The 144,179-nt window shown below is 39.0% G+C and overlaps 5 protein-coding genes across 16 annotated transcripts in view; 4 read left to right on the forward strand and 1 right to left on the reverse strand.

Annotated features, from left to right (window-relative positions):
• Positions 1-14,465: 14,465 nt before the first annotated feature.
• On the reverse strand, positions 14,466-28,421 carry CPSF2 (cleavage and polyadenylation specific factor 2). The gene is made up of 15 exons (XM_080344678.1): positions 28,326-28,421; positions 27,514-27,700; positions 25,953-26,112; positions 25,755-25,860; positions 23,833-23,962; positions 22,609-22,724; positions 21,880-22,067; positions 21,173-21,463; positions 19,968-20,068; positions 19,460-19,660; positions 18,644-18,796; positions 17,827-18,052; positions 16,260-16,559; positions 15,192-15,326; positions 14,466-15,090 (listed from the first exon to the last, which is right to left on the reverse strand). The coding sequence occupies exons 2-15, from the start codon at positions 27,660-27,662 to the stop codon at positions 14,998-15,000; spliced, it is 2,349 nt and encodes a 782-aa protein (XP_080200804.1). The 5' UTR covers positions 27,663-27,700; positions 28,326-28,421; the 3' UTR covers positions 14,466-14,997.
• On the forward strand, positions 28,061-32,114 carry NDUFB1 (NADH:ubiquinone oxidoreductase subunit B1). Of its 8 annotated transcripts, none has more exons than XM_080344691.1 (3): positions 28,061-28,321; positions 29,567-29,711; positions 31,773-32,114. In XM_080344691.1, exons 2-3 carry the CDS (start codon positions 29,572-29,574, stop codon positions 31,807-31,809), a joined length of 177 nt encoding a protein of 58 aa, XP_080200817.1. In that variant the 5' UTR covers positions 28,061-28,321; positions 29,567-29,571; the 3' UTR covers positions 31,810-32,114. The 8 variants fall into 8 exon arrangements, with proteins under 8 accessions (XP_080200817.1, XP_080200813.1, XP_080200812.1 ...); XM_080344687.1 differs by lacking the exon at positions 28,061-28,321 and adding an exon at positions 28,408-28,522 and having other exon boundaries at positions 29,570-29,711; XM_080344686.1 differs by lacking the exon at positions 28,061-28,321 and adding an exon at positions 28,410-28,522.
• Positions 32,115-32,577: 463 nt separating this feature from the next.
• Positions 32,578-50,977, forward strand: ATXN3 (ataxin 3). Of its 4 annotated transcripts, XR_013922144.1 has the most exons (12): positions 32,578-32,644; positions 36,171-36,335; positions 36,870-36,914; positions 38,309-38,394; positions 38,813-38,879; positions 41,183-41,270; positions 41,523-41,655; positions 42,751-42,926; positions 43,345-43,468; positions 44,210-44,298; positions 45,911-46,109; positions 46,685-50,977. XR_013922144.1 is itself a non-coding variant. In XM_080344681.1 (11 exons), exons 1-11 carry the CDS (start codon positions 32,621-32,623, stop codon positions 46,003-46,005), a joined length of 1,092 nt encoding a protein of 363 aa, XP_080200807.1. In that variant the 5' UTR covers positions 32,578-32,620; the 3' UTR covers positions 46,006-50,977. The 4 variants fall into 4 exon arrangements, 3 of the variants coding, with proteins under 3 accessions (XP_080200807.1, XP_080200808.1, XP_080200809.1); XM_080344681.1 differs by having other exon boundaries at positions 45,911-50,977; XM_080344682.1 differs by lacking the exon at positions 32,578-32,644 and adding an exon at positions 33,230-33,320 and having other exon boundaries at positions 45,911-50,977.
• Positions 50,978-53,143: 2,166 nt separating this feature from the next.
• On the forward strand, positions 53,144-86,755 carry TRIP11 (thyroid hormone receptor interactor 11). 2 transcript variants are annotated; one of them, XM_080345059.1, is made up of 20 exons: positions 53,144-53,512; positions 56,010-56,086; positions 57,198-57,308; positions 58,438-58,713; positions 59,554-59,622; positions 60,336-60,501; positions 62,161-62,526; positions 63,202-63,242; positions 64,187-64,393; positions 65,485-68,514; positions 71,297-71,437; positions 71,629-71,822; positions 72,934-73,097; positions 73,429-73,532; positions 73,858-73,957; positions 79,755-79,836; positions 80,609-80,723; positions 81,278-81,400; positions 82,675-82,822; positions 84,915-86,755. In XM_080345059.1, exons 1-20 carry the CDS (start codon positions 53,374-53,376, stop codon positions 85,121-85,123), a joined length of 5,862 nt encoding a protein of 1,953 aa, XP_080201185.1. In that variant the 5' UTR covers positions 53,144-53,373; the 3' UTR covers positions 85,124-86,755. The 2 variants fall into 2 exon arrangements, 1 of the variants encoding a protein (XP_080201185.1); XR_013922171.1 differs by lacking the exons at positions 73,858-73,957; positions 81,278-81,400; positions 82,675-82,822; positions 84,915-86,755.
• A 13,877-nt stretch (positions 86,756-100,632) lies between these two features.
• FBLN5 (fibulin 5) overlaps positions 100,633-144,179 on the forward strand; it is a gene marked incomplete at both ends in the record, with an annotated part of 46,186 nt that continues 2,639 nt past the window's right edge. Inside the window, 9 exons of the mRNA XM_080345722.1 lie at positions 100,633-100,649; positions 102,798-102,852; positions 105,230-105,281; positions 106,427-106,669; positions 133,658-133,780; positions 137,025-137,141; positions 138,078-138,197; positions 140,988-141,110; positions 141,660-141,786. Coding sequence (XP_080201848.1) covers positions 100,633-100,649; positions 102,798-102,852; positions 105,230-105,281; positions 106,427-106,669; positions 133,658-133,780; positions 137,025-137,141; positions 138,078-138,197; positions 140,988-141,110; positions 141,660-141,786 — 977 coding nt within the window. The remainder of the gene's footprint in view (positions 100,650-102,797; positions 102,853-105,229; positions 105,282-106,426; positions 106,670-133,657; positions 133,781-137,024; positions 137,142-138,077; positions 138,198-140,987; positions 141,111-141,659; positions 141,787-144,179) is intronic.

Genomic DNA, 144,179 nt, shown 5'->3' on the forward strand with positions numbered 1-144,179 from the left:
CTTGAAGGAAAAGGGGCCCAAGAGAGCTGGATTGCATTCAGAGATTGCTTCTTCCGCGCTCAGGATCAGAGCATCCCCACACGTAGGAAGTCAAGGAAGGGAGCCAGGAGGCCTGCGTGGTTGAATAGGAATCTATTGGGTATGTTCAAGCAGAAGAGGAGAGTTTACAGGTCATGGAAGCAGGGGCTGGCCACTTGGGAGGAATATAAGGCTGCTGTTAGAGGATGTAGGAAGGCAGCTAGGATAGCCAAGGCCTCCTTAGAATTACAGCTGGCGAGAGGGGTCAAGGACAGCAAAAAGAACTTTTTCAAATACATAGCGGATAAAACTAATACCAGAGGCAATGTAGGCCCACTGAGGAATGGGGTGGGTGCCCTGGTGGCGGAAGATACAGAGAAGGCAGAATTACTGAATGCCTTCTTTGTCTCTGTCTACTCTGCCGGAGGCTGTCCTGGGGAGCCCTGTACCCCTGAGACCCCAGATGAAGCGAGGTCAATGGAGGAGCTTGCTTTAGTTGATGAGGACTGGGTTAAGGAGCAATTAAATAGACTGGACATCCATAAATCCATGGGTCCAGATGGGATGCATCCGCGGGTGCTGAGGGAGCTGGCTGAGGTCATTGCTGGACCGCTCTCCATCATCTTTGCCAAGTCTTGGGAAACGGGAGAGGTGCCCGAGGATTGGAGGAAAGCAAATGTCACTCCAATCTTCAAAAAGGGCAAGAAGGAGGACCCGGGTAACTATAGACCGGTCAGCCTCACCTCTGTCCCTGGGAAAGTAATGGAACAACTTATCCTTGGTGCTATCTCAAGGCATATCAAGGATAAGAAGGTTATTAGGGGCAGTCAGCATGGCTTTACCAAGGGTAAGTCATGCTTGACCAACCTCATAGCCTTTTATGAGAATGTTACAAGGTGGATGGATGATGGCAGAGCCGTGGATGTGGTCTACCTTGACTTCAGTAAAGCCTTTGACACAGTCTCCCACAGCATCCTAGTTGCTAAGTTGCAGAGGTGTGGTCTAGACAATAGAGTAGTGAGGTGGGTTACAAACTGGCTTAAGGAGAGAAGCCAGAGAGTGGTAGTCAATGGTGCGAAGTCTAGTTGGAGACCAGTATCTAGTGGAGTACCTCAGGGGTCAGTACTGGGGCCAGTATTATTCAATATATTCATTAACGACTTAGACGAGGGAATAGAGTGTACTATCAGCAAGTTTGCTGATGACACTAAGCTGGGAGGAGTGGCTGACACGCCAGAAGGCTGTGCTGCCATCCAGCGAGACCTAGACAGGCTGGAGAGTTGGGCGGGGAATAACCTAATGAAATTTAACAAGGAAAAGTGTAGAGTCCTGCATCTGGGCAGGAACAACCCCAGGTTCCAGTATCGGTTGGGAAATTACATATTAGAGAGCAGTGTAGGGGAAAGGGACCTGGGGATCCTGGTGGACAACAGGATGACCATGAGCCAGCACTGTGCCCTTGTGGCCAGGAAGGCCAATGGCATCCTGGGATGTATTAGAAGGGGGGTGGTTAGTAGATCAAGAGAGGTCCTCCTTCCCCTCTACTCTGCCCTGGTGAGACCCCATCTGGAATATTGTGTCCAGTTCTGGGCCCCTCAGTTCAAGAAGGACAAGGAACTGCTGGAGAGGGTCCAGCGTAGGGCAACCAAGATGATTAAGGGAGTGGAGCACCTCCCTTATGAGGAAAGGCTGAGGGAGCTGGGTCTCTTTAGTTTGGAGAAGAGGAGACTTAGGGGTGACCTTATTAATGTTTATAAATATATAAAAGATGAGTGCCATGAGGATGGAGCCAGGCTCTTCTCGTTGGCAAACAATGATAGGACAAGGGGCAATGGGATCAAGCTGGAACACAAGAGGTTCCACTTAAATTTGAGAAGAAACTTCTTCTCAGTGATGGTGACAGAGCACTGGAACAGGCTGCCCAGGGGGGTTGTGGAGTCTCCTTCTCTGGAGACATTCAAGACCCACCTGGACATGTTCCTGTGCAACCTCACTTAGGCGTTCCTGCTCCAGCAGGGGGATTGGACTAGATGATCTTTTGAGGTCCCTTCCAATCCAGAACATACTGTGATACTGTGATACTGTGATACTGTGATACTGTGATACTGGTATGACAAATGCCTTTTTTTTTAAAAAAAAAAATCAAAATAACTTGCAGTCATTTATATTGGGATTCCTTTTCAAACACAGGAAAGCACAGACAAGGTGTTTGCACTGAAATTCTTTGGTTACTTTCACCTGACTGTAGCAGGAGAACGTACTTTTAATCTCTATACTACAATGCCTTCTACCATATTCTTTAAGGATGTGGCTAGTAGTAATGAGCAAAGAGGATTCTGAAATGAATTATTTCTACAGCTAGTGGATATGAAGAGCATTCAAAAAGTCTAGAACCTCCTTGATAGTTTATCATTCAAGATGACAAAAGAAGATTCCACATTATCATTAGGAATGCATCATTCTGAAAAGCCAGTGTTGGTTTTAACAGTTCTTCACATCAAATTTCACCAGAAGTCATGGAAAACAATACGTTTTTTCCTCAGTTGTGTTTTTCTAGGAGTAAAAGATTTCACAGTTCAAACACTGCATGACAGACTCTCTAAAACTTCTACATATTTTGTGACTAGATTGTTGAGATGTTTACTCCATGAATTGCACTATTTAATCAGACAGCAAGGTTCAAGAAGGAGCAGCAATGCAGAGGCACACAACTTCCATTAGCCTACTATCCCATTTCTTGACTGAAGAATTCAAATTGAAAACAGACTTGCCCTATACAGGTATCCATATACCCCTGAAGAGCACCAACTCTTCTCTGAATAAACAGTAAATATGCCACAGGTGTTAAAGGAAAAACCCCGAGCTTTCTGAGCTACTGAGACTCTACGTCCTAATTTAGACTTGTTTTCACAACTGGCCTTTCCACAAGCTAAAAAGCCTAGAAAAGTGGAAACAACAAAACGTTGGTTGAGTAAAAGACTTCACAGAAAAGACAAAAAGCAGAGCTGCTGAGCACCCCAAAGGAACCAATGAGGTGTCTGGAAAAGCCAGAAGGTATGGAACTGTATACTGGAGTAAGAAATTCAAGTATGCTGCTTTAATGTACTCTTCTCTTGAGCTTAGTCCACCTACTAAAAATTAAAAATAAAAGCATTTAAGACAACCATCCATCCACAAATGAACAGAGGCTCCTAAGGGAAGAAATGCACAAAGAACTCAGCAGACCTGATGCAGAAACTCAGTTGGTACCAAGGGAAGAACTCAGGTCCTCATGTTCTGAATCACATCCTCCCGTCCCCTTTTCATAGGCTCCTATTGACCTAAATGGCATACCTGTTGTTACTAAAAGAGTAACTGCTCCCCTCTCACACACGGTTGTGAGAGACTGAAAGGGTAATGTCTCAAACACTGTGTCAAAACTGGTTCTGCAACATCCAGCCACAGGAGAAGGGACATCCCTAGTAGTAGTAGATGGGAAAATTTGTGATAAGGTGAATTGTGATTTACATATCAGGGACAAGCTAACGAGCCACAAACAAAGGCTGGCTGGCTGATAAAGGAGGTGGGGGGATGTGCTGAAGGGCCCAGCATGGCACTGAGGGAAAAGACCCCAGACTGCCAGGACCCTTTGGGACCTCTCTGTCTTTTGCAAACACCCCCCAGTGATGCCTGCACAGAAGACCAAAGATTATGCCAGCAGGTAATCCAGAGGACTATAAGAAGCCCACCTGTGCAAGCACTAGTGGCACCCACCATCCTGAGGACCACTCCACCCACCAGTCTCACCACAGAAACTGACACCGAAGGATGCTGCACATTGTAGGATCTGAGACTACAAACTCCATCATACACAAAGCAAAGCCATAAAGATGGTGAAATCTCTTCCTTCCTTATACATCTATTCTTATGCTTTCTTTCTTATAAGTAATACAGTAACATAAGATTTACAGCCCCACATGTGCCACAAACCTTTTATGTTTACCAACTGAACTTAAATCATGTAAATCCTTCTGCCACCAAATCATTTGCCAATTGGGCCAAGCTGCAAAATAAAAGCCTTTGATTTATTGACCTTAAGTATTGTGTATACTCTTTTCCAATCAAGAGGACCAACAAATCTAAGTAATCTCTCCCCCCACCCATACCTCTGTGTGGGACATGACAACCATGGCAAATCACAGGGTGGAAGACTTGTACAGATCCAATGTAGAAAACATAAAAAGGTCCTGTGTTTGAGGAGATAGTTATGCTAAAGCAGAGTATTATAAATATAAATCACAAATAGGGTGAAGCTGATGATCCACAAAGTTGTTCCTAGCCACATTCCACTGAATTCTAATTAGACAACCAAGCAGGAATATGCCTGTCTTCACCACTTCCATCTTTTCTTTTCCTCCTTGCCTTCCCTGAAGCATACCGTTTTGTTAGATAGATGTTCAATCAAACTAGACATCAAAGACGACTTGCTAGCTAAATTTCAGCTGCTTGCATAGAGTCAAAGGTTACTTAACAACTCCAGGGATACAAATTTTCTAGACAACGAAAAAAGAGGCCTTGGAGTCAAAGCCCAGCAGTTGACTTGACAGTTTTCAAAATAACGTAAATAATGCTGTACTTCAGCAGTTGTCATCAGTCACAAAAAGGAAATCAAAGCTCTGTGCAAGAAGAAGTGTGCTGCAACGCTTATAGCAGAGATTTTACACCTGTACACTCATCAGTAAGCAGCAGACTTTCAATGCATCTGCCCTTACAGAGCCACAATGCACAGAAGATGTGGCAGAGCACTTGCAATAAGAAATCAAGGCTTACAGAAGTATACATTTAGGAAATCAGTATTGTTTTAAACACAATTTGAGAAAGCTCAAGGAATTTTTAAAATGTCGATATCATACTGAAAAGTCATTGAGTATTAGGAAGATTTTTCAATATTTAGGAGCCCAACTATAAAAACTCCTTTTAATTACAGATTTTATGGAATTACATTGTGTATGATTGAATTATCTAATGAATTATTAAGCATCAGAATAGTATGATGGATACAATGAAACAAAAAGGAGAAGTAAATAATATTTAGTCCAACAAATTATGTAAAGCTGTGTATTCAACATCTTACAGACCAATGCTTCAACCAGTGACAATGAATGGACCGCTGCATATATTAAAAGTTTATGAACAGACAAGGAATAAGAGTCTTGTAACTCTCTGTTCTTGGTGTCAACCCAGTATCAATCAATAAGGCGTAAGTTGCCAAGAATACCCACAATTTGCCTCCAGCGCTCTACTCCATTAGTATGTTCAATACTAAGTCTCGTTCTAGCTTCTCTCACTATGAGATTCTGTAAAAAGTTTAGATGTGTAACCCCGGTGCCCCAGATCTTGTCCTCAGCCATAACCTAAACTATGAATCAAATAAGCCAAACCATCCAGCACATAAACCACTCGCAGCCATCAAATCTAGACCTGCAGAACCTGCTATGTGATCCATGAATAAGTCTAACTCTTTCTGATGCTGTTCATAATCTTAACCTAATTTTATCCAGGAAAAAAAAATATACCAGTCTTTTCTTCTGAGACAATAGATTTGCAGACACCGGAAGATCTGCCAGTAACCAGTTCCCCTCTCAAATCTTAAACTCATGGCTAATTCTACTGGGGACAGTTGACAAGACATGCATAACTGTCTCAAGAAAAGCACATCTTCCTAGAGAAGTCATCACAGTTTTGGTTGTTTCTCCTTACCCTTCACGTTGTCTAAAGCTCTTTCTTCGCTCCACCTGTACCTTATTTCCAAACCAAGAATACCAAGGCAGATATCCTTTCCCAGGCTCAAGGGGATGATAAGTTTCTTCAGACAGGTCAACTTTCAAGAAAAAGTATTCCTCCCTGTAGCTAGAAGGGTTATTTTAGAACAATTTTAAAATTGTTACAGCACATGTTCTGACAAGCAAAGGATAATTCCATTCACAGATTAAAGAAATAACTGTATAATTTGGAAGCAATTTCTTTCTTACAAAACTATCGATTGAATAGTCCTGCAAATGTAGGAGTAAAATCACCAGAAGTGTGAAGCACTCAAGTTCTGTACTCTTAGGTAAATAACTATTGACTTTTGTATATACAGCTCACATGATGCAGTCTCCAGCTGGTTTTGCAATCGTGCATACTTGCAATAAAAAAATAAGCTTCAATTTTATGTCAATTATCCATTTCCATATATCAGCTTAAAGGCACTGGTTTTTACATACAAATAGCAGCAAGGCTACTAGTCAAATGTTCAAGTCTTTCCAATGGGTTCCTTGAACACAAAGGTGATGAATTCCTTCAGTGTATATTCTAATACCTCAGTTACCAATACCTCAGGTTTTTTTTACAGCAAGCTGTCAGCTATGACATAAAGCTTGTGCATATGGGAAATTAAGACCACACAACCCGACTGACCAAAGGCAATGCACAATATTGCAGGAAATAAAGTCATTAATATACTATGGCATGGCTTTATGACTTTTTCATAACAATTCAGTTGCTAAAACAGTAAGAACAAGCTACATTGAATGAACAAAAAGGTGTAGCTCTGGAGGATGACGCTGTCATGCAGGTATTTTACAGCTATGTGGTTTGGACGTATGGACTACATACGTGATTTCTGCATTTTCCAGTTTAATATTTCTTTTTTCCTCCTCCATACAAGAACCAGAAGGATTTAACCTAAGTGAAAATATCAACAGTCCCCTCCTTCCAGCCAATGGAACAATAGTCTATGGGCTACTTAAATCACATTTTAAAAGGTTAAGAATTAATGAAAATCATGCCTAAAAGTAATCAAAATCTTATTTCACGCAAGAACAAAAGTAGTAGTTTGTCACATCCGGAAGAGAAATGAGAACTATGAGAAGTTGCTCCTGAATTTCTAGATAAACATGATGTTGACTATTCAAGTCATCAATACACAGAAACACAAAAGCTGCACTGAAGAACTGTTGCCATCAACTCCAATGAGAAGCAGATTAAGACCGTGGTTTGCAATACTACAGTGTTTTTTGACTGCAACAGAAACTAAATTTAGACCCAGTTACATAAAAAATACTAATAGCCTTAACACTTTTAATCAGCATAAGAGGTTTAGAGATACACAAATGATTTAAAGTCTGTTGACTAGTTTTATACTGCATTTGCAATATTGTGCATTAGTAAAATCAGGGAGATTATGAAAGAAATACTGGAGCATAATAAAATTACAGAAAACATGAAAAGCAGGCTACAGTGACGGCTCACTTTGATACTAATAGAAAATTTACCAGAATATATCAAGAACATAATTTCTCTAGAGATTCCTGCTGCAAAGTAGATTCAAAAAACAGGCTGGACTCTTCCTAAATGCAGTATTAACTCATATGATCCTACAAAGTGCAAAAAGTAAAATGCTTGCTATCCTCAGAGGTTTGCATACTGCTGATCCATGGCTGGCGCAACAGCATGAAGCCATCTGGCTGGCTTCCAAATGCCAAGTCTGGCACGGTACGGGCAATATGCTCTGCCAGCTGTGCAGCTCCTTCGGGAGCTGCAGAATGGCCAAAAATAAATAAATATATCTATATCTATATCTATAATCTATATCATCTATATCATCCCTGGTAATTTTTAAGGATAGCTCATTATTATGGCTTGCAGAGCACCTGCCAATGATTTATGAACTATTGATCACATTGTGCTCAGGGTTTTTTCTCCATAGCAGCTGAACAAGTTCCCTGAAAACAAAGGACACAGCAATATTGTCCTCATACAAATAATGACTTGGATAAGCTATAACCATTGCTCCAGGAATGTGGTAAAATTGCAAGACAGGTGGCAATGTCCCACCTCCCACTTTATGATATGTAAGCTACACCATGAAAACGTTGTCATGTTCACGTCTTGAATCATCTGCGACAGACCAGTCGGCTAAATGTAGGTAATCCTCTTTTTTTTTTTTAATTGAATAGTTCATTGCACAATGTCACATGTTCCTTAAAAGCCTGTTGCTGTCACTGTGTACTAGGAGATACAGAAATTAAACAGCTCACAGCTAGTCCTGCTGAGTTTTAGTGATGACTAAGTTCTATCTACATTCAATTTTTTTCTTTCAAGAATCTTTCAAAATCATCTTGTACAATTTTTCTATACGAGTGTTGCTACTGAAAAAGACATATTACTACCCCCCTTCAGAATTATTTCTGAGAAACGCTGGAAGTAATAGATGAGATGAGCATGCTATAAGACTTATCCAGATGGATTAAAAAAAAAAAAAGACTGACTTTGAAGCAATTACTGTAAAATATACCTTAAGGTAAGAATTATCATTGACATCTGGTCGGTCATTCTGAAACAAATCATTCTTTCTACAAAACGATACAGATCTGGAGAGGAACTTTCTCCAAATTAGATTAACTGCCATGGTTTTACATAAAACTGCAACTTTAAACAAAGCCCAATAAATGGATACTTTCAGCTTCTAAGCTATTAATAATTTTTTCTTCACAAGAACTCATTCTCAGTGATCTAAGCTGGCTCAGTCTAGATTAGAGCTCTTGTTCCAATTTACATGGCTGTAAAGCAGCCTGGGAAATGACTGTGCTCTGTGGCACAACGTTGTGGTTCAGACTTGGCGAGAGACCTAAACCAGACCCCTTGTGGACACAGCAACTGAGTTAAGTGACAACTCTAAGAAGGTGTCAACGAAACCACCAGCATGAGAAACAGATCACTCCAAGTGTTGTTGCTTAATAATTGTATTGCTAGGAGTTCCTTCTTTGTAACTGATACCTAATATTCCTATAAACTTGCTACTCACAAACAAAGGAAAAAAGTATTTGTTTTATCTAAAAAAATCCTTTAACACATTGGAGATGGAATAGTTACTTAGCTGCAGAAGTTCTGACATTGTTACTTGACATTAAATATTATGCTTCATTTTCTACACCTTAAATATCAGGAAGGGCACGATAGCCACCACCATATGATGATCTCTTTCCACTGATCTCCCTGTGTAACTTTCCAAAGTCAAATTTATGAAAACTGGTATCAGTGTTGGGCTGAGTTGGTCAGAAAGTTTGTGGGGTTTTTTGTTTAGTTGGCTGGTTGTTTTGTGGGGTTTTTTTTAGTTGAAATTACCATCATTGCAAATTTCTTTAGAACCGTTTGTCAAAAATACCTTTTAGAGATGTTCTTCAGAAAAATGCACTTCAGAAAAACAACTGCACTGAAAATGACGAATGTTTAAGAAAAGCCTACACAACTGAAGTAATGTATTTGCTCATTATCAAAATTAATGAATAGTAAATTGAAGCTACAAAATACACTTTCTGGCAGATGCTTGGCTCGTTATCATCCAGCTGTTGAAGCCCAGATCCAGCTTGAATCACCTAAGAGGATTATGCAACAATAGGCAGGTTATTACTGCTTAAAGCTCATATACCAAACATGCTTCTTCATAATGTTTTGAGCTTGTATGGAACCTTCTGCTCCAGGAAAACAGCTATATTGCTTATTGGAAGTTCTACTCGAAAACACAGTCATTTTTTGTTACTTCCTATTGCTGTGGTGATATATAACCCGACAAGGAGAATAAAATTTAAAGTGCCATTGCATGAAGAAATCTAGTTCTCCCTTATCTTCATATCTCCCATATTTATCAAACTTCAACTCTCTTGCTATGCATAGGAAAACTTATTTGTCAATTCATAGGTATTTTAAATGCTACTTCTGTATTGCTCTTCTGTTGCTGTGAGCTGGTGTTACTGAGCTGAAGGGAGCTATCAGTTCACTAACCGCTGAACTGCAACCGCTCTTCAGAATTTCTCTGCCAGAAACATTAAGACACCTTTTAGTACAAGGAATTCAGAATTTTACTAATGTAATTAAAGTAATTCAGATTGTTCCAAAACAACACACTCTTTCATCCTTTGGTTAATACTGCTCAAGCAGGGGGATACACACTAACCATTCACAATATATATTGCTTACCATGCAGGGAGGGTGCAATTTTAGACCATCCAAAACATTCAATGAAAAATCTGCCCTGCTGGAAACTTCATGGAAGATGAGTTTCTACAAAAGCTTGTGCTATTATAATGGAAGCTTTCAACTTCACTGAAAGGAATAAAAGTACTCTTTTTAAAGATGAATACTGTTCACACCAATTTTGGCTAACTATCCTGTTCTGTACGTGTGGGAAACAAGCCACACAATGGACTCCCCTTTACAAAATAAATCCCAGTGATGCAAATTTTGATCTTCGTGTTGTCTCTCTTTACCAATCAGAAAGAGTCTCAGAAGACTTAAGACTCTCTAAAGTATTTTTAAAAATAAATTTCAACAGGCAACTTTAAAGATTCTTCTGATCTAGTTTCATTATCCCATTTTAAACTACCATCAGTTCCTGATACAGTTTTCAGATCAAGACTTAAAATTCTGTTTACTGGATAAATTTCTTCATCAGATTCAACTGTGAGATCATCTTCCATAGCACAACCTTTTTAAAAGTACAAAAACATCTGTAAAAGCCATGAACCAGGATATTATGCAATGTTCAGATCCTTACAGAAAGATTTATTTTGCCAAAGTCTCCAAAACTTTTAGTGCTTTAAATGTTCTTCCCAGGCACTACACTCCCCTCTCCTAACTGAAACATTAATACACATCATGCCTCACCAAAGAAATCTTGGTTCTGCACAATGGGTTTTATGGTACAACCATCTATAAAAATTATTTCGATTGAGGGGATAGGGAGTAAGGTCACTCTTTGTTTGTTTACTCCACATGTATAGTGTTTGACCACAATAAAAGACACAAGAGAATTCCTACCTATCCAAGCAAGTTTTACCAGCAAATAGATCTCAAATGCTCTCATCAGGCTCTGACTGAATGCAGGGCAGACTACCTTTCCATTAGCAACATATTTTGAGAAGTGGATCTGGTTAAATCTAAATATTGTGCAGGTAAGAAAGATTTTCAGCTTCACCTCACCTCCAGTACATACTGCCGAAGTAAAATGATTAAAAATGAGACTGTGACCCACATAAAGCTATTTAACTTCTTTGTAAAGCTATGGTTAGACAATGGCAACAGCTTAGCAATTATAGAATCATTTTCTTATTAAGCAGTTCTGTTTCTACACTGTCTTAATCTTTTCAATGATGTCTTCATACCTGTGGTGGGTTGACTCTGGCTGGACACCAGGTGGCCACCAAAGCTGCTCTATCAGTCCCCTCCTCAGCAGGACAGGTGACACAAAACACAGTGAAAAGGCTCACAGGTCAAGATAAGAACAGGGAGAAATCACTCATCAGTTACCATCACAGGCAAAACAGACTCGATTTGGGGAAAATTATTTTAATTTATTGCAAATCAAATAAGAGTAGGGTAATGAGAAAATAAAAACAAATCTTAAAACACCTTCCCCCCCTCCACTCCTCCCTTCTTCTCGCGCTCAACTTTACTCACCATTTCTCTACCTCCTCCCCCAAGCAATGGAGGGGAATGGGGAATGGGGGCTGTGGTCAGGTCACCTGTCTCTGCCACTCCTTCCTCCTCATGGGGAGGACACCTCACACTCTCCCCCTGCTCCAGCATGGGTCCCTCCCACAGGGAACAGTCCTCCATGAACTTCTCCAACGTGGGTCCTTCCCATGGGCTGCAGTTCTCTATTAACTGCTCCAGTATGGCGTCCCTTCCATGGGGTGCAGGAACAGACTGCTCCAACCTGGGTCCCTATGGGGACACAGGTCCTGCCAGGAGCCTGCTCCAGTGTGGGCTTCCCACAGGGTTACAGATCCCTTTGGGCATCCACCTGCTCTGGCACAAGGTCCTCCCTGGGCTGCAGGTGGATCTGTGCTCCACCATGGACCTCCCTGGGCTGCAGGGTCACAGCTGGCCTCACCATGGGCTGCACCACAGGCTGCAGGGGAATCTGCTCCAGCACCTGGAACACCTCATGCTCCTCTTTCTTCACTGACCTTGGTGTCTGCAGAGTTGTTTCTCTCACATATTTTCACTCTCTCTCCAGCTGCAACTGCCCAGGTTTTTTTCCCCTTAAATATGTTATCCCAGAGGCACTACCACTGTTGCTGGTTGGCTCAGCCTTGGCCAGCAGTGGGTCCATCTTGGAGCCAGCTGGCACTGGCTCTATTGGACATGGGGGAAGCTTCTAGCAGCTGCTCAGAGAAGCCACCCCTGTAGCCTTCCTGCTACCAAAACCTTGCCATGCAAACCCAATGCAATATTCAAGGACACAGGCTCAGGAAGAAGAGAATACAAAAGCCAGTATTTACCCACAAATGCTACAGACTTCAGGGATGGGAAAAGGCAAGTTTCTGCCTTTCCTGTGCCTCCACACTCCCTTGGCTCTTCTTAACTTAGGCACTGAATTACCCAAGGCTCTTGGAAGGAAGTAGTTTTACATGGTCAGTAAGTACCAAAACTAGGTTTGTCTTGATGTGAATATTCTTGCCCTCAAAGCCAATAGAGCAAAGAGTAAGAAAAGTAAGAAATGCTACTCCTTGTCAAATTTTTACTGCTAATGAAGAAAATGCAGGAGTCAAAAAATACAGCAGCACTGACATTTTGTGGACCTAAGGGGAAATGAATCTTTCATTCCAGATACAAACAAGAACCAGATTAGCAACTCCGAAAATTACAGAGCAGTTCAATTATTATTTTAAGTGAACCACAGTTAAGAACGACGACAACAAAACAGAAAAGAACAATAATAATCTATTGGAGAACTGATAGGAGACCAGGCAAAGTTAATGGGCATTTGCTTCAGCTCCACGCTGCTTACAAGGAACGAATGCAGAGCTGAGGCACACGCCTGCCCTGCAGCGCAGCTGCAGCTCATGCTGTGGTCGCTAAAAGTGCCCCACGCTCTCCTTCATCCCTCTCACCACCAGAATTGTCCACAAACCCAGCTTGCCCCAGGCCCAGCACTCAGATGACTATCACCTTGTATGTCAGCTTTCCAGGTCTGATTTCAAGCCACGCTCACACTGAACAGACTGAAAAAAGAACAGTTTGCTGTTTTGCTCATACCTGAGCCTCTTCCTTAGCGATTCTCCTCTTTACCAGCAGATGTAGGAATTTAGTAACTGACAACACTGTACTTTTGTTAACTGAATTTGAATCAACAGATTAAAAAAGCAAACCAAACTAATAGATCTATGATCCCACTGACTTCTCTTTATCCCTTTCCTAAAAATAGCACTACTTTTAGTTTGATTTCCTAAGGGTTTTTTTCTTTATTAGTATACTCCATGTAGGCATGTGTGATCTCTGCCTGCCGAATGTCCTCAACAAAGTAACTCACTTTATAAAAGTTCATTAGTATCTGCAACAATAGTAATACAATAGTATTCACCAACAAGCATCCAGTATCATACAGATTTACACTGCTTTGCTACAAAACAGCTACAAAACCAGAGCATTTCTAAGAAGTTCTGTCTGTCAATATAATGGAAAATAAACATTTTTCTACCATTTCTACATTTTCTACCATTGTTGGGGAGAAAAAAAAAAAAAAAAAAAGGCATCAAGTCATGCAGTCATTCCCAGCCAAGATTTTCTTTGTATAACAAAATACATTTTCACTCAGCATTAAAGTTTCAAGATTTTTTACATTTGCAGTATATAGTTCTAGCAGGTTGTTTTTGACACGAACTTCAGTTTTAAGTTACTATTTTAAACAGAATAAATAGTCTCTGTATCAGATGGAAAACTCTTTGACAAGAATGAATTGCAAAGTAAATTATCCTTCCACTGATAGCCCACAGGGTTACTTTTTGCCGCTTTTTCAAAATGTTTTATTTAAACATACACAGAGAGCACATTACCTTGCTGTTGTACATAAAAACAAGCAAGCAACCTTCCACTGCCAAAGCTGGTGAGATCATTTGTTTGCATAAATTAATTTCTGTGAAAATAAGGTGCCCAAACTGTGTTCCTCTTCACCTAAGGCGAGCTCTTAGTATCAGCAGCAACAATAAGTGCCACTGCCAACTAGAATGAAAAATGGCACAAGGGCATTAAATAAATCACATGAACTCAGAATTCAAGATAAAGGATCTTCCTGAACGTGGTTCATGGCACTCTGAACAAACAGCGGTGCACAGATAAAGGCTTAGACTTTGAAATTATTAAAATCAGAACTCAAAAGATTTCAGACTTGGTGTACTTTTGCAAAAGCTCAAAGTTACAAATGCTGTGAGTTTGTACACAAGTTACTCTGAAGCACAGTTACTGGATTTTAAGTGGCTTGACAATACTATCTAGTCTTCTTAGAGTACCTTCCCAAAGTAATTTTTTGATCCTGCAGATTAATACTTTAGAGTATGAAATTCTGTCCTGGATCAAATCAGTAATGTTAGGATACAGACAGATTAACACTAGGGGAAAATTTAGATAGTCTGGCTTTAAGTGGGTTGTTAAAAATGTACATTGACCTAGCTCCATTAGAAAAGAAAAAAAAAAAAAGACTGTCTCCTAAACCAAAGTTATTAAAAAACCCCAAAACCAAACCAAACAGAAAAACCAAACCCCACACAAAACAAAACAAACAAAGAAACCCACATTTGCCTATCTTGGAAGAATGACTTTTCAATATTTTATACTCTTTGGCAGGGAATCTATGAAACCAAAACATCTCCTGACAAATTGAACCATTACTGAGAAGGGTTCATAGTCATAAACTCATTTGTAATGAGTTTATGTAACTCATTTGTTATGAGTTATGTGGGAGACAGCAAGTTGTAATGGTTTGAAAATCAACAACATGGAATGTACCAAGGTCTATGAAGAACAACAGGAGCAGTTCATTACATGTTCAGGGTAGTTAATTGTTCTTTATGAATTAGGTTTCCCCTGTATAAATTAGAAAACTACAAAAAGTCGAAATTGGGAGAAATCTCCATTGCCTTTAAAAGTTCAAGTAAAAACATCTTTGCAGCACTTTCTTTAGACAATAGCGTATTGCTTGTATAAAAGGTCTCTTATCCTATAGAAGTCCTGACAGAGACAGCCTTCCAATCCAATGCGCCCTGTTTCAGTCTGAAACAAAAGACATTTCAATTTATTAGCTTCACACTAATGAGAAACTTGATTTTCATTTAGAATATTATTTACCAAGGTTTAAGACACAGAACACCTACCCTGCGAACAGCCACCAGATTGTTGCACACAAGCACTCCTCCTACAAATTCAGCTTGTATACCTTCTCGCAAGAGAACTTGCTTGAAGTCAGACAGTCTTGGCTCATTCATAAACACAGACTGATGTCCAATAACCTGTAAACAACACACACAATGTTAATACTTCTGCTACTTAATACCTTCCATTTTTCCAAAGATGATCTCATCCTTGTATTGGCAAGAGTGTGGCCTAGACTACAGGACTATAAATTAGAAGACTGGTTCTATTTCTGTTCACCTGAAGCAAGACATTTCCAGGTTAGGAATGCCTTAGAAGTTACCAGTCAAGTAAAGGAAAAGTTTCCTTCTTTGCTCACATATTAAAGACAAATGCAAAGCTGTCATTAAAGATTCCTCTTCCAAGCCATGCTATGCCAGGGCCAGAGCTGCAGGAACTGGCACTGCTGATCAGTACGTACTTCCATGACAGCTGCCATGAATCTGAACAGACTTCAGAGTTGTCTCCACATTCATCTAGCTCCTAGAATAGACTACATTTAGGACTGTGTAACAGTACCTTAAAAAGCAATTCTAGGATTAGAAGGCATTGTAATAATTCACTGACAAGATTAAATAATATCTACTCACATGCAGTACTTCAATGAACTCTCAAATCACTACTATAGTAGTAGAGGCATGAATTTCAAAGATCTGTACCTCAAGTATATGAAGTACTTTCTATAGCATCATATAATAAAATCCAAGGGTGACTAAACACCAACTAATTTCTAAATCTGCAAGTACTAACTACAAATACGAAACCTGCTAATTAAAAATCTTATCTTCTCAAATAGATGGTAACTGTATGTTAGGTAGTGTTAGTGGATGCAAGAGATCACCCTTGCTGAAAGTATAAAATCTGAACAAAGAACAGCACCAGGTTTAACAAAGCCAAAAAAACCCATGAAAATCCAGTTTCAGGTAGGCTTTCATTTTAATAAGATCACAATATCAATCTCTATGCACTAGGAAAAAAAACAAATACAGAGCTCTTCAAAAAATAATCCCAGATCAGCATAATCTCTGTACCTCATGAGGTGGCAGAGGTTCCAAAGTAGGAATGATCTCGCTCTCCTCACACATCTCCTTGTCATCATCACCGAAGAGGCTTTTCATGGCCTTCTGCTGTGCAATGACACTGGAGTCTGAAGAAGGCATATCCACTTGCATCTCTGTGTCCTCATCTTCCCTCAACTCTCCCTCTTCCAAAATAACTCCAGTATCCACTTTTGAAACCCGCATGTCCAGAACACCATCTATCCAAGCCAACTCAGCATCCTTGGCTTTACAGAACTGAAGAGAGCTGACAAGAGAATCTTTCAACCTGACCTGGGTTGCACAAAAAAAAAAGTACCATTAGTTTGATGGAAAATGCAGAGTTCTCACTTCAACCTTTAAAAACTAGAAGTCTTCCTTTCACTATCTCTCTAAATCTGTTTGATTCATACTCTTTTGGGGAGGGAAAAGAGGGAATTGGTATCACTAAGGCAAGATGTACTATACTTTCAAAATGTAACTTGTATAACCCTCATGTCACTACTCAAAAGACAGCAGAGATCAACACCTTTTTTGTCTTGGTTAAAATAAAAAAAGAACCTATATGACTGAAAACTTCAGTTAAACTCACAGCAAGAGCAATTGTATTTTATTGTAAGAAGGGATGTTTTAGATACCAGATTTTAAAAGGACCAAAACATTACCTTATCCTAATTCCTCTGATGCATTCGAGGACTTTAATCCATTAAATAAAGCCCTCATCTGAAGACTGTTATTCACATGATATTGTGCATGATACTTATAGTGGAATAGAGGCTGCAACCATATGAAGGTTACTGCAATTAACTACCCATTCTATGAACTTTAAAAGGACAGAAGAAATAAAGGAGTAATGCCTAAACTGCATGTAAGAGACCCTCCTCTAAACAACTTTCAAAAGTTGAATCAGGACCACATATGATTTTCACATGCTTCACACAAATTATCCAAGTTTTCTTCTTCAGAGCTTAACCATGAAAATTAAATGCAATATACTAACACAGTGCAACACACCATCATAACCTCGCTTTCCAAGAACCATCAAATTGACTCTTTTTGAGGGCAGGGGTGTCTCGTTTATGTATTTATTTTCAACATTAATTTGTTCCTAACTTTATCTGTTCATTCTTGAGTACTATTTAGGTACAAAGGATTTTTTTCCTCTTCCCTCTCTAAGGCTCCCCTTCAGATTCCAAAAAGAATCCTGAATTGCAAGTAGTGTACAGTAGTGCTCTAATTATAGGTATCGGAAATCTGTTAAGACTTGAGTAAAGCAAACTGATGTCTCCATGGACACAAACCTTGCCTTCTGCAATACAGGTAAAAATGCACGGATCTTATGTTTAAACTTTTACACTCTTCTTATGAATGATAAGCATAAGGAGAATGCTTACCCAGAAGACAGAAAAAAAGCGAGTAATGTCTAGGTCACACAAAACCAAGTATGCACATAGGGGCTATTGTCTCTCCCAAAGAACAGAGGGCCAAGTCACAATATATGCCAATACAGCTCTCCTACAGTTCACAGCACTTACACAACTAACACGTTCCAGTACCTTACCTGGTAAATGTGAGTTTCACTGGTTGCATCTACAGTTTCATGCAGTTTTGGCACGTAAACTTTAATATCTTTTCCACCAAAAGCTCTGCAACACTCTGCAAGGTCCTGACTGGCCTCAGGTGGTCCGTGGACAATGACCAGTTGTCTTGGTTTCATTTGGTTAATAATTTTTTTAATTGAGTCCCCATCTGAGCGTCCTTCATAATCAATGTATGTAACTCTGGCTCTAGTTTGAATTAAAAAGCCAAGAAGAAAATGTTATAGTTCAAAAGATTAAGCCCTCGAAGATTAAGTTCGAAGATTAAGCCCTCCATTTTATTTTAAAATGGAAAATATTTTGAAATTATTCTGCATTAGCAAAAGCTGTCAGCACAAGGTATATTACGGATCAGTAAAATACAGAACTGTTAAATATCAGCATGAATGTGTATTTAGCACTATAAATTCCCCAAATTCACGTACATAGTTATTCAAATATGCTTCTGTTTTGGTAAGTTGTTATTGTAACAAAATATATACACATTTGAGTATCTCTGCCAACATACTACTGTATCGTTTGTTCTTCCTCTTTCACTGTCCTTATCAGACAGAGAACAAACCGTGAGTTTCTTAAGAGTCGGAACCATAGGACTCTGCACTCTGCTCCCAGAAAGACAAGTGAAAAAATAACTTTGACAGGCTGGGAGAGAGGGAAAAAAATAAAGGAGGCAAGCAAGCTCTTTCCCACTTTATTAATTCCAAGCTAGCCTTTTATCTAATTTGCACAGTACTCATGCCATCATTCTAGAGAACTGACAAGAACAACAAAGCCACTCACTTAATTTCCATGGATTCTGTTGCAGAAATGCATTTGGTAGGAACATCTGATAAATCCTGGTCCATAGGCTCTTCTCCATTTGTCAAACCAGATTCTAATTTGCTTTTTTCTTCTTCTGTTGCTTGAAGTTCTGGAACTAGAAAATCCTCAGGTCTAAAGAATGAAAGGCATTTTGCTTTTAATAGTCTTACAGTAAAACCAAAGCACTATATAACATAAAACCAAACTACGCTGACCGCTACTGTGGAGATGTTTTGCAATTGTTATTGCCAAAAGTTTCATTATACTTGCCTTCAATAGTTCCACATCTGAACAAAGCTCATTTGGAAAATGTCACCTTCCTATCTTAAAAAGATTCTGGGATCTTGGGAAACACCACCAACCTGAGGCTTTCTAGTAAGCATCCCTTATGCAAATAGCACAAGTATTGATAGATTTTTCTAGGATTACAAAGATCTTTCTTCTCACTATAAATTTATCAGAACTATGTATAATCTAAAGCAGATGAAAAAAGTCAGGTTAAAAAAAAATACCTTATATCTGACAAAATAAAAGCAAAGAAAAAATAAAAGCCTGGAGTGCAAATACATCCTAAGAGGTGCAACCACAGGCCAAGTATCAGCACTCGACAGCTTCAATCCACTCATAAGCTTCCCGTGAGACTTAGTGCTAACTGTCCTAACTGTTCAGAAGTTACTGCAATTTGAAGAGCGTGAAACAGTGCTACAAAAGACATGAAACAATTATTTTTATTACTTCTCTTTTTGAATTATTTCATAGCTATGCTATATGTTAGCATGCATTACCAATACATACTTGATAATTTCACCATATTCATCCCATTTAATTCTTTCTTCAGGGGCTGGAAACATTGGATAAGACTTTTTTGCCTGTTTGAAGAAACTTCCTTTGCGGCTACCTTCACCTTTCATCATCAAATCATGTTTCGTCTTATGTACAGTTGGCTGATCAATATCCTCTTCAGCATCACTCTCATCACTGGAATCGATATCTGCCCTGAAATGACATTCCAAAAAAAACTAGTACTTTTTTTCTTCAGGTCTAATATTACATAAACACACTGACTGCAAAATAACAGTTGACATAACACTGACCAACGACAAGGGGAGTTTGTGGATCTGAGAAAGAGCTCACAGCCAAACAGCAGATGAAACACGTCTACTGTAACAACTGTTCCTGACTCCTCAGTGCTCTCAGATAAGTCCATTAGAACTATGATTGAAGCAGCAGAACAACAACACAGAAATCTCAACTCTGACCACAAAATCAGAATGTGAGAATTGCCAATATACTTAATACTTACTCTTTAGATTGTTCTAACTTTTTAGCTGCTTCTTTCTTAAGCTTCTCCTTTTCTAGGTATTCTTCAAGTTCTTTTCCTTCCAACTTGACACGTTTTCTCAACTGCAGATAGAAAATGAGTATTATTGTGAGTAGCTGACATAATTTTAATACTTTTCCTACACATTGCTGACAAGAATGTTTGTGCTTAAGTACCACGGGCAAGTACAACTTCTATGTCACATACAAAACAAGATTATGCAAACACGTGGTACCTTGCTGTGGCAACTTCATGACAACGTTATTAATTAGTAGAGACTAACAGAAAAACATTTCTAAAATATTGAAATAAATTAGCATTAAAAAGATTTATTAAAACAGCTTCAGGAAACATCCCTTCAATAAGTGAACACAAATACTCTGAGATGAGCAGTGTTTTTTTAATTTTTGTATCACTAACATCAAACCAGAAGAATCCAGCAAAGACATGCTAGCAATCAAAACAATGTTAAGTTCTGATTCTTGTTTTCTGAAAATCAATTTAGAGCATAGGTCACTTTGGATAACAGTGAATTCTCATAATATTCTAACACTGTAATTCAATGTTCTAAAGCAAATCTAAAACTAAAATAAAGCTACATCATTAGGATTGAAATTATCACTGCGATCACAGGGGATTGCCATAAATTAACGTTTACCAAAGAGAAGTAGACACAGTAATATAAATTATTGAAATAATTTGAAAGCACGACTAACAATTAATTGTGTTCTTCTAATTCCTAGCTTTCGCTCATCTTTCTATTCTGATGGGATATATTATACTGATTCGACTTGATTCTCCCCTCATTCAAACCCAGAGTATTTTCCAGCAAGAATAATCCATCATATATTGCGACCTGTACATAAATGGCAAGCAGAAGTTTTTCTATTATAACAAAAACACAAAGGAAAAATGTTATATAAAGATAAATATTTAAAAGCAACTTCATGCTCATCTCTATGGAGTACTAATTTTTCCACACCACCAAAAGGCATTTTGCAGTTCCTAATATAAGACTTATTTTTAAGTAACTTTTCCATAATTGGTTATACATGCAACATACTGATTTTAGATTTCCCTCTTCCTCTAAAAGCATTTCAGTAGATCAAAAAGAAATTTAAATTCGGTTTTGCTCTTGTTTCCCCAGACGGCCCACAAAAATGTTGAGATATATAGACAACTCTTACCTCAATATCTATAACTTTTTCAGAAGGATTATCAATCAGAAATCGTGCTAATGTTCCAGGTGTTGTGCGATAAGTTAAGATTATAGAGTTTTTGGAATCCTGGCACCATTGAATGAAGAGATCTCTAGAAAACCCACACTCTAAGTCAGGTTGACTGGCAAGAACAACTTTTGGACTAGGCACTCGAGCCAGATCAGACAGACTATGACATAAGGAGAGATGGCGGAACTGGAAAGGATTGTTTCTCTTGTCCTCGAAGCATCTCAGCAACTTGTCACTCATCCATTCAACCTAAAATATGTATTAAGAAAAAGTTATCTATAGGAATGCAAGTTCTACAATACTGCACAAACCTGACATGGGGTACTGGATGCAACATGCAAGTGATTACATCAATATTTCTCAGCAAGTGTAGAAATAATGCTGAGTGTAAACAACACCGAAACACAGACTTTAGGGACCTCTTTTTTAACAGCTTTAAACTATGCTCACAAGTCTTGTGATAAAAACAGAAATGAGTATCAAGAAACATGACCACAGCCATGATTGGACTCTGTTACCTGATCAAAAGATTTGAGACACAAACACGCTCTATAAAATAAAGACAACATCCAGTATTTAGCCATTTTCTAATATTAAAAACAAAATACTTTTGCATACATACTCCATTACCCTCTTGATAATTGCATTTTAAAATTAAAACAAACCTGTGATTTAGAGAACTCCACTACATTGTAGCTGACATTATTCAAAAGTGCGAGGGAGTAGACTCCTAATCCTGCATCTTTAGTTCTCCAGATCTGATCAAGAAGTTGAGCAAGTTCCAGAACTCTGCCTGCTGTATCCACAGCTATTAATACGTTTCCATCACCTCGTAATGTCTCCAAAACATTAGCTAAGAGGAATTAAAAACAAAACAAAAACTTATTTATACTTCACACCAAAATTAGAATGTGTGTGGCTTGAGGGTTTTTTATCACACTAACAACAATAATCGAAAACAAACTGAACACAGAAATAAATCAAAATTCAAATGAGATCCAAAACCACATTTCCAGAAAATTAAAGGGAGATGGGATTCTCTTGGTAGCTCAGAAGATCTCACTGCCCTGATACTACTTTTTCTCCCTTTTTCATTAAAAAATAAATAAATCTGTTAAACCAAGTTTTAAAAACAATGTGCTGAGGAAGGTCATTTAAAAACCCCTCAAGAAGAGATTAATTGATACTGCATAAAATACATTATTTTCAGGTATGGTTCTTTGTTTTCAGGAAAATGTTTAACCCATAAGATCAGTACCATCAGAAGAGTAATTCAAAATATGTAAATTTTAATAAAGGTTCTTAATTTGGATGCTGATAAATTTCTTATAGAAAAACATTTTACCGTGGCCAATAAATCACATTACCACTATTTTCAAACGCAGGATACATACTCAGTAGCTGTTCATCCCTTTGTTTCCTCCTGGGTTGTACGTAAGTAGCATTAAATGAATCCGTAATAAGCAATGAAGGTCTGCTCAACATTTCCAAGGAACATCCATTCAGATGGCTGTAGAAAAAGGTGAAATCTCACTTTTTGCATTTCTACTTTATGAGCAAAAAAATAAAACAGTGAGATTCCAGATGTTTGCATGTACAGAAATCAAATTTCCCAGTAACTGAAAAATAGGATCTCACGTATAAACAAATCAAACAACAACTCACAGAAAATACTTGAGACTAAGGGGATGTTTAAGTCCAAGTAAATAAGTAACTTACATGTAGCATATATATATACATCTGTTAATATCTAAAACTGATTATCAGTAAGAAAAGTGATAGCTTCCAGTGGGTTTATTTTTCTACCTTACTCTCTTCTCATTTGCCTGAAGTATTTTTACTCTGAATTCAGTTTGGCTTGATGCATAATTCAACACACATTCATTAATATTAACCAGCAAAATTTATCTTATTTCAATATTTATTTTCTTGCTCCTTTTCCTTTCCTTAAATAGGCATTTTCAGGAAGGAATACAGGGTATAAGAAGTATCCTGTCTACAGAGAAAGAAAGACTTCAATGTTTTACATGAGTTTAAAAGCCAATAAAGTTTTTCAGTCTTAAATATCTAGCAGTTATGCAGTAATTTTTAACAGTCAAAATTCATCTACGTGTCCTAAATCCTCCCAGGATTTTTTTTTTAAGTAAATATGTGTATCCCAACCTAAATACAATTATGCTAGATGACTGCATTGCAAATTCCATCTTGACAAGCTGGAATTTAGTACATTGTTCTAAGAGTTCCTCTTCCTACCTTCTGAAGCAAGATATTTCCAGAAAAGAAGGAAATTAGGTAAATTATAACTATGTTTTTTACATGACTAAGAGAAGATTCATGTTATCTTCCCTTTTAAAAATCACGATAAAAGTTTTTCTGAACTGCATGAAACAGAAGTTTTCTGAATGTTTCCTGCTTCGAACTTACAAATTAATAAAACTGAGTGGAATGCAGAAACCCAGAGCTAATACTTGTTTCAAGCTGACTAATCTGAATGCAAGTGAAATCACCTGTCTTATTAGAGCTGGAAAGGCACTGCTACTTCCATCTGTTTAGCACACACTAAATGGTGCACACCTAACACAATGTCTAAGAAATATATATTGCTATGTTGAACTTACATCTCCCTCTTGTGGTTGAAATCAACTGCATAAACAATTTCTTCCTCTCCATCTTTGACAATCTTCCAGATTGTGCCTCCTATCATGTGGCCAGCTGGTAATGGTGTGATTGACAAACCATGTCCTTTGCCTACAAAAGTTTTCGATATTTTAGGTACGTTACATGTATTAAAGTCCATTACTCTGAATAAGAGACTAATTTTAAATAACTGAACACCAAATTTATTACTGGGGAAAAAAAGTCAAATGAAGTATGAAAAATTGCTAACGTATCTGTCCTTCTCATCTGATCAGTACCTTCAGAATTTTTTGCAATTCACATCTATTTTGCCTCCAGAAAAAAAAACTGAAGATCACTTCTTCCCTCTATCTCCCACTGGTACTAGAGGCACTGCAGAGCTGCTGTAACTACAGGCCTAAACAATAATAAATTATATAACATATGATATGAAAGCAAATACATGGGTGAAAGGCAGACCGTTCTTTGTGGCAACACAAAATGTTTACTCTATCATTCACTGCCTAGGTACGTAGAAAAGCACATATAAATCACACAAACTGGCAGTTTTCCAGAATGACAAACATGCAAATCAATCAATGCCAGGAAATGTGCCTGTGTGTTGCAGTCAAGACTGAAGGACCTTTTCAGCACCTGATGACTTTTTTTATGCACTGTTGCTCCTTACCATTGGTGCTGGCCTAGATCTTTGTCAGAGAAAAACTAGACCACCCATGACCACTCCCACTGACTTTGCTGCATCCCACCAATTAGACCTGAAGTGCACAGCTTTAATAATAACTAAAAAGTACATTATCTTCTTAGATGCATCCATCGAGTCTTCTTGAGTCACATCAATTAAATATGAAAAAGATATTTTGAAAAAGTTTTTCACTAAAGTTACTTGTAAGATGTAAAAGTTGGCAGAACAGATATAGCCTTGCTATAAATACCTCGAAAAAGGTTCAGTAGCCTTTCAAGGATGGTATCCCATTTCTATTTTCCAAATTACAAGCATGCAGCATTCAGGAACTGGGAGATACTGCATCTTAGAGACAAGTTGCTGGTGACTGGGTGTCTTTGTTCAAGAACTGCATTCCCATTTCATTCGGATCTTTAAATTCAACAAGAGTAAAAACCTGCTGACTCCCTGGATGCCACAGCTCCTAGCAATAAGCTATACTGAGAATCTATCATGCAGAGTCAGTGAAGCCTCTCATTACACAGAATCACAGAATGTTTGGGATTGGAAGGGACCTCAAAAGATCATCCAGTCCAATCCCCCTGCCCAAGCAGGAACACTTAGATGAGGTTACACAGGAATGTGTCCAGGCGGGTTTTGAATGTCTCCAGAGTAGGAGACTCCACAACTCCCCTAGGCAGCCTGTTCCAGCGTTCTGATACCCTCACTGTGAAGAAGTTTCTTCTCAAATTTAAGTGGAACCTCTTGTGTTCCAGTTTGAACCCATTACCCCTTGTCCTACAGTTGGCTGTCACTGAGAAGAGCCTGGCTACATCCTCCAAAAACTGTAACTTAATCTCTGCAACCTATCCATTCTCTAAAGAGCTTTCCTCTGTGTTACTAGTTACTGAAGAATTCTGAGGTATCTACCACTTGGCATGAGTAAAAACTTTTGAGAGACATAAATAAATTCCAAGAAGTTACAAAAACACAAAAGAGAAACAAATCTCTAAACATGCTTTGGCATGACCTTCTCCTCGTGTAAGTTCTACCCATTTCCACATACAATTACGAGGCAAATATGCAGCTGATATAGACTGATACAGGGCTACTGAATTCAGCCCTGCAAAATGCACAACACTCAAAAATTTACTTGCTTTAAAAAAATCAGGTTACTTTAAATCTTAATGACTCTGCCTTTCACCGAAAGTCATTAATTGAAAATTTGGCCACGACTTTTACCTTTCAAGTTCACAATCTGAGAAAACTTCAGCTGTTGTATCTTATCAAATGCTGCATCTACATCATCCAATGTAAAGAGTGTGAAATCTTCAGTATTATGGCGGGACTACAAACAAATAAGAAATATAGAGCATTCAAGAACCTGAGCACTCTACCGTATCAAAGATGTCGTGCATGAAAGTATCAACTTGAATATACCTGGTAGAGATCATACATAAACATCTGTCCCATTTTATATACAGGAATAGTTGCATAAATGGCACAATTCAAGCCCATTTTTCCCACCGCATATGGAAGAGCTCCAAGGTGTAGAGGGTCAGGATGAGAAAGAAGAACAGCATCAACCTGGTGTACATGTCTACAAAAAGAGGGACAAAAAAGCTAGTGAGAAGAGTTCTGTAGCAAAGCTTTTAAAAGTATAATTAAAAGTTACAGATATTTCCAAATGTTCAAGTACTTAAAAATGCAAGTGACTTCTGAAAACATAATTTCAAGGTCAGGAACACATAAGCTTCACTTTAAATTCTTGATTAGAAAGACTTTATTTGGACACCAGAAAGTAGATTAACTGAGGGGACAAAAAATATTATCAATGTAGACATGTCACAAATTGTTCATTCATGTAAAAACCTAGAACAGGCTACAACTTTCCTTCTCATGAGAAAGACCAAGAGGATCAAAGACACAACAACTCCTAAACTGATAAGGATCAAACCAAAATATCTTTTTTAAAAAGCAAAAACGGTCAAAATTATCATTTAAGAGAAGTGGCACATATAATTTTGGGGTTTTATTCATCTTAAAAAGATTTTTTTTTTCTTGTAAAGTGTTGCATAAAGTAAGAACTGAGACTAAAACTTACTACCTATCATGACTGAAAAACTTGAGGGCATAAAACATATGCAACAAGTGAAAATACATGTTGGGCTGAAAGCTTTTTGTTCCATCACACAGTAACTGAGGCACACGCATTCTTCTTGATGGCTATCATTAAAAAGGTGTTTTTATCTAATTGCTTCTCAGAGAAGACACTTGAAAAATTCTGTAAGCTAGCCTTGCTAAATAATAAACCCCACTTAAAATACTTCAAACACTGTGTGTCAATGCTAGAAAAGGGAATCTATAAAAATAGTATCACAAAGCTCACAAAGTATCACAAATTTGTTTCAGGAATTTCCATGTTACAGTCCTAACCTTGTAACCAGTGTTTGCATCAGCAAAGCTCCTTGCTGTAAACCTGCAGAAATTCGGTATTAAAGGCTATACAGGTTTATTTCTTTGCAGGGCTGGGATAACTAACAGAAGCTGTTTTCCTGACTGACAGTCTATTCCACCTGAAACAAGAGGCGAAAGTTGAACCACTTTGTATTCAGCCTACATACACTAATGATTTTATCATTTAAAACTTATTTAACCATTCTAAACTAGTTTAGAGCCAAGGTCAGCCTCCCATAAACTCTGCTCTATCATGTTTATGAAAAAAATCAAAACATCCAAGCCAACAAAAACACAGAAGAGTCTGTGAATTACAGTTAAGAGGTGTAACTCATTAAATGCACAAGAAATAAAGAAGTTTTTATCAGAAATGTTTCAACAGTATAATTCCCTTCATATTAAACACATTTCAAGCAAACCAAAAAAGAACAATTTTGGATTTAACATCACCATATGCATAACAGCACATGATATTTTGAAAATTTTTTTGAAAAGGACAAGACCTATTAAAAAAAAAAAAAAGCGTATGAACTGAACTACTTACTTCCTCAGAGAATCAATAATATCCATAGAAAAGTTCTCATCCCAGCCACAGTCCAAAAGAAAACGAAATTCATCTACTTGCAAGAGGTAGCAGAGGGCAGACTCCTCCTGCACACCTGAAAGCGTAGTCAACTTGATAATCGATGTCATTTTCCTCTCCAAGTGTTTAAGCTCGAAAAAGAACTAACCTGAATGGGGGAAGAAAATGTTTGAATGACTAACCCAAACAAAAAGTCTAGTTATTTACATCTAAATTCATACATTTTTGAGACTACACTGGATAGCAGGTTGTGAAAAACGATCAACACGACTACTAGTAATCAATTATTAAGTTGTAGGTCTTTTGTTATCAGGAAGAGGTGTTTTTACAACAGAAAAAAGGAATCGCAAGGAGCAGCGCAGCTCCAGCAGCTCCCAGCGCAGGGTGGGTTGGGCACACCGGCCATGGCGGTCCCAGGGCTGCGGCCCCTCACGCCACCGCCTGCACGCGGGGCCCCATCACGGGCCGGGCCAGGGACTCCGCAGGGCGGCTCCAGGGCCCCGCTGGGCCCCCCCGCCGAGACAGCGGCCCAGCTGTCTCCCATGGGGGGCCTCACCGGCCGGGCCCGGCACTAAAGGAGCGAGTCCTGCGCCCGCTCCAGTCCCGAGAGGAAGAGGAGAAGGAGGAAGAGATGGGCGAGTTCGGCTCGGACAAGCTAAGCGCTTCACGCCTCAGCACCGGGCCAAGCGCGGCTCCCGCGGGAGGAGCGGAGCGGGCACTCAGCAGCGAGTGCCGGGGCCCGCAGCGCTGCCGCCGCCCCTCAGCGCCGGTACCTGCCGAACGGGCCGCCGCGCGCCGGCCTCCCTCAGGCCCACCGAGGCGCGCGCCCACCGCCTCCGCCCCGCGCGGCAGCACCCGCCATCTTGCGGGGGGCGGGGAGAAGGAGGAGGGAAGGTGGGAGGGTAACGGACAGCACCACCGCGAGGCCGCCGGGGGTGAGGGCCGTTCCCCCCCGCTCCCTGCGCAGCCGGTGGGTTCTCCCGGCCTGCTCGCGCCGTTAATTGCCCTTGGTGTGGCCGCTGCGCGGGGCCTGGTGGCGGTCAGCAGCGGTGAGCAGCGGTGCCGGTGGGGCCCGTCGCGGGAGGGCGTTTCCGTGGTACCGGCGTCAGCCTCCCCCGGGAGTGCCTCGCCATGTTCTCTGTCCTCTTCGCCGGGGCCGGGCGGGAGCGCCCCTCAGCCCCGGGGCTCTACGGCGCTCCTGGCACTGTGGGCACAGGCGTGTGGGGGGCGGTGGGTTTCCCGGGCAGGTTCGGGGTACGTGTCGCCGGGGCCGAGAGGGCTGGCAGGGCCCTCTCGTAGGTCGGTACCGTGCGCACCGGGCGGAGCCGCCATCGCGGCCGGCTGAGGGAGCGGCCTCAAGGGGGCAGCGCTGCCCGCTGTGCCCCCGACCCGCCTCGGGTGCCAGGGGTGTCCTGCCCCGCGGCCGCTGCCCGAGGAACTGCGCCGTTCGTGTCTGTATTCCTGGGTGGTTTTGAGGTCGCAGCTGTATGACTTGCTCGGTGACTCTTAAAACTTCCAGCAAGGTGCTAACCTGGAAGGCTGTGGTTGGGCTGAGGAAGGCTCGCTGGATTTTTAGAAATGTCCTTTTTTTATTTGTCCGTTCCCCACTCAATGTCCAGCTTTCAGTCTTGTTACAGATAGCAAAGCGTCCATCTACGGGAGTTTATGTTATAAATGCATTTGTAATGTCTTGTGAAACAGCAAACTTCTGTATGATTAGAGTTACTTTAATGGGTACGTTATTCTAGAACATTTTCCTGCTACTATTTCACCAGGGGTGTTTCTATTTCTCACCGATTTTGGGATAAAATCTCCCAGGGCCAAGAGTTAGGATTATTTCTAAGAAACCTGTGTATGGATTGGAGAACAGAATGTGTCTTGTAGGGAGTGTTTGATGGCCTTCATGTTTATTATGCTGTAGTAGGATCCTTGTGAGATTAAACGTGCCAGGTATGCAACATTTTCCATGTACAGGCTTTTCAGTAACTGTTATCTGTTCTGCTTTTCTTTCTAGCAGTCATGGTGAATTTCGCCCAAGTTGTGCGTGATCACTGGGTTCACATCTTTGTTCCCTTAGGATTTGTGATTGGATGTTATTTAGACAGAATGAATGATGAAAAACTGTCAGCCTTCCGAAACAAGAGCTTATTATATAGAAGGTCTGTTTTATGATACCTGTTAAATATATATTTATGTTCAGTTATTTTGCAAAGCACTTCTCTATTCTGTTTGAATCTTAAACATAAAAAAAACCCAACAGTGATGCAGTCAAAATATTAAAGGGAAGTAAGCCCTAAACACTTAATCAAGCATTCATGGTTTTCAGTCACTAATGCCCTCTGAAAATTTGGGCTTTAGGAGCCATCTTACTCATGAATAAAAGGATGTGTAATTCTATCAATGTGACATTTCAGTCAAAATATTTGACTGCACCAATGAACCAGAAGTGTTGATGTTAATAAATTCTATTGGTGGAAGCAAGGTAAACAAATGCAGACATTAGTGAACATTAAGACTGATTTGTATCTAAACAAACTTACTGGAAGGGTGCGCTACATGAGTACAAAAATATAAAGTAAACATTTAATATGCAGATGAATAAGAAACTCCTGTTGCTAGGAAAAAGTCCTCTTAAATAAAACTTAACCATTTGCTTTCATTATACTTTGCCCTTTACAGAGTAGTTAATGGAGTAAGAAAGTAAGCTTATGACATAATTCACAAAACTGTTACATTAATATTTCACTATATAGGAATTGTTAGTGCTTAGCACTGTTTTTATAACAAAAGTAAATTTGCAATGCTACCTATAAAATGGAATCTTGAAGGACTGAAGTAAAGAACATGACTTCAACCTTTACTACAACATGTACATTCAAGGAAAACCTCTAATGTGGTATGGGGTCATTATAAGTTAAGCCAGTGGAAAATGTGTGAAAGTGTGTACCTGTATGTTAACTGGGGGAGCAGAGCTAGAAAATGTATTTTAACATAAAATAAATACCAAGTTAGGGAAGTGTTTTCTGTAGATGTAAATTTTCCTTCTTATTCTCTGTGTCCTTGAAGATTGTGCAGGTAGAAAATGCAGTCTCTTGCATCTTATTGTTTGTGAATTGAAAATGGAAAATTATCTTTTTGGACCCCTAATTAGTTTTTAATTCACTAATTATTGATTTGAAATCAAATAATTTGCAAAAAGAAGGTATTTTCACATTAGTAGAAAGGGCTTTTGCTCTCCAAAGCTTATTAATCATTAACTTCTGTGAAGTTCTGGGTTATGAAATGTAGAACCATTATTTTGTCTCTATAAAACTTCAGCAGGAAACACATTACTTGAATTTTAATTTTCAACTCTTTAGTGGTTATAGCAAACTTTTGTCTTAAAAGTGCTGTGATAATTTTAAATTTAAACTAACTACTTTCCTAATTTGTGTTAAAATAATAACCAAGTTTTGAAAATCTAAGACAACATCTTTAAATGTGTGTGTTGGCAACTGTCTGTGTCTTCACTGAAATATATTATTATATATACTAATTAGCCTGGACTTAGTGACTGACTTCTCAGGGAGAATTTAGGTAACTTAATGCATTGCCTCATCTGTCTCTCCTAATTCTGTATTAGGCTATAAGGTCAGTGGAACAACGGGAGAAAAAATCATGCTGCAAAGCATGGACTAACAGTAGCAGTGTTATGATCAGTTTGACGGTGAATTTATTTTTTAATCTGGTCTCACCTAAGTTAGTTCCGAGTAAGATAGTAATTTTATGACAAATCCCCCCACTGTTACATTGGGACTTTTCTTCCTGCAGTTGCTGTTGAAGTTTGGCTGGTATTTCAGCTTATTGCAACGATCTCCTCTGCTTTCAGACCCACTTCACATCCCAGTAAAGTAATGAATTTTTATATTTAGAAGAGGGACATTTTTTCCTTTTGGATCCCATTGTGTAAAAAATCTCTTAGCTCCTTAGAGGTCACCTGTTTTGTGCTTCCATTTAACTTAATGGTAGTTAAGAGGACTCAATCCATTGAAGAGTTGGAAAGTAGAGGAAGCTTATCAGTATTGAAGGATTTTTAACTGATGATGATTGCAAAGAAAGTTAAATTTATACTTAACTCTCAAAAGAAGCTATTCTAGAATAATTAATCACATTTATTAGTAATTATTCTGTAAAAATTATTTTAATTTTAGTCTCTTTCCTCTCTTTTTCTTTCCCCATAGAGAGTTGAAGCCTGGTGAAGAAGTAACATGGAGATAAAAGCAGAGGATGAAATGGAAGATATTTTCACTTGATTCATCATCTTATCTCACTCATTGATAGAATAGGGTTATGGTTTTTATCTTGATGGAATACTTAAAGCTACAGAAAAGGACACCTGCAATTTATCAGTGCTAGTTTAACTTCCAGTCTTACTTTTAGAAAGATGCTTTAATTACATGGCTAATAGGTGTCCAGGAATTCCATTAGTCCATAAGTATTGAGAAACTTTTGTCCTCAGAAGTCGCACTCTGGAGTAGCAGGAGAAAGAATTACATAATAAAGAAAAATCTATGCAAAAATCATTTATGTTGTTAATGATCTGTATGGTGTGAAATTCATGTCTGCATAACCCATGTATGAACAAACCTTCAAAAGAACGCTTCATGTAGTCACAGAATGTGGTCGACGGTTGCTTGGGTTTGTAATTGAACCTGAATAAGTTTCCTTCCAGGTTTCCTGTGGAGAGAGGTCCGGAGAGGCGGCGGGAGAAGGGGGAGACTGACGGGACGGGCAGGGCTGAGAACACGGAGGGAAGTGGCGCTGCTGGGCGGGTGCTGAACTTTCAGGTTGTTCTCGAATTCACGCCAATAATACGAGACGAAGGGGCGGTACGTGCTTGTTTGACGAGCTGGGCCGCCGGCGGGGCCGCTCCCGGCCTCCCGACCGACAGGGGGCGTTGCCATGGCCGCCAGGCCCAGCCCAGCTGGGGGTCTGTAGGGATTGGCCGCAGTGGGTCGTCGAGCAATGGAAAGGTTGATTGGCTGGGGAGGTCACGTGGGGCGGAGGCTGCTGGTGGTTGACAATAAACATGGAGTCGATCTTCCACGAGCGGGTGAGTGGGGCGGGTTTGGTTCCGGTGGGGCCGGCCGGCGTGTAACGGAGTGCGCGGCTCGGGCCGGGAGCGCCTTCTCTGAGGAGCTGCTCGGGGCGGCGGTTGGGTCTGCCGTCCCTGCCCTGGCCCTGGGGCAGCCCCCGGTCCCCGCGGGGTAGGCTTGGCCTGTGCCCTGCCCGGCAGGGCCGCTCCCCGGTGTCCTGCCGGTGGCCGGATGAGGCAGCGGCCCGGTTCGGTCTCTCTCGGGAGAGCCGGGGCCCTCTGGCGCGGCGATGCAAGTGCCTGAGGCATGGCGGCTCTGCGGGGAGAGGAAACGTTGTGACTGGAGGTGGACGGGGGTCAGGGCTGAGCCTCAGCGCTTCCTGTCGTGCGTTGGCTGCTCCGCTGGGCCTTTAGCAGCGGGCCGCAGCTGTGGGCAGGCGGAGGGAACTTCTGCTTCTGGGGGGACCTCCCGTGGCTGAGCAATGGGCATGAAATTGGGCAGTGGCAGGCAGGGCTGTTTGTGTGCTCTCAGACACATCTCTCCTCCTAGCCTGCCTTGGCTGGGTTGTGTAACGAGCAGGGGAAGGGAGAGCTGTTAGGGAAGTCCTGATTCATGTTCTGTGCTTCTGTGTGCTGACCAGTGTTTCCTGTTCTGGAGGACAAACGCTTCTGTGAACCACTGTGATTTATCCAGGTTTCCAAATATGAGCTTTTTAACGCTATTCAAATGTAACTACCCTTTTTCATGTGCTGTGCCAATATGTGTGTACCTTTGGTATGTTAACACTAGTTCTTATACGTTGTTCTCGTGCATAATGGTTGGCTCATTTAGTAAATAAAGCAAGATAATTGAATAACTTTATTTAAAAAAATACTGTTTTGAAGTCTATAGAAGCTGAGGTATGTTCTTTCAAGCTAAGTGTGGGTAGAAAAACTGGGGAAGAATTGTGGTGTTTAACAGCTGCTCTTGAGAGGATGAGTGTTGGATTTCAGCCACTAAGGCCTCTGCTACAGTGGCCTTGAGTTCCAGTCTATATTTCAAAATGAGTTCCAAATAAGTATACCTTTCTTACATAATGAAATAATAATTTTTTTACAACAAAGTTGCTTTGTAGTTTAGTAACAAAACTCTGCTGAAATTGAAGTAACAGAGCATAGCACATTCCAAGTTATAAGCTGATGGTGATTTGTGATTACTACAGGTTTGGGGGGTTTGGTGCAGCCTTGAGTGTCTCCCACATGAAACATAACTGCTCCCTGGTTAAGTTAGTTACACAGTTAAGAAGTTAGACCTGAATGGCTGTTTTTGGAGTACCAAGTATTTCTATGATGTTACCATTATTATTCTAGGGGAAACTTAACTGAACCTCTGTCTTTCTTCTTAAGGGGTATTTTTCCCCATCAAGTGCACTATCTCAGTTCCTGTCAAAATATCTAAAGTGCTGCATGCCCCACCTGAATCGGCACACTTCAGATGTTCCAGTAAATAGGCATGAAAAAATGATGGTTTTTATAAAGATTAACAAAACAAAGATGTAAGCCATGTGGCATTTTTAACAAGGATAGAGTGATTGCAGAAAGCAGGACTTAAGCCCTTCTCTTAGAAGTTGGCTCTTTTTTTATAAGATACAGGTGTTTGAAAACACGGAAAGCAGGGCAGCAGTTTGTATCAGGATAGGTTTCAATGAGGGGATTTCAGATCATGGAAAGTACAGTATTTTCTGCACACAAAAAAAAGAAGTTCATTTCTGTTAAAAGCTGTAAGATCAGTTTTCTGCATTTTGCACTTAATATATATACAAAATTTGTATATGAAAATTAATGTTTATTCCTTTAAGTTGAAGCTATACAAGTACAGAAAGGTTCTTTCAGTGAAATTAAGATTTAAGCCTGTAATACAACTCTTTTTCAAAGATATTTTAGTATCTCAATTTCATGCAATTTTGGAGGAGAAACTTGATTCTTGAGCAAGTTCTGTTATAGTTTTAGCATATGACCAGCAGCAGGGATGTGGCACTGAAAGGTTGGAAGGGATCTTTAGTCTTGAGCTTCTTGTTGTGGGAAGGACGTGAGCTGGAGGAGGTGTCTGGGATCCCTTGGACCCTGGTCATACAGCCAGTCTGGCTTTAATAACTCATTGCTCAATTGAGTGATGAAGCCCTAGGAAGATTCTGTAATCTTGGGAACTTTTGAGGTTCCTGCTGTAAGGGGGATCGTGGGAGATTTGTGCATGTGATTTGTATGAGGCTTTCATGGAAGTCTGAAGAATGTTCCTCCAAGGCGTGCTCTCCTATTCTTAGTTTCTGTGGATTTGGTGAGAGGGAACAGCATTCTTGATTTTTGTTAAGGGGATTTAGTTTTGTCTTTAATATAGTGCATGTACATTAGAGTTCTTAATGAAAATAAAAACGAGGTTAAAATAGAAAAGCAGGATTGTAAAAGTGATGTTAATATTGTCTTGCACTTGTGGTTTAGTTGTGCTTTTCATGGGGAACTGTAATGTGTTTTGGTTTGGTGTGGTTTTTTGTTTGTTTTATTTGTTTTTGGTTTTTATTTAACAAGGCAGTATTTTATCTACACTTATGACGATGACGGAGCCTAACATGCACTCATTCAGATTACATATTTTAAAATTTGTTCTACAAAATAATAACTGACATTTCTAATTTACTGATTTTTAATTTGGGTTGACAGTCTAAAAATATTACATTACATATCTGTTATCTCCCATGTGCTGGGTGTGTAACAAAGTATCTGAAGTATTTTCCCATTTAAATGGTTTATCAACAAAAATATTTTCATTGTTTAATATGCTGATTTTTTTTTTTTTCTTGTAATCTCATAGTCAAGATTTTAGAACCAGTAGTATTATCTTCTTTTATCTACTTACTATATCGACATTTCATGTGGAAAATTAGCTTTACTGCTCATCCAGCTCCTAATAATTTCCTTGGTGATAAAAAAAAATGGTTGTAACCTGAACTGGGTGAGTAACCTGACATGAAGGAATACTTTGAAGTATATACATGAAGTATACTTTGAAATCTCTCTGAAGTCATAGTGCTCTGCTTTCTTTAACCACATGTGGAGAGCAGGTTGCCAACAGCCACACCTGGCAGGGAAGAAGAGTTGAAAAACAACAAGAGCATCTGTTGCACAAAACATTCAATTGTAGTGTGATGGTGATTTGGCAGAGGACAGAATCCACTGTCTTGGTGGTTGTAGAGTCCTTGTGTGATTTGGTCAGGCCACCCGCAATTTTTACAGTGTTTTCTAAAGTAACATTTTAACATGAAATTTATTTCCTTTGAGGAAATATAGTATGTATGCATGTTGTTTTCTTTTCCCATCAAGCTGATGAGAGGATTGTATTCTATAGCTTATAGTGTAATACATCCAAAGAATATATGGCATCCTGGGCGAGTGGGGAGGGCAGGAAGTTTGCCAGAATGAAATGGTTGAGCCATTTTACAAATCAGAACAATAACATCATTTTGTTGTTCTCTCTTTTTTTTTTTTTTTTTTTATTTTATTCCTGTGTTAGCAAGAAGGTTCGTTGTGTGCTCAGCACTGTCTGAATAATTTGCTACAAGGGGAATATTTCAGTCCTGTTGAGTTATCCTCCATTGCACAGCAGCTGGATGAAGAAGAAAGAATGAGAATGGCAGAGGGAGGAGTGTCTAGTGAAGAATATAGAACATTTTTACAGGTAAAGTCTTCTTAATTTGAGGATGCTTGATATTTGCCTGAAATCTAATATTGTGTAGTACAGACCAGCTATCCTTGCATAGATAGAGAAGTTTAATTTCCTAGTGCTAAAACTTCTTAAATGTATAGGCCTTTTCACTTATGTGTCTTAAATTTGGTGTTTTCAAATATTACTAGTACAGCTTCACAGTAATCCTACAAAAAGCAACATTATCTTCATCTTACAGGTAGGAAAGTCAGGCATGATGAGGAGGACCAGTGATTTGCCTTTTGTTTTTGTAAGCCAGTGGCTGAGGTAGGAACAGAAGTTCTTATGCCTGGCTATCCTTTAAGCACTGAGCATATCTAATTTAAGGGTTTGAGTTTTTAATTAAAAAGTTTATTTGGGCATTGTATCAGCCTTACAGACTAGGACATACTAGGCTGTTGCTTCAAGTGTGTGCAGTTATATTTATTTTCAAAATTGAATTATTTCTGACCTTTTATGGTTACACTGTTTTTTCCCTTTTTTCCCTCCCAACCTCACACTGAGCAGCAGCCATCTGTAAATATGGATGACAGTGGATTCTTCTCGATTCAAGTAAGCACAGCTCTATACTGACAGAATTTATTTATGCAATATATGTTCTCTCATACTTTTTAAATGGCATCAAGCTTTTTCATCTAGTTTCCAGTTTACAGGCTTAATGGGACTAAGTGTTGGACTTCTAGATCATTGGAGATCATTCAACTAACAGCAGTGATTTGCAGTTCTTCAGTTCATGGGCCCTTACATAGTAGAAGTGTGGACTCCTGAGCTGTGAAATGACACTTGCTGGCAATAAGCTTGATTTCGAAGTTGCTTCTTATGGGAACTTCAGGTGTAGACCTTAGTATGTGTAAACATTAGTACATGTAGTCCCATATGCTACAGGTAAAAAAGCAGACTTGATGTTTTCTCAAATTCTAGACTTTAGAGCCCTGGGCAGTGATTACAGTGTTATATTACAGTGATCTGCAGAATTGAAAAAGCTGCAATATTTGCATTCCAATTTTTATAACAAACTCCAGACACTTTAGAGCTGGGTTTTTTCGTTTTCTTTTTTCTTTTTTTTTTTTTTTTTTTTTTAAGGACCATAATGGAAAAGTAATTAATAAGAAATACTTAAACCAGAACAACAACAAGAAAAGGTATTGAACACTGAACTGGGCCTTGTATGTAGACTAGAGCTGTAGGCAATGCTTTGCACCTTTGGCTGTCTCCTGAGCTTTCGAAGGTGCTTGTCAATGTTCCAGAATCCCTCAAGAGCCTCTTTTCCTTATGGCAGGGCAGGGCTGGTTTTCTGTTTAGTGAAAAACCATTAACAGTTTGGCATTTCTTATATTCTTGATTGTGCTGCTTCAATACTGAAGCTGAAAAAAGAATGCTTCCTCATAATTACACTTTTTCCTGTCATTGCTTTGCTCACTTGCTGTGTAGTTGGCTTGCTGAAAGGAAGATGAATTGTTAATTTAAATTTTCTCACAGCATTATTTCAGATAGTTTTAAAGAGATGTTGTAGAAGAGGTTGTACTAACGTACCTGAGTGATCCCATGACAAGCCAGCAGTGCAAAATTTTCAATAGTTACTGTGGGGAAGGATGACATTGTACTGCGGGGGAGGGAGGGCAGAGCAGAATATTGAAAGCAGAGAGATGCAACTTATGAAGTATCTGTGGCAGATGAAGTTACAGCTTTATCTGGGGGAGTAGGTTTATTAACATGTCTCAGTTAAATCCTAATTTTGTTGCTTCCCTTTAGATATAGTATGTGTGCTGTGTTTGCGTGTGGATTTATGACAGTTGTGATTTGAATAATGTGACTCCCAGGTTTCCTAGCAATGTTTTGAAATCTAAGTTTTATGAAAAGGGTACAATTGTTTATAGCAGCTAAGCTTGCTTGCTTAAATTTAGATATGACTTGTTTGACTCATGAAAAGTGCTATTTTTTGACAGGTTATAAGCAATGCCTTGAAAGTTTGGGGTTTAGAACTAATCCTCTTCAACAGCCCAGAGTATCAGAGGCTTGGGATCGACCCAATGTAAGATGTTTTTTTCTTAGCACCCTGCTTTCATTTTACAAAAAAATAATACTCTTAATCAGTGATTTAAATCTATCTTTGAATTGCTGTTTCAAGCTCTGTTGCATTCTGATGTTTTAATTATCCCTTCTGTCTTTCATATTTTCCTGTTTGGGGTGTATATGAACATCTGTCCTCTGTGCCCTCATGATATCTCAGTATCTGTGGCATCACAGGTATATGGAGATTTCAGTAATGCTGACAACTTTCTATGTGTTATTATATAAGAGCAGTATGAGTACTCTAACATCAGCAGTTGTACTACTGAAATTTTATTATAAAAGTTTAAATTAGTGGTAGCAAATAACTTAAACGTTAACATGCACTCCAGTATTTTAGTATTTAATTTTACCTATACCTTTTGTTTTTCTTTTTACAGAAATGAAAAATCATTTATTTGTAATTATAAGGAACACTGGTTTACAGTTCGAAAGTTAGGAAAACAGGTGACATTGTCTTTTTTTTATTTAAAATTTGACTTCAGAATGGGGGTGGAAAAGAGGTTGCAAGTAGACCATGTGTTGGCCTTTTGCAAGCTTTTGCTGCAATTTACTTTAACAGTATCCTATATTAAAAAAAAAAAAAGAAAAAGTGATATCACAAAATGCAGCTTTTTGTGAATGTTAGCCTGGGGAAAGACTCTGGGATTCCTCAGTAAACCTGTGGTCTAGGGAGCTGCAGCTCTGGTAGTCTGCAAGACGCCTTAAGCTCTTTTCTTTCTTTTCTGCATGGAAAAATAACAGAAAAATTGTATGAGGAGGGAAGGGGTAGTTCTAGACAAGGATTAGGATCCCCATGGAATGCAAACTCAATGCACTAAATTATTGACATTGTGGAAACAATTTTGCTTGTAGAAATGGATAGTAGGTATAAGTAAGTTCAAATTTCAAATGTATTTATGATTGCTAGTGTTTAAAAGTATCCATCAGGATAAAGTTGGGGAAAGTAAAATCACAACTTTGCGCTATTCTAGAACACTTCTAAAACAGTTGTATTGTAAGCAGGAAACAGTTATTAAAGGCAGGGGATGGCCATACAAGTACATGGTACATATACAATAACTCAAGTCACATCCATGTCCCTTGTAACACCAATGTAGTGTTTTACTTCAGTAGCCAGTCACTCTTCTAGATCATACTGCATATGTTTTTATACAGCAAAAGCTGGTTTGGTGTTTGTTTTTTTTTTTTCAATTTTTGTCATAGAAAATGTTCAGGAAATAAATGTTTAGATTCTGCTGTAGTGAACAAGAGTCTCTTTACACATTTGGTTCATTTTGCAAGTGATGGCTACCGATGTTGTCATCCAGATTAAAAAAAAAAATCACCTGTGAGTAAAGAAACTATCTCTGCTCTTCTGTGTCAGTATAAATGTATGGCTAATGTTTACAGGCAATTTTTGTATATTTGATATCAAAAAGGCTGAATGGTCTCTTAAAAGTACAGGAATGTTCCTTATTATATATGCAGGCATGCTGGGTGGAATTTTGCGAGATAGCATTCTACCTTCAAAAAGTTGGAGGAGGGAATGTCTTTTCCTTGTATATGTGGCTTGTAGCCATATGAAGAAGATACTAGGTGCCCGTTGTCTAGAGGGTAATAAGAAAAGATAAAGTAGGTTGACTTAGGTTTGGCCTGCTTCTCTTCTGTTACAGTTAAAGCCAAGTTAGCTTACCAAACCTTCCTCCTCCATATTCTCTGTTAAAAGCTTGTCGATAATCTATGCATTGTATTTGTTTACGTAAGTTTGTATTCCCCACTCCTATGCTGTTGGTCTTCTTACCCTTTCCTACTGGCAAAGGGTGTTTTTGACGAATTAAGTGACTGAATGACAGAATGGTAGATAGTCACCTGTATTCCAGGTGAATTCTAGTGTGGACCTGACTGCATATATGGAAGTTTGGGCAGATAAATGTATTTTTGTGAGAATGGAGATAGAATTCTCCTACTACTTGAAGTGATGCTTCCTTGTTAAAATTGGATAATATTGAAAGTATGGTATACAAAAGGCTTTTCAGATTGATTACAATAGATATGGGGTTTTAAAGATAGACTGTTTTGTTGTACGTGTTGAATATATTTTCTCTCTAGTAGGCAGTATAAATGACTAGCTGTCTTCAGGGAACTAGAAATTATCTGTGAATATTTCTCAAGTGTCCCTTATTGTAATATTATACTGTACTATCAGTGTATTAAATTTGAGTTTGTTTTCCTTAATTTTTAAATTTCAAAATTATCTCAGAGAGAACTAAACAATAGTTTTCAGCGTCAACAACTATCAAAGACAGCATGTTTAATGGGACTATTTCATGGAAAGAATTCAATTCTGTTTCCTGTATCTATTAATTTCTTAAGATACAGCATTAACTTATGAAGGGTTTCTTCCTTCATTAGTCTGTGAACAGATTTAAAACTAGGATTAAGGAAGATTTTAGAATGATGTCTGAAATAATTCTTCTACCATTATATTTTGATTGATCTGGTTTAATCCATTTGCTTGATACCAGTGTTCAGTGATGGGAAAGAGCATGCAGTAACGTCCACACTTCAGATCTCCTGTTAGCTGAAGAGTATTTGAAGAGTAACCTTTAGCAGTATAATACAGTGCTTCAAAGGACTTTCTGATAATTTATTTTTCTAGATTTATTTGGATGTTCCGTCATAGAAAATGACCACAATGTACAGAAACAGATTACCGAGTAATCTTTATGCTAATTTGTTCTCTCAAACCTTTTTTTTCTTAATTACAGTGGTTTAACTTGAACTCTCTCTTGATGGGTCCAGAACTAATATCAGATACATATCTTGCACTTTTCTTGGCTCAATTACAACAGGAAGGTAATAGTAACTTGCAGATGTTAAATCTCATTAATTAAAAGTAGGTAATAATCATTATTTATTAGAACTCATGTATTCAGTTAATTACCCTTAGTTTTATGATTTAAATAGTGAAATAACCCAAGTCCATATAATGAAAGGTAGAGCCTTACGTTGTAATAAATTGCACATCATTGTGTTTCATATAGTGTGCATTTTAGAGTGCTTATGCATGCACCTTAATGCTGTAGACTCATGATTTATTTTTCTTAGGTTATTCCATATTTGTAGTAAAAGGTGACTTGCCAGACTGTGAGGCTGATCAGCTATTGCAGATGATTCGGGTACAGCAGATGCAACGACCAAAACTAATTGGAGAAGAGGCCGCACAGTCAAGAGATCAGAGGTAAGGGAGAGATTTAATTTTAGTAGTGTTCAGTATGATTGATTTCCATGATAAATGCCTACTTGGCAACAACCCCCTTAAGGTGTAATTAGAAGTACCCTTAGTGCAGTATGCTTACTACTGTTGCACATGGTAGCAGCAAGTTGGTAGAATACAAATGGTGTATTTTTAAATGGGCAAAAACTACCTTAATAAGGATTTAATCTTTCCATGTGCCTAAGTGTTGTATAGTGCAGATCTTTAACTTCATGATTATGATATTTTTTTCCAATTATAGTAAAATGAGTTAGCAAATATTACCAAATTATGGTTAATGGTAATCCATCTATAATTAAGACTGGCTTGTGCATTCTGTCTTAAGTAGAAAATTTTGAGAAGCCCATATCTGAATTCCATATAATATACATCATACAGCATTTCTTTTTGAAATAATTTTGCTGTAAATGTGGTGCTGCTCTGTTGTGATGCATACTGGTAATATGAAACATCCATGAAAGTATAAAAAGTACTACTGCAATAATTTTATCACATTTTCATAGTGTATAAATTGCATACTGACAAAAAAGGCTTAAGGTTTTTCAGAGGAATTAATTCATTATTATTTCTTCTGCTTTGTAAAGGTAAACTGGTGTAAAATAAAAACAAACTGCTTGGCAGTAATGTGGAAAAGTGTAGTTTTACAGAGGATCTGTTGCTCTAGCGTGGTCATCAAAGCTTTCTAAAGAGGAGGCCACATGGTCTATTTTCTGCTGGTGTAACTGTTTAAATAGCAATGGGTTCCAATAACTTGTATTGTTGCTTTTTGTAGCCCTACTGTTTTTTAAGTTTTTTCTATCAAACAGATTCTTGTCAACATGGGGTTAGAGTTGCAGTATTTTCATTTTTACATCTTCTTTTTTACAGAGCTGTCCTTGCAGCTCTGTTGTGCTTTTTATTGTAGAAATGAAAATAACTGTTTATATAGCAGATTTTCACAACAGAATTTATTTTTCAAAAGTTAAAAAGTAGAGTTAAATCAACATTTACCTGAAATCTCACAGTAAAAGTTAATATAATTTCTCTCTGAACTTTGCCATAAATATATACGTTTCACAGGTTACTCAGAAGCGACGTGGACCAAGCAATAGAAGTTAACCATCCTTTTGATGGAACAGGCATGTTAGATGAAGATGAAGAGAACTTTCAGAGAGCCCTAGCTCTGAGTAGGCAGGAAATTGATATGGAAGATGAAGAAGCTGATCTTCGCAGAGCCATTCAACTCAGCATGCAAGGTGCGGTGCTTATCTGAATTTCTCCTACACTGTTCGTGTTGCTTATGTTTTAGGCAGCTACTGAAATCAGTTTGTCAGACACTTTTTCCAGCATGCATCAAGCTCTCTAAAAGACTGGCTTTGAGGCATGGAAGGACAATCCAGAACTTCCTGAAGCTATCTCATTTCTGATTTTTTAAAAGTTGCAATTTTCATGTTGATCGTTTGGAAGCACGAACAAATTAACAAAGGGTGGCAGGTGGGAAAGGAAACCATCCTGTGGTGAGGAGGAAAGAGAGTATCAAGCTAAGTTAGCCTAGGTGCTTATTTCTCCAACAATTCTCTTCCACTCAAGTTTCAAGACGTTTTCTTAAGCTATATTTCACTTACTAACTTCATTTCACGGTAATTAGTAGGATATGTCGTGTTCTGGTTTTAGGTAGCCGTCAAAGTGAGTTCTCAGATTCATTATCACAGAATGTTCCTCAGTCACCTCACACCAGTCAGACAGACCCTCTTTCCTCAGAAGAACTGCGAAGGAGAAGACGAGTGCATTTTGAAAAGTAAAGTAGTTGATGGAAAACTGCATGTGGAAGTACATGGGATTTTTTTCAGTGCTCTTGGGGCATGGATGGGTTTCTGACTGGGTCCAGATTAACTTCTATATCTTAACATGTTTTTCAAATAGTACCTGAATTTTGCTGTTTCCACATTGTTCCTATGAAGAAAGGAAACCTCTAAGAGGGGATTGGTTAGTAATGCAACATCAGTCTTGGGAAGATAAAAAACATACATGTTACAGAAGTATTTTAAATGAAATCCTGTAAGTTTCTGTAATTATTTTCCTGAAGAAAAGCATTCTTTCTGTAAGACTTTGCTTCTGGTAATGATGCCTCTAATGTGCATCACATGAAAGGATTCTAGGTGATATTTTATGTTGCTGTTCTGGACTACCTTCTTAATACATAGAGGTGTATTGTTGTAGCTTTTCCTGCTCTCTCTCTCTTAGTAACAGAAGAAATAGAGACCAGGCAGAAATGCTATGGATTGGAGGAGTTAGACTTTGCATGAGAGGATGAGAATGCAGAATGTCCAAATTCTGGGAAAATAGTAATGTGACTTGGAATATAATGTTGGGACAGTAAGTGACAGAATGTTAGCAAGGTGAAATGATCAAAGAGATTTTTGGGTGCAGGGGCATGCCAAAGAGCTTCTACGTCTCGCTGTTCACCTTCCTTACACTGAAATATGCTTGATAGAGGTCTTATATTGATGTTAATCTTATTCCCGTCTAACACTTTAAGGCAGCAACAACAGCTACAGCAGCAAGATCAGACCCCAAAGCTACATGATAAGCCAACTCTAACCTCAAGCACTCCACAAGCTGACGCAGGTACTGTTTAAATAAACTTATTTCCGGTACTGAAATATTTGTCTTTTCCACCTTTGTGTTGTGCTCTGTTTCCCAACTTTCATCTGCCCACTTCCTCACTCCAGCAGCCATTTAGACAATGTATCACAGCTGTTACAATTTTTTGGCAGTGAAGGAAAGGATCACTTTCTTGAAAAGCCTGTTCTGCTTTGAATGTCACTGTCCTGTTACAAAGTCAAGGGCGTTACTATTAGACCATTTGATTTCTGGCTTTGCTTTTGTTGTTTTGTTTTGCTTGAGCATTACAAATTGTGATCTTTGGGACTTGTGCCAAGAATTGGTTTTCTAAATTACTTTTAAAGTTGTAGGACAGGCCTGTATCTAGTGGAGTGCCTCAAGGGTCAGTACTGGGGCCAGTATTATTCAATATATTCATCAGTCACTTGGATGAGGAAACAGTGTACTATCAGCACGTTTGCTGATGACACCAAGCTGGGAGGAGTGGCTGACACACCAGAAGGCTGTGCTGCCATCCAGAGACCTGGACAGGCTGGAGAGTTGGGCGGGGAAAAATTTAATGAAATATAACAAGGGAAAGTGTAGAGTCTTGCATCTGGGTGGGAACAACCCCAGGTTCCAGTATAAGTTCGGGAATGACCTATTAGAGAGCAGTGTAGGGGAAAGGGACCTGGGGGTCCTGGTGGACAGCAGGATGAGCATGAGCCAGCACTGTGCCCTTGTGGCCAGGAAGGCCAATGGCATCCTGGGGTTTATTAGAAGGGGGGTGATTAGTAAGTCGAGAGAGGTTCTCCTTCCCCTCTACTCTGCCCTGGTGAGACCACACCTGGAATATTGTGTCCAGTTCTGGGCCCCTCAGTTCCAGAAGCACAGGGAACTGCTGGAGAGAGTCCAGCGCAGGGCAACAAAGATGATGAAGCGCATGGAGCATCTCCCTTATGAGGAAAGGCTGAGGGAGCTGGGGCTCTTTAGTTTAGAGGAGACTGAGGGGTGACCTCATTAATGTTTATATATTTATAAAGAGTGCGTGTCAGGAGGATGGAGCCAGGCTCTTTGCGGTGACAGCCAATGGTAGGACAAGGGGCAATGGGTTCAAACTGGAACACAAGAGGTTCCACTTAAATTTGAGAAGAAACTTCTTCTCAGTGAGGGTGACAGAGCACTGGAACAGGCTGCCCAGGGAGGTTGTGGAGTCTCCTACTCTGGAGACATTCAAAACCCGCCTGGACACATTTCTGTGTAACTTCATCTAGGTGTTCCTGCTCGGGCAGGGGGATTGGACTAGATGATCTTTTGAGGTCCCTTCCAATCCTTAACGTTCTGTGGTTCTGTGACAATGTAATAAACTTGGAGTAATTTCTGTCAACGTTACTGGAACTAGTTTTCAGTAGAATGTAAGTATGTAGGCCTTACCAGTATTAAGTATTGGTGATCCAAAATTAATGTGTATTACTTGTTACAGACTGACTGTTGAGGATGGAAAGCTAAGTGCAAATCTCCAGTGATTTTGAAAAACAAAACCAGTTTTTGGGGTGGGAAATGTATGTGGACAAAAAGAACAAAGAACGCATTTAACTACAGCTGAGAACTAGCTTTGTTTGTTTATTTTCTTTAGATGGTGATATGAGTGAAGAAGACATGCTTCAAGCTGCCATGAATATGTCTCTGGAATCTGTTAGAAACGACTTGAATACAGAAGAGGAGAAATGACATAACTTTTTTCCCCCTTTTATTGTCGAAACACTAAGTCTCCATTCTAACTTTACTGTGTGGATGTTGCACAAGCAGGGTTCATTTCAGAGTTCTGGAAGCAGGTATGAAAAGGGGGATGGAGGTCAGAGTTTAGAGGGAATCTGCAAATACAAAAAAAATTGCACTAATTTAGAAAACTGTGGCACTCCTACTACAGAACACCTGTTCACAAGAGTGGCTGTATTAAAGTTACTTAAACTATTGACAAGAACAAAGTTAGACACGTGTAGCATCTGTAACTTGCAATTAAAAAGCAAGTTTAAATTGTTTTGAACAATTCAAAAGGTGCTGAAAACCAGCATCAACTGATTTCCTTCAGTACTAATGGAAAAACAGATAAAAGTAATGTTGTCATAAATTACTAATTTTTATAAGAAATCACTTAACATGGGAAAATAATTAAATTCTGCTAATCTTAAATAATTTATTTTGTGATTGTTTATTCTGAATGACAAGGTCAACTTTTCAATCCTAATTGCCACTTTTGGAATGACCCATTTTGCAAGAGAAACATGAATCCATAAATTTCATACTTTGCAATTCAAGATAAAATCTTCAGTGTATTGTTGATTATGATGTTACTCCTGAATCTTTCGGTGATTTCTGATCTTCTAACACTTTCTGGTTTTACTTCCAGTTCCAACTGTAAAATTTCCAGATCCACATATGAAGTAGGATTTTTGCATTGCTCTATTGTCTTTTGGCAGATAACTTGCCTTCTTTGTGGTTTGTTGTTGTTGGGGGTTTGTTTTTGTTGTTTTCTCTTTCGTTTTTTGGGGTTTTTGTGTTTGTTTGTTGGGGAATTTTTTTGTGGATTTTTTTTTTGTTTTGGGGTTTTGTTGGGGTGTATTTTTTGTCTTCCTCTGGTCTTTCTAGTTATGCCACTGTCTTTAAAAGTAGCATATAATCAGTTGGGTTAAACAGATCTTTTCTACCTCTTCTGGAGTCTTTTTTCCTCTTCACACTCAACCCTTCATTCTGGCCTTTCAGTATGACAGAACTATAACTGTGTCAAGGAGAAAGGAGGAGGGGATTCAGGTGCCATAAAGTCAGTGCCACACACGAGGTGCATTCCTGCAGTCTGAAATGACTCCTGTGCAAGTAGCTCTTTGAAGAATGAATATTTATGTCTGTGTGGATGTTTTTTTCTGAAATGCTTTTGATGAGTGTCTGTCAGAACGCTGCAGCTTTTTCAGGAATAGCCTTTATTCATGCACCTTACAATTTTTTATCATGCTGTTTCTGATCCTCAGAAAAACTGGGGAGTGGAGTATGCGAGAGAGCTTATTCTTTTGGTTTTAAGACGTTTGCTGTTGATATCCGGGATGAATGTGTAACAGGGCGACCAAACATGACTTTCAACTTCAGTGCAGCAATTGAGATATATGTTTCATTTTCCTAAATGGTGCTTGAAATACAAATTCTGTTTACATATAAATTATATGGAAATATGTTGTAGATAGAGTATGTAAGCTGTAGTCCACTTAAGGCGTAAACAAGTTAGCACAGGCATTCTAAGAATCTTTTGACAATAACTCCAAATTTCTTTTTCAAAATATTCTGAAGTAATATCATTGCACAATAGTAAATTTAATTAAAATCAGTATAAAATGAATGGTAGCTAGATGGAAATATACATTCAGCATCAAGTAGTACTGTATTTGAAAGGGCTCAACCTCTCAGTAATGATTTGTTTACAGCAATGGTTTCTTGATAGTTTAGGATATAATAATATTATACATAATTGGGCGAAATTCTGTTTTCCTTACCTGTGTGCTGAATTTCCACCATGTCACCAGAACCACTGGTATGTGTAAGACAATATGCATTTTGACGTGAGACAGCACTACTTTTTAAACAATGATTTTAAATTTTATCTTTTAAAAATAATTGTGTTACGCACATTATCATCTGTAATGTCTCAGATTAATACAGCTAAACAATGGCTTTAAGTGCCCATGTGTGCATATGCCATTTTGAAATGCGGTATTTTTCAGGATGTAAATTTCTGCTTTCAGTTTAAGTTTTATATGAAAATGAAAACAGGAATCTGTAAAGCACTGAATTATTTCTTTGCTCATCTGTAAACTATCCACAGCTTTAATTTCCCTTTTTTGTTGTGCCATAAATTGATTCAGAAATAAGACTCTTCATTTTATAAACAGGTGTGGGATGGCTATTTGATACCAGTACTTGGAACTTGGTCCTTTTATCCTCTCTTACAAGAATATAATAAAATTGTATTATTCCCATAGCTATATAGCATAGCAGCCCTGTTTAAAAAAGAAAAAAAAAGCCCCTTGAATTGCATTAACTGTAACCTGTTACAATTCCATGATTTTATAATCACTAAAGTATGGTGGTTTGCGTTTGAACTTTCATGTCACTTTTTAAGTTAATTCATCACCCAAGTGTTTTAATATGTAAGGAACAGAAAGTGTTTAACAGTGCCTGAAAAGGACAACTGTGTCAATCATTACAGGGCTAACCATATTCCTTCCTGTGTAGAAACAGTGTCACTGTACAAACACCAATTAGATTTTCAGAGGAATGCCAAGTTTAATGGAGTAGGCACATCTGTCTAGTCAAGCAGTTAAGAGCTAGCAATTTAAGCTACATATGTTAATTGCACCAAAGGGAAAGACTAATTGCTGACAGCACATATTTTATAGGCCAGACCTAAAGTTCAAAATGTGTGGACCTGCCAAGAAGCTGTCAATAAAATAAAAAGCCACTCTCATTTTTTGGTGTGTGTTCTTTCAGTGACAAATAGTTCTCAGTGAGGCTGAACTATGCTTGTGAGGCACTGACTAATTTAGAGCCTTTTCCTACTGTTGTCTGTCAAGCTGAAAGGTTTTTTCCTGCATTGTAGCTTTATGCCAAAGTCCATTGTAAAGGAGCAGAAATTGATTTTTTTATATATATATATTATAGTATGATATTTGAGGGAATTTCAGACTTCATTCATGCAACAGATTTTTTTAGTCTTCCTCACAGTGAATGGTCCATGTGATGTAATTTGTGGTTTTCTGCCTATAGAAATCAAAAGGGTAGTGGCAATGAATGAGTGATAGTTACATTAAATAACTTCTCAAATTACTTCTTTATGTATAATTCTGTAAACTGCTTTCCTGGTCTTACAATGAGGGCAGGAAGAATAAGTGTTGTAATGCAGTCATGCTTGAATGCAGTTCTCATTAAGCACAGCAGGTACCAATGTGAGCTATTGAAATGCTCGCATTTTCCTGGGTTTGAAACTCATCTGTTACAATACTGGCTTACTCTACACCATATGGGCTCCTTGTGCCCTTGAAACAACTTTTGCAAGTTTAAATGTAATTTTCAGCTAACGTACTCTTTATTATCTTTCTTACTAACTACTTTGCAGAATACTTAAAATAACCAATACAAAGTTAAGTCTCCAATGTGTTTTAATGTTGAACTATTGCTTCTATTACACATCTTTAACATGGTGAGGAGTTTAAAATAGCTTCTGCACATGTCTAGTAAACAATTCTATTTCTGTATCTCAAGACAAATACTGTCATTTGCAAGCTGTTTTTGTTACAAAACTGACAATTAGGCTTTTAAAAATGAACAAGACGTTACAGTTCTAAAATGTTTGTGAAATTTTTTAGAATTTATTTTTTCAAACCATGATGAAAATGTACAAATGGTGGCCTTTTTACTGAGAAATATTACAGGGAATGAGATTGGAGAACTCTAGAACTCAGACTTGCAAATAAGTACTACTGTACAATTTGTATTAGCAGCACATATTTTTAAAGGAATCAAAAACAAAAAAGGGTATCTGAGGAAAAGAAAAATTGAAGTGGAAACTTTTTTTAAGGGCTTAGATATAAAATTATGTTGCTTGCTTGGTAAGCCATTACTGTCTTTACATAAAACAAACTCCTGGGAAATCATCATAGTTACTCACAAATCATTTAAAAAAAAAAAAGCCTAACAGGTAATACATATGTACCCATTTCCCACATAATCAGTTGTTCCAGTAAGAACAATACTTCCTATTAATACATTTGAACTGGCCTGGTCCAAATATTCAATTCTTCAGTTTCAAATTAGGAGCTTCTGTGTATTGTATCCAGGTTTGCATCTTAAAAGTGTCAGCTGTTTTGCAATAAACTTCTTTAACCTGCATACACACATTTTGCTGTATTTATATTTCAGACGTGGAGAGAATACTTCAGTATTTAACCTGTCGCAGTCACCTCCTTCCAGTTAAAGTTCTTCAGAATGTTAAAATACATGACTTTTCAACTGCCTTTGCCAAATCAAAATGGTTTTATTTTCGTTGCTAGGAAAAGCAAATAATTATTACTATCCTTATATATTTTTTTTAATTCCCCCTTTCCTCCCAGTGCAGCCACTGTGTGAATTCAGGAGGGGAAACTTAGGAAAAAAAAGGGATGTAATAGTTAAATACCACTGCACAAAAGAAAAAAAAAAAAAAAAAAAAAGGAAGAACCTTGATTTTGTCTTTAAAGCATGCAGGCATTGGTAAAATTTTATTTTTTGCTACATGAAACCCCATGTGTGCAAATCTGTATAGAGTTAGGATTTTGTAACAGAATAATTTTTTTCATCTCTTGGCTAATAGTTGTGTATTTTAGAAATAATTTTCAGTAATAGATTTTTCATCTTGAGACCCTGCTTTCAGTATCATGTCTTTGGCTCTGCATTCCTATATAATTTTTGTCTGTATTTTGTGTATATAAAGCATATAGTACTGAAAAGATTTAAAAAAAAACCTCAGAGCTGAAATGATTTGTCATTGTTTTGACTGGAAAATGGCAGTGCTGTTTGATATTTTGAAAATGCTCTCCAAATAGGCACGAATATATATGGTTGTATTTGGTATCACTTTTTAAAATAAATATTATTATAGCTTCTGAAGTTTCTCTCTTGACCTGAGTATTTGCATATGTGCTTTCTTTTATTTGTGGATTGGGCACAGAATCATCAAACATTAAAATCTTGTCTTTGCTGTCAATGGGCTTTGCACCAGCTGCTGTGTATGTGCATTAGCATTGGGCTGATCTGCTGTTGCTCACAACTGACATTTTGTTAACTCTTTTCATCTGGTAATAATTCAAAATTTATGTAAAGACACTTCTGTTAGGAAGAAGGTTGGTGCATTACTGTATTATTGTAGTTATGCTACATCTTTTAAAATTGTATGCTAATTTTAAAATAAGCTAATATTTGCTGGTTTGCTACCAGAATACACATTCTTTTTGTGGCACAATGAACTGCTTTTGTAGCTTAGTCAGTCCACAGACTACACTGGATGATTCTCGTGTACCTTTACTAACAGTACATGAAGCCACTCAGCTAAAAAAATGGAGTCGCAATGCTAAGTAGTCAGTTTCTAGTTTTTCAAGAGCAGTAATTTTCAACAGTGGGGAAAAAAAAAAAAGCCCTCTGTGATACTTTATTGATTTCTTGACATGGTATTATAAAATGAACCACACTAGAAGACATTTTTAAGTTTGGAGGATATCCCTGATTTTATTTGAAAAATGTTAAGACAGTTTCCCATAAAAATTAATTAGCCAAACATTGGAAAATATGACACCTCTTTTAGCTCCTCTGGACCCATATGGTTTTTGTTAAACTATAAGGTGTTCTGAGCATTGTAAACATTTCATCTCCATTAAACCCAATGTGTTAAATTAACAAAACCAATTAACAGTTATGTTTCATTTCATGCTGCATCACAGCATCAATACCTTTTACTATGGGGGGTTGGGGTTTTTTTTGAGATAAAAATGGATTTGGAGTATCGTATGATTGTTTTTAATATGGATAGTAATAGTAATAAGAGTGGTAAATATAATTTGGTAGTTAGTAAACCTGATGTAAAATCATTTGCTGAAGAAGGAAGGCAATTACTGGACTGTCAAACTTGACAGCTATTTTGGTTACTTTTAACTAATAAACACCTGGACCACATACTGTGCCCAGCCTCAGAATTGCATCCAAGTGACAATGGACCGGAAAGCTAAAAGGCAATCCAGGCTTGCAGAGCAGCTACAAAACATTTGTCAAGGCTCTGCAAGATAGGGTTTGGTAAGCAACAAGTAGGTTTTTCCATAGCCTTTTGGTAATGTTCGTCCCCCAACATCTCCAGAGTGTGTGTTTTGTGCCTGCTGGATTTTCAGTGTCTCTCTAAAAGTGTTAAGATTTCACCTGTGTTATTTGAAACTAGCAATGAGCTATCTGCCCAGTATTTTACTTCAATCATTTTTTATTCTGTTTCAGTACTGCATTTTCTGTAACAGTGCATTACTCTGCGTAGTCCCTTATATTTTTAAATACCTCACTTGATCAAAACCAAAAAGAACTTGGAATTGAACTGGTGCCAGGGTTGTGGCTGGAAATCCAACCATGCAGCCATGGCACCTACACCCAAAGCACAGCGGGCCTAAAGGCTCTGAGAACTTGCGTCTTTCAGAAAAATACATATTGAAATACAAATGTCTTCACTCATGTAGCAGCTGGACCCTGTGTTTTGTTAATGACACACGACACAAGTATGTGTAGGTAATAAGGTTGGGGTTCATGTTAGTCACAGGGCGTTCCCTGCCCAGTTCCGAGCTCGTGGGCCGTGTCTGTGGCTACAGAGTGACCTCCGGGCCCGACCCCAGCCCCGGCCGCCGCTCACCCGCAGGGTCTGACCGGCGCAGCCTCGTCTGGCGGCTTCTGGGTTCCGCCACTTCCCTGTTACGCAGACAGATCATTTGTGCATTTATCATTTACCACACGACGAGACGCTCCGGCCCCCCCTGCGGACAAGGCGAGCGCGGCGGAAGCAGCTTGCACTCCAACCCGTACCGTGGCTTTGGCTCTGTCCTCCTGCAAACAAGCACACTGCGGAGCCACGCGTCCCCCCGTGGCTGCCAGCCGGCGGGTGCGGCCCGTCAGCTCGGCCGCCGTGCGACACCGGCCGCCCGCCCGAGGCCACCCCTCAGCTGCTCCACCACTATCCCGGCATCCTCTGCTGCCGCGTACACGTCACAACCGCGGCGGCGGCGCTCTGGGCAGCTGCGGCTGGTGTCGATGGTGTTTCAGGAGGGAGTGTCATGGCGACCGTCGAGGTGGCAGATGCTGGAGCCGCCGGGAGGAGCCGCTGAGCCGCGTCGTACTGGGGGAATGCGGGCGGCGCTGGCAGAGGGGTCGTCAAGCCCGGTCTGCTGAGCCCGCGGCAGGAGCCTTGACCCTCCCTAGCGAGGAGGCCGGTGTGAGCGGCGGCGCCGCCCGGCGCGGGGCTGAGCGAGGCCCCGAGCCCTCCGGGCGGCGGCGATGGCGTCGTGGTTCGGCGGGCTGGGCTCGGGGCTGGGCCAGTCCCTGGGGCAGGTGGGGGGCAGCCTGTCTTCGCTCACCGGCCAGATCTCCAGCTTCACCAAGGACATCCTCCTGGAGGGCGCGGAGGAAGTGGGCGGTAAGGGGGCCGGGGCGCTGCGGGGGGTGACACCGGCCGGGCTCTGTCCGGTCAGTGCGGCCGTGCGGGGCCGGGCTGGTGCGGGGGCCCTTCCTGCGGCCGGGCAGGGCTCCTCGGCAGCGGCGGGACCTGCGCTGCCGGCCGGGGAGCTGGGGGTCGGGCCGAACCGCTGCTCGGTGCCGTTCGGGAGAGCTGCTGGCGGCGTCGGCGCTTTTATTCCGCCCCTCTGACCCCAGAATCCGGAGAATAAACATATTCCCCGGCTATTATAGCAAAGGTAGACCTGTTCTAGGTTTATTATTTGGGAGTCTGCGAATTGTTAATGAGGACCGAAAACCCATAAACAACACTCTTCTTCCGTTCTGTTTGCCTAGTTTATCTAAACCCCTGTCTGATTAGCTGCTTTTAGAGTGGTTTCAGAAACTGCAGAGTAGCAGTAGTACAGAGGTATTTTGGCCACTGGTGTGATCTAAGTCTGACGTGTCACACAGGCAAAGGTCCAGTGTTTCTGATGTTTCTGTTATTGTTATTTCAGTTGGGCCCAGAGGAACCTGTTGAGTTCTACCATTCTCCTACAGCCAAGTAGGAGAACATGGCCCTTGTTTTATAGGCATTAGAAGCTAACATTTATATTTAAAGCAGAACATTGAAATGAAAAAACTGAGACATCAGAGTAAGATGTTACTCTTAAAAAAATAATAGATTTATTCTAGACTATATTATTTATATTTTTAATTATGACTTTTTGTTACCAGTTTTTGAATACAACTTTTGATTTTTCTAGTAGAGCCATGATATAACCTGATAACAAATATTGTTAAGTTAATATTGCTAGTATTGTTTACCATCTTGGGAAAAAAAAAGCGTGTTCTTAGAACAGTATTAAGAATAGTAGTCAGGAAGAACAGCTGGGATTTCTGAATACTCAAATGTGAAATGAAACAATTCTACTTTGTTTGCAACTTCACAACTATGAAGCATTGTGAAAGTATTGTATAAATCTTGTTAACAAGCTGATACTACTGGTTTCATATGGATGGGGTTTTTTGGTATACAGGCAAAATGCTCAGAAGAGAGAAATTTATTCTGGTAACTGCAAAGTTATCTTGTTTTCACTTTTCTGAAAGACTTACTTAGAATTGTTTCAGATTCCAAAAGCTATATTAATGTGGTTTGCAAACTTATGCTGAAAAACTCTGGAGTCATCTAGTGCATTTGATTTTTCTTTTTAAAAGATACATGGAGATTCCATTTCACACATATGCACTTTAGTTTGTGCAAGAGAGATGTGTTGGTGTTCAGCAGTTACTTCCAGGTGTATTTGACTGCCAGATACTGCTGTGAACAACTTCAGTTTCCTAAGCATTTCAGAGCAATACATTTTTATGAGTTACTAGCCTTGAGGATGTAAAAATCTAGTGATATCTAAGTACTTTTCTGTAAAAAGCCTTGAAATACTATATGGCCTTAAAGAACACTATTCAAGCAGTTCCTTAAAATTTCCTAATGTTTTTTAATTTTTAATACTATCCCTTACATTCACTGCTTTCACTGCCATCTGAACTGAAGATGATGTTTGTGGATTACAGACTATAACATCTTCAGTTTAGCAGTTTTCATGGGTAGATTGTTGCCTCTGCAGCACTTGAGCTGCATCAGTTTTGAAACAACATATAGGAAATGATGAAATATGGTACTTGCTTGAAAATTTTTAAAAGTTTGAAAAATGGTCGTGGTTGTTTTGTAGTCAGTTCAGGATGATTTCTCATTAATAAAAAGAAATCTGGTATTTCTACCCATTGGAAGTGGGACATGGGAGAAGTAAACATAACCTGTTTGGGGAAGGTTGGTCATTAAAGGACGAGTATCCAGGGACAGAATTGTGTGGTTTTTGTATTAGATAGCCTGGTGTGGTAGATTGTTTTGTCTCTGGAAATGAAAGCGAGTCATAGGATTATTTTTTTTTGCCTTTATGTGGGGGCAAGGTTGGTGGTTTGTTGTGTGTGTTATTTTGTAGGTTTTATTGGGCTTGAGTGTTTGTTGTGTTTGGTTGGCTTTGTTTTTTGTTTTCTGAAAATTGAATCACTGTTGTGTGTATTTTAGGGAACTAATTCTTGTTTTGAAACTTCACATAAAATTAAAGAGAAACACACGGCTGTCATGTCAGGGGCAAAGTCCTAAATAAAATACTGATTCAGTGGCACAAAATAGCCGAGTAAAACTTTACCTTTCCCTTATTTTAAAGCTTAAATCCATACTTTTCTTTTAGTTTTATGGTCTGACTTAAAACCTAGGTAGTGAGAACTAAAGTAGCTTCAGAAAGACTCTCTGGTCTAAAAAATAATTCTGATAGTGTTCTGATAAAAGCAACTTTTGATGTTTACTTGGGAATTAACACTGAAGCAGTCTGAAGTAAGATACTTATTAATAACTGTGGTATTAATTGATGTCTTTCTACTTAACAGATTAAAAAAATGAAATTTTCCCTTTTTTTCAGATGCAGCAACAGAACTCCACGTGTCCAATTCTAGACTCAGAGAAATAGAAAGTATTAATGCAGCACTAAAATTGGAAGTAAGATTTTTTGAAACACTGCTAAAAATAACATTTGTCTCTTGTAAAGGTGAAATCTTGCACTGAAGTTGTTTGTCCTGAATAAATCTAGAAACAGGTGTGACAGTGGTGAATGTGCCTCTTCTTTTTGGTGACAAACCACCGTTGCATCTAAGGGGTCACATTTGTTTGTTGGAGTATGCACTGTGTGCAAGTTTTCATCTTTTGTGAACTGCTGCATCCTGTGACTGTTACTACCTATCATGTGGACTTGGACTGCAGGGATAGACTTGGCTCTGCAAATCTTGCAAATGCAAAAATCTTTTAAGTTTTCCTAAATTTTAGCTGGTAAAGAGTTAAAATTGATTTATAGTGTTTTCAATGTGACCACAAATACAAGCCGATGTAGAATGCCAGGTTATACCGGACAGCATGTGTTTTGCAGCAAGCTTCGAAGTGGAGAGTGCATGTGTGTTCCCTGATGCAGTTCTCTGTCTGTGTTGACCTACTGTATGGTTGTTTTGACATAGCTACTGATGCTTGTACTCTTCCAAAACAGCTTAAAAATCCCATGTGCCCTTGTGGAAAATGACTTGGTATATTTTTACAAAGGACTTGTTGGGTTTATGACTTTATTTATGGCTGTAAACCAACAACTTTCATGTATGTCTTCAGTCTTTGAGAGCCTTGAGAAGTTAAGATTTTGAGGAAATAATTGTTCCTGCTTGTCCTTTTTCTAGACTCTTGCCATCTGCTGTAGGCCAATGTCAGAGAGAAAATACTGGACTGTATGGATATTAGCTGCAATTTGTGCTCTGTGGCTGTTTCTAAATTCCACCTGTAGATCATGCTGAGATGTAATTCAGCCCTGATTTTTTTTTTCTTGGCATTTACCTCTGGTCACCAAAGAGTTTTTCTGAAAGTGGGCTAGAGTCTATGCAATATAAAAATGGAAAGCTTGGACATGAACATGATTTTGGGCCCACTCTTAGAAGTTACTGTGTGTTTTGAGTGAAACAACATAAGAAATCTGTACAATGTAACTGATATTTTTACTGTTCAGCAGATTTATGCTTTCCTAATTCTGTAAGAACTGTTCTGAATTTATCAACATTCATTTTCATTTTTGTAGAATGAGAGACTGAAAAAAGTTTGTAGTGATCTAGAAGAAAAGCATGAAGCAGCAGAGCTTCAAATAAAGCAGTTATCTGTCGAGTACCGAAATCAACTTAAACAGAAAGAGGTAGGATACAGAGTAAGATATTTGAGATATCCAACAATCTTATGTATTATGATGTTTAATCACTTTGTTACAGTATCTGTGGTATTTCAGTGGAAGTACTTGTCACAGTTATGGTTTCTTGGTTTGTTACTGTAGACACTAAGACATATTTAAGTGAATCATGTAATATAAGCAGAGCTGCCAAGAGATAGTTGAGATGAGAAAACTGGCAACGTCATGCATATATCAGAATTTCAGTTGTTTCTGGGATAACCATAGGAAAGGACACTGTTTTGTATTTCTGATTCAGTTGTCTTCAAGAAAGGCAACAGGAGCAAATTCTCGTCTGAATTACTTATATTGTCTGTGGATATCATAATTATTTACCTTAACATATACAATTAAAGGGAACAGAGCTATCTTTCATAATTTGGGAAGTGTTCCCTTGTGAGAGAAACATCAGCTTTATAGCCTATTGTGTAGCATGAGATTTCATAGCCTTTTAAATGAAGAAAGTTGCCAGTATGCCTAGAATTACACGAGAGGAGTTTTATTGCTACTTTATCTGTAAATGCATGTGGGAACTAGAAGAAACAGAATTTTAAGTTGTATGGAATTTTGCTTTTTAAATACAATATTAGAGTTGTTATGAGAAAATTGCATTCAGCTAATTTCAGTTTATTTTAAATAAGTAAATTTTCAGGATACTGAGTTGTTAAGTGTAAAAGAAATCTAATGTAATATAAATAACTGGAGGAGCATCATGTGTTGCTTAATTTTCATATCTGAATACCATCTTTAAATATTTAAATTTCCTGTACAACCTGTTAACCTCAATCTTGCTATAGTACTTGGGTAGGCTGGCAGCTGAAAAAATAAGCAATCAGTTTTAGTGAAGTTTTACTTAACTGAAAACTATTAACACTTTTAATATCTGTCTTTAAATGAGGTACATTGTAAAACATCAGCTAAGACTGCTTTTCTCTGTTAGGAGAGTGGGTTTTTTTCTTTTTCTTTAAAGTGAAAGTTATCAGTGATCTGTGCAGGGGTGGAGTAATTTTGTTGGTTCACATTTCATGAGGCTGTAAGGGGAAAGAGAGTGTATTTTGCTATTCTCATTGAAATAATGCATTTTATTCTGTCTATTCAGGTGGAAATCAGCCATCTAAAAGCTAGACAGAATGCACTACAGGAACAACTGCAGAAAGTACAGACGGCTGCTCAGTCAGCACAGTCAGGAGCTGCTGTTTTGCCACCAGCCACCACATCAGCTTCCTATGCTCCAGTGGTCAGACACTCCTCCGGTTTCGAAGGAGATGACATGGATTTTGGAGATACGATCTGGTTACAACAAGAAATAAACAGATTGTCCAATGAAGTTTCTACACTTGAATCTGAGGTTGACCACTGGAAGCAGATTGCACTGGTGAGTTGTTCCCCTCTGTCTTACCCTCCCCTCTCACTTTCAAATTAGTGTTTTCATTGCATTTGGTATTTTTGGAGTGGCTCTTTTGAAAGTTCATGCTGTACAATTTGTAGAAGCAACATCATTTGATGGAAAAGCTGACACTTAATGATCTTTTAGTCATTTTCTTGCTGTCACGTGGGTAGGAACACATTCAGTGACTAGCTTCCAAATGCTTTTCATGATGCTTTTATGCGTGATTTGTCAAGTTAGGAAAAGGGTTTAAAAAACACTGGCCTAGAATATTACTTCAGGGTTTCATTTCTATGCAGCCTTTCAGGAAATACTTTTCTTCTTCCTGGCTGTGATACTATTTATTGACAGCACAATACTGTTCAAAGTGATATTTGGATACTTGCATACAGTTTTTACTTACTCTTGTCTCAGTCCTTGATATGTCAGTTGTAATTCCTGGTCTGCTAAGACAAGAAAGAATGTAGTCTTTCAAGCTGTTGTTGTGAGTCATTATTTCTCAAGCTGTAGCCTGATTTCAGAAGTATACTTTTCCCACGTGGAAAAATTAAAGTAAAATTAAGCAACTCTGTTGTCTTATTAGGTGCAGTAACACCCTCACCCCATCCCAAACTTTTTCACATTTGCATATAATAATAAAAAATTATTGGAAAATAAAATGTTTCCATTAAAATGTCTTTTTTAAATCAAAGTTACTGTAGATTTGAGTTTTGTTTCATGTTAGTTTGTTGTTTTCTACTTTTGAGTATCAATAGAGGGAGTGCTTACATGAAAAACACACATATATATCACAACTTTCACATGGATATGTGATTTTTCTGTTCTCAGTCTTCTAAAGTGAAAGGGACAAATGAGGCTGAACAAAGTGAAATGTGCAAACTGCAAAATATTGTTAAGGTAAGACAAGAACTCTGACAAACTAGTCTTCTCTTATGCTTTATTCTTGGTGATTTTGCATATGGTCACGTGATTTGTGAAGGTAGTTAAAATATTTACAACACCAGCACCTACATTTTCCCTATTAAAATGTGTGTGGGCATGTACTGCTAACTGAAATATTGCTGTGCTGTATGTAAAAACTCAGTTATTCTGAGAAAGGGTGTTTATAGGATTTAATGAATGTAATATGCAAGCTTAAAAGAATGACATTGGTATTTACGAGGGCAAATCACTTTCAGAAGCTGTTGATAACTTATGAAACTGAAGTTAGATACACAAAATAATTTCTTCTCCCTTCTCAGAAAGATTTTACCTTTTTTCAGTGAACATGCCAAATACAGATTTGCATGTCATCCTTGAAAGTTACTAGAAATATGTCCAAAGTGTATCCACTTCCTATGAAAGAGTTGTAATCTCTCTTTATTTGTTTAATAGTTGCTGTTGTGTAGAGCATACTCTTTGTGTAAACATATTTTGGAAGGAGTGTCTTTCAACACGTTTAAAAAAACCCAAACCAACAAAAGCCAAAGAAACCTGATCTCTCCTATGAGGAATCTTTTAATAAATAGTTTAATTTTACTAGGGAACGCTTTTTTCTTTATTTTGTATTTTTTCTTTCTTAACCTTCTGTACTATATTTTACCATTCTGTTTCTCTGTTGATGTCTTCAGGAGCTCAAACGGAATTTAAGTCAAGAAATAGATCAACATCAACATGAACTTTCAGTATTGCAGGATGCACACAGACAAAAGCTAGTAGAGATAAGTCGTCGACACAGAGAAGAGCTGAGTGAATATGAAGAGCGAATTGAAGAACTTGAGAATCAGTTACAGAAAGGTCTTTATTATTCCATGCTTTCTTTTTTATTTAATGTACAGTGAATTCTGGTTAAAGCATCAAATATGTGTAACAGTGTAATGGATATCAAATACATGATGTTTAGTAATTGAATTTGAACTTTAGTTCAGCTTCACGTTTAAGACACATGTGTGTCCTAGTATAATAGCTTACATCCACTGTATTTGGCTAGAGCACTGGAATGACAGCGTTTCGTTTTCTGACATAATCAGTCTAGAGGGTCATTTTCTATACATAAGACATGTTGTGCTCTAAATTCTACACTTCCTGGTTTTTTTCACTTACACTGAATATAGATGTGGACGAGACATACAAAGTTGAAGATAAGAAAATCTCAGCACAAAAATAATATTGGTGGCAAGTACTATGTGTCACTGGGGTTACTTAACAAAAACTCAAAGATTGACATAGAATCATAAAATAGTTTGGGTTGCAGGGACCGTTAAAGATCTGGTCTAGCCCTGCTGCCGTGAGCAGGGACATCTTAAACTAGGTCAGGTTGCTCAGAGCCCAGTCCAGCCTGGCCTTGAATGTCTCCATGGATGGTGCACCTACCACCTCTCTGGGAAACCTTTTCCAGTGTTTTACCACCCTTATAATAAAAAATTTTCTTCATCATGTCTAGCCTAAATCTCTCCTCCTTTAGTTTAAACCATTATCCCTTGTCCTGTTGTAACAGGCTATGCTAAAAAGTCTGGCCCCATCCTTCTTATAGGTCTCTTTTCAGTACTGAAAGGCTGTAATAAGGTCTCCTCAGAACCTTATTTTCTCCAGGCTGAACAACCTCTCTCAGCCTGTCCTCACAGCAGAGCTGTTCCAGCCCTCTGATCATTTCTGCGCCCTCCTCTGGCCCCTCTCCAACAGGTCTGTGCCTTTCCTGTGCTGAGGGCTCCAGAGCTGGACACAGGACTCCAGGTGAGGTCTCACCAGAGCAGAGCAGAGGGGCAGAATCACCTCCCTCAACCTGCAGGCCACCGTTCTTTTGATGCAGCCCAGGATACGATGGGCTTTCTGGGCTGCAAGTGCACATTGCTGGCTCATGTCCAGTCTTTCATCCACCAGTACCCCCAAGTCCTTCTCTGCAGAGCTGCTCTCAATCCCTTCATCCCTCTGCCTGTGTTGTTGGGGCTTGCCCTGACCCAGGTGCATGACTTTTCACTTGATGAAATTGTTCTCTATAACAACCATTCGGCAAACCTTTGACATGTGATTAATTAAATCAAAACAGGGATTTTGCATCAGACTGAATTAGATGGGGTTTCATAAATCAGTCTTAGAAAACTGAAGGATTCCAAATCATGATAAATTAGATCTGTTGTCTCCCCACAAAGAGAGATGGGGGTCAAGTATAGATTAATTAAATTGTGAACAATGTATGTCTTGCAACACTTAGCTTTAAAATTACTTCAAGCCTAGGGTGTGTAAGTATGTGAAAAGCTGCTTATCAAACCAGTAATACGTATAGCACTACTTCAAATGTTAATTTTTATTTAAGTGAGCTTTCTGTTAACGAAGGTCATGTCTTTGGTTTTGACTGTCTCCCTCTGTCAGAAAATTGGGTGGAAGAAGAGACTTTTAAGCAAATGATTTACAGTGCTGGCTTTGGTTAATATTGCAAACAATTTCTTTGCTTTTTAGATGATGTGAGCATTGGTGCCATGGATGACTCTAAAATTAGTCAACAGAAAAAAAATGCTCAGAGTCTAGAAGGAGAAAAAGTAGAAGAGTTGCTGGCTGTAAAGCACCTAGAGGATGAAATAAGAAAATTAAATCACAAATTGTCTTCTGTTGAAGAAGAAAACAAAGTTCTTCTGGAACAGCAAGAATTGGCAAAGGTAGAAAAAATCCAAATAACACAAGAATACGAAAATCTTAAATCTGACTTTAGTATGCTTCAAAGTTCTGTTGCTGAGCAAGATGCTCTCCTGAAAGAACAGGAGAAGAAGCTCCAATCAAAGGCATCACTACCAGAAGATGTTGTCAGACTACAAGAAGCACTGTTAGGTACAAAGATAATGATTTATTTTTTTTTTTTCAGTATATCTTCACGGATTTTCACTTTTAATGCTCAGAATTTATTTTAAGGATTTAGAACTTGAATATGAGAATGTGTACCTTTTAAAAGTTGCTCCTTTAGAAAAGAGTTGTCCATTGACATAAGGCTAAGCAGAAAAAGGGACATAATTAGGACTAGCATGAATATCATAGGTGTTTTTTATTAGGTAAGTAGTCATGTCTGCCAACTGTTTGATAGAGGTTTTTCTTTCAAAGTGAGGAAACCTCAAGAGAAGTTGTTTTGCTTAAATTCTAAAAGTAAATTTTCTGTGTGTAAAGGCAATCTGTTGCCAATATCTTCTCCCTAAAGAAACACTGAAGCGTATCTGTTTAAGAAGTATATCTATATGTACAAAATCTTTTAATAATGCATAACTGATACACTGTAGTACCAAAGTCTTCCTAATGTGGACTCAGTTGTAGAAAGTAATGTTCTACTCTGTGGTGAGGATTTATCGTGCATTTGAATCTTTTACAGCACTGATGTTTATCATCAGAAAATACCATGAAGCTATCCTCTTCTGAGCAGCAGGGAGTTCTGTTGGGGCAAGGTGGGAGGATGATTTGTGTTTATTGTTGTTTGGAAAGTAGTAAAACTATGGGTTTTTTTGTTTTCTTTTATAGAAGCAGAAAATGAAATAGCAAGACTTTCAAGTTTAAATCAGGTAAAGCAATTTCTAAACTAAGCCAACAAAAAAGTTCATAACTATAGTAATGGATGGAAAACAAACGTTCTGACATTATGTATTTTTTTGGAACATTCACACTTCTACATAAATAACCTTGTAATCAAGGAAATATTTGTAGATTAATTCTATAATTACATGTGGAACTGATAGATATGGTACATTTTGACTTCTGAAGCTCCACATATTCTGTTAAAGAAAAGTAGTGGAGTTCCACCTATCATTACTACTTAGGATACTGTAATATACATTTTTGCAGTATGAATAGTACATTCTGTAAAATTTGTAATTTTTCTCCTCTTTGGCACGTTTCAGTTTTGACACTGTTATCGGTTGTAAAATATATCGCTTCCATGTTGTACTCTAATAATACTAAATCCATATCCTACTGATAAATTTAAGCAGTGGAACACCCTTTTAGTTTTTCACAAGGTTGACTTGGTTCTTTATAAACTCAGGCTTGAGAGATTTGGCTTAGTTTACTTTATATCCAGCAGTATTTTTCAGCTGAGGTCTTCTGTATTTTGCATGCATTCAAGAGCTCCCATGGCTTTTTTCCTGTCTCACCATGCAGCATACTGTATGTTTAGGGGATCTCTTGGAGATACAGTAGTTTATCCCAGCTGTGGATCTGTACGCCAGAGGTGGATATGACTTTGCTTGTCAGACCATGGCTTTTTGTAGATTGCACTCCTAAACTTAGTGACGAGAAAATAAATGTGCATGTCTGAATTGTGGAAACAAATACTTCACAATGAAGGATTTTTAATGGGGATAATATTCATGTAGGCTTAGAGATTCTAATGTAAAAACACATGCTTTGCTTTTAATTGGTGAGGTGAAAAAACTATTTCAAATCTGAACAGCTGGTAAATTTCAGCAAGAAAAAGTCTAACATTTATTTATTTTTTTTTTAACTTAAGGAGGGACTTGAGAATGAACTGACAAGTGCACAACATAAAAATGAGAAAATTCTTTCTGCGTATGCTGAGGATCAGAATTCAGAATTAAGTCAGTTAAGAAAAGATTTGGAAAGGAAAGAACGTGAATTAAATGAAAGTATTACTGAAAGAGAAACATTAATAGCGGGGCTGGAAGAACTAGACAAGCAGAATCAAGAAGCTACTCAGGTAATAAATATTGCAACTAATTATTGAACTGCTAAAATAAATGTTTTAATGTTTAGATTTGTGTGTGTTTATCTTTTCAGGTGATCTTTAAACATAGATAGCAGGAAAATATAAGTTATCCTTGGAGGCTTAAAAAGAATATTCAGACCAGTGTTTCTGTGTTTCTATTCTATGTTTCTACTGTCTCAATGTGAAATTTTGAAGTGCTATAAACCCACTTGTTATAGACAAAGAAATAATATGGCATGTCAGCTATCCATAAGGGATGTTACTTTCTCAAGTCCAGTTACATACTACTTAGTTTTTCCTTGTGAGACTTCTGATGGTTTTTATCCTGTTAATATTTTGACCTCTGTCTTATGACAGTATGCATAACATGAGTGAGTTCTTAAACTTTTTTCTTTTCATTATTTTAATTATGTTGAATAAGTGAGTTACTTTTTTTATAAGTTCTTCATAATACGAGCATTTGTGGAGCAAAAAAGGTCACGAATTATATTTAATCAAAATAGAATGATGCCTTTTTGTCAGTGTTGTGATATATTTGATGTAAACAGATAGTTGTAATCCATGTGTTTTCAAGATTGGTTTACTTTATGAAGTTGAACAATTAAAGTGTTTTACTGTGAACTGAATCCCAGCAAGTGTGTTTAAAAATAACCTCAAACAAGAAATTGAAAGTAAAATATACAGATATGCATTCACTTCTGTAATTTGTTATTTTAAATTTAGTGCCTCCCTGTTTTCAAGTCATGGGTATTTGCTGCATACCCATTCCAGCTGCCCTGGCGAATTCTGACAGTTCTTTTTCTTAGATAGTTCTCTTTTTGTTCCTTGATTCAGGTAGTTAGGGTTCTTTTGGGGAGCTGATGTTCTTGTTTTTAGTGAAATGTAATCTATGCCTATTTGATATTGGGTTTTAATTAATTTAGTAGTGACTGGTTGGTACTACTTGCCAAATTACATTGGCAACCAGGAGACAATTTTGTTTCCTCTCAATTTTTTTTTTGTTGTTCAGAGGATGAAAACGAATAACATGTAGTTCAGCTGGTTCTCTTCTCCTAATGAATTCTTGTTTGTGTTTGTTTCAGCATATGATTACACTGAAAGAGCAGCTGTCAAAACAACACACAGAAACTGATAGTATCATCAAACAGCTAAAATTTGACATAGATTTTGAAAGAAAGAAAGTATCAGCATTAGAAATGGAGAAGATGGAAACTGTTAAGGAGCTAGATAGTCAGAAAGAAAAGCTAAGCCAGTGTTCATATGCACTTAATGATTTGCATATAAGTAAGCAGCAGCTTCAAGATAAGATTAAAGATCTTCAGGAACAATTAAGAAAAGCCCAGGACCGTAATTTGCAAAATAAAAAAGAAATTGGAGAATTGCAGCAGAGACTACAAGAAAGAGAGGAGGAACTTTCTAGATCCTTGAGCAAGTTAACAGAACAAAGTAGTCAGGAATCTGCGTATACTTGTCAAGATTTGATTCTGAAAGAAAGAGAAGTAGAAATTGCAAAACTACAGAATGACATTTCAGAAAAAAAACGATTAAATGAAGACTTGGAGAAGTCTCTGTCCAATCTCAGAACAGAAAATGGAAAGCTGACAGCAGCTATTGAAGAACTAAAACAGGAGTTAAGTGATGCCATTTCTGAGAAAAAGAAGGTTTACTTGGAAAAAGACACTGTTGTGGAGGCTTTGAAAATGGAAAAAAGACAGTTAGAGAGCGAATTAAACCAAACAGAAAAAAGGCTTTTGGAACAAGCACAGAAGTATAAGCAAACTATCGAGGAATTATCAAATGCACGTAGTATGGATACCACTGCATTGCAGCTGGAACACGAGCGCCTTGTGAAACTCAATCAAGAGAAAGACTTTGAGGTTGCTGAACTTAGAAGGAGCATTGAGCAGATGGAGATTGATCATCAAGAAACAAAGGAGATGTTGACTACTAGCTTAGGAGGACAAAAGCAGTTGACAGAACTCATAAAAGAAAAAGAGGTATTTATTGAAAAATTTAAAAATCAAGCCTTACAGGTGAAGCAGGAACTTGAGGAATATATGAAAGTTTCAAACAAGCAGGATGTCTTAAAACAGAACTTGGAGGAAAAAGACAGAAGTCTCGCAGTCATGAAGGAAGAAAATAATCATTTGAAAGAAGAAATTGAACGCCTTAAGGATCAGCAAAGTAGATCTACACCTGTGGTTGAGCCTAAAACTCTAGATATTATTATTGAACTCGAAAGTGAGATAACACAGTTGAAAGTGATAAAGAATAATCTTGAAGAAGAAATAGAAGTTCACAAAAAAACAATAGAGGATCAGAATCAAACAACAGCGCAACTTCAGCAGTCTTTGCAGGAACAAAGAAAGGAAATAGATGAGTCTAAATTTCAGTGTGAGCAAATGAATGTCACACATGAAAGACTTTCCTTAGAGAAAGATGAGGAAATTAAAAATTTGCAGAAAACAATTGAACAAATTAAAACTCAGTTGCACAAAGAGAGACAGATTATTCAGACTGATTCCTCTGATCTTTTTCAGGAAACCAAAGTTCAGACTCTTAATGGAGAAAATGGAAATGAAAAACATGACTTATCTAAAGCTGAAATTGAAAGACTGGTAAAAGGAATCAAAGAACGGGAGATGGAGATTAAGCTTCTAAATGAAAAGAATGTTTCTCTAAGTCAGCAAATTGATCAGTTGTCAAAGGATGAAGTTGGCAAACTTACTCGGATCATTCAAGAAAAGGATTTAGAAATACAAGCTCTCAATGCTAGAGTTTCCTCAGCTTCCTGTAGGCAGGATGTTCTTTGTCTTCAGCAGCAGCTGCAAGCTTATGTTATGGAAAGAGAACAAGTACTAGCAGTTCTAAGCGAAAAGACACGAGAAAACAGTCAGTTGAAAACAGAGTATCATAATATCATGGATATAGTTGCTGCTAAAGAAGCAGCTTTGGTAAGGTTGCAAGAGGAGAATCAAAAGTTATCTACCAGATCTGAAAACAGCAGTCAAGACATGTCTAGAGAAACTATTCAGAATTTATCCCGTATCATTCGAGAAAAAGATATTGAAATAGATGCTTTAAGTCAAAAATGCCAAACCTTATTAACTGTCTTGCAAACATCCAGTACAGGTACTGATAATGGGTCAGGAGGTGTTAACAGTAACCAGTTTGAGGAACTTCTACAAGAACGAGATAAACTAAAACAACAAGTAAAGAAGATGGAAGAGTGGAAGCAACAGGTAATAACCACCGTTCAGAACATGCAGCACGAGTCAGCTCACCTCCAAGAAGAGTTGCACAAGCTTCAAGCACAATTTTCAGTTGAAAGTGATAGCAATTCAAAGTTGCAGGTAGATTATAATGGCTTGATTCAGTGTTATGAACAGAATGAGAAAAAGCTGAAAAGTTTTAGTGAGGAATTAGCACAAGTTCAACACAGCATAGGACAGCTTCATAATACCAAGGATCTTCTTCTGAGTAAACTTAATTTGGTAACACCATCTGTGGCAACAGCTTCCACTGTTTCACAGCTTTCAGGCATTCAATACAGTGCTCCTGCAGTACTCAGTGATGAGTCTAAACTCCTTCAAAAGGAGTTGCAACAACTGAAAGAAAAATTGCAAGCGAAAGAGTCAACTATTAGGACTCTGCAGGAAAACAATCAACGATTATCTGATTCTGTGGCTACAGCATCAGAAATTGAAAGAAAGAGTCAAGAAGAAACTATGTCAGAGATGAGGCAGATCAAAGAAAAACATGATGTCTTACAGAAATCACTTAGGGAAAAAGACATATTAATTAAATCTAAAAGTGATCAGTTACTTTCTGTGAGTGAAAATCTTAGTAATAAAGAAAATGAAAATGAACTTTTGAAGCAAGCTGTGACTAATCTTAAAGAAAGAAATTTAATTTTAGAAATGGATATAAAAAAACTGAAAGAAGAAAATGAGAAAATAGTTGCAAAGAGCAGGGAAAAAGAGACAGAATTCCGAGCGCTTCAGGAGACTAATATGCAGTTTTCAATGATGCTGAAAGAGAGAGAATTCGAGTCTCACTCAATGAAGGAAAAAGCTCTTGCTTTTGAGAAGTTGTTGAAAGAAAAAGAACAGGTATGCGCATTCATATTCATCAATATCTTTTAAAGTTAGTCACATGGTTATACATTTTTGTGTATATGTAGCCTGTAATTTGTTTGTGACTCCTTATTGCATTGCACTACAACAAAAATCCTCCCCCTGCAACACTAAGAAATCAAAAATCAACAGGTGAGTGGTTTCTGATGTTAACTGTTAATCAGGTAGCCATAAACACATTTTTCATTTTTTTTTTTAATTGCCCATTTACTGTACAGCTGCTTAATATTTTGCTTTGCCTTATATCATTTTTACTGCATGGTGCTCAAACTTCTGCAGAGTTGGCCAGCAGGACTAATTTTTCAATGTGCTTTCCTCTAGTGTTTGTTGTTCCAATGTGGTTGCTTCACACCATCCCTGTGAGACATATGGCATTTATGTATCTTGCTTTTATGGCTGGAGAAACTCCATTGCAAAAAAAATATTAAAGATTTAAAAGTTTGGGCAAGCTAAATTAATGGTTTCTTTACAACAATTTGACTTATGGAAAAATGGATACTTTTTTCAAAACATACGTTCAGATAAAAGTTGCAATGGCTTGTTATATGTAATTTGAGGAAAAATCTTTTTTAAAAGAGCAAAGAATTATGTGATATCATTGATACACAGGTCAACAGCGTGTTGTACAAACTGCTGCTGTTGGAGGTAACGAAGTAATGTGTGAATTGCCATTTCCCTTTGAGAAACAAGCATTAAATACAGTGCAAAAGTCTTACTGTAGTTTTGACAAACTCTTGACAGTAGAATTACAGATGTAGATAGTTTGGGTTTGCTTTTTAGGCTCTGAAAGTGAATATGTCCTAGTGGGCAGGCTTTTCTCATCATTAATTCAAAACAGTTTTCTTTCTTTCTTTCCCCGGTACTGTCCGGGTCCCCATTTTCTTCGTTTTGGTGGTTCTGGTTGCTGTTCTTCAATCTTCTCTTTCAATTATCCCCCTCCATGCACACTGTTCTTATTCTCCCTATTGCCTTTAGCATCCCTTTTCGTTTCCCAAAGTTATGAGCATTGCCTGTTATCAGAGTGTGCTATTTATGTAAACCATTGCTAAATAACTTGGCATTATTTTTTTCCCCCCCTGCTATAAGTATAATTTAAAAAGAAATCATAGAATCATAGAATGGTTTGGGTTGGAAGGGCCCTTAAAGATCATCTAGTTCCAACCCTCCTACCTTCCACTAGACCGAGGTGCTCAAAGCCCCATCCAACCTGGCCTTGAACAATTCCAGGGATGGGGCAGCCACAGCTTCTCTGAGCGACCTGTGCCAGTGTTTGACCCACCTCACATCTGTTTCAAGCATTTTCAAACTACCAACTAAATTGTCAATCTCATGTATTTGGAAAAGCAAAATATGACTTATGTTTAAAAATATGTATATTTTAAAATGTATAATTTGGAAGTCTCAACTTTGACATAATAAATATGAAAAACTAGGATTATTTTTTTTGGAGAAGTTTGGGTTAGGACAGATGTTTAGCTCTGTTTGCTCGTAGTAGAGGTTTCTGGATTCCGTTCTAAAGAAATACTATAGAATTACAATGAGTTTTATTGTATCAAAGTACAGATACATTGTGAAAAATAGCTTTGAATTACCATTGGGACTTTTTATGTTCAGCAGTCTTGCCCATATAAAATATACAAATACTTTAGAAATTCACACTCTATTATTATTATTATTATTACAACTTACATTGTCTGGCTGTGTGTTTTTGCCCTATCGATTTTCACTTACTGGTGGCTTAGGGTTTCAGTTCCACAAACATGGAACATTTGTCTGGACATTTCTCTTGTACAAATCAGAGAAGTTCCTGCTACATGCTTTGTGTTTGCCATGGAGAACTACGAAAAACAGTATTCAAACAGTTTTGCAATTTGTGTTTGTGTGAGAAGATAACATGACATACAAAAAGGATGTTTGCCAGCGAGTGTATGATTCTACTGCAAAAAGAATTTTACTATTTTCAGTTTGAGTAATAAAAACAAATAATTGAAGCTCATAAATACTAGTGATAAAAACAAAGATTGGTTTACTTTTATCAAACATATCCAATAAAAGTAACTGCTTTCAAAACAACATATAAGACAAAAAGTAAAGAACATGCTGAAAAGTTTGAAGTAACTGAAAATGCATTCACATGGACATGTGAACTCAGTGTAACTGACATACACTTCTTTACATGCTAATGTATAGTTGTAGTAAATTGCATGTCAATGGGAACATTATTAATTGAAAGGTGACATCTGAAAATGTGATGGACATTGTGTGATTCTTTGAAGGCTACTCTTTGGGAGTGAGGTCACCTTATGGTTTGTTTTTAAAGATTTCTTCATGTGTTTAGTTTTCCTAAGTTCAGACAAGTTGACATGCTTTATATGTGCATGGCCTAATAATTGGGTGTCACAGAGAATAGATTCCAAACACAGGGAAAAGTGAAATATTCAAGTGTCTGAGACACTACATGTAGAATACCTGTCTCATCTAAAGATAGGCAGTTATCTGTTTCTTCACAGCAGTACATTAAAAGAATGCATCCGCATGGTGTCTTTTAGCAATAACTTTTACTTTGTCTTGTAACGTGAGTGAAATATCTTCAAAATAATATTTTCCCTGGATGTTCTTCTATGTTGTAAGGCTATGGGTGTCCTGTTCACTTCCTTGTTTATATTGTTATTGTCTTTATGCTCTTCTCAGCAAAGCCTCTGTCTCCTTTGGTGAAATTATGTGCCATGTTTGAAAAGCTTGTTTGTGTCTTCAACAGGGCAAGACGGGAGAATTGAATCAACTGTTAAATGAAGTTAAATCAATGCAGGAAAAGGCTGTTACTTTTCAGCAAGAGAGAGATCAAGTCATGGTAGCACTCAAACAGAAGCAGATGGAGAGCAGTGCCCTGCAGAGTGAGGTAACCACCAAAAAATTTACAGTTGCAAGAAATAAAACATAAGTTTTAATTCATTTTGGTAGCAATCACTTGTAAAAAGCATTTACAATCAATACACATGCCATGTGCTTCAATGGATATGTTTTACATTTGCTTAAATTATTTTTGTGAATAGCAATAATACAAGCAACTCAAGGTTCTGTTGTACACAGATACAGCATTTGTGTGAGAAAGAACAGCGCCTAAATCAGGAACTGGAGAGGTTGCGGAATCACCTTTTAGAAATGGAAGACTCCTACACGCGAGAAGCTGTAGCTGCAGAAGACAGGGAGGTCAAGCTAAGAAAGAAAGTTTTGATTTTGGAAGAAAAACTCGCATCTTCATCTACTGCAGTGGAGAATGCCAGGTAGCCTTAATGTATACAGCAGTGCCATTGGCTGTAAATATCATAGTTATTTAGGCTGGTACTGATGGTTTATTTTACTGAATTACCATTCTGTAACACGCTAAGCACTTGGGAAGACAAAAGGTTATGAACTTTTATTACTGCAAATCAGGAAGATGATTTGAAATAGATTTGACTACTGTTGAGAATTTAAACTATTTTAAAATGTTTTTTCATTTATTTACCATAATCACAGAACAATGAAAACTCAGGTTTTAAAATTACTCAGTACCTGTTTTGACTGCTTTTAATATTGATTTATTTAAAGGAATGTTGTTTCCTTTGGGCAAAATAATTATTTTTTCATCTTATTACAGTTGTCCAAATGAACAAGTATTTTAATTAAAAAAAAAAGTATGTACCTGCAGTCCTTTTTCTTTAAGTGCCAAAGATGGCTTCTGCTCTTAATGTTCTCAGCAAAGAGAGTCAAGTGCAATTTGTTGTGAAAAATGGGGAAGTGGAAGAGTTAGGAGCATGTTTTGTAAAAACTGTTCATCAGAATGTTTCTTAATTCTTCATCAAACTTGTCAAATACCTTTCAAGGAATACTGCCTATTTCCCATCTGATATGCACTCCTTAAAAGGACTGGCATAGGAGTAAATCACATTCATAATATTTTTGCATATTGGGAAGCTGAAGGGGGTGTTCACTGGTCACTATGGAGCAAGAGGTACTGAGTTCTTGGAGACTGGTTTTAAAAATAAAAATTAATAGAAAGACCTATTGATTCATGTAGTAATTGAAGTAGACAATTAGCAAGATGTGGTTTCTTTTTGGGGTGGGGGGGTAATGTTACTGTTACAATAGTAAACAACAAATATTATTTTATTCTTCAAACAAAAGTAGGTTGGGTTTTTTTAATTGCCAAAATTGTATTATCAGACTTATTTTAAATATGTTGTTAGGTTGGTTTTGTGTTGTTTTGTTTTAGAGGAATCAAGGGAAAAATTGCCTTAATTTTTATAAATTGAGCTGAAAAATTAAAGGTAGGCTATATTTGCTGAGATTTAATTTTCGCTGTGATGTCTTCTGTTATTGTCCACATAAATAATGCATTTTATTTTCGTTAAGTCATCAAGCTAGTCTGCAAGTTGAATCCTTGCAAGAGCAGTTGAACCTGGTTTCCAAGCAGAGAGATGAAACGGTGCTGCAGCTCACCATCTCCCAAGACCAAGTGAAGCAGTATGCAGTGTCACTGGCCAACCTGCAGATGGTACTAGAACAATTCCAACAGGGTGAGTGGTCAAGAAACAGCAAAGATTTGCAACAACCAGCTTTCAGCTGGGACAGTTGCATGTTTTCGTGCTTTTTAAATATTAGTTCTCCAGTTTCCTTTTTGGTAGCTTGAATTTCAGAAGCTATTGTCTTTAAAAAAAAAGTATAAAAACAATTCTAGCCCTGTGAAAACTGATGGCCAACCTCCCGTTTATGAAATTTAAATTCACCTCTACCCCATAAAGACCAGACATGATAATGCTGAGATTTTGCATTTTGCAATTGTATAGCACAAAAAGAGTTGCATGTTGTGAATAAAAATATTTTTGTTTTGTATTTTTAACTCTTTAGAGGAAAAAGCTATGTATTCAACAGAGCTGGAGAAACACCAAAAACAGACTGCAGAATGGAGGAAAAAAGCTGAACACTTAGAAGGAAAAGTTGTATCACTGCAGGTGCGCTGAATAATGAAATTGAATTCTATGAAACTGAATGATAATTCTTGACTCATTTTTCTTGTTTTTAACTGCCGTGCTGTTACTGTCTAAGAATACATCAAGTTATCAAAGTATTCTCTCTTCCTTGGAAGTGAGGGAGGCACTAAAAGAAGATCACCTAAGTAGCATCCCTCTGCTGACCATCCCTTTGCTGGGCATGTTTACAATGCAGTTATTTTAAAGAACAAGTCTCTGCATCTATTACATTTGATCTGTGTTGTATTAGCATAAGTGTGATAGTGAACTTGCTTCTCTTTTTGTCCCTTTCCTGCCCTCTATTCAGGAAAATTTAGAGGAGGCAAATGCTGCACTGGATGCAGCATCAAGACTTACTGAGCAGCTTGACATCAAAGAGGAGCAGATTGAAGAGCTTAAGAAAGAGGGTAACTACATTTTTTTAATCCCTGCTTAAAACGTTCCAGACAGCTGAGGAGACAATGTAATATTCCTAGAAATTTACCAAATTTAATTTCCTATGAGGAAAAGAGTAATTCTATTGCCACCTTTTGAAGACTTACTTGTTTATAAAGCAAATTTGAAAAAGTATGTTTACCTCTTCTGTTAGTGACCTTTCTCAAAAGAAAGCCATGTAGCAGTTGTCTGTTTGTTTGTTTTCTTGTAAACACCACAGCCCTTGATTTACCTCTGTCAGTGTCTCTTTAAAAAGTTTGTGAAATACCAAACCTCACATTTTCCAAAGTAACTACGTACCATATTTGACATAGACACAGGGATACAGTGAGGTGGGGCGAAAAGGTGTGCTGTTGGTAAGAGATGGAGAGGGTGCAGCTCTTGCACAGATGTGAGACTGTCTGAAGAGATTATGTGGAAGGCCTTGGATACATCTTTAGACTGTAGTTTCAGATTTCATTCCAAATAAGCTTTCTGGTTGCTCGTCTTCGGAAAGATGCCTTTCAGATTAGGTACTCTAATATTCAGTGAATGTCATTACTTTGGATTTGAAAGCAAAACTTGTCCAGATGGTAGAGAAATTTGTCAGAAGAAGCAGTTTTGAAAAGAAAGAATATTTACGGTGAGGGTGGTGAAATGTTGGAATAAGTTGTCCAGAGATGTGGAGTGTTCACCCATGGATACATTCATACCCAAGTGGCCATGGTCTAGGACAGCCTCCTAGAGATGACCCTGCTAGAGCAGAGGGGTTGGACTAGATGATAAAGATGTCCCTTCCAACATAAATGTTTCTTTGATTTTGTGATTCTGTGAATGTTTTGGAGTGTGGTTTTGGTGTGGCTTTTTTCTCTTTCTGATATAATTGAAACATGAATTCTGTAGAAGATGCATACCTTCTCTTTCAGAAACATGTTTAGCATGAAAACTGTAGGAAAGCCTAAAAAGGCAGATTAACCTTTTACTAAAAACTAAAACAATTTTGGTGCATTTGTGTTTTATGGCTTTACGCTATTTAGTATAATGAAATGAAAAAAAAGTAAGGGTAATTTCTATAAAGCAAATTTGAATATCAGACATAACTAAGTTTTATAAGCTGAGAGACTCATTGAAGGTTGCAAAATAGCTATGCAAGTAACATAAGGTCACTTTTTTTATTACTGCATTAATTTTAGTTTTCATGCTAAAGCAGGACCTAGGACTAATAACAATAATTTTGCTGGATTTCTGTTACTTACTTTCAGCCCCAACTTGTAATTTTGTCTGTTTCTTTGAACCGAGAAGGAAAGTTACTTCTCTGTGTCTGGCTGCATGACAGTTCTGATATGTGTGAAATTACTAACAGTACTGACTGCCAGGGGAATATTAACTTTTTTTGATTGTCTTCATCTGTCTATTCCTCCTCCATTTTCCCAGCTGAGTGCTACTTTCTCTTTCCCTCTTTATTTCTGTGGGTCACCGTATTTTGCTGTTACTGCAGCATCTTCTGTTATGGTCAGGCTTTTACTGAGCACATGGAATAGATCTAAAATCAGAAGAAAACTTGCGATTGGTCTCTGAAGCGGTTCTATAAAGGGACCTCAAAGAACAGAGGTTTGCTCACTCTCTGTGGTTACTTAACAGCTCTTACTTTCTGGGTTTTTTTCCCCATGTGTCTGTGGAATTTTGGGGTGAATGCCTTTCCCTAAGGCTTGCTGGGGGAAGATCTTAAACATCATCTCTGCTCGCTGCAGTGGTAACTCTTGCTCTGAACATATATAACTAATTATTGCTATTCATTTTTAAATTCCAATTTGTCTTACTCTTGAAGTAAATAATATTTTTGTAAAGCATAGTTGCTTGTGATCAGGTAGTTGGTGTGAAAAGTCATTTGAAAGTCTTCTCAAGTTCAGCAAGAAGTCTACAAAAAAGTTCTGACTTTTGTACTACATAATTGAATGTGTACTTACAAGTGCAGTTTGGCATCCAAGTGGGCATCATAGGAGTGGTCCCTGAGTTCACATATGAATTTGACAAGCTAAATTAAATTTCAAGCTACCACATGAATGTACAACTAAACACTGATTTGTTTTTGAATCAACTCATCTGCACATCTCTGTCTCACTACAGACATTCATCTGGTTGATGATAAGGTTTTAAACACCCTGGATTGAAATTAACTTTGTCATAGGCAAATACAGCACTCTCAAGTGGGGGACTTTTCATCCCTGGTTAATTTTGATGGCAAACCTTCATGTATGCAAGTGGAGGGGGTGGAACTCTGAGAGAAAACTGAATCTCAGTATTTTATCAAGCTCTGTTGTATTGGCAAATGATTTACTTGTTAAAAAAGGGGTTGTTGCATAAAGGAAACAGCACTTTAATGTTTTGTATAATAAATTATATTTTTTATTGAAAAAAGAGACCACTCCGTTTTCTGTATTTACACAAGAAAACATATAATGTCTTATTGAAAATTAGCCAAATACATTCCCAGACACAGTGTTGTTGGCCAAATCTTTTGAAGGTTTTCTTTATGGATTTTTTTGGCAGGAAAAGTTATTTTAATGGAAAAGTATAAGATGTACCAGATGCAGTTTTCTAGATTGCCATAAATGGTTAACAAATTACTGGAGACTGTTGTAAATGTCTGGTTTACAGCAGTCCATGCTGAATTTTGGCTCAGGTCTTTTTAGTCATTCAGTCTTTTCATACACGAGAAGTACGTGTTTAAGTCCTTTTCAACTATAAGATTCTATCGTAGAAGGAAATATTCCATTTGAAAAATATGTCTCATGATAGAGTTCCATAGTGACTGTGGGTGGAATATAGCTGTATAGCTGTCCTTAAAAGTTGGTCCTCTTTGATATAAAATCTTTTTGCCAGGAAAAAAATAGAAAACAACAGTAACAATTCATTTAAATTATTAGTACATTTGTTTTAAAATTCATAATGGGAATAAAAATTGCAAAGGAAACTCGTGATTGTCTTGCTTTGTAGAGCAATAACAGCAGCATAAGATTTACTTGCAACTTGTTTTCAGATGCTGTTTATTCTTTTGTGGCATTAGTAGTTTAACGCTTTTAATTCCCTTTTATTCTGCGGAGCCCCAAATAACAGCTCAACTTCCATGTATGTTTCTACAACTGTTATAACTCCATAATTATATTGCAAATGTTTTCCTTCAAGTACTAGGGTCCCATTTAACCACATTTACAAAGTAATTTAATTTTAAGTAAGTTTGAACCTTGCAACCATGGATTAATTCTGCTGTGCCTCACCCTTGTGCTTTGAGAGAAGGGAGTACTGAAGAGCAGTCACAGTATTGGACTGGATTTCAGTGCATATGGTTGTAGTTGTTACAAGATATATTGCTGGTTTTAACTTGGTTTTAATAAGGAGTTTAATCCTTATGTTCCTTTAATAAGAAATGCCCCAGCATGGTACTAGTTAGTTTGTTCTGCTTTGTACTCTCTAAAATCCGTATTTGTGAAATAAAATGTTTATATAAAGATGTGGGTTTTTTGAACAGGACATATTAGGTTGTATCAATTTCTCAGCGTAGCTCTTTGACATAAATATATATACACAAAAACTCTGTTCTCCTGGAGCCATTGGCATTAACTGAGGACCATATTGTGTCAGCATAGTTGTGGCATGCACTTGTTAAAGATTGAAAGTCACGTGGAATATAGAATGGAATGTGTTTCATGCATCCCAGATGATTTGAAGGGTATGAAAATTTATAAAAGTCACTTTTCTCATTGTCCTGGTTTCAGCTGGGTAGAGTTAGTTTTCTCCTAGTAGCTGGTATAGTGCTGTGTGTTGGATTTAGAGTGAAAATAATGTTGGGAACACACTGATGTTTTAGTTGTTGTTGAACAGTCAAGGACTGTTCAGCTTCTCAGGCCGTGGCAGCTGTACAAGAAGCTGGGGATGACAGTCAGGACAACTGAGCCCATCTGACCAAAGGGACATTCCAGACTATATGACAATGTCGTGGTCAGTATAAAAGCTGTGGAAAGTAAAAGGAAGGAGGGGAATGTTTAGAGTGATGATGTTTTTCTTCCTGGGTGACTGTTACGGATGACAGGGACCTGCTGTCCTGAAGATGGCTTGTTTTTCTTAGCTCATGTGCACGGCTCTTGCTTTCCCTATTGAGCTGTCTTTATCTCAACCCCCGACTTTTCTCACCTTTATCCTTCCAATCCTCTCCCCATCCACCAGAGGAGACTCATCAAGCGGCCGTGCAGTGCTTGATGCCAGCTGGGGTTAAACCACAGCACCTACAAGGGTGCTTAGGCTTTTTAGAAATTAACTGCAAGATAGATACAAGAAAAGTGTATCTTCTGGGGTGTTATGTTTTTTAAATAAAGCACTTTTGATTAGTATGAGCCCAAGAAGTGTTAAAATGGTACAGAAATTAAGCCAATTGACAGTTTTTCCAAAGGATTTGAGGATAAGCGTTCAACCTTATAGAGGGAGAGGAGAAAAAGGTCATAATTTCTGCTTATGGAACTGTAGGCTAGAGTTGGTCTTCATGTGGACAGTCCAGTTATAATATATTTGTGGCAGTGAAGTTATATTTATCAAGATTTTGTGTGATTAAAACTTCCTTGTACTTTTATTAGGAAAAAAAGTAACTTCAAATGCCATGTCTTGCAGAGTCCCAGTCTGGTGAAAAATTATATTTTCACTGTCTTGAGGTAAAGCCATTTGTAGTTTGTCTTCTAAGAATTCTTTGAACCTTGTAATAATTTGTTTTCTTGTCTGAGAACATTTTACTACCAGTGTTCTTAAATCCTGCATTTGGGGATTTAAGTGAGAGATGTGTCTCTAGCACTTTTTACTCTGTTTTTTTGTACAAACTTATGTAGACCTGAACATCAGATACTTTTATTCATTTTCTGGTATATCTGAGTTTTTATTAAGGGAAAACTTTGTGCCTTGTTTCCTTACAGTCAAAATGTTGTAAAATATTTATGACAAGTAAAACTTCTAGGAGAGTTTATTTCTTTATTATGAGCTTTATTTTTATTAGTTGGTGGGTGGATCAGAGGAAGCCTGAGTTACAGAATACACCTAACTATCCCTATCATCCTGTGTCAGTATTTGCACTAACAACTAATTTCTGTTAGTGGCTTATTACAATTGTAGAGAAGCTTGTGCTGTGAAATGATTAGGCAAGAATGTATATCACAATATCATGCCATGGCTCCTTTTAATGAAATGGGTTACTACATTTGTATCTCCCTCATTAAAAACACTGTCATTGGGGTCAAGTGTGTAGACAGTACACAAATAATTGACTAAGGTCAGGAATTTCAGAAAGCTGAAAAGTTATAGCACTACTGAATGCAGAATCTAAACCTCCTCTCTTATTCTTCTAATAGATCCTGGTTTGGGTTTGTGGAGAGGAAAAATAGGGTCCTTTGTGCAGGCCATGAATGTCATTACTGACATTGAGATCTCGATTAAGAGTTTCTTTTTAGTTCTGTATGATCTAGGTGCAACAGAGCAATTCACCAGACCTTCTGCAATTGATTTATTTTGTGTGTTCCTGTACTTTAGCATTGAGTATCTTTCCAGAAATTTTAGCTTATGATTTCAAATAATAATCACTTAGGTTGACACTTCTCTATAAAAGTCAAGCTGATTTAGTGTTTTTTTTTTTTAAAAAAACACCATAACAATATTAGCATACTTTTATTTTAAAGCATCCATTATCAATAAGTTTTGTTTTGCAACAAAGTTTCAATTTTTGTTTATTTGCTGTGACATAATCTTTTATAGGTGAGATCAGAAGAGAAATGTTAGAAGATGTACAAAATAAATTAATGAATCTTATGAACAGCACAGAAGGCAAAGTGGACAAGTAAGTCTTTAATGAAAGACTAGGTATAAATATTTGGTTTTTATTTGTCACAATGTACAGATATGTTGCTAACACAATTGCAGTGTAGTGCAGAACCAGGTTTCTGCACCTAATCTTGTAATTATGCTTTGATTTTTACAGTTTTCAGTTGCTTGGTGGTTGTAAATAGTAATTTTGATTAGTAGAATCAAGGTGTATGTAAATTTGGATTACTGATATGCTTCTTAAGGTGAAGTGCACCTCAGTAGCATGAGCTCTGCAAATAGGGATGAAAGTTATTAATAAACTTGTGTTACAATGTCTAAGGTGTGAACAGCAAGCCCCTTCATGTAGCTGGCATCACCTGGATGTTGCATAAATCTCTCTTCCTTGGTCTTCTTTTTTCTTCACCTGTTAGAACTGAAACAGGGATAGACAAATGGGTTCTCTTGTCCCCTTCCTTACATTTACACATAAATATCTGTTTAAACTCTCTCCTGAGTCAAGATCTTAGAATAAACATTTTCCCTGGTTCTAGTACTTACATCAGACCTTGCTCACCTGACTGCATACAGTATTTCTAGTACTGTCCAAATTGACTCTTACTGTATAAGAAATGTTGTAACTTGTAGGGGAAGGAAATTGATAAGGTACTCTGTTAGATCTTTGTATTGGATTTGTTTATTTGGATTATCATAAATTAGACAAGAATATGAGGAGTAAATGCATCAATATTACAGTATCAACTGTTACCTAAGCGCAGATTGTGTAACAAGCTTCCTCTGTTCTGCAGACTCCTGATGAGAAATCTCTTTGTTGGACATTTTCATACTCCAAAAAATAAACGTCCTGAAGTGTTAAGATTAATGGGAAGTATCTTGGGAATAAAAAAGGAAGAACTCGATCAGGTAAGACTTTGCAGAAAACGAGACTGACTTTTTTATTTGTGGTATCCTTACCTGAAAATAGAATGACTTGCTGCTAAATTACAAAATTATGACTGGCCCTATACTTCTGTGGGCAAAGTATGCTTTTTGTTCTCTCATCTGAATTAACTTTTTGTGCGGGATGTGCCAATCCTAATGGAATCTTTTGAGAACATTATTTTAATAGAATGGATCTCATTTTGCTGAGCAATGGCAATGCAGAAAGGAAGGGATTTAACTTTGTGCCGTTGTGTATAGTAGCTGTAATATGTCAGTTACAGAAAAGTAAACCAGTTTTATATGTGCCACCAGGTACTGTGAGAATCTGTGGCTTATACTTTTAAATAAAGAGCCAGGTTTTTAGACTGTCAGTCTTTCATGAGGCAGAGAAAAAGATTTTGACAGTAATTAAAGTTTTTATTCATCTGTAGCATTCCCACATATTTATGGTGAGTAAATATAATGATCACAATGTTGCAGTTTCTTTTATCTGCTGCTTTATTTTTAGTTTCTTTGTTTTTTTTAATACTTTCTAGTTATTATCTGAAGACCAAAGAGGAGTTACAAGATGGGTGACTGGCTGGCTTGGTGGAGGAGCTGGGTCAAAGAGTGTCCCTAGTACACCTCTGAGGCCAACTCATCAGAACATTTTCAATAGTGTAAGAATTAATCATTCATTCTCTATGTTTGAGTGGAAAAAATGGGGCAGTTGCATATTAATGCTGATACTCGGTTCATCAGTGTATTGAGCTTCATTTACAGATGCTACTGTATCTTAAATTATTTGTTTGCTTTGTGCAACTGCTTTGGCATAAGGCTTTTTCTGCACTACAGAAATATGTAGGCATTGATGAAATTTATACAATACTAAGTGTTGGGCTAATACAGAAATCCAGTTACTGTTCCACTGGTTCCTGGGATCACTGACTTCCTATATTATGGGCTTAGTCTTGCAAACTGACAGTGCTGGAAGTTAAAGACATGTGGGAGCCTGGAATTCTGCAATATTAAACGATGACGTTGTATTTTGATGACTGTGTTCCCATATGTCCTTTTAATTTCATTTGAAAAGCTTTCTCAGCTGCTGCAGCTAGTGCCTCTTATGTGCAGCATATAAAGTTGATATTTTAAGCTTTCAAATACTGTAAAGCAACAGTTCTCATAGCGTGGTCTGTGGGAGCAGTTAATATGTGGAACTTTCCAGTTTGCAGACCAGCAAATAATGCACTCAAGGACAGAACACTGAGGGACTGGGCTTTTTGGATTAACTTAAGTTTTTTGCTCATTGAACTAGAAAAGCGTGTTGAGAATTGATTACTGTAAATTATCTTGAAGTGTAAGGAATGTTTCTACCCACTAAAATAATGCAGGCACTTAAACCACCAGAGGATTGTGGTCTGATTAACTACAGATGTAAAAGAGGAAAATTAATGCTTTTGTATGTATAGCACAGGCATTACTAAGCAAAATTTTGTCTTGTGATGCTACTGACACTGTAATCATTCCATGCTTTCTTTATTCAAGACTTTTTGTCTAATAAAGCAAGCCATGGGTTTTAAGAGAAATGTTTAAGTTTCATGTGTTTCTGGAGGAGTGATTTGCTTGAGCATGGACACAGGAAATACTGCCATGTCAGTAGCAGCATAGGATTCTTGAAACAATCAGCTTAAGTCAATAATGGTGGAAGTATTTGTTTTGTCTTTGAAGTTTATCAATGTTGCATAAATATCAATTAGTGAAACATCAAAAAAATCTGTATTTTGAAAATAAATGTCATGGTGTTTCAGTAAGGACCACCTGGTATCAAGTACTCAGTACTAAGTACCAGTACAAAATTCTTTGGATGCTGTTGACAGCTTTTTGTTTTATGTACTTTTAACTTACATACTTTTCAGAGTATTGGTAAAATATAATGACTTGTAGCCTCTTGTAGTCTTTTTCAGAATTGTTTGTGAAATTCCTCGAAACAGAATCTTGCCCAAGCCTTCCTCCACCCAAGCTCTCTGTTCATGATATGAAACCTTTAGAAGGAGTGGGAACTGGTAAAACTAGCAGCACTCCATCCAGCAGTCAAATGCAAGGTAACATTTGAAGGAAAATTTGAATCTTTACCCAAAACATAAATAACGAAAGGTAGAATTTTTGAGGAAATTCCAATGATTCTGTGCTTCCTCACTTGTGAACTAGGGATTTGATTTCTCCCACCTCCACCTCCCTCAATTTCCTACTTTCTCTTTTTTTTTCCCCTCTTCCCACTGCTCCTGTACCCCACTTCCTATAACCTCAATACAGAATAGTAGAGGGACCTAATTCCCTTTCATATGGAAAAGCTTTAACAGCACCTGTTGGAGCCAAACAGATGCTGTGTCAACAGCTCCATATGGTCTATCAGTGAACACAGTCCTGATTTTCAGCATCCCTGTTGATCAGCTTGGGTCTCACTGGGTGAAGGATGCAAGTAACACCAACCTAGTAGTGCCTCTCTAGTGTGTAGAACCTGGTTGCTCAGAGAGGACTGAAATACAATCCCTTAAGTATTTTGCCTGATTTGAGATCTCTGTAAGCTGTGCATGAGTGTTAACTTTGATTTTTCTAAGGCAGAGAACAATTATGCTTATATTATGCATGTTGAAATTAATGTATTTTTGTCTAGGTATTGTAAAATCCAAGCTTTGATTTTAGCTGATACGGTTTGTACCTAATTTTTTAATGTACATCTAAGACTATACCTTAATACAGTCCTGCTGATTTGCAGAAGCTTGTTTTGATTGAAACTTTTAACTGTAAACTCAAAAAAAAAAGAAAAACAAACAAACCTATGTGTTCTACAGATCTACAGAAAGAGATATATATGCTAAAAACCCTCTTTCAATTTGCATGAAGTAGTTGGACATTAGGAAGTATGGATATCTACTGTGAAATACCAATTTATCTCTGAAAGCAATATTTATATTTTTACTAAACCTAACTTTAGTTTAATTTTCTTTTTACTCTTCTTCCTTGTAGTATAACAGTGCTATAACAGGTAAAGTACCTGATCTACTTGGCACAAATTGTCTGGAAGAATGAAATTCTTCCTTCCTTTTGTTTATTCAGGAGCTAAATTGTTGGCTTGTAAAACTAGACACACATTATATATATCCCTTTAATTGTCTGGATACTTTAAGTTTTTTGTTCTTAGAAATAAACCATATGGTAGCAGTTTTTAAGTGCTGGACACAAATGTCAGTATAATATCCACACGGAAATGCGTTTATGAGAATTAGGATGTTTACATAATGTAAGACCTTTTTTAAAACAAAACAAAATCTGGATAAATTCATCTATCCAAACAATAAGTATAATACGGAATGTTGGTTTAGTTTCTGCTCTACATCTGGTGTAGGAACCTTGAGGAGAAGTTACATCTAGAGCTGAGTGAGGATCTGATGGGGGAAGATAAGGAAGGGCAAGTCGATTGTTAGATTTAAAAAAATAGTTTGCTACGACTTTATTAAAACTAAAATTTTGTTGGAATTTGACTAATGAGCAAACATTAAGTTTCGCCTGAAGACTGAATTGGGACTCATTGTCTGTGATGTTCATTTCCAGGGATTTTTGGGGGCTGATTTGGAAAGCTGTCCCTGTACCCATGGGGTGGGACCCCTGCTCACTGCTACACTGTGGAGTGTGCAGGAGGGGCCTGTATCTTTGCACGGTGCTGCAGAAAATGTGACATACTTACATGTCTGACATGGCATGTGGGAAGTGAACCCTGGCCAAGGGTGTTCATATTGCCTGTCAGAGTTGTAGAGATTTTTGTGAGAAGCCTGAGCTGTTACTGAATTTCAGCTGCCAACGAGCACGGTGTGGTTGGCGGGTTCCGGGAGTTCCCAGATCTTTAAGTCAGTCTTGTGACTGGTGGCCTGAAGTGTAGACACAGGAACTGCTCGGCAAAAGCAGCAGTGGCAGATGAGATGCAAGACGAGAGAAGACTCAGAGAGTGCAAGTCTTTGAGAGCAGTCCATGGCAAGAAAATGGGACTTTCACGTTGCAAAAGTAATAGGCAATTTCAGAACTTGTTTGTGAACAAATGCTGTAAAATTGAGTAGACTTATGAATGCTTTCTAACAAAGTGTTTCGTGGTTGGGTTTTGATTTTTTGGTTTTGTTTGTTTGTTTTTTAACATTTCAGATTCTGCAGTGTCAAGAGCAAGCAGAAGACCAGACACAAATCCATTTTTAGCGCCTCGATCTGCAGCGGTGCCTCTCATAACACCTGCTAGTAGTTCTGGACATCTGCTTATGAAACCCATTTCTGATGCGTTGCCGACTTTTACACCACTGCCTGTGTCCCCTGATGCCAGTGCTGGTGCTGTACTGAAAGACCTCCTAAAACAATAGATGATCTCGTATCAGTACGACGATAGTAGCACTTTAAGGAAAATGAGAACACTACACTGCATATAATATACCACAATGAGGCCTTCTGTAAAAAGTCATGTACTTGTTTGCAATTTTACCTTGCTTTGCTTTTCATTACAAACTGTCCAGTGCTTTGGAAATTCTAATGGTGGCATGAATAACTGCCTTCTTTATAGCAGGCATTCATTTGGCTGTGGGTTAAATCTGAAACTGAAGGGGAAAAAATTTGTCTTGTTGCTAGATTGTCACAAAACAAATAGAAGGATTTTTAAGCTTTAGTTATACTGTGAGTTGTTTCAGATATGCATAGATAGCATTAACGTTTTGGTGTTGAGATGTATTTTTCCATTAAAATGGTCTGGGCCTTCAAGACCCAGAATTTGAAAAAAGGAAAAAAAAACCAAAACAACCACCCCCACCACCAACAAAAACACCTCCAGACAAAATTGATCTAATTTGCATTGTTCAATTAATGACACAAACTCCAAAGAATAATACAGTGAGCATATGGGAGGGTGATTATTGAGCAGTCTTCCCACACACAATTTCTGGCATTTACTTAATGTACACTAGGACATGTATCTCTTATTTACAGGATTGGCACGTGTAGGGGCAATTTGAGGCATGTTAATCTCTTTTTGCACAGCGATTTGATCCCACTCCCCAACTAACAGCTGCTTTCAGCAGTCAAACCCATCAGCACCAAGGGGTTAACTGTGGAAGTGAGTGTTTAATTTCTAGAGGTGTCTGTGGGATGAAGAGTAGGTAATTTAGCGAAAGGTAGTTCACAAAGGCAATGTATTCTAATATTTTAAGATGTATATTTGAGAGACTTTTTATCTTGCAGGATTTTGTAGATCCAAATATAAGCTTAAAGCTTGAACACATGTATAGAATTTAAAGGGAAGAAGATGCAGACTTATCTCCAATGTGTAAATAGATCTGTAAGACCAAGGCCAAAGTCAATTATTCTGTAAATTTTGCTGTGATAACTTGTATACTTTGTTTGGCAGGTAAAGAATTAAGTTGCATACTAAAGGATAAAAGTGATCTTGCAAAAGTCATCTTCATAGTGAATCTGAGATAAAATATCTTGAGTTTAAAATCTGTAATTTCTAAATTGTTTTATATGCCATTCCTTGTTTAGTCAGTGTTAAGATGAGTGTTGTGCAAGTTCTATATTAGAACTGTCAACTTTCTCATTTCATTAAGATCCTGGGTTAAATTGTTGTAAGAGTTATATTTAAATAAAATAAATTACTGAAGCTTGTACAGAATCAACCAAAACAATGCAAGAAATCTTTGGATTTATTTATGTGGAGGTCAAATAGTGATTTCTTTTGTTGCCTTGAGATTTAGCAGTTTTTAAATTATTGTATTTACCTTAAGAACTGCTCAAATCCCTTTTTTCCAGTATGTTAATGTGTCATGGAAGACTTATGCAAATTTGGAAGTGGATTTACCATATTGAATTTGTAGTTTACATTTTTTACTTCATTATAGACAAGGTAATTAATTTGGCAGTTCGATTTCTGAAAGGATTACAGCCACATGTAGTATACCAAAGTAACTTCTGCATTATGTAATAAATGTAATAAAAATTTGAAATTACCTCGGCTGAGAACATTTCAGTTTGGTCCTTCAAATGTACATCTTCATTTAAACTGGACTGGAATAGATACTTTTTATTTTCTACAGCAAATATAAAGAAAACTGAAATCAGATGGCTTCTGTGCAGTTTCTCTTGTTCTTGGCGTCATGTCTATTTAACGATATATAGCTGCTTCAGAATAAAATTGCCTTTTGGTAAGCCAAAGCAGAAGGAAATGTTTAGTTTTTAAAAATTTGTGGCTTACATATTATAAATTGTGAATGGACTCATGCTGCTCACTCTCCTCTGAATATACTAACTGAGCAGATCTTAAATTTTTTGTGCAAATGTTTTCTTTAATTGCAGAGAACTTAATATGTAGATGTTTCTCTTCTAGAAAGCTTTATAAATGCCAGTAAATAAAAACATGGTAAGACCATTCATTTCTGCGTGCTGTAAATCAGCTCTATTTGTAAAGTAAGCTGAGAGTTTGTGGAGGGAAATCTAAAACCGAGCAAAGCTATTGAAGAACATTAGGTTCCTCATTAAGCTGCTTTAGGAGAAGAACAACCTCCACAGGAGAGATACAAGAGGCTTCAGTTCTCAAGTCCTTAGAGGTCTTTTGAACTATGGAGAAAATACCTGTGGCCTGGAGATTCTGTTCTAGGGCTTACCCCACAATTACATGGGTGGGGTTTGTTGCTTTGTGAGAAATCACATGTGCTCTGTGTTCCAGGCAGTACTTTCCCACTGAAAAGTGTAGAACAACTTCCTTGCCTTGTTTCTCTCATCTTTCTTACACTGTTTCACAGACTATTATAAACCTTCAAGATTTGTTTTTGTTGAAAATTAGCAGATGTATTTTTCCTCTAATTTTTCTTCTGTGTTTACTTTGTGCTTGATAACTGTTTCATACATGTTTACCTTACCAGTTTCCCACATGTAAGTATGTGACTCGTAGTCTATCCTGTTAATTGTGTGGGTGTTTCAATCAGCAGCAGGGGGAAAAAATTCTCTGTGGAATTTATGAGCAGGTGCAATAGTTGAAAATTTTTGTTCTTTATTTAACTTAATTGTTTTCCTTCACCTTGTTTTTTCAAGGAAGAAAAGAGTATGGTCCTCTTAAGTTTGGTCTAACAAGCTGTCAGTTGCCTGTAGTGGTAACAGAATTCTAGTAAGGAATTACTTTTGTAAACTTAATATAAGGGGGAAAAATAAGTGTTAAGAATTTATATTCTCCTCATTAGACCCTTCCATTTTTTGTTGTTCTTCACTCATCCTGCATTCTGTGCAAAGAGAAGGAAGTAATTACTTGGTCTTTCTAATTGTTGCTGTAAAAGAATGCATTTTGTGGTGGTTCGTTGGTTTGTTTTAATTAAACTTTTCTGCATTAAACCAGTTAGTCACAGCCATGTAATTTTCCATATTATTATGTTGAGTATGTAAATAATTATTTTTTATCAAATGTCAGTTCCCAGCCTGCATTTTATTGTTGCTTCTATTCATGTTCTTGACCCATTTTGCATAAATATTTATTAATAAGGCAGGCCACCTGGAAAATGTATAGCAGTGACTGATTGATGAAGTGGAAGAGACAGAATGGAAGATACTTGCTTTGTAAGTATTTCGCATTATCACATACCTCATGAAAGCTTTGTGACTTTAAGCCCTGATGTCTTCTCTCTGCAAATTGTGATGACATTATTGCCACATGATCATATAAAAGTTCAAGAATAATTTTCTCAACTTGTTTAATCAGACATACTTGTAAACTTGATGTTGCGTCCTCCCAAGCACTCCCAGTTTGGGAGCATATTTAACTAGAATAAAATGAGAATCTTTTTTTCTCACCTACTTGAAGAAAAAATACAAACATTTAATATGGAGAGACATTACTGTGGGAAAAGCAGGAATAGTGGCTTCATGCATTCTTTCCAACAAAAGTCTTTAATTTATCTAGACATTGAAACCAAAGTAGTCTTTGTGTCAATACACTTTGTCAATGTTAAAAAAACCAACATAAAACACAACATAAAATACATATATGTGTATATACGCATATGGCAGTGGTAGCAGTAAGGCCTGAGGAATTTAAAACATTGTGTGTATTTGTTTTGTTTTGGCTCCTTTTTCCACTCTCTGGTAAATTTAATAGTCTGTTGCTTTCAGTTTATCCTTCAGGTAGAAAGTTTCTAATTAGCTTTCTTAGAAAATAATATATAAGAATTACCATTACCAACCTACAATTTTTGTTCTATTGTGTTGTGCTGTTATATACTGCTGAATTTATTTGCAACCTCACAAAGCTTAAATATAGAAACCAGTCTCCAATAAAAATAAAGAAATAGCCAGTTGCTGGCATTTTATTTAAAGGAAAAAATAATTTGTACAGGACTACAGGAGTAGCAGCACTGAATCTTGCACCATTGTGTTTATCTCAAGCTAATAGAAGACTATGGCATTTTACATTTCAGTATCTGGCAGGATCACCTGTCTAACTCTGAAATACATTTTGTAACAAGTAGTCCTTAAAGCATGTTCTCAGCATAAGTGTGCAAGAAATGTGCCTGTTGTTTGCTGTTTGTGTTAGATGTGTTGAAAGCCTAATTCAGACAAATTTATTCCAGATTGGGAGTTCAGTCATGCTGTTAAAACTCTCAGACATTTTGCCAAGCAGAAGAAAAGTGTATCAAGTGATTAAAGGCTTATTTTCCTTGTAGGACATAACAATTGGAACATATACGTTAATTTTTTCATGCATAAGAAGCGGCACTTATCATTCAGTAAGGGACCACATTAAGTAATTTGGAGTTATTCTGTGCTGCCTTATTGAGCTTGTGGCGTTGCTGGCTAAATCTGATTTTTTTCTAAATGTTCACAGATGTACCATCATCTTCAAGCACCGATAGTGAATTAATCTTTCTCTACTCTTGTCTTAAACCAGCCATTAAACAGCTTCTCGCAGATTGGATTTTAAAATCAGTATTGCTTGCACTCGAGCTTCTGGCTGGCTGTGCCGAACTGCCTCTGAACAGGTTCACCTCTTTGGGGCTGTGATGGTCAACTGATAAATATTACCGTGAATATCCACATTAGCACCAAAAACATTTCCCAGGCCTATTAGGCAGACTGAAAACTCCCCTTTTCTTTACTTATAGTCATTTAAGTTCTTTTACGCCTTGGGATCTTTTTTTGTTTGCTTTTTTTGGTTGTTTGGGGTTTTTTTTGATTGTTCTCATTGGGAACCATAGAGAAATGTTTCCCCCTTTGAAGTGACATGATGCAGCTCCCTTGCTGCTTGTAGTTGCAGCTATGTGGAATGTCACACCCAGAAAGAAAATGCCCCTTTTTTAAAGTCCACTTCTGCCACTTCCATTTCACCCTTACTACCGCAGCAATATTTTCTTCCAATGTGAATGTATACTGCTTAGAGCGCCTCCCGCAACTATAAATCTCTGTGAATGTAGTAGTACCATAGCTGAGATGGCACCTGTGCTTGCAGAGGCTGAGCATAGATGCTGCTGCATCACCTGCCTGGGGATGAGAATGTCTTTCAAATGTTCACATGTAGTTGTGGAGTTCACAGCTGAAAATGGAGTGACATCTCAAACTGCCAGAAGAGAGATACAGATTCATACCAAGTCAGGAGCTAAAGGTAAAAAAGGGGGGATGGGAAATCACAGATAACTGTTGCTGTATTTCTGTTGTCATTCATTAGGTGGACTAGAAAAGGACAGTAGTCAATAAAAACATGAGTGTAGTAGCATGGTCCCAGGAGGCTTGTTCTTGAGGGAAGTGAGAATAAGTTAAACTGATACATTTAATACACTTACATGTTGATCAAATTTAACATTGATTACCCTGACAAGTTCAAAGCTGTTCATTATGCTCATAAGATGAAAGAATAATTCCTATTTTAAAGATGCAGTGTCTGTTGGTAGGGATTGGAGCTTTGCCACATTTAAAAAGAGGTCGAACTCAACATCTCAGGCTTGAAGGAACTTTGCTGAACATGTAAACGAGGAAGCTTCACAGCTAGTAACTATTAGCCAGCACTGCAGCACAACCACTTTGCGTGTCATGTTTGTTGCTGGAATAATTAATAGTCCAAAGGATCAGGGAGAAGAAGCACATAACCCATTCAAAATGGTGTGTATTTTATCATTTAGCAACTTTCTGTGAAGGCTATTCTAATGGGTGAGCAAAGTCAGCTGATTGATATTGACCTGGGAACAGCAAAGCGGTGGCATTTCCTGACTCCCTAGAATGGGAAGCACTGCTGAACACAACCCTTGGACAACAGGAAGGCAGGAGTTATAATGTTTCACATCTGAACTTTCGTAAATGAGGGAGTAGGGACCTGAGGACATGCCAAGGATTTGAGAAATTGACCTTTCAATGCTGCCCAGGGAGAGAGAATCCCATGTAAAGTTTGGCAGGGGCAACTGGATTTATGCAACTAAATAAAGGTACCTTAATTGATACAACTTGGGTACCCTGAATCCATGTGGTTCCTGAACAGTGAGTACAGTATTCACAGTAAGTATATATTTAGCCTAAGCAAGAAAATAGTAACTGGATGTAAATTGCACAACAGTAAGAGGTAGCAGCAGTTTTGAGCAAACGGGTGAGTTCGATAAGAATATTAGTTACTAAATGGAAACGTACAAAAGATGATAGCTGCTAACATTGTATCTCAGGAGAATAAATAGTGACCATGAGAGTGATCCCTAACACTTTTGGGTGCAGGTGTGTGAGAAAATGCATATAGGAAGGGAAAGAAAGGATTCAGTATTCAGCTAGTCATGGGGGCAGCCAACCACACAAAACGTTGGTTGTAAAACTAACCTTTATGTAAAAATGTTTCCCTTCCCTGTCTCCAGCAGTTGTGTCTGTTGCTATAAGGTAATTAAGTACTTGAGCAATGCTTTTGTTTGTCATAACAGGGAGTTTTCAGAATTACAAGCAAATCACTGAGTTGATTCTGGTCGTTCAGTATATTTTGGTTTGCATGCTCTGCCATGGATGCAACACTAAATTGTACCAGGAGTAAAAATAAAGTAGCTTGAATGGTAGACTAGGGCACTGAACAATACACATAAAAACTGAAACGTTTTCTGGAAATAGAACTGGAAAATATTTAGACTGCACTTTGCTCTGTATGCTCTAGTAGTGGGTGCCAATAAAAATGAAGGCAAACAGAAGACTGCCTTATTTTTGACAATAGGAGCAGGAACAGATGTGTTTAACAGTTTTCAGCTAACTTAGAGGAGGCTTATTATGAAACTACAAAAACTTGAGGAGTGCAGGATTCTAAAGAAAACGAATGAGTCATAACTAGGCTTGCCAGATCTGTCTGGACCCAAACCCAGACTCTGAATAGCTCAATGTCTGCAGAGCGCTCAGGATCAAGGACCTGCAGAGGGCCACCTGCCGGCCAAGGCCTTGTGGTTGGTACCTCTCTGTTCACCGGACTCTTGGCAGAATGATGGCGATGGTGTGCTGCCCAGAACCTGCCGGCTGGACTGCCGATTCAGGGAGCCCTCGGCACTCTGGCTGTTGATATTCTTCTCCTGAGCTCAATCAGTGGCTCCAGCTTCCTGGGACTGATAGTTTTAGTGGTCTGCCTTGAAGCAGACTGTTGGAGCCTGCACTGCCCTGGCCAAATGTGACTGGTAAATCTAGTTCATTACACAAAAGATTTTCATTAGAAACTAAAATGAAATAAGGAAACATCAGAAATCACTGCAATGGATCAAAACCTGAAGGGCCCACCTTCCAGTTCTGAAGGAATAACCAAAACCCTGGTGAGAGGCCAGACTGAGAATGAATTGAGCCTGTAACTTGCAGGAAGAAGCTCACGTGTACCCTGCTACAGTGACGCGGTCTTGACTTTGTGCTTGGCACTGAGTTCCTCAGTTGCCCAGGGTACTGATGCATCTGTGATTCATGACTGCTACCAAAAACAGAATGTGGAGGATGGCTGATGGGCTTAGTGCTGAGGAGTTCCAGTTCAAAAAGGAGTTGGACTTTACCTTCTTGGGTCCTTTCCTCTTTCTCCCTCCTCTGGCCTTCTAAAACTCTCAGCAGGTCTCCTAATGGCACGTTCCAGTGCCAAGACCCCTGGGAGCCTCAGGTGAACCTAACTCAGCTTCAGCGCACACGCCATGGTCCCTTTGTTGGCCTGCCAAGGGTGGCTACAAAGGCTGTAGATGAAACCCTAGACTTAGAAAGAAATTACAAGTATTATACACAAATTCTCAATCTTTTGCTGCCAAAATTTCAAGTTTGCTATTTACAGGTGCCAGTTAGGAGTTGGCTGGAGCCAGTTTCAGTTGCTTAAGTAACAGAGTAAATGTAAAACTAAACCCCTATACCATGGATGAGACCTAGTGTTCTGAGATACGTAGTTGTTAAGGATAATCTCAAAGAAAATCTGTGCCTGGAAGGCCAACACTCTCCTGTGCTCTGTTACTGATTTGCCTGAAACAGTGGATTTACTTCTGTATTGTTCAAGCATTATATGGAAACTTATTAAATACAGAATGTTATTTGGTACCTTCTGTTCTTCTAGCACTAAAGCAATTTTGTAAGAGGTTACACTTTTGATAAATAATTCAGCTGTTACATACCTTCACATTTAATTCAGTTACAACACTTCTAAATGTTGAGTGAGTTCTGATGAATTGCTACTCTTAATTTTTTTTTGTTACACAACATCTTCTGCTGGCACTTCAGTTTGAGTCACATCTTCCCAAGTACGATTTGCTTTGGTTTTACTTTTTTTTTTTTTTTAAATTCCACTATGCGAACTTCTGTATGTTTCTCTAGCAAATGCAGATGAATCACTGAACTTTCTACTGTGATTTTTATCTTTTCTAAGCACTATTTTTGTACCTTGTTCATCTGTTGGCTTTGCAGACTGTTTGGCAGTCTTCCTGCTCTTGGTGTGTCTGAAAAAGAATTTTTTTATTAGTTTTTATGCCTCTTACAATTTGTTTCTCAAACTTTCTTGGCCTACCTTTCTGTTTTTTACATCTAACTTGTCGGAGTTTTTGTTCCCTTCTATTTTCTTCATCTGGCACAACTTCAGCTTCTTGACTTTTGCTCTGAAACAGTGGACAAAATGGGGACTGATTGTTTTATCAGGCTGCAGCTATGGGCTCTGTTAGCACTACAAGTGTCTCTGCTGGGAGGAGGGTCCAGTTCCACCCTTTTTCCATGTGGCTGCTTGAGGTTCTGCTCCTCTGGAGCCCCTGGGAACAGCCGGGCTGCTTCTGCAGGGGGAGCTGCGGGTACCGCTCAGCTCCTCCTGCGGTGACAACCAGCACAGGTCAAAGCAAAGGCCGCCAGATTAAAAAGAGAAGGAACAATCTGTGCTGTAAACTGTGTCCTTTTGCAAGGGTGTGCAAGTGCTGTGGTGCATGTGCAGCAGAGCTGTACACGCAGAGTAGCATCCCCTGCTCAGTGGACTGGGCACCTTTATAGGGCACCTATAGCATTCTGAATTGTGTCCTTACAGCAGCCCCCATGGCTGCAGAGCAGCAAATACTGAGGCTGGAAACAAACAGACAATACTTACGGTTTTCGTCACCCAGTTTCATAGCCAATTTATTGCCAAACAGCACGGTTAACCTATGAAACCCCAAAAGTAAACAGGTAAATTGTGAAATGGTGTAATCCCTGCCATGGGAATAAGTAAATTAACCTTGGAGTTCTTAAATTGAAGAATAGTTTAAAAATGTCTTCCGAGGTATAGGAAAGCAGTTGAGTAAGTGCTAAACAGTTAAAATTATCCCTCTGCTCATACACAAACTTTCTGCCACTCCTGTATTCGTCTAACGTGTAACCCTGGACATCATAAGATAAGGAAAAGATCAAAAAATATAGGCTTTTTTGATGATTGTTTTATTGGAAAAATAAACCAGGTATGTACACCTCTAAGAATGAAACATGTTTTAAAAGGGAATGTTTTCCACTACTTGGAAAGAGAGAAGCTCTGGAAGAGAGGGCTGATGTCAAATATTTTTCTGCTCTGGATTCATCAGCAGGGTTCTGGCAGGTGCCCTTACAAAAATAGCCCACATACTTGTGAACATTCAAACATCCCCGTTGAGAGATGGCATTTCCACAGACTTGTTTGGGTTTGCTCAGAACCTGGAGTGTTTTAATGGAAAATGCAGAATATGCTCAACGCTACCAAGGGCAATCTTTTACTCTTGATAAAAACAAAGTGAATTGCCCAAGCAGACTAAAAGAAATATTTAAAAAAATATAATTAAAAAAAAATATGCTCAACTAACTATGAAAATAAAGAAAACCCACCCAAAATGTAAACTTCATGTGATGGAAATAATGCAGAAGGGAGAGGAGGGAGCACAGGTGCCGCTGGTGCTTTAGCAGACAGGGAGCACCACCCGGTTCACTCGGAAGAGTGAACGCCTGTCTCTAGTCGGCTGCTCTGACACGCAGCCTGATGCAGCTGTGCCAGATGTGCTCAGTGTGCTCAGTGCAGTGCACAGGTTTGCAAAGAACCTGAGAAACTGCAAAAGATGCTGCAGTCTTGAGGCATTTAAGCATAAAATAAATCAGTCCTGAACATTTCTAAGGGAGGTTTTAGTACATATATCTAAGTGTCTAGTCATCATTGGAGACTGATAGTTTATGCAACCCAGGCATTTGTGAACACTGGATGTTGGCTTGCTCAAATAGTGAAAGAAACTTTAGTCTTGGTCCAGAAGTACTAAGAGTTGTAGGTCTTTATTTATGGAAGGTCATTCTTAGCTGAAGCTGGCCATAAAGGATTTATGCTTGTTATTAAAGGGGGCTGGTAAACATCTTGTCGCAAGATTAAAGAGCTTTGTATTCAACCACACTGTCTAGACCCCTTGACAAAAATGCAGAGGAGAAAAGATCACTGCCTAGCTTATGTGCATGTCAGTCTTAGAAAATAAACAAAAACAAACATGTCTGTCTAGTTTCAGCCAAAATGTGATTTGCAGTTACCAGAGCTACACTCAGGAATCAGATTCAACAGGAAAAAAAAGTAAAAGTATTAAGAGTGGCCAGGGCATCGTGTTCTTGGATACTCATGACAACTCAAGGGGGAGCTGTGAGTTTTCAAGGCGATCTTTTTGTCTTTAGTTACAGGATGATGTTCCGTACACTTTTTGCAGGAAAATATTTTTTTAAAGTGTAAATGCTGGTCATTTAAAGATTGAAAAATCAAGAGGAATGTTGTATACTCTTGCAAATGAATGTTAATATAAAGCGACCTGTTGAGATTTGTCACATGCACCAAAAATGCTTTCCTGGGAAAGTTTAAAAAGCTTTTAGTTTATTTGCTTACCTTACTCTTGTTGGGAGGAAAAATATAATAAAAAACCTCACTGAACCATATTCAAGCATTCTTGCAAGAATACGACTCTCTTTTTGCCTCAGGCGGCCTTCCCAAACCTTCCTAGAAAACACTGCAGCTAAGCAGGTGATCATGAACATCGAGTTCGATTTCACTAAAGGAAATATACCTGGAACAGTTTTGTTTACAGCAGATGCAGTTTGCTGGGCACAGCTTTAGGGTGTTTGGGCTTCAGTATTTACCTGCTAGATCCTACTATTCCTCATTTAATGGGATGATTAACATGTTTTCAAAGCAACAATGTGGAGTCAGATACCGGTCAATGTTCAGTATTAGATTTCAGAATGCATCCAGTGGTGTCTGGACTTTCCACTGATTGCTTTTTTCCCTAAAATAAAATGCACTGTTAGAAACCAGTACCAGAGTGACCACAGATCTGTAAAGGTAGTTGTAAGATGTGCAGTTAGATAACATAAACCAAAAGCTTTAGATTATTTGGTCCATCTGGCTGGGGTACTCTGAGACCACCTGCTACAACATGAAAGGGGCACTCTGCTTATTGTCCTTGGGAAGCAGTGATATGGCTGCCAGGATTGTCATCCCAGGTGGGTGACATCCTCATACAGGAGAGATCTTTTTCCTGTAGATACCTCACACAGGTGGTACCTGTACCATGTTGAGACAATCAAGCCCCAAGAGACAGCAGCAGGACAGGAACTGTTATGCTTTCTCCTTCCTAACGACAGCAGTGACCTGCAAATCACCACAATGTGACAAGCCATCTCAGTAACTCTGCGTTCATGGTACATTGTAGTTAGCACTAGTAATGTTTTCAAAATTACATATTTTGTTAATTTTCACTATTAATTTTTGCTTGTGTTACTTTTGGCTAAGAAAGGAAAATATGTGTGGGACTGTGCTTTTGAGCTTCTGGCCAGAGCCATCTGGAACAGGTTATTGCATCATTCACATTACGAGATGGCAATGACGATTCAGACACTGAATGAAGCAGCCCTTAACTGATAGTGTAAGGTAGTCCACCTTTGAAAAAAGACAGGGAACCCTCCCCAGACACCACAAGTTTATAATTGGGATTCTGTCCTGTGAGGGGAAAGAAAGCCCTACATTGTTTAGGCAGAACGAGGGTTTGTGGCCAAGTCTCCGACTTGCTTAGTGCAATCCATGTGGCAGCAGGGTGAGATGTGTGTATTTCAAATCACTGCTTGCCGTGTCTTATATCAAAAGCTTGCTTATTTGGCAGTCTCCAAGAACATTTAGATCAATTTCCACAGTCAAGAAAAAGCCCAACCTGTGAATTTCATGGAGCTTAGGTGCTATCTAATGGCAAATGTTTCTGTGAATACCCAGCAGTTGTGCTCTACATGTTTCACCAGTTTTGCTGGTAGAAAATGTGATTCCATAAGGTTTGGTAGGAGCAAAATGGATGTTTTAAGCATCTAAGGCTTGGACATGGGCCCTTAAAATATCAGCTATTGGCAAAGTGCTTTTTTGAATTCAGGTCTATATGGCTGCGTACAAGACGTCTAAGACCTGTCACTTCCAATGACTTGGGGCTCACACACCTATCACCATACAGATCTGTGTGATTTGACTCTGCTCCTACAGTTTGACAGTGTTCTTGAGAATGTTCAGAGAGGGTGAGCTTTCAAAAATGACAAGAACATCCAAGAAGGGTGTTTGGCAGACATAGTCCTCAAGAAGTGCAAATATAATTTCAGAATTTAAAAAGGAGGAAGAGTGTTGTAAAAGTTAGTAGATGGGGGCTTGTTTTTGTGAAGCAGACTTCTTGTTCGGGAGTGCTGAGTGTAGTTAACTCTTGTTGAGCTCCCTGACCTAAAACCAGCTTTTGTCTAAGCATTTGGAAGTCGTTCTCCGGTGCTGAGGGTCCCTTCTAACCCAGTGGTGAGCATTAGCTGCAGGAGCATGGAGTAATTAATGCATCATGTTATCTTGCCCAAGGAGGGTAGAGTTAAGGTTACACAACATAGTTTATGTGCCACTTGTAAATATATATTACACAATTTTCAAAATCCAAGTCTTAAACATAATTAGAGCTATAGTTTCAACCCTAGCTGTGCACAAAGCAAACTTATAAGAACATACTCAGTCACTAAACAGAGCCCCATTTTGTACTGTGGACTGTTCTGCACCTCCTCATGAAGACAAGGAAGGCATCAAGGTAATCTAAATAAACTATTGGATTTAATAACAAGGGAGGATATTTGCGACCATTGACGTGAGAGCGCTGATAGATCTGATGTTTATCCACCATCCTAAGCATAAATGGTGAAGGTGTTATCAGCAGATGATGTTAAAAAAATATGCTGAATTGTCCATGTTTTTATCGTGTGAACAAAAGAGTTTCTATGTACTACAAATGTCTTCCTATGTGCAGCTCTTCATATCAAAGAGAATTGTAAGAAGGGTGGAACTGCATCTTATTATTTTGTGGCTCATGGTAGTTACAGAAAGGTACTACAGAAATTCCACTTAGCCATAACATCAAATCCTTTTATTTAGGAAAAAGAAGTCACCACATTGTAAACTAGCCCAAGCTGTGGTTTGGTACTACTTTTTATACTCCAGTTTTTATCCAATTCAGCTGCCAGATGGAGACAGGAAAAATCAAAACATTTGTACAGTATTCCTTCTTAGGGGAGCCCCTTAGGTGGTCAGGTCTGGATTCACCTCCTGTCTCCAGCAGTGGCGTACCTCTGCCAGCTGGCTGAGCTATCAAACCCTTTAGTCTGCAGCAAATCTTTGGGAGGAGACTGGTGCTGCACTCCTACGGTGATTCTGGCATGCAGACAATGATTTTGCCAGGTGATGGTGAGAGAAATTCAGTGGATCAGCAAGTGAGGTATCAGCAAGTACATAAGGCAAGGCCTTCATCCACACAAACGGATGCTCAGAGCACCTGCTTTGCTACTTTTAGACTTCTTAGCGCTCCAGGTCATTGAGTGTATCAAGAAACACTGGACTTACAGAGGAACAGGAATTCTCACTGTTAACCTTTGGCCACAATGAAAATTTGCCTGGGCTTTGCTTTCTATCTCTTCCCTGTTTTCTGACCTGTGACAAAACTTTCCTCTCACAACATGCCCAGAAAGCTTCCTTGGAAATCCCTTGTGTGAGTTTTTGTTAAGCTTTTGAGAAGTCTATTTAAAATAAGTTCACCGGTTCTTGTTTTTGACACTGTTGGAGGTACAGTGCTCTTGCACTTCCCACTGGCATCAATATCACTTGTGGGTGCTCAGCAACCATGAAGCAGCTCAGTCTTTGCATCTCAAACTGGGTATCCATGCTTAGAGGACAGTTTTATGAATATCTGTTCTAATAACCGTGTTTCTCTGTTTCTTAATCTGTTACAGAGAAATGCATGATAGATTTTTGTCTTTTGGGACATTTCATGTTCCTTAGGAATAAAGGGTTTCCTCAAATAGGAGACTCAACAGAAATTCAAAGTATTCAATTTAATATCTATGTCTGTGTTTCATTTCAGTGTTCGTCTTCGGATCTAGCATAATCTTCACAGCACCTGATTGCTCACCTCTCACATCTCATAAATGTTCTGCTTGACCTACTGAGGCTCTGCCTGTGGCAAAGCTGCAAAACACCTGAAAAAGTACTTTATTTCCTTCCTCCTCAATCATAACTGGAGATCTGTAATATATGTATTTCCTGAGAAATATTTCATTTCACAAACCACTCCCTTAAGCGTGGGGTCAGTTTAAAAAGGGCCAGTGTTTGTAGACAAGTCATTTGTTTTCCTTTGAACATTTAATTTGTTTATTCCTGTTTTCAAATAATCCCCAAGCAATATAGTTCCTGTAGCTGTGATCATCATGAATTCAAGTTATTCACCTCCCAGAGGGTCAGACTTTTCATCAGTATGCCATTGGCACGAAGCAGCGAGTGTTGCATATTCATCATCCGAGACACCGGCTAGAGGGCCTCCAAAAAGCCTGACTTTTTTTTTTGTTCTCAGAGCAAGGAAAACAATCCCTTCCCTTCTCCAGTCCCTTGATAAGGGTTTCTGTCCAATAACGGTGCTCTCTGCTCCGAGGCACATTTAACTGTGAAGTTTGCAGCGGGAGAGGCTTTCCTTCAAGCTGTTAGTGTTTTATCCTGGCAGGCTCCTCGAGGTTGTTGTGAGGAGTCTAGCCAGTTGGTGAGCTTTGTAATCTAAACCAGCTGTCCCAGGCTGAGGCCCCCATTTGCATTGTTTAACATACTTAGAAAATGAAGTGTTCATTTTTAACATTCCTCCTCCAATTGGTTTAATGCTGAATTACAGAAGAGAACTAAGCAAAACCAGGTGCTTTCTCTGTATTCTCTCCAGTGTCTGAGGAGGTACAGACGGCTCCCGATCTTCTCCATTACTTGCTATTTCATTCTTGGGACTATAAATGACAGAGGAACTGAAGTGCTAGCAGAGGGTAATGTTTGGAAAAACTTTCTAGTTATTCATCAGCACAGACTCTGTTTTTTTTCCACCTTTCTCCAACGGTTTTGGACATGCAAGGATTAAAAAGGTAAGTGGTATGCATGAAACTTCTTTACTTACTGAAGGGAAACCTACTTGTGGAAAAACTCTGTGGCAGGGATTCGGTATGCCAATCCACTTGCTAAAGCCATTTGCAAAGAGACGGGATCTCAGTGGTCAGAGGTGGGGAAAGATGATCTGTCTGTTATTAAAGCTGTGCTGCCTCTGACGAGTTCCTTCTTGATCTGTGCTTATATGCTGCGTTTTAGCAGCCGCGGCATCCACAGGAGTGCTGAATTGCAGCAGCAAACGATCCCACTGGCTACAGTGACTGATTTGAACTAATTAGTCACTATTGCAGAAGTTAATTGCTAGTTTAAAATATATTGCCTGCTGGGTAAGCTACTGTGACCAGCTGAATATAGTGTTGATAAGTTGTGCTGCTTGTCTGCTAATAATTCTTCAGAGGATTTGAGATCTAAAGTACCAAGCAAATTGCGGTGGTGGTTGTAGGCAGAACACATCTGAGGCAGTAAGGTCATCCCCCCACCAAGAGGAAAGAATATATCATCTCCTAAGAACAGAAACTAAAGCCTGTCTAGAAACGTATGAGTTTTGTCTGACCAGTTTTATAGGGGATTTTGCTAGCATGCACTGCTCTGCAATAATACAGAGCGTAGCCCAGTTGCTGGGTATGTTAATGTTCAGCTATAACCTGTTGTATTTCCTTCTAGTGCTGTTCTTGCTCTATGCAAAGTGAGTATGCAGTCTTTATACCAGTGCATGCCTTAAAATCTCTTCAAAAAGATTTGAGGAATGAATAAATGAAGTGCAAGCCTAAATGGATAACATTGTACTTTGAATGTTCTCATCCAGCTCTAAGGAAAACCCCGTGCAGAATTTGCCTTTCCTTGTCACTCAAAAGCTGCCAAGATGCACGATCTGCCTCTGCAGCACTATGAACCATTTTAGGGTTTATTTTTACTATTCAGAACTTGTGCCTGTTTCCTCATTTAAAAGAAATTTGTTAAAATGTACTGTTTGCGTGTGGTTTTGTCTGATGCATTTGTAGGTCTCGTTCAGCAGCTCAGCTTGCACTGGAAATCAGAGCGGGCTCTAAGACAGAAAGTTGGCAGCTTGCTTGAGTAGCAGAGCTAAGGCTACCTAAAATATCCCTTGCTTCCTGTACTGGTTTTGTGGGAATGTATTATATACAATTGCCATTCAGAACTAGAATCCAAAATAAGCAAGATGTGGGTCTAATTGTATTGAGAAAAAATTTTATATAAGGCAGTGGCAAAGCACTGAAATCCATAGTACATAGAAAAAAAAAACCAAACAACAACCTTACTGTCCTTTTCTTGTTTTCTATCTGCTAGTCAATACTTGGGGTTGGGAGCTTAGTTGACCAGAATTTTTATGCTCCAGGTAAGGAGCTCCAAATACAGCCATAGAGCTCTGTTTGCAAGGAATCCTTTTCTTTCAGTGGCAGTGAAGAGACCCAGTAGAACCCATTAGACGCTAATATGATACAACTGGGAAGGCTCCACTGAAGATAGCAACTTCTAGTAGCTGATGACCTGGCACAGTGTGTGTACTTGCCGAGCAACTTATTACTCAAGGTTGAGTAAAGGAACAGAATCTGGCCCTGATAAAATGGATTAATCTCAAATGCAGTCTCCTGGGGATGAAATGTGGTTTAGCGGTTAGAGCAACTGGCTTGGATTCAGGACCTCCTGCATGACATGTCTGCAGCCCTGCCAATGCGTCGCACTGGGAGCTTAGGCAGGGCCTGTGCTCTGGTTTACCCATCTGTAAAATGTGCACCATGTGCAAGAAAAACTTCTGTATTCTCAAAAGAAAGGTGTCAGAGAGGGGCAAAATTCTTTATTGAATATTGCATACTTGTTCATTAAGCAGCTGCTGCATGGGTTGTCATAAAAAATAGGTCAGGAAATAGACGTGCAGACTGATTCTGATCCCAGTTGCGTAAAACCATAGTAAAATTAGTGACTCTGAGATATTAATCTGGCCCACAGTTGTACTGCTCCTTCTTCAAAGGCCAAACTCATGTTAGCAAAACTCTGTGGGATACGCTGAAGTACCACTAGAAACTAACTTGTCCATGTGTATTTAATTCTATACAATGAGCCTAGATATCAGAAGGTTTTCAGCTTATTTTCTATGCACATTACAGGATACTGACCGTTTTCACACTGGCCGTCTGCCTTTCAAGCCCTGGAAAAGCACAGGTGAGAGGTGCACGCAGAGATGTCTGTACTGGTTTGTACTGAAGGGCTGTATGGCATGAGATGTGACTGGCTAGCAGGTGCAGAGGAAGCTCTGTGGTCTGGGGTTTACATAAAGAGGAAGCGGTGTGGTCTAAGGGTTTAGAGGGGAGAAATGGGAGCCAGCAGGATTCTGGAGCTGGACATGGACTGAGCTCGTTGACTCATCCTTGCTAGCTCAGCAAAACATCCCTGTTGAAACCTGGACCTCGCTGAAAACCTGATGCTGCCTCTGAATGAACACTTCTGGAAAAGGAAATAAGAAAAGCCACCCCATGAGAGTAGGGGCAGCTCAGTTCTGTTGGGGGGAACATCCATGCTTGGAAAACTTAATCATATAAATAGGCATTTTCTGTCTATAGCAGGAACTTGTCATAAGACTGTTTAATTTTAGACTGCATGACTGTATCCTAGTTTTTGTTTTAATTTATGCCTGAAGCCATTTTTGTTCAAGAGGCAGGACTCTTGAGGGTGGATGGAATTAAAGCAGTCCAGTTATTGAAATAGCAGAAGCATTAGTTCTTTGTGTTCTTGGGCTCCAAGTGGACATTAAATTAGGAAAAACAGTTCCCAAAGGCATGTTAAGTTCAGATTCCTAGTTGATAATCCAGATATACTCAGTGTCTAGAGCTGTGTTTCTAAATACCTTTGCCAATAGTCTCTGAAATGTGGGGTTTTTTTTCTATTACATTGAAAATTTCCTCCACATGGCATGCTTATTGATACTTTGTGAACATTGGATCTGTATGGGAAATGCTTTTCATGCTCCTGGAGAATTTTTGAGATCTCATTTAGGGTTTATTTTTATAATTTTAAAAATATTGTTTCCATTGTGATTTTTATAAAAACATCTTGTACTGTAACTTGATTTTTGAAGTCTAAGCAAAAAGCAACCTGAAAGCAAAATGATAGCAATAAATTCTTTCTGAAGATGTTGAAACTGGTCATTTCTACAATCTTGGAATCTTTTCTAGAATAAAGCACCATAAAGTTGTTGAAGCCTGTTCTACAGTAGTTTCAGTGCTTCTGAATCAGTGTTTACTGTCCAAAAGAAAAGAATTTTGTTTAAAACTATCTTAACTTTTCCTGCTAACCTAAGTGTACTCTATACACCATAGCACAGAAAGCGGGACAAAAGACAGACTGCATACATTCTTTAAAACATGAGGCTGATTATACATTCTCCCATCAGAATATCTTGGCTTTCCACAACGTGATACCAAAACATCTCAGAATGCCAAAATAAATGAAGGCAAAATTCCTTTGTAGTTGTTTGACACTTTTAGAGCGGTTTTGTGTATTCACATGTGCAAGTGGCAGGTGCAGTCCGAATAGTGCCATGTGTTTCACTTGATGCAATGGCCTGCTTCCACTGACATCCATCTCACCCCTTGTCTCCCGCCTAGAAGTTACTGCTTTTCCAAACATGAACCAACTACTTTACTCTTCCACTGATTCCTTCCACAAAGTCCAAAAATAAGTGTCTTTATCACTTAACAGCTACAAAAAGGGAAGAATCTTGAACATACTCCACCCCTCTGCCTTCTGATTACTTCAGTGGTTCCTGTTTTCTGGATATCTCTTGCTTACATTCCATAGCATAACCCATTTACTGGCAGGACACTGTGCCTGTGCCAACCGCTTGGCCTATTTCTAAATAGCTGGAGGCCCAGTCAAAAAACAGAGAGAGCATGGAATCACTTTAATGAACTTTGAGCCATTCATCACCAGGACTCTCACTAGTTTAGAAATGCTGAGGATCACTTATGAGGTGCTGAAGGCTCAAGGTTGCAGCGCTGATAATGTGTCATGTAAAAATTTATCCTCTAGAAATCAAATGATTTGGTGTAAAAGCCTTACTTTTTTATTAAGCTTGTTATGTTTCAGCTGTGGTTTCAGTTCAGTCAGACGGCTAACATGTCAAGACGTGTACTGAATGGTCTATATGTGGAGTTTCAGAGCCTGTCAGAGAAGCTACTTAGTACCTTTTAAATGAACTCCCTTGTTCTGACAAAAAACAGACCCCAAAACAGAAAAATGTGACTTCTGTGTTAACAACTGGTGTGGAGCCCATCACACATCATGAGTTGGTTACCCCCAGGGAAACAAACAGCCTGACACTGTCACCACTTGATGGAACAACCTGCTGAGGGAAGGGGCTGTCAAAGGGACTGAAGCCTCAGGTTCAGGCCTTGCTGACTGTCCTTTGGGGTAGGGACTTTATTTTGGTGTACTGTAGAGTGCTGAACAACTGTGATAAAATAAATAATCCAGATGAGTGTTTGACTCTGCAACCCTCTTATTTCACAGTCACTGAGTGTCCTTTGTTTTCTCATTTTAGCAACAATGCACTAATGGATTTGACCTGGACCGTGCCTCTGGGCAGTGCATAGGTAGGACTTTAACTAAATCAATACACTGGGGTTCAGAAATCCTGAGTTTATTGAGTTAACATTGTACTGCTGTTAGTATGTTTTAGTCAAAAAATTCTTGCTGTGTGACAAAAATGTGTGTTTGTGTATATGTATATATATGTGTGTGTACTTACATAGTACACGTGTCTACCAATCTTTGATGTTGTCAAGATACTAATTGGCTGTCAGTGCTTCTCAAATAGCTGTGATGCATTGAGATGAGTTTAGGAGCTCAGTCTAGCTGCCAAGTGACAAGGGTGTTTATCTTTCTTCTCTTTCTCCTCCGGACTATTTACTGTCTTTATTGGCAGCCTCCACCTGGAGGCTCAGATAATGTCTGCCACTGCTCAGCCTCGGTACTCCAAGTGAATTGTTGAGGCAATACAGGGAAACACACACTTTGTCCTATAGCATCCTTTTATCAATGGCATTCAGTCTTCAGGGCAGCAACTCCTGCAGGTATTAAAGACACAGAAATGGCAAGGGAAAAACCAGCCACGGATTGCTTGCCCTGCCAGAGCAACCTATTGCTTTTATGTTCCGAGAACCATATGAATGCTCAGTTTGGCTAAACCATCTCTATCTTTCTAAATTTAATTCAGCAATGATCTCAATCAGACTAAGAAGGAGGCCTGAACCACATCCCCAGATCTGAATATCCCAAACTTTTTCTGTGGGAGGGAGCTCGGGAGTTCCAAATCAGGATCCAAGTTTCACAGCTGGGCAAACCAAACCACCAGTGTTTGAAATCCTGATCTGCATGTTGTGGTTTGGACAGACCCTCTAGCAGGAATAGGATGTAGCATGCTGTAGCCATATATAAATCAGTGTTTAAACTGAACATTTATAGAATAGCAAAGTAGGCTTTCCCTCCTCCCTCTACTCTCTAATAGTGAAGTAAAACAAGTAGAACACAGGATATGTTGAATATATACAATATTTCCTGTTTTATTATGATCTAACTTCAAAGTAAGGCTCCACAAGGAAGGATTAGCTTTTACTTTCAAAGAGAATATCAAATTTTTAGCTAAGTCTTGAGAAAAACATGTTAACTATTTTTTGATAGATCCCATTAAGAAGCAATTACTCATTTAACTTACATAACTTTTGCGATTTCCTTGCAGATATTGATGAATGCCGGACTATTCCTGAGGCCTGCAGAGGAGATATGGTGTGTGTCAACCAGAATGGTGGCTATTTATGTGTACCCCGAACAAACCCAGTGTATCGGTCACCATACCTGAATCCTTACTCAAATATTTATCCACCGGTCCCAGCACCAGGCCCTGTTCCTAACTACCCAACTGTTACAAGACCTCTGATCTGTCGATTTGGTTACCAGTTGGATGAAAACAATCAGTGTGCTGGTAAGCAGTATAAATGTTTATTATATATTTTTATTTATCGTAAAGCTTGTCCAACATTGCAGAAACAATTGTCTTGCAATTATCCTTTAGTTATTGTATAATTCAAGGCCCGTCTTTTGAAGTTCAGTTACTTTTTAAAAGGATGTGAGCTCTACATTTCATATAGTCAAGCTAAGATATTATTTAGTCACATTATTTAATCAGGAAATCCACTTTTATGAGATAAGTAAAGTTTTAATGAGATTAACAACCATCTGATGGCAGGTGACTTATCAGTGCATCAAAGGCATACCTTTTATGCTTATGACTCTGTCCTCAAGAGAGAAGACAGATGGCCCTCCATTTGAAGCATGAGATGGGGACTGAGGAAACTCTAATTCAGTTCTTGGCAGTATGTGACCTCATTCAGATTCCTGGACCTCAGTCTTCCTCCTGTAAATGGTATAAATAAGAGTTGTTTCCTGCCATGCTTTGTGTTCTTCACTTAGACTGTGAGCCTTTTGAAGCAAATAGCTGCTTATCTACAGGGTGGTACACAACTGTTAGCACTACCATCGCATTAATGACTATAGACGTCAGCTGAGGCTGGAACTCCCTTGTTCGAGGCACTGCGCAAACACATGGGTAAAGAATCACTGCTCCAGTAGTGTTGACATTGTCTTAGGACCTTGATATTCCCTAGTTTCCGATACAAGAAGCAATCCTAGAAAAATTTATGTTGATAGTTTTCCTGCTTTTGCATGTTTTTCTGAATTCTGATCCACTTCATTTTATAGTGTATTTTAAATTGGATATAAGCTGCTCCTGTGTTGCTCAGATTTAACGGACATTTAGATTATATCCCTTTGGTTTGCTTACTTTTGATAATGTCATGCTATGAAGGAATGGAGAGAAAATTTCTGAACCAAATTAAATTCCACTGGCCAAAATATGTATTTTGATGCCAAACTTGGAATTAAGAGATCAGGATCAAATTGATGATAGGCAGCTGCTCAGGGTAAAAGCTGAAGATGTAGCCCACAGGTCTACCAGGAAGTTAATCTATAACCACTATTTATTTCTGTATCTCAGTTATTCTAATGATAAAGTGACTTTAAATCTGTTATTATATGTAGCTAATAGAAGGCTTTTACCAAAATCTTTTTTGAACTAGGATTGGTCTTTGACAAGGAAAAGAGCACAAACCACAGAAGATGTGAGCTTTCAATAGAGAATTTTGCCTACCTTTACACTAAGGAACTGCATTTAACTCAGAACATTTCTTTTTGAATGCTGCTGCAGGACAACACAAGAGCTAAAAGTGACTTGTTTTTTGGGCTGATTCTGCCCTATTGTCTGAAATTTCTGGCAGGACTTGGTTTCAGATGATGTACTTTGTTTGCTTCTCTAGTGAGGAAACCAGGATGCTTCATGGGAACTGTGAGTCTAGATTTAAATTCAGCTACTTTGGGACACATTTTTCTGTATTTGAATCATTGACTTTGTTATGTTCCAAGGTGGGAAAAATGTCTTTTCTAACCACTACTTGTAGTAATACCTACTGGAAAATTTAAAAAAAAACTTCTTTTTTTTTTTTTTTTAATGAGGAGTTTTGAAATCTTGGGATAACTGATGAGTTTGCTGTAAAAATAAGCACATGTGCTATCCAATCCTTCAAAAACTGCAACTAGTCCCCATCTTAGAAAACTAACCAACCTCAGTTATTTTATCTAATGATTTTTAGATTTCCAGGAGTGTTTTCATTTTGCCAACTTCCATGTAGGTGACTCAGGAAATGGGGCAGTTAATGGAAAAGAAGTGCTGAAATCAAAGGGGAAATGAAGCCCCCATATTTTACTGTGTCTGGCCTGCTGAAATGGAGAAATAAACTTAACAGGAACAGACGGATTTTGAAAACGTTTGCAGTGGACCTTCCAGCCTCCAAAGGGCGTATAAGTTCCTATCCATGCTGGCAGAATTGTGAGGACTAATGCTTTGTTCAGTCAGGGCTGTTCACTTCTATCACTTTAACTTTCAAATGAGGGAATTTAATTGTGAGGGAAAGTTTGGTGAATAGAGACATTAACAAGAATAGATGGGAAAAGACAGACTGCCATTGGAGCACCACAGTTAGCTGGGAGCAGTTTTTGAAAGCCGACATCAGGTTTGAATTTAGGCAGATGATGGATCATATTTGTTAAAGGATCATATGTGTTAAAGGAAGAAAAACAAAACTTAAAGAAAACAAAGCCTGTCAGAGTGAAGGGGTCTTTGCTGGGGTTAGGTTTCATTTTTCTTTTAGTGAAACCCTCTGGAGACATTAGCTATCTTGATGCAGTATTTATTTTTGGATCTGTGTGCCCTAGAATGTGAAGTGTGGACACCAAAGGAAGTGGTACAAATGCACGTCTCACTGCAGTGATGGTAGAAAGGCCTGATCCCCTGTTTCCAGGACTTCTGGTGCAGTTAACAGGGTGATGCGCAGTTTCGTGTTTGAAGCCCTTGGAGCCAAGACATCAGGGAACCTTGATAGGTCCTCAGGAGTGACCAAAATTTTCCCCCGGTCATTCAAGAAAGTCTGTATCACGTGAATCATGGCCTCATCCTATAATAAGCTAATTATAAACATTGCTCCTATTAATGGTATTTCAGTTGCTCTGTGCTTCCCTGCTTGTCAGCATTCAGCATGCTCTTAGGTTACGAAGCACTACATGGGTTAATTTTGTGGTGGAATGGTTGAAAAGAGTAAACTGGAAGCTATGTTCCCCAGTAGCTAAGCCACTATATAACTTACAGGTTTGTTACGTTGGTGTTCTGGCACCACCTTCCAGCACCTTCTTTCCAAATAGAATTACTCACAGGTATTTCCATTAAAGATGATGAGGCTTTTTGCTATTGACTGCAGGGGAACCAGAGCTATTCTGATGCCAATGTTTCTGAGAAATTTCCAGTTTTTAAAAGAGTAGACATTTCTGTCTGGTCAGATATGGGGTTACAGGTCTGGGCCACATTTTCTATTGCTAGGCCAACAGAAATCTTTACTTTTTGAATTCCAGGCAAAACAGCTTATTAAACACAGGAACCTTCCCTGGGAGATCTGCAGCCTCAGGTTTGAAGCACTGAGAATGTTCAAGAGACTTCCAAAGTGAAACAGCGTAAAAATTTGATCTGAAAGCTGTATAAGATTTAACAAGCTCTTTTTTCTTTTTTTTTTCTTTTTATTTTTTTTAATTCCCCCCCCTCCCCCATTTGCTAGAGCTGACAGAAAGGAAGGCTGTGAGAGGGTCACTCTGTCCCAGCCTGGCACCTGCCTTGCTTGCCAAGGCTCTACATTCCTTGGCTCTCAGGGAAACGTGCATCCCATCTGGTTCAAAGAATGTTCCCTCTCATGGAGCTCATATATTCCAACAAAGCAAAAAAAAGAAACCTAAGCCATTCTTCTCCCTGTCAAGCTTTTTTTTCTCTCCTGGCCTGGATGGTCATAGACAGAGGTTGTCTGTCCATGTTCCTTCCCCATCCTGTTCACCACTCAGTCTTAACAGGACACTATTATCTCCAGATCTCATCCTTTGTGAAAACAAAACCTTTCCTGGCACAAGTGCCTCTCAGAGACAACTGTCAGTGACCACTTTGCCCACTCCAGTGTCCTCTCTGTGGTGCAGAAGTAGCTGTAGCCATTTGTGTCAACAGGCAGAGAAATATTTTACTGATAATTACTTTTTAAATCCTCTACGGGTTTGATTCCTGATACATTGTATTTTTACCCCTGGAGTTGCTGAATGCTTTCTGTCTTGTATATATAAATGTATCGTGTTTTCAACAGCATGAAGTCTGTGTAAACTCATTCCAAAGCAGGTTGGAAATGATTTATAACCACAATTAATGTTGGAATAAAAGACCACATACAGGAAAAAGCAAAGAACATCTAGTGCAAGAGCGCTGCTTGAGCTGTTTGTCTTCTATTGCTACTTCTCCATAAATACAGAATGGTTAGTCATAATAATGACTTTTTGTTCAAGGAACTTGGTCTAGTAACTGTTGGCAAGACTAAACTGGAGTGAGGGCCCACGTTCTTGCATTATACATTCGTAAGCTGAGAGCTCTTTCCAATTTCCCTTCACTCCACCTTGCTGTTTCCTGATTTACAATGATCTTTAAAACATGCCTCAAACACAGATCCTTCTGGGCATTGTGGAGAGAACTGTAATGGGTGGGCTCTTATTTTTGCTTTCTCTCCCACTAGTGCATATGTACAATGTGAGGAGACAATGGGGGTGGGGAGGCATTTAAGAGGGTTGAATGGAGGGATCAGATGGCAAAGGCAGAGAAATAGATTTTAGGAAAGCTATAAGCATAATGCAAAATGAGCATGCCCTAGAGACAGAAAGAAGGGAGGAGGCCAGAAAAGTTAATAAATGTTTTGGGTTGACTCTGGCTGGACACCAGATGCCCAACAAAGCCTCTCTATCACGCCCCTCCTCAGCTGCACAGAGGAGAGAAAATATAATGAAAGGTTTGTGGGTCAAGATAAGGACAGGAAGAGATCACTAACCAACTACTGTCATGGCCAAACCAGACTTGACCTGGGAAAATTAGCTTAATTTATTGCCAATCAAGTAAGAGTCAGGTAGTGAGAAATAACATCAAATCTTAAACAACCTTCCCCCCTGACCTGTCTTCTTCCCTGGTTCAGCTTCACTCCTGATTTCTCTGCCTCCTTCCTCACAGCAGTACAGGGGGATAGGGATGGGGAATGGGGGTTGTGGTCAGTTCACCACACGTTGTCTCTGCCGCTCCTTCCTCCTCATGGGGAGGACTTCTCACACTCTTCCCCTGCTCCAGCATGGGTCCCTCCCACAGGGAACAGTCCTCCATGAACTTCTCCAATGTGGGTCCTTCCCACATTGGAGCTCTTCATTAACTGCTTCATGCCCTGCAGTTCTTCATTAACTGCTCCAGTGCAGGTGCCTCCCACGAGATGCAGTCCTTCAGGAACAGACTGCTGCAGCCTGGGTTCCCGTGGGGTCACAAGTCCTGCCAGCAAACCTGCTCTAGCCTGGGCTCCTTTCCATGGGGACACAGGTCCTGCCAGGAGCCTGCTCCAGTGTGGGCTTCCCACAGGGTTACAGATTCCTTTGGGCATCCACCTGCTCTGGGACAGGGTCCTCCCTGGGCTGCAGGTGGATCTGTGCTCCACCTTGGACGACCACGGGCTGCAGGGTCACAGCTGGCCTCACCATGGACTGCACCACGGGGCTGGAGTGGACTCTGCTCTGGCACCTGGAGCACCTCCTGCTCTTCTTTCTTCACTGACCTTGGTGTCTGCAGAGTTGTTTCTCTCACACACCACTCCTCTCTCTGCTGCTGTTTTCACAGTGTTTTCCCCCTTCTTAAATATGCTGTCATAGAAGCATGATCAGCACCACTGATGGGCTCAGCCTTAGCCAGCAGTGGGTCCATCTTGGAGCCGGCTGGCACTGGCTTTATCGGACATGGGGGAAGCTTCTAGCAGCTTCTCACAGAAGCCACCCCTGTAGCCTTCCTGCTACCAAAACCTTGCCATGCAAACCCTATGCACTGATAATAACAATTTGAAAAGGCATCATCTTTATTTTTTAAACAAAAGCTAAAAGGAAGAAGCACAAAACCAGGGGGAAATGGAAAGATGCTCTTTTCAAGCATGAGAGAATTGTTCTTCAAGGTCTCATCTGCGGCATGGTCATTGCTTCACCTTTTCTCATTTCTCAAAGTCTGCCGGGTCCTCCCACATTCCCCACCTACAGGTCCCCAGTCCTACATTTGTTGAGTGAAACTCCTTCCTTCAGAGCATTACCTTTGCACAGATGGGTTTTAGATCATTATCATTTATATTGCAAGCATACCTAAAACCCACATCCAAGCCTGCAACCATACTGACCTGCCCTGTGTACAATCTCATTAAGACAAGCCTATGCCTAGATGAGTTTTCAAGCAAAATAAAGGAACCAGATGTGCATGTCTGGGGAGAGGGGAGGGAAATGAAGACATGGGGAACTGGAAGGAGGTGTTCATGTTTTGCCCATAGCTGTGCTGGGGATAGGGCCCAGAATTCCTTATCCAATAGCTTAGGCCCTAAGCCAGGCTGCCTCCTAATAGTGCCTTTTCTAGTGACCTCTTTGGGCATATAGAAACAGGGGGAAGAAAAGGAAGGAAAGGCAGCAAGGAGATTATACCCTGGAAGGTGTTGCGTAAAGGAAAAACCAAATGAATCCACTGCTGCCATTGCCTTTTTTAACCCTATTTGGTTCAGCTCTGTGTCTTTCCCTTTTCTTCTTCTTCTGTGAGATGATCTCTTTTGCTACTCCAGAGGGCCAGTTCCTGAAAGCTATTCATGGTCCCTATTAGGGCAGCACTGCTATAATCTCCCAATTAACTAGGGGGTTAAAAAAAAAATAAATAAATTGCATGAGAATAGGTTCTGCAAGAGCTTGAGGGTAGGCTCCTAAAAAGATATGTAATTGATGACAAGTCCTGATTAAATTAAGGGCCATGATGTGTAGCCTTTATTTATAAGAAGGTTTTTCTGCCAGGTTTTATATGGGGAGATATAAATTCGTATCTCATGATGCCTTAGCAACAGAAAAGTTGCCTCTGAAGCACCGCAAGAAGAATCTATAATTGGTGGCTGAGGCTTGGGCTGGAGGATTTTGCATTCAGTTCCTGACTTTGCCAAAGATAAACGTGCTGGGCTTTTGGGGGTTTCAGGTCATTCTGTGCAAACTGAAAAAATAATTCATTTTCAGGATTGTACCAAGGATAATTTCACAAGTAGATAATAAGTGATGAGATAACTCCCTGACAAGTAGCATGTAAAAATATGTAAACAGGAGGAAAAAGGCCCAGTTTAAATATTCTACAACAGTGAAGCTCAAAGTGAGACATGTGGAATGAACTTACTTTCCTAGTACACTAAACTGGCTGGAAATCACTGGGCAATTTTGTCAATGTTTCTGCATAGATCAGAGGAGAGGAGAAGTCCCAAAACTTTATCAGTACCTCCCATTTACTTCAAGAATACTTGTGCTAAAAAAGCTTTCAGTGGTTATTTGATCCTGGATTTTTCAGTCACCATCTACTTCATAGAACTTCTTGAGTTGAAAGGGACCCACAAGCATCATAAAGTCCAGCTCATGTCTCACGCTGTTCTCTCTTTGTGTTTTAGCACAATTCAAGATGGTTAACCCTTGGTTGTCTAATGTAATGAGACTAGACAAAACAGGTAAAATAAAGACATGGAAAATACAAACTACATACATTAAGACAGAAGACCATATTCCAGAGGACTAATGGAAGAAAGATCACTAACACCAGAGAGTACAGACATACTTGACATAGCCCTGTCCCATTGGACAAACCCACATTGTACAGCTCCGAACAAATGTAACTAGAATTCCTCTGGGTCCAGCTTCAGTGCTTCTGATCTGATGGCCTGATCTATTCACAATCCAAACAATCTTCATAAAAATCACAGGTTGACCATAAAATATTAATGGGTGAAAAGGTACATCTGAAAACACTCAGAGCTCCTTCCTCCCTCAGGAAACCATTGCAGCAGCACGGAGGACGGGCCAGAGCTGAGGAAAGACAAGATTCAGCTGGTTCCTACAGTGTGGTCCATCCAATAGGGTCATTCCTACAGAAATTTGACTGTCAATAAACGTATCCTCCGGCATCAGAATTTACCAGGGAGAATGAGAGTGGAAATGCTGCTTTTCACTGAAGTGAATCAATTTGTGGTGGAGGAGTTTGCTTGATAGAAAAGGTTGCTGTATGTACAGGTCTGTAGCAGGGAAATTGAGCCTTCTGTGGCTTGGATCATTCCTTCTTTCATTCCTTGCTAAGTGTCGTGTGGAAGGAGTACAGTCTGGTGGTTAAAGCACAGGCAATTGCTTCATTTATTTGTGAAGCTTCTACTACTCACAAAGAAATGAGTAAAATTGAACCAAGAAATACAATATGCAAACCAGAAAGGCTGGCATGTTATTAAGAAAACTGGCATCTCTGTGTACTAGAACAAAAGATAGCAGGCTCCCGGGTACGGCAAAGTGTAACAGTAAATGCAACTCCATCATTCTGCATGTCAGTGCCTTTTAAGCATTACTGACCAACTGTATTCATGTGTGATGGTGTGAGAAGGGAAAATAAAATAAACACAGCTACAGTATATCCACAACTGAACTTGACTGAATTACAGTCATACATGATAGCTAGCTGGATAGTCAACTGGAGACCAAAAACTCTCAGACTTCTGATTGTGGTTTCCATTTACTTTGGTGAAGATTTAGGATCTTGGAGCAAGAGTTCTTGCAGTGAATCTCTCTTGAGCTTAGGCCACTGACCATAAGTAACTTATGGTCAGGGAGCTTGATACCGTATTTTCCTTCTGACAGACTTCTGATGATACCCTGATAACAATTTCCTAGACATTGTGAGGGAAGAATATACAGCTGGTCAGCAGATCACCTTGTGATTAAAAATTGTGCCACCAGGAGTGTTTGAATTTGATTTCAGCTTTAGCTCAAGCTAAACTGATTCTGTATATGGAAGTGTCTTCACCTGCTTATTAGGGGTGATTAAAAGTTTTCTGATTTCTTCTGTACTGAGGCTGAGAGCCAGGAGGGAGGCACAGTGGCATATGGAGGGGCACATCTGAATGAGAATGTGACACGTTACAAAATATAACTGGTTTGTGTGCAGGGAAGGGGCATAAGCACGAAAGGGACAATGCCCATGTCTTGTTAGATGTGCAGGCCACAGTCCAGACAACAGGAAGGTTAAAATCTCTCTAGACAGTGACCTCTCTGTTTCATGATGTGTTTCAGTTTTCCCTCTTTCTTGGAATTGTACAATACTTTGGTATAAAAGGTGGCAAGAACCCAGGAATCCCATCTCCCTTGTGCTTTGTAGACTGTAGGGAGAAGGAGGATGTAAAGGAAAGAGGTTTAACTGATACTCTGGGTTTTGGTTGGTTTAATGGCCTCAGTTAAGCTTGGTCTCTGAATTGGGGTTATTGGTCACTGGGATCTGAGCCAGATAATACATAGACTTCAGTTGTCACCAAGAGCTAGTTGGCAGGAGGTTACATCTGACTCACTTCAGAGGAGCAGTAATTGTGCCCAGTCTGCCATATCCTCAGGCATGTGCTGGCCAGGGCAGGGCTCTCACCCCTGCTGTTAATCTCTCAATGATTCCTTAGTCTCACTGCTAACAGCGGTTTGATACATGGGGCTTTGTGGCCGCCTTGCCTTTATTATGTCTTACTTCCAGGGATTTCAGCAGTGCCAGATCAGTTAAAGCCACTATGTACCGATTAGCTCTGTCTGCTCTGCAGCAGATTTTGTGAGCTTTCCTTTCTGGGATAGCTGTCAATGCAAGGCAGTCCCGCCAACTAGACATTTACAGGCCTTAAAAGAAAATTAAGACACTTAACAGTGCTGGAGTAGTGACAGACTTCATGAGTACCCTTCCCCAGTCCATTGGCTCTGTGGCTTGTTCTGCTCTCATTTTCCCATGGGTGTCTGTTGTGACTGCGGATGACAGACCATGCCTAGTTTTCCCTGGACCCTCATGGACTTTGACTGCATGACTGATGACTTCTCTACCTCCCTGTGGCATCATGTGCAGAGCCCAATATGTGATAGTGTCTCTCCACACCTGGAATGTTTATTTATTTTCAGTGACCTTCATAGCACCAGCACTCTGCTCAGGCCCCTGTCAATTTTTGCATATATTTGCAGCACCCAGAGTGCCTAGAGATGGCAGTATTCTCAATGACTTCAAAGTCACCATTTTTCTTGGCCTCTCCCTTATATTTTTTGGGTCAGCTTTGTTTCTTTTTTCTTGGTTCCAGCCTGAAATTGGCCATGGTTATATGTCACAATCAAGATGTTAAGCCAAAATATATAGAAAATATGCATTGGCTCCTTTGCCAATATAAATCAGCCAGATGGAGTGTATGTTTTGCCAGACTCTATAGGCAGAGGTAGTGTTCTGGCATTGCTCCTTTGTCTTGTCCCTAAGACACCAGACCCATGACAGAGCTGCCACGCAGAAATAGAAGAGTTGCCTGATGTTGTGTGGAGTTTAACATGCTCTGACCCCTTCAAGTGCGAATTGGCTGCCTTCTCATTTTAGTACTTCAATGAGATTAGCAATTTTTCAAGGAAAAGAAAATTACCAAAAAATGAATAGGAGTTACACATCACCAGCCCAGTTCAAGGGAGTAGTTTCAGCATTCTGCCTCTTGGCTGGGACATGCTGCCCATTGGGGATGACAAGATGTGCTGAAGTCCACCTTCAGTTTTAACACCAGCAAAACCCTCTTGGCTTTTAGTTCTTTTCAACCATAAGTCATGATTGCAGGTGCCCTGTGCTATAAGGCTTTGCTGCAGTGTAAGGAGGACAGTCTAGATGACAGGGCAGTATTGTAGGTGACAGAACTGTTGAAATAAAGGCCCAGGTCCCCAAAGCTTGGGTAGGTCCTTTGGTCCCACTGACCTTCTTCCAGGGTCTGAAGGAATCCACAATCTACTGCTTGGTCTGACACTATCTGTGTTGTTTGGTTTGGGCTTATTTTTCCACAAAAAGACATAATTTTAGTGTCTGCTTTGTTCACACACACATATATATATATATATATAAAATTATTATTATTTTGTGTGTGTGTGAAGTAAAATTCTTGTTTACCAGCCATCCCCCTGAGTAAATGAAGCATTAGCTCGTGAGCCAGTAAACTGCTGTTTGAATCAAAGACATTAATTGGTTTTGTGGTACAAGCCAAACATATCTGTAGGTTGGGAAGATTGCACAAACAGTAATAGACAAAAGTTTAGAAAAGCTACAGTTGCAGTCAGGAAATTAAGGGACTGGAAAACCAACAGTAGATGAAAAGATAGATAACCTAACACATGGCCATCTAATGGAAGATGAGCAGTAGAAGGTAGTGATGTCAAGAGCAGTGTAGCATGGGGCAGTTTCTGGCACTGTTGCTAAGACTTCTTATTCCAGAACAGAGAGGGAATAGTCCTGCAATATGTTCTGCTGAGAATAGATTCAACCTACTCACATTAAGTACCTTACTGCCAGACAAATGTAGATAAGTTTATGGAAATCTCAATATAGAGCAACAGTAAATTGGGAGCATTATTGAGCCTGGCTTTGATTAAAAGAGTTAAGTATATTGTAAACCTTAGGGTAAGATGACAGCCGTTGGAACTGTAAAAGTGAGGGAAGCAGAAGCTGTGTATGGCGGGTGGTACAGAAGAATGATTATTCCTGAATAAGGTATAATTTGCTGAATTTAAGGAAAATTACTATTAGACTGAACATAGTAAAGCCCTTTATGACAGTGCAGTGTATTAGGTTATACAAGAATACACTAGGTATGTTGTAGTAGAGGAATAGTGCAAAATGTATCAACAGAAGCATTTTAAAACTGCCTGGAACAATTGTTAGCAAGAAAGAGTCTTGCATAATTTGAGAGTGGGATAGATGTTATCAGGTGTCTTTAAGTTGCTGTACTTTTGAGGCCTTTTATACATTTTCACCTTCCAGTGTGTAGCACAAAATAAATCTGTTTGCATCCCCTAACACCGCAGAGAAAACGTCATAGCATGGGGAGGCCTTCAGCCATTAAATAACAGTTATTGTCACTATGGTGGAGCAACGCAAAGCTGAGAAACAGCTTACACAGGCAGCCTAACAGCCCCTTTCTGGAGGAGGGATCTTGGAGCAGTGCAGACTCAGTTTACCAGACTGGCACTCCTTACTGCTGGCACAGGAGCCAGGCCAGGAGAGGAGATGTGCTCCCAAAGCTGCAGCACACTGCTAATTCCCTGCTCTCAGAACCACGCTGTGAAATCCAAACCAGGCATAGGCTGGAGCAGCCTTGGATCATGCTCACAAATTTCAAAGGCAGACTGCAGCAATATACACAACACTTGTTGCCAGCAAATCACTAAGCACTGCATCTGGAGCTTTAATTCAGAAGCAGATTGGAATTATTTTAATTAAAAGCAAGGCTGATTTTGTGACGGAATAGCCCAGAACTGCGCATTAACAGCAATCAGTTGGCTTAATGCAGTCATCCCCAAAAACTGTAGCATACCAGCTTTACGAGGAGTTCTTCACTAAATCATTGTTATTTGAAGATATGGTTTTGTAAAACTGTTATTCAGGTAGTACATTGCATTTTGGGACAAAATTCTCAGTGAAATCAGTGATTTGTTGTTGTGTTTGTTTGTCTGTTTGTTTGCAACATGACAATTTGGATCATTGACATTTTCAAGAGGTTTAACTAGACCTATATTCCTGAGACAATATTGAAAACTTGACTGTAGATTTGAGCCCAGAGACCTATGGCATAGGTGTGTCCTACCTGGACTAGAGAATACCTCTAAATATAATTAGCAGATAACAATTTGCAGTATATCCATTAATGGCCCAGAAGCTCATATACATTCTGATGCTGATAAGGGATGTATATCGTCACAAGATGCAAAATACCATCACGCTCTGCACCCCGCAAATTTCAAGCTGACATCTAGAAGCCTTGGACATGAAACCATTTCAGAAATACATGATCCATCCGTGGTTCATTCCATCTGACCTGTGGAACGACATGAAATGCTGAATTAAGCACTGTCTGCAGCATTTGATTGGAGATGATTAGAAAGACTACAAATGGCATAATGCTAATCACACGAAGGATTTGCTAAGCATGCTGCTGTGCTAGAGACTGTGCCTTCTAACATGTGCCCGTTCTATTGCATGACTGAGTATGACCAGAGACTTTGTGGTAATAAGGAGCTAATAAAGGAAAGTAGTATGATAAAGGAAAAGATGTAATTTAACTTTTCACTAGAGCAGGCCCACATGATGGAAAATTCACTGGGATGTGCCTTCTGGAGAGTAAGAGCAGGAGTTTGCTCCAGGAATAACCACAAATATTAAATGTTCCTGCTGGTTGAGAACATTGCCTTTTTTGTTTATTTATTATTTATTTATTTTTAATTACCTAAACAGAACATGGTTTTTTTCAGGCCAGGGTACTTGGAATTGAACCATTTGGCTTGGGAATGCTCAATGTGAACATGTGTCTTTCTGAGCTTTTATGGGTACTGTGACAGCTGGTGAGACTGACTGTGACATTGGTAATATGACTGGCCACATGTTCAGCCTTTAGCACTACTCAGCAATTTCTGAACTCTGGTGCAAAGAAAGTAGACTTACCTAGAAGCTTTGGGGACAAAAATGTCCAGATTTGTATGTGTGAGTAGGGTAGTCCTGGTTGTAGCTGTGTTTGTACAGTATCCAATTAAATAGTTCTCCCACTTCAACAGTTCATAGTAAATTAAGCAGAGGTTCACAAAGCATTGCCACTGTGATGAACCACACTGATAATAAGGTTTACAACTAACTTGTATATACAAGCATTCAAAGCATTTTCTCTTAGCTATCTCCAGGACAAAGTTCAGTGTGCCATGGAATCCTGTTGCCTTCACAGGCATCCCATTCTTCCAACCATACTGGATCCCTGGTACAAAAAGACATGTGCACAATAAAGGGCACTCAGCAAAGCACCACCATGGTGGTTAAGGGGTGGGAGCACAAAACACAGGAGAGGCTGAGACAAGTGTGCTTCCTCTGCCTGAAGATGAGGCTGATGAGAGGATCATATTGTTCGCAGTTACCTAATGTGTGTATAGAGAAGATGAAGGCAGCTTCATCTCAGAGGTGCACATGGACAGGAATGGGCAAAAGTTGCAACACAGGAGATTCTTATTAGATATAGGGAGAAGCATTATCACTGTGAAGGCGGTCAAACACTGGAACAGCGGCTCATAAACTTTGTGGCTAAAGGTTGCATCCTTGGAGAAATTCAAAACTCAGCTGGAGAAGGCCCTGAGCAAGCTGACTGAATTGTTCATGCTTTGAGTGGAGGCTTGGACCAGATGACTTCCAGAGGTCAACTCCAAAGTGCCTCGTGCAATGGTTCTGACACTGCCTGAAGTGCAGGAACTTGTGTCTGATACTGGTTCTAGCCTTTAATTTATCTAAGACTCCAATAAAATGGAAATTATATTCTCTTTGCCACATAGACTTGGAGATTTAGCATTGATTTGATGTAAGCATCAATTTGATGTACACATCCATTTGATGTAAGATCTTTGGATGGAAGCTGACATATTGAAGTAGAAGCAATAATCGGAAGTGAAGGATTTTATTATTGGCTTTTCAGTGAAGTGAATCTTGAATTGTAGGGAGCGCAAATTCAGTCAAGACCATCCAGATCAACATGTCTGTTTTACACCAGGATCAGTACAGAGGAAGATTTGCCGTTATCTTGGTTGATTCATTGGTCGACAGATGGGGCCAGGGCTCCTGAAAGTGTTAGCTAACTTTTATTAGATATATCTTTGCTGCAGCTTCAGCCTCACATCTTGTCCTGCCTGGGGGTTTCACAACCACCCAGAATCTGTTGTCATCCTGCTAAAAACTGGCAGTTCCTGAGGGTAAACAAAACTCAACTCTTTGCCTCTAAAGGCTCAGCACATCTGCTTTGACAGCTTCTTATCTCAGGATTTCACAAATCGTGGAAGTTTCTGTCTTAATTTATGCATTAAAGGTAACTGAATGAGTTCAAAACAGAGAAAGGGGAAAAGAGAGAGAGAAGGGAGGAAAGAGAGAGAGAAAAGAGGATAGCCCTTTGAGACGAAACGCCTCTTTTTCCAGGGAGGCATGAACTGAGAGTAATAAGAGCAAGAGAATTGCCAGTAGACATCCACATCACACACTAATTGGAACAAAGTAAACCTCCCATTTCCACACAGTTTTCATTTATTCAGAAAGGTTTGCAACCCAGTTGGCTGGCGGCAATTTTTGGAACATTGCAAGCAAATATGGCTCAATCATTATAAAACAGTGAATGCCAAATCTGAGTTAAAGCCAGTTATTTGAGCTGGGATTATAGGCATTTTCCAATGATCACCACCACAGAAATAAATAAATAGATGGCTTGCTATGTGTACACTCAAAGGGGAATGTTGCCCAACATGCATAGCTCTTCACTGTTAACAGTAATGAGGACACAGCTGTCTGAGACTGGAAGCCAGTATTTGCAGAGAATAATTCTCAAGGATTTTTCTTCTCCACTGGCTTTTGTCCACTACCCATACTTAGCTTACAAAAGAGCTCAAAAGTCCCTAACATTTATACAAGAATTACCTTAGCTTTGTGGCCCTTTTGAGATTGTTATGAAGCATGTTGACTTATGGACAGATCTGAAACTGAGATGAAACATGGAAAAGAACTTTCTCCCCAGATAAGCTCCCCAATACCATTAGTTCCAAGCATAACACTCTCTTCATAATCAATCACGACAGCTCCTAAAGCAGCGGGCAAGAGTTGCTGCCATGGGCAGAGATCTGAAGCTCTGCCTTCCCAAGAAGGACTTCTAACTCCCACTACCTGCAAAACTTGTGGCTGCACCAGGGTAGACAAGCAATATGAGTGATCATGTATAGCTGGCCAGGTCTACAGAGCTTCTCAGGCAAACTTAAGACTGCCTCGCTGTCCAGACAGAAGTTTTGCAAGCGCCATTGGTGTGGCCAGGCTCTTTTCCCTGTTTTTTATTAGCTAGGTTCAGCAAATAAGGTCTTAGATTGGTGGAGGAAGACAAAGCACTGCGATCTCCATTGTATGTGTGCTGGACTCACACAGTTTGAGTGACATGAAGCAACCTACAGATGTGCTACCTCTGGCTAGAGCCTCATCGTATGCTCAAGCCAAGCAGCTCTGAATCCAGCCCATTCTTGAATGAGACACTGGTGATGATTGCTGAAGCTTTGTGAGTGATTAGTTAGTGATTAATTTCATGTTACTATTCCAGTTCCCTATAATAGAGATCCCTTGTTTACACACATGCATGTGGTCCTCTTTTTTCATATATATTAAAGATCTGAAGATATCCCATTGGAGTGACTAGAGCATCCATACTGAATTCTGCCTTGGGGTATTTACATATTGCATACCTACAATCTCTCCTGTATTTTCAGGGGTCCAATACTTCACTCCCACAGTTGCTTGCGCAACACATTTGAGCAATGATTAAAGCTTTTGTCATATCACATGTCAGAAGTGGCTGCATTTTAATGGAAGAAGCAACCCTTCCAATAGAAGTTTCTGTTATATCCTGCAGATGGATATTTGCATCCCTTTGTTTTTATTGCGGCTTTAATTTCTGGATCCATTTGGATCAATTTCTTCTGCTGTATTAAAAGTAGGGCTGTTCTTCTCTTTACTAGTTATTGTGGTCTATTCACAGTCTCAGACCTCTTCAGCCTGCCAAAACACTTGGAAAAGAAGCTCTTAATGACTCAGTTAAAATGTACGGTCAAGAAGTTCACTTATTAGAGGAAATGTAAACTGACCACCAATTGGCTAAACCAGCTGGCTGGACTATTTGTGCTAGTGATTTCTCAAAGCTCCCAGGGGAGAGAAAGTGGGAATAGCAGTTCTCTTCTGTTAGTTCTCTCATGCTCTGTACCCTAACAGAAAAGTCTTTGAAAGAATTCATTGGAGGAGAAGCCAATAGGATTTCACAGACCTGTTTAAAAGCTTTATAAATAGTGCTTTAAACTCCTATATTTTTAATACATTTATTCTTACAGGGTCTTTTTAAAATATCCCATAGAATTGCAGAGAAAATCTACAATTGAGCCATAGAAAATCCACTTTTTCATTGTTAATGGCTCTACTTCTGTGAAATTGTATAAGCCTTCTCTAGAGGTTTTTGCATGAGACTGTTTCATCTCATGCAGCAAAGGGAGGACTCTAAGACCCTTTTGCTAGAAGTACGTTTTAATTTCTTAGTGTGCATTTCCTGGCTCTGATTGCACATCTTTGTTTCCATTGCAATAGTGTCACTTGCTTAGAACCTCTCAGCAGCTGGGAGTATTCTCAGTAAGTGCCCACTGGCTCCTCTCATCACCCTACCAGCAGATCTCTGTGTAGTATATGACCACACAAAATAGCTCATTTTGAGAAATGGGTAGTACAACAGTAACGCTCCATTTATTCAGCTGAAAAACAAGCTTCCTGCTGATCAAGATGAAATCACATTGAGCAGCACCTGCTTGGTACCTCCTATGATAATTCAGCAGGTTCAGTGTCATCAGTGGGATACTGACACATCTCTACCCACCTCCAGCAGGATACTTGAGTCACCTTTGTTCTGCTGTACCACAGCTACTTGGAACAGCATAAACACAGTGGGGAAATAACTGAGATTTCCAAATCACGTGCACTGACCATGGATTTTATAAGTTGTGCATAACCCACAACAGGAAATCATGAAGCCAGACAGTACGGCTGTGCTTCAGGCCATGGAGTTTCCATGTTTAAGCAAAGCCTTTGACTGAAATCAGTAGTTTGTCTCATTTCTGATTCCAGAATTAACATGCAGACTGTGCATTTGTGCAAAAGCTCTCATGGGACACCAGGAACAGTCCACACAACCAGGTCTAATCTTGTACCAACAGGGAGCCCTGGGAACTGGTAGGAGTGAGGAGCTGTGATGGTGCAAGTGTACGAACCATTCACAGGTCTGTTCTGATCTGAAGGTGAAAGAGCTGCTGCCACTTTTGACCCTTTGCTATGCACTTATCTGCATGGCTGTCCTATAAATCTCAATCACAAAAGCAGGACTAGAACTGTGCTTGGAGAGGAAAGTCCTTTCACAGTTTAGCTGTTGTTTATCATCTTTGAGTAACGTTAGAAGTGTGCTAGCTAAGGAAAGGCTCAGATAGCTGGCAGGATATCTAGAACCTGTGACACATGTTGAGCAATTTTCATACCAGGCAGAAGGAGTAGTGCTACAGATTCATGCTTCACACTACTCAGTCTCCCCTTTCAGGCTGACCCATCTATGTGAAAAAACACTTTAATCCTTGTTTAGCAATCAACCAATAACATAATGCCTATGGGATGCAGATAGAAAATGGATTCGGCAACCAACAGCCAGTCCTCAGACACTGAAATATGCAATTAAACAGGTGTTTAGGGAGTTGATCTTGGATTGTGTCCAAGCTCAGCAAGGTCAGTCATCCTTGGAAAAAAACACTGACCCCACACAGCAGCAGTTTGAATTTGGCTTCAGTCTGCAGGTTAGGAATGTGGCATTGTTATTTCTCCCCTTTTCTTATCAAATGTAATTATCTTGAGAAAAAAAAAGTTTTGAGAAAACATGTGATTTCACAGAGTAAAAATCTACTACTGAGGAAATTATTTCTCAGTGTCCAAATAAGGAGTGGAGGAGAAGTTTGGGGAAAGTGCTCTGTTCCAAGTAATCTTGGAACCAACACCCATGTTACTGAGCTCGGATGTTTAGTCCTGGCCTGCAATTATTCCTATAAAAAATAGACATCCAATCTTTGTATTATTTTAAAAAGGAGCCCTGAGGGTTATAAATGACTAAATGAGCTTCAGTGTTTGAGCAGACAGAGGTTCTGGAATGAGCTCCCAGCCTTGAACCTCTCTGCAAGAACTTTGTATCTCAAGAGTGGGGTGAGATCATGGGGTTGTGTTGGTACAACAGTGGGACTAGAATACAGATAGAATAAAATAAAGAAGTAGGGCCCCAAAATCACCCTCACTTCCTAGTAGAAGGGAGAAGAAGGCTTTTAATGGAAAACTGTTTTTCACTCTGCAAGACCTGTGCTCTCCCAACTGTCAAATTAATCTTCAGCCTTACTGCACTGAACCCCGTGGTGCTAATGGCTCTCAGAATCATGATGGCAAAAACATTCCCACTTTTGTCAATGGTTGATCAAAAGAAGGAAACACAGACACAGCTACTACTGTGACCCACAGAAATTTGTAGCATGATTATCAGAATTCATTACTTAAGAAAGGAAGTCATGCATGCTAAATATGTTCCAAATAGAACAAAATGTAACAGTCCATCTGTGAAACAGCACACATTGCCAAAAGCATATCGTCTTGGAAATCCGCTGTCCACATTGGCTTCCCTCTTGAATACAGAGTCCAAGCAAAGTTTCTCTTCTAATAGCCAAAGTCTACAAGAATGTGGTTCTAGCTCAGAGAAGATAAGTCCACATCCTTCCATGATAGCTCTCTGCTAGGGGCATTATCACCTTGCGGGGGAGCAGGGCAGGAGCTGTCATGGAGGGAGTGGAATGGTCATGGCACCTGAGCATGGACCATGCCTGTGGAGGGATAAATGTAGTCACGAATCCAACCACTTTCAACAGCAGTGGATGGACTTCAGAAGGCAGTAGTCTCCCTTGTTCCTGCAGTGGTAGGTGCAAATATCTCCTTGGGATGGAGCTGCTTTGGTAAGCTTTTCACATGCATTTACTCTGTCGAGTAGTATGTATCCACATACTGATAAATGAAATTCATCAATATACTTACTTAACTATATTTTCTTTTAAAAATACCTTTTTCTCAACAAAGTCTTTTCTTGAAGGACTCTGATATTGTCTCTGAACTGATGAGCTGACCTTAAGGACTTTGTTTCCTTCTGTATTCTTTAATGTATAAAGTTATGCTTAGACACAAAGTCCTATTTTCCTGAGCAGAAGAAAGGCAAACAGTATCTTTGCTTACAGTTTTTGAACCTCATCTTCCAGTGGACAGGTGCTTCCTTCCAGTTCCTGAGCACCTCTGTTCCTTCTTCTCTTGTCTGCTTTCTCCCCTGGCTTTCTACCTCTTAAAGTCACTTGGCTTGCCAAACAATCCCCTGCTTCCTGCATGTTCGCTCTCCCTAACCTGCAGTTTAGTCCTCTCTGAGCTCTTTGATTCAACAGATGGTCTATGATAATAACTTGGATTCTTCCTCTTTATCTTGCTTCATGCTTGATAAAAATGCAGTCATTCTTTGTGTCCTGAAAGTAAGATGGTTGGCATGCCCAACATCTTTAGGCTGATGACTCAACATCTTGTAGCATAAGAATTTTATCAACATTTTCTAAGTTTTCTGTATTTTTTTCTGTAATTACTACAAACATTAGAGGTACAATATCTCTCATTAAGAATCAAATTTATTGATAGAAGTACAAATAAAAAATGAAAAATTGCACATGTGTACATTTAAAGCTTTGCAAAGGAGAAATCACTTGGAAGAACTTCACAAATTCCCACCCCCATTTTCAGTATTTTCACTGGCCAAGATAGATGTCCCAATGGCCTAGGAAATGAAAAAAGATGTAAGGCAAGCAGCAAATCTCATGTGTAATGGGTATGGATATATATATAAAAATTGCTAATTTTTGAAAGATGTTAAATAATTCAGTGAAGACTGTAAGACAACACTTCGACCATATAATCTGTCTTTCTTGTGACACAGGCCGTAGAACCTTACCTAGCAACTGGTGTTTCAAGTGCAGAGCTTTTTGCTACAACATATTTCAAAGAAGAAACGCTGGTCAGGTATTAGGTCCTAAAAGTAACAAAGCATCTACCACCTGCTTTGTTGTATTTTAATGTTTAAATGATGGTTAATTGGTAATAGTACTAAAGTTTGTGGCTTATTTTTATTTTGAATTTGTCTTGTAAACACTGAATTTCATCCCGTTGTCTTTTTTTTAGTTTCAGTGACCATCTCCAGCTAAAAACTTCATTTCCATGGAGGTGTTTATAGATCACAGCAAGTATACCTTGAACCTTTTCTTAAATAGATTATTAAACAGAGCATTGTCTTGCTGTGAGACAAATTTTCATTACTTGGAATTAGTTTTCAGATATTTCCTGATCTCTTTGCAATATCACTTTTTGAGGTGTTGACACCAGACATGTATTTCAGTAATTAATTTACTAATGCAATATACAGTGGTAAGAACAATTTCCTGTGTCTACTCAGTGTTCTCGTGTTTATGCTTATCCTTTCAGCAATACTGTGTCAAGAAAAGTTCATGTTCAAGGGATTATCTTTCATAATCCCAGAGTTATTTTCATGACCAACATTTTTGCTCTTGATATATGACCTCATGTTTGTCTGCCTTGAAATGCACTTTCAAATGTGCCCACAATATCTAGCAAATTACTTTTATTTATAGAAGAGTTTTGTGCACTTCTTAATTTTTAGCTCCACCAGGTTGCAATCCTCTGAATTTTATCCCAAATGTGGAAAACACTGGACCAAAACCAAATCCACCGGATCCTGTAGACACTCACATCATGATTCCACATTTAGGATTCTCCCTTGAGATTTCTGGTCTCCTAGTTTCAGCCTCTTTCATTTGAGCAGTGTCGAATATGTCTGGTCTTAATTCGATGGATTAGAGTATTATTTTTCTTTCTATGCTGTGATTTGTTATGGTATTATTGATAGAAATGAGAGTGGCCTCAGTCCTGCATTCTTTGTGGACCTGAGTTGGTATAAAAGATCACTGCATCTTCCGATAAGAATTAGCCTTCCTGGTGACATGTGGTGTTGTGCTGCAGTTTGACATCTAGACTTTCTTTCTGACTATATTAATATGCTCCCCTGTTTTTTGGTATGCATAGCTTTTAAATTATTTCATTTTTTAAACTTATGGGCAATGAATTAAAAATGTCATTCACTGTTCTGTGATCTGGCTGAATTCTAAAGAATCCATGAAGATTACTGCTAGTTTTTACAGATAATAAACCACAAAGCCAGTAATTTGCATGCTAAACACAATTAGTTCATTTATTTATTTTGACATAGTAAATGATTTCTATCCTGTCACTAGGCATCCTGCCATCCATTAAAAATACAATCTGTACCAATAAAAACAAAGCATCAGCACATCACATCCCACAAAGGCAGCCAGAAATATAAAAAACACTTCCTCCACCCTTTCAATCCCCAAATGAAACCCCATTGCCCCAGCCACCTCACCTCTGCAAAATGTCAAGTAAACAGAACATCACACCCCAGGGCTGCAAGACCAAACCTCCACAGCAATAAATTTTTAAGGCAGACACACTGAGACAGAGAGATGTGGTTAATTTTGGAGTCTTTGGGCTCAGGCTCTTGCAGCAAGGACTTCCTGAGAAATGTATATGGAGATGCCTCCTACCTATTCTCCCATTCAGTCAGTAAACCAAAGACCTTCAAAATTCATGTCTTTGAGCCATGAGGCTCCATATTCATTCTAGGTGGTATTTCTTCAGAGGCAGGGAGCAGCAGTCTGGATGGGACATGTGATTGCTCTCAGTATTCAGCTGGGAAGGAACAAAGTGAATTGTTCCCACTTCAGGCCAAATTTTAATTTGAGTCTGGACTTGTCCTTGAACTTCTGCCCTTGGAACCCGCTGTGGGAGCAGTAATGTGAACTCAACAACTGGGCGGATATATGCGAGAATATAAATGACTGTTAATTTGATAACACAGAGCAGCATAATTGAGAGCTGAGACATCCAGGGCCAGTGTTGGTTGAGCACTCTTGGACAAGGGAAGTTTTGAACAGAGATCCACCCTGCACTGCCTAGGTTCCCTAGTGTGGTTTTAACTGCTCTCTTAAAATCAGGAACCTCTAAGGAGCCACCCAGAGTCACTAGTCACTTGAGAAAATTTGGACTTGTTCAAAATTATTAGGTCTTACAATGTTCTTTAGCACCCTCTTGTTTTTATATGTAATTTCACAGTAACTATCCCAGTCCCATCTGTAAGGGTAAGAAAATGTGTGGTAGGCAGATAACTCTTTCAATTTGCCATTGAGTGTGTCAATGGTTCTCTTTCTGTTTCAGTAGCTACTGGAAGCTTTGGGGTTCAATAGGGCATTAGGGTAAGACAATAATGCTGTGAGTAGTATAGAAGAAATGAGTTTAGCTGAAAGAGCCTTTGATGCCCCTGAGGTCTTCTAGTAGAACAAAATGCTTTCAGAATGACTGTTAATCTTTTACTTCTGATCTCATTAGCCAATGTAGAAGCTGCATAAAATTTCTGAAAAGTCATATCTTTAAGTGTTCACATAGGGGCAGGTTGTATTGGGCTACATGAAGGACTACAAGTCAGAAACATCTGTGACCTGTTCTTGCTTCTGTCTTGTTGAGTGGCCACAGGTTAGTCCTTTAAATTCTTAGTCTTGAATTTCCTAGTTAAAATCCCACAGCACTGATATTTACACCAAGCAGGACACAAAGGGTTTCATAGTACAGTTTGATTTGTATTATGATTGGAAGCCTTCAAATAAAAATGGATTAATTGTGAACTGGCTCTGTATATAAGAGGATACGCCCTGCCCTGAATAGCTTTAGATGCTAAACAGTAAAGGGAGACTGGACTATGATAAAAATTTTGTTCAAATAGGATGCAGGGCATGGGAAGCTGAAGAGCAAGGATAAGTTCCCACAGGCTAAATTCTGAGCACATGAATTACAGTGGGGTCACTGCTGCTGTGCCAGTTCCTTGTCCTGCCCAGTAACTACCACATACCTTAATCTGTTTTCAGGGAGGACAGATCTAATTTATGTTTGCTTCCTACTTCACCTCTTGACAATTCTTCTTGTAGCCACATACTGAGTAATCTAGCCAAAATCACAGAAGACATATCCAGTAAAGCTAGCTCTCAGCTCTTAAATCCTAGACTTGCTCTTGGGACACAGGTAATGTTTCCTAAGGATCTTGGCAATGAAAGGTATTAAAAGCAGGTTTAGTGTAATGAAAACCATCCTTGGATATCAGTGACAGGTGACACCATCTGATGCCTTCATTGTACTGATGCCAAAATCATCAAATATCACAATCTAGTAACACTCTGAATGGGGGACAGTGGGGTTTCTAGAGCTTCTTGCTAGCTTGCTTCACTTCAGTAACTCTTCTGCTCTCCAGCTGATTAAACTTCAGGGATCAAACAACTAATTGCAGTATTTCTTTCCATGGTGAAGACAGCAACACAGGTTATGCTTTGTCAAAAGCACTCTTCCAGGCTCCAGAGAACTGCATCTCAGGGACTTCTTAGCCACATGCACTATCCTTGTATTTAGTGGTCTTTACAATTTTTTATTCTATGAATTCTTCTTATCTGCTTTGAACCTACAAAACTATTGACAACTTATTATCATGTACATTTAGTATCAAAGTTTTACTCTAGTATGGCCCAGGAACTCTTATAAGGGCAAAGGTTTAACAAATTAGCTTTGAAGATATATTCCCAGTGCATGAACACACCTAAGATTTATGTTCGAATGGGAAATAATAAGCTGTGCAACCAGAATAAGAAATGATTTACACATTATTGAATAGCTGTCAGGTTGTTTCCACTTGCAATATTCCACCCAATCAAAAGTGCCCTGGGAGTGTTTTGATATAGTTTCTATGCTGGCACCTAAGTCTAGTAAATCCATTATGGGTAATCTCACTGTATGCTGCACTGTGTAAATGGGCTGGGCAAGGCACCCTCTGTCTCTCAGCTCTGATATTCTTCCAGAGGATACCTAATGGTTAGCCAATTGTTGTACCAACATTTTTCTCAGTGTGCAAATATCAGCTTTCACTTAGTGAGCCCATGTAAAGTAAAAGCCCCTGGCAGACACGTTGGGATTATACTACCTGTTTGAACTGAGAAGGCTGCTTGCCAAAAATAATTTATTCGATTGCATTGGATGGGCTTGTGAAGAGTTTAATGGTACATGGAGGTGTTTATATTGCAAGGAGCAATCTTAGAGAAAGCCAGAGACATGTAATATAGAACTGAGTATGTGCACTCAGGCCTAAGCAAAACAATTTAAAGCTACCAGTGAAGCTGTTTATACCTGTTGGTTGCATAAAACTTCATTAATGAAGTCAGTGAAGTCTTATTCAGTATAAAATATGGGGAGCCAAAGTGCTCTGCAGGGATTTGGGCTGACCAGATTCTAGGGAGAGCAGAAACTCCACAGGTAGCCTCCGTTGCAAAAAATTTTGCTTTCAAATGGAAATATGTCTTCGACACCACTACAAAAGGTGAAGACCGAGGGTAGGCAAAGAAATCAGCATGGTAGACAGCAAAGAGGACTGATGTCTTACTTTTCTGAAGTGATTGTACTGCTGCTCATGCAACTCCTACAAAGATGACTTGGGAACAAAACCAACCCTGTAGCCACCTGTTGCTTTTGGTGAAGGATGCATGTTGTACCCCTGCAAGAAAGATGCACCACAGCAGAGTGAAGGATCTATAGTCTTCGAACAGCATTGCTACTATATGCGGTGGTAAGACCCTCACCCTCACTTTGTCTCCACTGTGCTTCAACTAGCAATATTACTAGAAGCAGAGAGCGTGGAAAATGAAAATCTCCTTTTTAAGCTCAGGGTAGGCTAGAAACAGCAGAATTGGCCAGATCTCAAGGTCCCATTCCTAAAACAATAAGCAAACATGACGAATAGAAAACTTTTTCATTTAGGAAACATTAATGTCGTCCTTATTAAATTTATGGTTAGATAAAATCTGTGTTCAAGTACTACTGATTATGTACAATATGCTGTATGAAGGAAGGATCCAGAATTTTTAGCCCAATCACAGAAGCATGAACTGAACAACATATTTATGTACCTATATAGTCTAGACTTGTTATCTTACTCCTTTCCCACTTCCTCCACAATTTTGCCAATCTTTCCTCTGGCCAATAAATATGTGGGAACTGATTTCTGACAGAGTTAATTAATTACCTCTAATTGTGCCACTCTTGTTATCTTACCAGCTTTGACTCACCATAAATTGCCCTGGTACAGATGTTGGCAAGATAAGAACTCTAGACTCTCTCCATATATACGATCTGTATGTATTTATTTATATATCCAAACATGTTAGATATGCTGCTGTGCTAGATTGGAACAGTTATTCCACGATTGCTGGCATTTTACAGCTGACTGGCTGTGCCAGGTGCCTCAGGGCCAGACATGGAGACATAATTCCTGCCCTCTGCTGCCTGCTCCAGCTTGCTGCGTTTGTGAGATACTTTCAGTCATGACCCAACAAAGCCTGGGTTAATAAGAATCAGGGGGGCTCAAAGGAGCAGTGTTGCTTGAATGACCTAGTACTTCAGTGAAGGCCAGTACGCAGTATGCTGGAATAAAAACTACATTAGGTATCAGTAAATAAAACATAGAAATCTGAGTTGGCTGAAAAAAAATGACACCATTTATCTTCCGATATTTTAGTTTCTGACATCTAGAGGCAAACCCGACGCCTGAAACATCGAGGAAGAGATTGGGCAAGGAGGGATTCAAATTGAACTTCTGACTCTGAAAGGCATTTTTAATCAGTTACGTTCCAGCGTCCTGGCTTATATAAATGTAGGAATGCTATTCACCTCCTTTGCAAAAAAAAAAAATAAAATCCCACAACAAAAACACCCTAAGGGATTGTAATAAAAAAATCAAATACATTAAAAACAATAAGGATGGTTTAAAAAAAAGAAAAGAGAGACTTTTATTGCCAGGAAATTGATTCCAGGGAAGTATACATTTTTTTGGTCAGGTAAAGGTTGATTTTGGTTGAACCCTCTGTCAGAAAAATTACAGTGAGATGATCTGCATTGGTGGGGGTAGGAAGTAATTTTTTTTATATGTCTGAGTTATGTTTGTACATGTCTCAAACTCCCGTTCATCTCTTACTCTGCGGCGGGGTTATACAGCTCTTTCAGCAGCCTGTCCCCAGGGCTGAATGTTGCCCTATAGCATGGAAATCCCAGTTCAGTGACAAAGCAAACGTGCAAGCAATAAAAACCTCAAGGTAATGTGATCCCTTTCTTGAGGATCTCTGAGAAACACTGGGTCATCTGCAAAAGGGAGTGGGGTGATGAGCACCCTCAGTTCTCACTGCCCTCAGACAATTTCATTATGAATTTTACTTCAGGCTATGGTCATTCTCTCTACTCCACCACACTGTTGCTTCTCGCATGGAGCTCTGTACACATTGTGAGTGCAAATCCCTCTACAGTGTGAACAGTCTTTTGTTGTTGCCATTTCTGATATTTTCTTGCTGTATTTCTGTGTTGCAGATGTGGATGAGTGTGCTTCAGATTCTCACCAGTGTAACCCCACCCAGATCTGCATAAATACCGAAGGGGGCTATACCTGTTCCTGCACTGAAGGCTACTGGCTCTTAGAAGGCCAGTGTTTAGGTAAAAACCTCCCACAATATGGTATTTGAGCATCTGTGTATGTGCACCTGTGAATAGCTGAAATAATGTCACTGAACATCTTTGTCAAGTACATGGTTAAACCGTCGGCTACGTGGAAACTGTCTTTCACCTTTGTGAGCGCCAACAGTACAATTGGCAGACAGACTCCATCGTGGAACGAAAATGCAGATGTAAATGCCATATGATGATTTATCCATGTAACACGTGGGCTTTTCATATTCCCAGTCTGAAGGATTCCCTTTCATATAAGATCAATCAAAAGCATGTATACAAAAAGATCTGTTCCCAAACAGACCTGTCTTTTCCATGCTGTGACACTGCAGACTCAAAGGGATCAGTATTTGATATCAAGAAACAGGCCGGTAAATCCACAGATTCAACCAACCCTTTTGCTTGGAGATGAGAGAAAAATTACCTCTGAACTGGGTGCCATTTCAGTAGCTTCCAAGCAGCTTTATTTTGATTTTATTATTTTCCTTTTAGCTCAGCCATGCTGAAAAAAACACTTCTCAACAAACAGCAGGGGAAAACCTTCCAGCTCCCCTCTCCTCCAGCCCATTCCCCTCACTTGACATCTCACTTGACATGCCCATGGGATGATGAGGTAGATGTTAATTTTAGGTACACGGATAGGACCTAGGAGATAGGATACAACTTTTTTTTTTTTTTATTTTAAGTGTGCTCATTATTATTTTTTTCCCCTCGGCACAAGCCGTTTGCCTGCCAGCTCCGTGGAGCTGGACCGTCCTGTCACAACACCTCAGCTGGAAGGAAAACGGGCTTTCCCTGCCCATTCATCCCTGGAGCCTCTCCAGTTCTTTTCCAAGTCTCTCCTCCCAAGTACCAGTTCCAGTGAAGGACTGACTCACAGCTGCTTTCCTGACTACTGCACGCAGCTGCTGTGCAGCTCCCCTGGCCAGGCAGCCCTGAGCCTCCTCCAAGAGGGGTCTGCACAGACATAGCTGCTTTGGGGGTCACCATCTAGCAGTTCCCCTGGGATATGAAGTCTCCACCCCTGCCCCACTCCTTAATCTCTGATAATCCCTCTTCTCTTGGAGAAAAAAAGCTTGTGCTGGGGGCTGTACAGGTGTATACGATGGGGTGGGGATAGGGAGGGCAGGGAGGAGGATTCTGCTCTACATCGCCTGTTGTGTTACCCATTTACTTCCCTCAGTTACAGCCCAAACTTAAGGGTTGTGTGCAGCACTCAGGATCTGGACATGGATCTAGAGTGATTTACTGCTTGATGGATGTACCAGAGAACTGAAGTGGCTGCCCTGCTGAACTGATTCAAGCATCTGTTTATGCCATTTAAAATAGGCAATAACATCCCAGTTTTGCCCACTTTAAGTAATCGTGGGATGAATTATTACAAGGCAATGCAAAGAGCTAAGAGCAAATTGCATTTAGAGTCACTATATTTTTCCCTAACTGTCAAAAAAGCCCCAGTTTTCCATACTTTTTGCTGGCCTTAGAGAAGTTATTTTTTTGTTGGCAGTAAAAAACTATTTAATGTAATCAGAGGTCTGGATTGGGTTTTAGAGACAGGCTTTTATGGTGCACTGTTAGTAAACCACAGTTACAAAAAGCTACACCTTTATTGTAATTACCTATTTTATATATTTATTGCAATTATCCCAGTAAATTTTATATAGGAGCAGGTACAGCAGTATCCACAGGACCCACTCACAAGAAGAAACCCTGTAAAAGTCCTTATCCTCAAAATGTTTTGCTCTTGAGACAAAAGTCATGCAAAAGCCAAAGCATGTGTTTAAAGTAATGCATTGTGTCAGTTAAATGAGTTATTAATTTACTTAAAACCTATGTCACTTTTTCCAGGATTTAGGCCAAGCCTACTACTGGTGTACATACCTTAGCTGACCCTGGCCTTTGGGTTGTCTTACTATTTAGAATGCAGTGGGAAATATTATAAAAGCTAGTAAGGGTAAAGTGTCAGTGTCCTTGCTATTTTATACAGACAGTATTTCCAAGACACTTGAAATTTTCAGAATGGTTTCCTGAGACTTTCTATGGCAAAACTACCTCAATGAGGCCAACAACATAAAGTTGAATTGCAGGATGTAGCTACTTATACAACAGATTCACAAGATTGTTGTTTTTGTGATATTACCACATCATGTAAATGTTCAAGTTGTTCAAGAACTTAGCTCTCCAGCACATTATTTATATTTATCACTAAACCAGGAAGCAGCCAATTTAGCTAACAAATAATGAACTGCTGGAATTCATGCAGATATATATGTATACGTGTGAACCGTAGGGAGGATACTGTTATTTTGATTTTCACGTGTGTTGGCACCTACAGTGGGTGTAATTTCACGAAAACCTTTGCCTTCCTGCTTTGCTCCTTCTGGCAAACCAACTGGAGATAACACACTTGGTTTTCTACTGCACAATCTTAACTTCAAAGCTTTGAGAGTAGCCATTTTAAAATAATCTCCATAAATCAAAAGCCAGTTAATACCAAAGGAAATGTTAAGCCTTGGAAAGGACAACTACTCCTGGTGTTTCATTCCAGTTCTTAGTCAAGAAGCAAAATTCTTCTAGCACTTACCAGCATATGTACCTTACAGGGTTTTCTTGTGCTTATAACAGTCAGTTCCATGTATTTCTAAAGCTGCATTTCGGCCCAAACTGCTATTTTGGCAGTAAATATACTGTTTACATTTTACAGTCTATAACTTATTAAAAGGTCATATGAAATGCTAATGTGCCTATTGGAAAAAAAATATTTAAATAATATCCTCTCTTAAAAAAAAAAAAAAAAGTATTTAGTAAAAAATACTTCTTGCTTTTCCAGTGAGTAGCTTTGGTGTATGTGGAGGTAAAAAAGGTTTCTATCTTGATTGTGACAAAAAAATGTTGGCTGTGCTTGTGTTGACGGGCTGTGCCAGCTATCAGGTGTCCTTCGAAGTAATTGCTCAAGGGACTGACTCTGGGTTTCCTGATGACATTGCATTAAGTTCACAACAATGACAATCAGTTCATAGGACATACTGATAGATGTCAGCTGTGGATAAAAACACATTATGGCGTTATTTTGGGTAGAGATGTATTTTAACAATTACTCTGGGTCTGAACACCTGAAAGTTTGGCTGTAACCAGTATGCTGTTATTGCTACTGTTGACCCAATGTGTTTGCTGCTTTGTATCCGCATGTGAAAATACAAACCACTTTACCTTCCATCTTTCCCATCTGCAGATATAGACGAATGTCGCTACGGCTACTGCCAGCAGCTGTGTGCCAATGTGCCCGGTTCCTACTCCTGCACATGCAACCCAGGCTTTACCCTTAATGATGACGGAAGATCATGCCAAGGTACCGTGTATGTTAAACCATGACCAAAGTTTTTGGCCCCAAGCCCTAAAACTTGCTTTGTTTTTAGAATACAAGTATCTTTCCCAACATCGCTTTTGAAAATGTTCGTAGGTTTGTCATGAGGTATTTTTGTAGCTTCCCAGTACCTTGGAGGTGTACATGTGCAACATGACCAGTGTATCAGGAGAAATACGCACAGAAGCCCAAGCCCTCTAAAATATAGAGTTACACAATTCATTTATGTTACAGAGAGTTTAGGTTCTGAAGTTACTTTTAAAATCCGAGCCTGTGTGACCCACCTGAGACAGAAAAACTCTGTCAGGTCAGCAAATTAGATCTGTCTCCCAAGCTCCAGACTCAAGTCCTGAAGACCTTTTGCTGTGATGTGCTACCTGAATCAAAGTCAACACAACCTCTTCATAAAACCTCTCCCTGGGTTTTCCTCCAAGAAATGCTCTGTGCTAATTGTGCGAGGTGTTTCCAGAAGCTGCTGATTGCCTAAAAGGAAAAAAAAAAACAACTTTTTTTTCATAGCCCTAAGTTTCCATAAGGACAATTAATCATTGCATCATCTTCCCCAGGTACATCCTGCTGCATTTTGTCTCAGGTCTGTTATGACAAAATCAGTTCAAAGGTTTTAAAATTGCAGGATAAAGACAGAAGCATTTGTAATAAATATTTCATCCCATCTTCCATGTTATTTTTGCGATTGAAAACATTCCCAAAATGCTTCATTTCCACGCACTGTTGTGTTTCCAACATGCTATTTCCAGGCATCAGCTTGAATCCCAATAAATAATACTGACTTGGTTATACCTTTTTCAGAACAAATCATTTTGACTGCACAGCTAATCTCTTTGAAATACTTTACAGTAATGAATTCAAAATAGAGTTTGGGGTGAAATAACTGATGTATTGGGTGTTGGTTTCCTGTAGATGTGAATGAATGTACAAGTGAAAACCCTTGCACTCAGACCTGTGTCAATACCTACGGCTCTTTTCTCTGCCGCTGTGAACCTGGCTACGAACTGGAAGCTGATGGAGTTAACTGCAGTGGTAACTGTCTTTAGTTATTTATTGTTTTGGTTTATGCAATGCTATTAAGTTTTCTTTTTCCAATGTATTGTTTTGTACATGCTTTTTTAAAAGATTTTTGCCTTGGTCCATGGTTAGCAGCAGGAGAGCTGCAACTCATATCATCTTCTTTCCAGTTAAAGCACACAGCAAATACACAGAAAAGCACAGTGGAGGAGGGCTGCACATGGGTTTAAAGAGAGAAGCTATATATTAAAAAGCACCAAGATAACAGAAAAAAATAAGAAAACACCTCCTAAATGCTGAACAGGAAGGTTTATCAGAGCAAGTAAAGCAGGGACTGTCCTAGAACATTCTTCCATGATTGAAGAAATACTTTATATAAAGCACTTTTCCAGTTGTCTGTTGAATGCATGTATTCCTCTTGCTCTTACAATTGAATGCTTCTGCCTGAAACCTTCCCCACTTTCCCCTGTAGAGCTTTGGCTACACTTCAGAAACTGTATATGGTTTCTTAGTACAGCTATTGCTAATCTGTTCAGCAGATAGCAGAAGAAACTGTGCTTATGTCACTGTAATTTTTCCTCTCCTGTTTTTGTTTTTATTTTATTGCTTTATTTTAATTGAAGGCAAAATTTATTTCTGTGCTTAACGTTCCCAGAGCCTGGTAAAATTAGAGAATCCAGTGAATATTTCTTGGAAAGAAAAACACACTGGAAAATACTTGTCTTTTACTTTACAGTAAACAGATCTAACATGCTGTTTCTGAGAGAAAAGACATGTGATACGCAGTATGTGTATAGTGTTTCCAAAGCTGCTCTTCCCTACAAACCTTATTATAGGGAAAAGAACACAGACATATATCCAAAGAGTCTCATGCATTTAACATTTAGAGCTGCAACACCTAATGTAAGTTTTCTGCTTTCTAATGGATTTTCTGCTTTTAAGTTAGACTCCTGCACCTTTCATATGCTCCTGAGCTCGTTGGGGGCCTCAACCAGTTAAGCTCAATGCAATGCCACATAAACTTTGCCAGTACAAAATGGTGACAGAAAAGGTAGTACTTGAGCCTCATTCATGTCTCAGAGTTAAACCAGCAAAATGGACCTTCCACCATTCATATTTAGAGCAGAAAACCTTTTCTTTACAAGTCTGTGTGAGAAAATACTTGTCGAAACAGGCCAAATTTATCTGGATGAGCTTTCACTTCCCAACTAAACATCACTGTGGTTTGCAAAGGGAATGCCTTAGTAGGAGACATGCCTGTGAGACACCCAGGATCCAGATGTGCTTCAACAGTCCATGGCCTAGCAGATGATGTCTTACCTAAAAGATGGGATAAATCCCTGCCCCAGTTCAAGGAGTCAGAGATTTCAACCAGACTTTCCCAACATTGGTGTTATTTTCTAATCACAGAGGCCCTGCATGTGCATTAGATGTTCTCTGAAATGCCAAACACCTAGTCCTCTGCAGGTAGTCAGCAGCATGCCAGAAGGGTTTAGGAACAGCAAAGGTGTGTCTGTCCTGTGTGGGCTCAGCAGCAAACATGTAGGACCCTCAGGGCTTTAAGTCCCTCCAGCACTTGGCAGCAGCTGAGCACAGGTTATATGAATCTGTTGTGCTGGAAGCCTGGGCTAGGACACCTCAAGGTGATGGGTGATAACTTTGTCCCTTTATGGAGTCAGCCCTTGGTCCATGTTTTGTCAGGAAGGTGTTTTTTTCAGTGAACTCTCTGGGAAAAGTTGGACAATAACAGGATTATGTAGGTGTGGAGTTCCTTTCATCACCATTTTGCTAATGTGGTTGCAGCAATAAACCCATTTAAAAATATTTGGACTTCAAATACTTTTCAATTCATCTGCATAAAACACTAAAAGTGGATAAATGGACTGAGCCCAGTTTAGAAGAAAGAGAAATTCAGTCTGAAGAGTAAAAGTGACTTGCCTGGGAGAGACAACATGTCAGAGCTGGGAATAAGAACTTGGGAGTTCCTGGCTGGGGCTCTGGCCCTTGTTTTTTTCTTCCCCTGGACAGGGAAATAAGGAAATGATTAACTGCAGCCTCCCTCAGTCTAGTGCCTTTGCATGTGTTTTCCCCGCAGTCAGCCATGCCCCCATATGCAGCTCTGAAGTTCATCTTTCTCACTCAAGCACAGTTCTGCAGAATATGACTGGTCAGTTCATAAGTGCAAGGATAAAAGAGCACAATTTCTGCTTTCCATCAGAGACTGGACAGACTGCTCAGCTTCCTGGGTATCTGTGACATGGCTGGGCCTTCCAGTAGGTCTGACCCAAGCTGGGATGAGCTCTGTAGTCTTGCTGGAATGCCTTGGAAGTAACTGGCTAGAGGTTAAGAAACATAAAACAGCCAGAGCTGGCTGCAGGAGTTCTGCTGGGACCCATGTGGCCCTGGGAAAGGGAAGTTTGCTCTCCAGAAAAAAAGAAAAAAAAAGAAACCCCACCGCCAAGTCTCTCCTTTCAAATTACAGTTGCAGCTTTGTTGCTGGAGTTGCTCTATCTGTGACGTAAAACACAACTGAAAACATGTCCAACTGGTGACAGGTATTCAAAAACAAATACATATAAATAAAAGCCGCATTGTATTCAGCAGAAACTTTGGTTTCCCTGGGAGAAAACTGTTTAACCAAGAACTTGTATAGCATTTTGCCAGGTTGCTGAAGATCTCTGGGGAGCTGAAGGGTGCCAACCTCCAGCTGGGGTGACAGGCATATTGTCTGGATGGTCACCTGCCTGTGGGACTGCTCTTTTGATTGTAAAGCCAAAGACACTAAACTTTGTTTTACCACTGCAGACATGGACGAATGCAGCTTCTCAGAGTTCCTCTGCCAGCACGAATGTGTGAATGGGCCTGGTTCTTACTACTGTATCTGTCCTTCGGGCTATAACTTGCTTGACGATAGCAGAAGCTGCCAAGGTAAGAACATTCCTGCACTGATTAAAACCCCAGGGGCACGGAAAATAAGTCTTGTGTCTGGAAAGAGCTTTTCAAGAATTGAGATGCTTGGTCCTGACATTGCACAGTGAAACACTCATAGGGGCCAATTATGTAACTCTGGTAAGAATGTCATCACGTGAATAGTCCCAATGAGGTCAATTGGTGTGTTGGTGTAAGTAAGACTTTGCTGACAAAGAAGCAGCTACACAGAAGCAGCTACACAGAAAAGCCCTCAGATGCTCTCCTCTCTGCTGCACATCTCTCTTTAGTTTTCCCCTTCTCTAAGGTCAGAGAGTTTGAGCAGCCAATTTATTTCCCAGTTTTTGCAGCACTTACCATATAGGAACACTCCAATAAGCAGAAATGGATGGAGTAAAAACTGATCTTAAAAGAGAGGCCAGTTATTCAAAGGTCACTTCTCATGGTGCAAAAGTGTTATGAATTTGGGGGCAAGTCCTTAGATGGAAACTGTTCTGTAAGAGTGGTGTCTTGCACATATTTCCCTTTCTCTTGTTTCTTGTGTTTTAGATATCAATGAATGTGAAACCAGAAACTTCACCTGCACTCCGCAGCAAACGTGTTTCAATATCCCAGGAGAATATAAATGTTTAGACCCAGTAAGATGTGAGGATCCTTATATTCAGATTAACGAGAAGTGAGTAACACACCCAGAGCCACAAAAGCTATCCATGTGAAGCATATCTAGAGTAAACCAAATAAGCTGCATTTTTACAACACAGCCATGAAATTTGTCTAGAGAGCTATACATACATGCTGTTGCTGCATTTACCATTGGTAAGCTTTATAAAAATAATAAATTGCAATTCCTTACCAGGTCACCAGGTGGGATATGATATGATAGTCAGATGTGTGAGAAGTTAGACTGGAAAAACACTTATCAGTGGGTAGAGAAAACAGCAAGGTTTGTAATGTAATAAAAGATATTTACTTACATTACTGACTTCATATACGCTCAAATTAAGCCTGTTTGTTAGCATGAGTATTTCCTGTAAATGTTAACTCCCTGATGTCTGGGAAGTACTCTAAAACATGAGACGGTAGCTATAGCAGGATACAAGTAGTTTCCTACTGTTTAAAGGTTAAAAGTGATAAAAAGTCCACAGACTGATTTGCCTTATCCAGAAAATGGGTATATCTGGATGGGGCTGTTAGCACTGTTACTGTCTAAATTGGGAATCATTTGAGCAAGCAAAAAAATAAATTCCAAATTTCTAAAAATTGCCTGTTTCTTTTACATTTTTGTAGATACTTGCCTGAAGCTCAAAATAATATTTCAGCTCCAGACAATTCTTTATATATTGCAGCCCATAATATTGAATCTATAGTGTTTGCACTAAATCCATTTACTTGGGGTTACTTGGTAGCCTAAACTATTTTATAGAAAGGCAACAGATGAAGAATCAGCTTCTTTCCATTATAATTTATTCATGTCTTTGAATTGCTTTCTGAACTAGGGCAGCTGAGGAATGGACACACTCTGTTCTTCCAGTTCTGGGCTTATCTACCTTCAGAGGTGGTAGAGTCATAAACTGGAAGTTGAAATATCTGAAACCTCTATATCTAAATTCCCCAGAGCCCAACTACAGAGTCCTTGCAGATCAGCTTGCACTGGAACTTTTGATGTTTAAGCTTTGTTTTTGGTGGCTTTGGCTCTCATCTAGATGTGACTGCATTTAATTTGTGGCATATGTCTAGAAATGGTCAGTATAAAAGCCAAGTGGATTCCCTGCATCTGTGTTTTCTGTGGAAGGAATTGGGTGTTTGCAATGCCAGGAGCCTTTTTATGGGGGAACATGCCAGATGAACTGTCTGAAATCGGTGTCACTAGTGGAGATTATAGAAAAATAAGGCAAAAAGACCCAACACTTTTCCAGTAATTTTCCCAACATGGCTTTTATAATGGGACATCCTGCCCCTCAACAAAAGTAGAGTTCTCTGAAGAAATCAGTAGCATGTGACATGGGCACATGGGCTGATGCAGTCTGTTTGGGTTTCCAAAGGTTGCTGAAAATAACCCTACATAGGGTTATTATGGAAATGAAGCAGCCATAGGGAAGAGAGAAGTCCCTGGCACAGAATCAAAGAATGTTAGGTATTGGAAGGGACCTCAAAAGATCATCTAGTCCAATCCCCCTGCTGGAGCAGGAACACCTAGATGAGGCTACACAGGAATGTGTCCAGGCAGGTTTTGAATGTCTCCAGAGTAGGAGACTCCACAAACCCCCTGGGCAGCCTGTTCCAGTGCTCTGTCACCCTCACTGAGAAGACGTTTCTTCTCAAATTTAAGTGGAACCTCTTGTCTTCTAGTTTGAACCCATCACCCCTTGTCATACTGTTGGTTGTCACCAAGAAGAACCTGGCTCCATCCTCCTGACACTCACCCTTTATATATTTGTAAACAAAAAATAAATAGCGTATAGTATTAAATTGATGACTTTCACAGTGAAGTTCTGCAGAGGTCTGAGCTGGACCTACTTTGTCTAACATATTTGTAAACAACCTGGAAAAAGGATAAACTATGAGATGGACAAAGTCTGCAACAATATCTGAGCACAGTAGAGAAAAGGGTGGGTAGAAAAGAACTGCATGGGAAGCCTCAATGACTATGCAGTAAAAATGGAAGATGAAATTCAGTCTAGGTGAATGTAAAGTAAAAAAACAATCCCAAATTCACAAATTAAATAAAGAGCACTGATGTGACCATAATCCTTCCAAACTCAGATTTGAGCATTGTTACGGATAGTTCCATGATCTGCAGTACTCACTAGAGGTCAGAAAAGCAGTCTGAATTTGAGGTGTTAATAGGTAGAGAATATCCTTACAGCATGTGCCATTGTGTAACTATATCTTCAAGACTGTGCAGTTCCTTCCCGTCCTCTCAAAAGAAATTTAACTGGACAAAGGTTCATAAAGAGCAATGAGGATGATTAAAAGTATTGGATTTGATCCAGGATGTCTCACTGTATATTTTCATGCAGTATATAAAAGATTATTAAGCAATGACTACAACATTTTCACCATCAGTGA

Source organism: Nesoenas mayeri, assembly GCF_963082525.1.
Source record: "Nesoenas mayeri genome assembly, chromosome: 5".
Taxonomy (NCBI): domain Eukaryota; kingdom Metazoa; phylum Chordata; class Aves; order Columbiformes; family Columbidae; genus Nesoenas; species Nesoenas mayeri.

Coding starts and splice junctions, on each gene's coding strand:
- CPSF2 (XM_080344678.1), bottom strand. CDS start 27,662: ATGACATCGATTATCAAGTTGACTACGCTTTCAGGTGTGCAGGAGGAG. Junction 22,725..23,832: donor TTCAACCACAAGAGGGAGAT/GTAAGTTCAACA, acceptor CTTTTTCTACAG/CCATCTGAATGGATGTTCCT. Junction 20,069..21,172: donor AAAAAGTTATAGATATTGAG/GTAAGAGTTGTC, acceptor TTCTATCTGCAG/TTGAGAAAACGTGTCAAGTT.
- NDUFB1 (XM_080344691.1), top strand. CDS start 29,572: ATGGTGAATTTCGCCCAAGTTGTGCGTGATCACTGGGTTCACATCTTT. Junction 29,712..31,772: donor AAGAGCTTATTATATAGAAG/GTCTGTTTTATG, acceptor CTTTCCCCATAG/AGAGTTGAAGCCTGGTGAAG.
- ATXN3 (XM_080344681.1), top strand. CDS start 32,621: ATGGAGTCGATCTTCCACGAGCGG. Junction 42,927..43,344: donor CATTCAACTCAGCATGCAAG/GTGCGGTGCTTA, acceptor TTCTGGTTTTAG/GTAGCCGTCAAAGTGAGTTC. Junction 44,299..45,910: donor CACTCCACAAGCTGACGCAG/GTACTGTTTAAA, acceptor TATTTTCTTTAG/ATGGTGATATGAGTGAAGAA.
- TRIP11 (XM_080345059.1), top strand. CDS start 53,374: ATGGCGTCGTGGTTCGGCGGGCTGGGCTCGGGGCTGGGCCAGTCCCTG. Junction 57,309..58,437: donor ATCAACTTAAACAGAAAGAG/GTAGGATACAGA, acceptor CTGTCTATTCAG/GTGGAAATCAGCCATCTAAA. Junction 73,533..73,857: donor GAAAAGTTGTATCACTGCAG/GTGCGCTGAATA, acceptor CCCTCTATTCAG/GAAAATTTAGAGGAGGCAAA.